Source organism: Chlorocebus sabaeus, chromosome 15 (assembly GCF_047675955.1).
Source record: "Chlorocebus sabaeus isolate Y175 chromosome 15, mChlSab1.0.hap1, whole genome shotgun sequence".
In the NCBI taxonomy this organism is placed as follows: domain Eukaryota; kingdom Metazoa; phylum Chordata; class Mammalia; order Primates; family Cercopithecidae; genus Chlorocebus; species Chlorocebus sabaeus.
The window spans coordinates 44336942-44481120 of NC_132918.1; positions in this window are offsets into that span (position 1 = coordinate 44336942).

A 144179-nucleotide genomic window follows, 5' to 3' on the forward strand; every position below is an offset into this window, starting at 1 on the left:
TATGCTATATTTAAGACTTAAAATATTTTAAACATTAGATTTTGATCTTTAGTACACTATGTGGGGGGACTCACGCAGTTGTTACCTATAAGATCTTATGTAAAGAAAGAAATCAATAACTTGCAGCTGAGAAGGCAGTGGTCCAGTACCAGGATTTTAGCTGAGGCATGTATAAGCCTCTCAGGAATTCTCACAAGTATTTGGGGAAAATGAAACTGGTTTACCAATGCTCCTAAAAAAGTTAAGCAAAAGAACATCCTAGAATATAGTTTCCTGAGCAGAAAAGTGAGAAAGGCACATATGAATTTGAGATAGGAAAAACACACTCTGATTGCAGGAGAATAGAAAATCCCAGGCTGCAGTTTCACAGGACTAGCAAAAAAACCTTTGTCCAAACAGATGCATACACTAGATGCTGATAAGACTCCAAAAAACCAGGGTGAGGGCCAAGCTGGCTAAGACTAACTGTACCGAACATGGTGCTGGACTTGAGCTAGGTTTCACCTAGGACCTCATTATATGCTCATTCACATACTAAATTACACATCCACCAACACCATGAAAGTTCCAGGAACATTCATATCTGGTGTAAAAATGGATGGCACCACAGTTCTGAGAAATCTCTACCATTTCCCAAAAATCTTCATGAATATTCCACACCTTGGTTAAAGAAATCCATAAAGGGAGCAGACCCAAACTCACTTGTGCAACTCTCTTGAGTAGGCACACACTCCCCTTTCTTGAGTGTGTATTTCATTTTGCATCTCTGTACTTTCACTATTTTCTGACTCATCCTTCTCACTATGGTGTCAAGAGCCTGGATACTGGCTGAGGTTGAAGTCCCACCATGTTTGGGGACCTCCCCTAGCCCACCGGTATCAAATTCAGCCTGAGGTTTTTTTGTTTTGTTTTGTTTGTTTGTTTGTTTGTTTGTTTGTTTTTGCATAAATCCTCCAATATTCCAAATCAAAGTTACATTATAAAGCATGTCTGAAATGGGTTAACTAAAATTGAATGGGTTAACCATTCAATTTCCAGTTATTTTCCATCATTAATGAAAAGGAAGAACTCATGATATCTAACCTTAAACTGTAAGGCTATTTTAATTTTTATAAAGCATCATTAGCTTGGGGAAAACAAATGTTAACTGTGTTTTCTTTTGCAGGGGGGTTAAGAGGTTCTTAGAATTTTTACTTTGCCTCGAGTCATGGCCATCATGTTAATGATAAACACTGGACAAAACTAACAAGAGAAGTTTGCACCAGGAATTCTCTGCTTCAAACCAAAAGTTGTTTTGAACTATGATCTTGAAAATGGTATCTTCAAACATAAGGAGCTGAACAATACCATTAAAAAATAACAAGACCTTTGCAAAACTCATATTTTCAAAGTATATTACATTTTCACTGAAATATAAAAAGGGTAGTAGAAACTTCTCATTTCAGTAATATTCCAGGAATCTTAATTATATTTTTTTGTACTTGTCAAGATGTGTGTTGGGCACCAATTGCAGCTTTTAACGTACTTTTTTAAAACCTTCTTATTTGTTTTTTATGACTTACGATTTGGATCAAACAAAGTCCCAGATAACTTCAATTACCTGTCTGACACTGTGCTGTTTCCCTTGTGCAAAAACACAAAAGCTAAATGACTCCGTAGGTTAACAAATTAATAATAATAACAGTACATGGATAGATGACCATATAATATTTTTATTCTCCATTTGTACAATCTTTTTCTTCAATATTTGTGTTTTACCATGAATATTAACATTAAACTCTTGTAAGCTGTATTTTTTAAACTAGGATACCAATGATAATCTTTCCCCTTACGTCTATAAAAAAATTTTTAAGGCTTTCTCTGGTTTTTAAAAGTTCAATATATAATTATCTTAGTAAACAGAAATTATATTCATCCAAGCATACATTTGCTGTCCATATTATCTTAATTTTTAGCTTGTGGCACATTCACTTTATGGGCAAGTACACTTGGCACTCTCAGTTTATTCTCTTGAATAAACAGGCTTTCAGTGACTTTATAATTCTTTTGGAAAGAGATCTCAGAACTAAGTTCTTTCATTCTATTTTTAAGTAATCATGAGCAATCCAATTATATGACTAAAGATGATCCAAAAGTAACGGGAATTGTTCATAATTTATTTTTTCTGGAGATAAGAGTCTTTAAAAATCTTAGCTAAAACCTCTCTATTATGATATCGCTAAGAAAGATTATTATTAATGTTTCTTACAGTTGAGAAGGGTTTCTAATTACATAGAAATAATGAAAATATAAAGATTGCAAAAGATGATAATGGAAGAAACCTTAACTGCTGGATTAGTGAAATACACACAGTAACTTTTCATTCAAATTACATACATTTTTAAAAAGGAACAACTTTTAATGTCCTTTTTTTGGATCTTTCTCTGCAATTATGCTAACAAGTTACATGCTGAGAAAGGATTAGTCCTGATGGACAATCAAAGACAATGCTTCCTTCCTGGTAAAAAGGTGAGAAAGGATGTAGGTAACTGAGCTGCAGTTATTAGGCATAGCGGCAGGAGGTCCATATGACCAGTTAGGGAGTAAGATCCGAGTTTGCTAAAGCAGAGAAACTGCCTACTCACTATTGCTGGTTCCTTAGTGCCATCATATATGTAACACCTCTGACTTGGAGGTGAAAACCATGTTGTACACATCTCCCTGTCTGTTCAATTTAGTGTTCATCCTTCAGCTTGGCAGCCATGACACCTGGCCAGGTAAAAAGCCCTAGTAAGATGAAGCATTTGGCATAGCAGCAGGACATAGGCATCTGCAAAATCTCAAGGAAGAGAACACGTCCCTAAGGAGAAGAATCAGAAATAACCTACTGTTTTGTATTCAAAAGAGCGAGAGAGAGGGAGTGAGGGATAACAAGATTTTAAAGGCAAAATTAAATTGCGTTTTATTGCATCCTCCTTAATGGTTCTTATAGTAGCCAATATAGCAAAATGATGGAAAGGAGAAAATAAAATATCCTGTTAACTTTTAATGATATTACCATTAATGATTGTGATATATTTTCATATATTTTTATATCTCACTTAATGTTTTATTCAATGTTACCATCTGAAAATATTTTTCTTAATATCAAAATCTGAAGCCTAAAATCAGATAAGATATATTTTTCTCTTTACTGCTAATTGCTTACATTATGTGTCAAAATTCAATTCCACCATTTTTGAAATATTAAAGTAGCATAATAGGTGTGTTGTTAGCTTACCCCACATACATTATATAAACTACTGATATTAACATGAGAAAACTACAGGTCTCCAAATGAACTAATCATATAATACTAAGTAAACATCCCTGTGTCTTAAGAATATGGGGTTAGGTTACATTCCAAAAGGAGAACGTGGAATAAAAACATGTTATCTTAGAAATGGGTGTCTAATACAATCATTTTTAATGTACCTCCCAGAGATTGCTTAAAGGCAAAGGTGACCACAAGGCCAGTGGTAGATGGTTACAAGCCGTCTTCCCCACCATCTGTGTAAATAGATTCAAAGAACCAAAGGCTGCAGTTTCAAAAATTAAACTACAAAAGGCTATATCTATAACTGTACACAAAATTGCTTTGCCTACCCCTTCTTCTTACCCCCTACTACTTCTGGTGCTATTAAAGAAAAAGAATGTCTGAAGACCACCAAGAAGAAAAAGGGCAGAAGGAGGACATGGGAATAATTACTTTCAAAAGTGTCTTGAAACTGTAGTTAGTCCTTCTTTCTGTGCTCTGTAGAAGTAGTATTCCTGCATATAAATCAAGTTGATGTGTTCAGATCACATTTGTTCATAAAAATATGCAATTTCCATTGATATGAATTCTACATGTATTTCTATTTTCCTATTGTTTTAATTTGCAATTAGATAGTTAAATATGATGATATTTGGAATGGTATGCTATATTGCTGTTATTTGTGAGCATTTACCCAAACATTGTGGATACTCCCAATCTCAGCAAAAGATACAAATTATAAAATACCTTTTTAATTGTGCATCTTTAACCTATTACTCTAAAATGTGCCTTGTACAATCAAACCTAAATTTAGGAACCTAAGCTTTCCTAAATTCCTTAAGGAAAAGGGATACAGATTTTGATCAAAACAGAAAAACTGCAAGTTGGTATGTCATAGGAGAGAGGGGTAGGAAGATGATGGTGATAGTGTATTTCAGCTTTTGAAAATGTAGTCAGCCTTTGTTGAAATGTGTGTGTCAGATACACAACATACAATTAAACCCCTGTAAGATAAAGATTAAAAATTAAGACAGAGCTCTGAGGGCATGTGGCCCAGTATGAAAATCGTATTTATCTTACTCAAAAATCATTTTTTGGCCGGGCGCGGTGGCTCACGCCTTTAATCCCAGCACTTTGGGAGGTTGAGGCGTTTGGATCATGAGGTCAGGAGTTCAAGACCAGCCTGGCCAAGACAGTGAAACCCCATCTCTGCTAAAAGTACAAAAAGATACCTGGGCGCCATGGCAGGTGCCTGTAATCCCAGTTACTCAGGAGGCTGAGGCAGGAGAATCACTTAAACTCGGAGGGCAGAGGCTACAGTGAGCTGAGATCACAACACTGCACTCCAGTCTGGGTGACAGAGTGAGACTCCGTCTCAAAAAAAAAAAAAAAAAAAAAAAAACATTTTTTTATCCTACAAACCTACTGTATTTCTTCTGAAAATTATTGTTTCACAGTTAGGAAATTTGCTGACATCTGAAACATTTAAGTCAACTAAAAGTTTAAAATATAACTCCTCTAAGTAACTAGCAAGGTATGTTCTTTGTGATTAGGAAAGCTGTGAAATTCACTGTGCCTTCTTTTGTTTACTGACTACTCAGAGTTCAACCTATTCTCTACCAGTATATTATCACAGTGAATAGCACATTTATTTGTTCATTTCATGGTCTTTAATTTCTTTCTCTGAAGTTTATATATCAGCAGTTTTTGAAGCAGCTAAGATAATTTTTATAATCAGATAGCAAATAATAAAAAATATGTTGCATAATCTATTACATCTCTATGATCTGAGACTGTATTTTCATATTCTCATTTTATTTTTCATTACTTTTTTCTTTTGTTCATTTAATGAAATGGTAAATAGATCCTTTTTCAAAATGGTTGGCTTCTGTTTTTCAAATTTAAGATGATGCCTGTAGACCTACATGTAAAACATCAGTCCCTGGAACCGACAGGCAACCCTGCATGATCCTACTTCTCTCTGGCTTCTCTACCTTCGTGCTTTAAATAGGGGCAAACATAAGTCCTTTTTTTTTTTTTTTAAACCGGCCTTCATTTGCCATTGCTTGAGATGGTCCTGTAAAGAACCTAATGCCCCTCCCTGCTTATTAGAGATTGAAGTGAACACAGCTATGGTTTGAGAGTATGGCCTTTTAAAATGGCAGCTTAATAGTGACATAAAAACTAGAAAATTCTACAAAAAAAATTTCATGAAAATTGCCAATATGAGTGACAAACCTACCACATGTTTTTTTCTACATTCTCTTCTGAGACCTACATTCAATTCATAAATGAGAGTAAATAGAAAAAAAAAAAGAGGAAAAAGGTATACACTGCTAATGACAAATAACTTTTAATGTCATGAGACATAGAGAAAGTCACCTACATGGCAGTAGAGCAGCTAAAGTCACAGTCTGCAGAATGTCTGAAGGGAATTCAGCCAAGAAGGACTCTGCAGAATCCCCAAGAGCCTCTAGACTAGAAAACAGAAGCTTTGCCTGAGAACAAAAATAAGGTGTAGGTCTGTATGACACGTGCATTGAACTACTGAGCCCTCTGTCTTCTCCACTACTCTGATATAAGAACTTCTGCAATTGGATAAGTGTCCTCCCCAACTTCTACTAAGGCACATAGAATGGTTCTATTCTATTACCAGGTTTTTACCTGGGTCCAAGAAGAGCGAGACATTTGAAGAAAATTTCCAACATTCCAGTGTGAAACTACAATCAATAAACAGAAAATTTCTGTCCTCATGGAGCATATATTTTAGAAGAATCAGAAGTAATTGCCTAATGTTTTCAAGTCATTGATGTAAAAACTGAACTTGGAGAATGGAAGAGTGAGGCAGGAGACAGCTGCATTCAACTTTAATTATTCTATAGAATTTCATTTTAATGTTATGTACATGTATTACTCAGAAAAATAAATATGTATGTAAATATGTTTGTGTACATTAACACACATGATAATCCATAGATTTGCCTAGTTAGAGGCTCAACTCTGTCTCGTGGCTCTTTTACCACTGCTCTGGGAGATTATATCCCTTCCATTCCAAAAGTTGCTGTACTACAAAGTTAAAACACAAGGGCTCAAAAATCAATAAAATAAACAAACAGAAAACTGTTTTGTTTTGTTTCTGTTTTATTGATTGAAATATATTGCCCCTAGTTTTAGTGACAGTTTGCTACTGTTTCTTTGGTTTTGGCAAACCCAAAACTAGAGAATTTAATCTGCGTTGGATGGTGAACGTAATCTTATCTTATATTACTATTATCATCACTTAATGCCCAAAGATATTTAATAGGCTTATTTTAAATCTGTATGCCACCATTCCACCTGCTCTGTAACTCAGTGGCAGATAAGGTAGATCGTTCAGTTTGATGTAGCTCTTTTGAGGAGGTTTTCTTACTCAGGTGTTTAGTTATTTTCAACAGTGATCTCATTTTATCTTGGGGTGTCACTCTCCTAATAGTATGGGATAAATGTCCAGGGGCAGGTCTCAGTGTTAATTTTATCTGTTTGAAGCTACTCTACCAGGCAATAGCTACGAGCAGGGCTGTACATTTTACTCATTTTTGTGAAACAACATTAGCATCAGGCCTCACACCGAGGTAAAATCTACACCCTAAAGGATTTGGAGAAATGATTACAGAAGTTGATCAGTTAATGCATCTTCGAATAAATTTGTTTACCCATTTAAGGCCCTGAAAGTAACTCAAGGACTCCAGCACTGGCATGCGTATGAGCAGAGTTTAAAAGGATTTCCTCTGGCCTGTCTTCTCATTGATTTCTCCCGCAATTCTGCTCCTCAGGTTACAGTGATACGTCCAGATAAAAACATCCTTTATTCTTTCTAGGGGTTTTACAAAGGGACTATTTTGTGGTGGTGGTTGTTAACTCCTGGAATCCTTACTTACCTTTCCTGTTTGTAGTTTCACTAGAGTTGGTTTTGGAGAACAAACCGCCAGCCTTGGCTAATTCTCTGTCTTGTTATTGACCAGAAATCACTCGTTTGTGTAAACATGAAGTTCCATAATTTGTACTGGTTCCTTTTTGTAAGATTATGATTATGCAGAACATAATGATTAGGCAAAGAGTAAATGGTGAATTTTAGTAATTTAGCGTTACCAATAATTGAGATGCTTTGTGGGAAGGCTTCTCAGGGGAAAATGGGGAATTGGTCACAACACTGGAAACCTCAGAGAATGTGTGACTATTCCAACACATGATGGAAGTCACATATATCACTTATTTTATTTCTGATCAGAATATCTTCTCCTTTAATGTTGTTATCACTTCAGAGAAATTAAATTCAGGAGAACCACCATGGAACCCCTCCCTACTGTGTTATAATGTGAATTCAGAACATTGAAATGGTTATTAAGTTTCCTGAACAGTAACTTAATTTTAAACTAAGAGCAAACCTAAAGTTAATGTAAGAAGTAACATCATTAATCTAACAAAATTGCCAATTCAATCTCAGCCTTCTACCTTCTGAAAAAATCTCATGTTTATCTTCTTGTTTATTGCAAAAGTCAATCAGGTGATTTATGCAATGCGTGTAACTTTTCAAATAAATTAACTCTACAAAAATATGTCTCTTTCCCCTGCACGTATGTGAAAAATGTTCTGAGCACTGTAAGTTGACTGAATAAACATTTATTTTCATAGATGTGGCAATGTATACTTGCTTCATTTAATTCTGAGAGTATGATAAAAATATGACAATATTAAGATACTGGATAAATGTTGAAAGTCTAACATTAAATCCAACAAAGGTGCTCAGTGTTTGGAAAAACTGTGGTTAATATAGCCCTGTCATATTAATATAGCCTATTAAAATGGAAGTTACCTGCAAACATTTTGTCTTAAGACTTTTAGATGGAACTATTGACCAATATATTTTATTTTCAGAAATTATGAGTTAGTAACATGAAGAACTTTCATTAGAATTTAACTTTAATAGTTACATTTTTAAATTACCTTGACAATGCAAGACAAGTTTTAAAATCTTGTTTGAATAAATACTTGGGCATTACAGGAGAACGAAGTCATTAATACAGTGGGAGCTAGTTCACGTTAACAATTTTTTAAATGAAACTATAAGGTAATAAAAACTTATACATATAAAAGAGGATTCATTGATCTTGATCTTTGGAAAGTTCATGGAAAATTCAAGATTTCCAGGGGTCAGTTTCTCATCATTAAAAGAGTCAGTAGGAGAATTACTGCGGACAGTTCTCTGAGTGGTCTTAGGTGAACCCAGTTCTCCTCACTTTCTCACTTGTAGTTCTAAAGAGTAATTATACTACATGCTAGGAATGCGACATCCTGAGACAAGGAGGAAGCTGGCTTGAAAAGCCAGGCTCTATTCTAGGCCCCCCCAGAACAGGATGTCCTTCAATGCTTTGCCCAGGTGAGTTATGGAATATCAAGCTATGTAACCTGAAGCAGGCTGCCTTTTGCCCCATTTGTACCCTCAGCTGTGGAACAAGTCGGGCACATTCAGTCAAGGCTCCATCCACCCCACAGAACTTGCCTGAGCACTGGGGCACCAGGTCACACTGAATCCTAGACTTCTGTTGTCCCTTGCCGCCTATCAAGTAATCAATCCACTTCATGTAATTTGCTGTATATGAATGTGTTCAGTCTCACACAGCTCAGACAGTTTGATAACCACAGCACAGCAAATTGCTTCACACTTAGTTCAAGGAAGTGCTCTGAAGATTAAATAAAATAATGCACACAAAACTCTTACGACATTGTCTGGCACTTTACATTATTAAATAGTAGCTAATATTGTCTGCATAATGTATTATTGTAGTTGCTGATTCTGATTCACATTTTAATATGATTTACTAAATTGAAGCATAATTTGTTAAAGAATAACCATGTTAAACGATCTGGAGACTAATCATGGTAGACACAATTCAAAGAGGTAGCTAATGGTAAACAAAGAATCACATAAATACCAAATATTAGAACTTCATTCGCCTCAGAGAATATATAACCCAATCTTTCCATTTAATATTAAAAATGAGGAGAAATAGAATCAGTGTGTCTTTAAGTCACATGTCATATAGATTAAAATCTATCCATTTACAGAATTAATTCCATCAGGAGGAAGTTCAAAGAGGAGGTTTCTAAATAGGGATGTACAAAATGAAAAACCTGCTGATATGGACGCCAATATACTTCCCACTGCAGGCATTTAAACAGACACGAGCAGGTCAACTTTCCACAATACCTGTAGTAGAAGGTACTAATCAGAGGGGGAAATTAATATAGACCAGTAATTCTTACAGTTTAAACCTTCAGCGCTTTTTAAAATAAAAGTTAATTTACGTTGCCTTTAACCATGGTAAGGATTAATGGCAAGTAAATGCATGAGAAGCGCATGGTGGTGGTCATGATGCGCGGATATAGGAGGCAAAATATCAGATTGAGCTAGGAAAGAATTAAAAGAATTGTAAGAGAACATCTATGTTAGATACCAGACTGTAACTATAAAGCTGAATAAAAATGGAATATTTATGTAACACTCTAATAGGCAAAATGAGAAAAATATTACATTTAGTGTGATGTTTCTTTGCAGAAATCGTTAGAAACCATCAGAATTATCTATGCTGTACTTAGAAGACACAAACAGCACCATTTTAGTACAAAAGTATCCCAAGGGTAATAGTGAGCCAAAATATGAATACAGACTATAGTATTAACTTATTTTGAGATTTTCCTGTATTATTTTAAATACTAGGTACAACTCATATCATTTCTAAAAGATTTGGTCTTAGGGGAAAATTAAACTAATATTATTTTTCTGTTAAAATTTCATAGCAATGAAAACATGTTTTTTTAAATGCAAGGAGCAGCTTTGAAGTATATCCGGAATTGGTCGGACCCTCGCAGTGAGTGTTACAGTTCTTAAAGATGGTGTGTCCGGAGTTTGTTCCTTCAGATGTTCAGATGTGTGTGGAGTTTCTTCCTTCTGGTGGGTTCCTGGTCTCGCTGGCTTCAGGAGTGAAGTTGCAGACCTTGGTGTTGAGTGTCACAGCTCATAAAGGCAGCTCAAATCAAAGGAGTGAGCGGCAGCAAGATTTACCGCCAAGAGCCAAAAAGCAAAGCTCCCACACCCTGAAAGGGGACCACAGCGGGTTGCCACTGCAGACTCCCGCAGCCTGCTTTTATTCCCTTATCTGACCCCACCCACATCCTGTAGATTGGTCCATTTTACAGAGAGCTGATTGGTCTATTTTGACAGAGTGCTGATTGGCACGTTTACAATCCCAGAGCTAGACACAGAGTGCTGATTGGCACATTTAAAATCCTTTAGCTAGACATAAAAGTTCTCCAAGTCCCCATTGGATTTGCTAGACACACAGAGCACTGATTGATGTGTTTACAAACCTTCAGCTAGACACAAAGTGCTGACTGGTACATTTACAATCCAGCTAGACATAAAAGTTCTCCAAGTTCCCACCAGATTAGCTATATACAGAGTGTTGATTGGTGCATGCACGAACCCTGAGCTAGACACAGAGTGCTGATTGGTGCATTTACAATCCTCCAGCTAGACATAAAAGTTCTGCAAGTCCCCACCCGACTCGGGAGCCTGGCTGACTTCACCTAATGGATGCTGTGCCTGGGCAGTGGGCAGAACTGCCCTTAGGCAGTGGATGAGACCGGGTTCTGCGGACCAGGGGGTGGTGCCCATCGGGGAGGCCCGGGCAGCACAGGAACCCACGGGGGAGGTGGGGTGGCAGGGGTGCGCGGGGGGGGGGGGGGGCGCACTGGAGGGGGGGGGATTGGGGAGGGCTCAGGCATGGCCGGCTGCAGGTTTGTGCCCTGCCCTGTGGGGAGGTGGCTGAGGCCTGGAGAGAATTTGAGCGTGGTGCGGGTGAGAGGGCACTGTTAGGGGATATGGCGCACCCTCTATGGCTGTTTCCCGGGTACTAAGCCCCTCACTGCTCCAGGCCGGTGGCGCCAGCCACTCTGAGTGTGGGGCCCGTGGAGCCCACGCCCACCAAGAACTCATGCTGACCCCGTGAGCCCTTGTGCAGCCTCGGTTCCCTCCCAAGCCTCGCCCTCCTCTCCTCCCCACAAGCAGCAGGAGCCAGCTCTGGCCTTGGCCAGCCCAGAGAGGGGCTGCCACAGTGCAGGGGTGGGTTGAAGGGCTCCTCAAGCATGGCCAGAGTGGGTACGGAGGCTGAGGAGGTGCTGAGAGCGAGAAAGGGCTGTCAGCATGCTATCACTTCTCAGAAGTACAAAAGTCGCTATGAGGATTGTGGGGGTGAGGAAATAAATTGTTCAGTGTATGGATAGGTTGTATGCATATGTAAGATTCAAGAATTCTTTGCCAGCAGCTGATAAACCATATCATGACCATAAATTATAGTAGAAAGTTTAAAGGATTTGGAATTAAAGTTCTGAAAGCTGGCATTGCCATGAAACAGGTGCATTAATGTGGAGAATTTACTCACCTTCTCTGAGCCTCAGTTTCCATTATTATGTCTTTGCTGAGTTATGACTTGTCAAACATTTCTTAACTTCATTTGTCCCAAACTTGGACACTAACCAAGTAATTTTATTAGCAAAAGATTTTTCTTTAACACTGTGTCTGGAATTGGTGGGTTCTTGGTCTCACTGACTTCAAGAATGATGCCACAGACCCTGGCCATGAGTGTTACAGTTCTTAAAGATGGTGTGTCCGGAGTTTGTTCCTTCAGATGTTCAGATGTGTCTGGAGCTTTTTCCTTCTGATGGGTTCATGGTCTCGCTGACAGGAGTGAAGCGGCAGACCTTCAGGGTGAGTGTTACATCTCTTAAAGGCAGTGTGGACCCAAAGAGTAAGCAGCAGCAAGCTTTATGGTAAAGAGGAAAACAACAAAGCTTCCACAGTGGCAAAGGAGACCCGAGTGAGTTGCCACTGGCTAGCTTGGGCAGCCTGCTTTTATTCCCTTATCTGACCCCACCCATATCCTGCTGATTGGTCCATTTTACAAAGATCTGATTGGTCTATTTTACAGAGAGCTGATTGGTCCATTTTACAGGGAGCTGAGTGATCCTTTTTGACAGGGTACTGATTGGTGCTTTTGCAATCTCTGAGCTAGACACAGAGTGCTGATTTGTGTGTTTACAACCCTTTAGCTAGACACAGAGTGCTAGACAGAAAAGTTCTCCCAAGTCCCCACTAGGTTAGCTAGATACAGAGTACTGATTGGTGTATTTACATACCTTGAGCCAGGCACAGAGTACTGATTGGTGTATTTACAAACCCTGAGTTAAACACAGAGTGCTGATTGGTGCTTTTATGATCCTCTAGCTAGACACAGAGTGCTAGACAGAAAAGTTCTCCAAGTCTCCACTAGGTTAGCTAAATACAGAGTACTGATTGGTGTATTTACAAACCTTGAGCCAGACACAGAGTACTGATTGGTGTATTTATAAACCCTGAGCTAGACACAGAGTGCTGATTGGTGCCTTTACAATCCTTTAGCTAGACACAGAGTGCCAGACAGAAAAGTTCTCCAAGACCCCACTAGGTTAGCTAGATACAGAGTACTGATTGGTGTATTTACAAACCTTGAGCTAGACACAGGGTGCTGATCGGTGTATTTACAATCCCTTACCTAGACATAAAGGTTCTCCAAGTCTTCACTACACTCAGCAGCCCAGCTGGCTTCACCTAGTAGATCCCATGCCAGGGCCACCGCGGAGCTGCCTGCCAGTCCCGTGCCATGCACCTGCACTCCTCAGCCTCTGGGCAGTTGAAGGAACCGGTGCCCTAGAGCAGCGAGCGGTGCTCCTCAGGGAGGCTGGGACCACACAGGAGCCCACTGTGGGTCAGGGGTGTGGTTCGGTCATGGCCGGTTGCAGGTCCCCAGGCCTGCCCCGGGACCTCACACACCCTCTGCAGCTGCCAGCCGAGGTGCTAAGCCCCTTACTGCCCAGGGAGGCAGCACTGGCCAGCCGCTTGGAGTGTGGGGCCCGCCAAGCCTATGCCCACCTGGAACTCGTGCTGACCCAGGAGAGCCGCATGCACAGCCCCAGTTCCTGCTGGCGCCTCTCCCTCCACACCTCCCTGCAAGCAGAGGGAACTGGCTCGAGCCTCGGCCAGCCCAGAGAGGGGCTCCCACAGTGCTGTGATGGGCTGAAGGGCTCCTCAACTGCTGCCAGAGTGGGCACCAAGGCCAAGGAGGCGTGGAGAGTGAGGGCTGCCAGCATGTTGTCACCTCTCAACACCACTTACTTTCCTTGAAACTGGCATTTATTTATTATCTATCATTAAAATAGCCCCCTTTTTCATGCCTCTGTTGGCTGCCTAACCCATCACTCAATCTCATTCTCAATTGCCAGCCTGTATTAAGGAGGCTAAAAAATGTAAATATTTACTTTTGTTAGCCTCTGCTGTAACTGGTCATGTGATACAGTTCTGGCCAATAAGACTTATGTAAATTTGACTGAAAACTCTGGGAAAGCTTTTGCTTTCAAGATAAACAGTGATACTCTTGACTTATGGGGTCCTTATCCTTTACCTCCTTCATTGATTAGGGACCTAATGCCTGAAATTGCATGTTCCATGGGGAAAATAGTAAAAGAATCACTGCTACTACCAGGTAGCAGAGCAACTGATCAACGGCAGCAACTGCTTAACTATAACTGGTTCACATCTGAAAAATTGAAATCCCTGTCTGTTTAATCCATGCCTAATTTATCTGTTATATGAAGTCAAAAACATTCTTTACTGGTAAAATGCCTTTTTTCTTTCTTATTCTCCACCATTTATTTTCTTCTTACATTAGTTATAGTATGTAATTTCTTTGTCAAATATATTCAATGATGTAACACTGTAGTATTATAGAAAGCGCACTGCATTGGAAATGTGCACTCATATTTTATATTTAAATCTCCAAATATAATCCCCAAATCCTTTAGGGAAGACAATTGGAGGAAATGGTGTTAGAAGAGTCTGGGATTAAGGTCACTACCTAGAAAATGGAAACATGGTGAACGTATCTGGCAGGCCATGGAAGTACTGTGGAGACATATCCCCTGCTAAGGAGAAGTGGAAAACACACTCTGGTATTTCTCATCTTCTTGTTCTCTAATCTCCCCATTGTCACCCCTTGACTGAACTCAAACCGGAAATAATTTTATGGGAGCCTAGGAACCATGCCTCCCAGGAGCCAGGCCTCTGTATTACAGAGCAGTGCCAGAGGTGAGTTATGTATCTGTGGGCATACAAATACAGGACCCCACACAAAGGAGTATCAGAGATAAATATAATATGCAGGATCAAGAGAGGAGTAGTCTCAGGAATCATTTATGGATGATATTTGTGAAAGGACCAAAAAAATAAAACAGAGCTTATGAGTTAGAAAAACATCACAATAACATAGAGAAAAACAGGCAAAATTATAGTCATGGGTGCTTACCTTTCCTTTACAGGATTTTAAAAATCCCTTCTGGAACACTTTTCCCAAAATATTTCATTCATTGATTCATTCATTGATTAAACAAATAATTATTGAGCTCCTAGTATGTTCTAAGAACGGTGCAGATGGGACCATATGCATTCTTAGTAGTACTTCACTTATTGAAACAATGTTTATTTTTCCTACAATGTTTTTCTCCCAAACACTCTTCTTGCAAATTCTTATCTTTCAATATCTACTCAACTGTCCCTGCCCTGGGAAGGCTTCCAAAACCTCTCTAAACCCACTTAAGAACTTCCTTCCTTTACACTTAAGTTACGAATTATATATATTGTAACAGTTGTCACAGTATGTTGCAGTTATTGCTCCTCCTCATTCTCCAATTGAACTCTGAATATTCTGAGGGAAAGGCTATAAAGACAACTTCTTGAATTTTGTCAGTATTTATTTTACAAAAGGTATTAGATATTTGTATATGAAATTCTAACAAATTTATCCTGATTTTTGGAAAACAACATGAACAATTTTCTCTACCAATTCCTAATGAACTGATCAAATTTAAACACTGTCTATGTTTTGGGAGCAATCATGCAAACTTCCAAAAAATACCTTAAAATGCTTTTATTTTATTTTATTATTTCTCTGTGGCCCAGGCTGAAGCGCAGCATGTGATCACAGGTCACTGCAACATTAACTTTTGAGTAACTAGGACTGCAGATGTGTGCCACCGCACACAGTTTATTTAATTCATTAATTTTGTTTGTTTAGGTAGGTCTTGCTATGTTGTCTGGGCTGGTCTTGGCCTCCTGGCCTGGAGCAATCCTCCCTTCTTAGTCTCCCAGAGAGCTGGGATTATAGGCATGAGCCACCCAACCTCAAAGGATAAATTTCAGATGTTAGAATATTGCCATATTTCAGATTTAATTTTTCTTTCAAGTTTGCAGTTGCAGTGGGACTCGAGAATAATTATTTTTATGGTAAAAGTGTGGTTTCTCATGTCTAGTCATCTACTTTTGAAATTTTTATTCTGTTTATTTAAACACTAAAAATTGGTAGTCAACTCAGCTGAAAACCAAGCACATGGGTGTTTTTGTGTTTAGCTTATGAAGACTAATGCAGAGAGACATTAAAAACCAAAAGATATTTATTTTCAGGTATAAAACATTTATCTTTTCATTATTTGAAAAAATTGTGATAGACATTTTTTTATATGAGGATGATTTATTGCTTAGTACATCCCATATGTTATCTAGGCAAATTTATATTTCTTGAGTTATATTATCCCATAGTACAGTATTGTGAACTAAGCACAGTTACCTTCTCAATTTACCGATAAACTGAAAGTTATCTGAGAATTCAGTTAAGATGAAGATTCAGACAAATCAATAAAAACATACATTATACAAGTAAGAGTAAAAACTTACTGTTTTCTTGTAAGTATTGAAATTTTTGTTTGTTTTAGTGAGTTACTGGGATAGATACAAATGGTAATGTTATAGACCATTTAAATTGCCTGCCCACACCCCACAGATGTGCACTTGAGCCCACGGTTGAGATGCTGTGTTGCCAGTATTGTTTAGATTCCTTTGCTTTGAAACATTTATACTGAAGTTTTATCCTTGCAGCTGAAGCATCATACATGGCACAGATAGTTTTATTAAACACCATGAAATACATATCTTAGTGATCAATTCAGCACTTGCAATTTGCCAACTTTGTTTTAATCAGGAGTTAATGATGTATGGTACTTTTAGTAAGTAAATGAACGTTTGAATTGCTGTGAGTTATTTTAATAATTGCTCAGCTAACCATTTAAATTATCAAAGATCTTTACTTGTGCAATGTCATATAAATGCTGGAAATTAAAAATTAATCAACACGATTTACGTAACTAAAAGCTGCCATCTAATGGGATATTTTTCAGTAAGACGACAGCAGTAATTATGCTGAAAAATATTCATTCCTGTAGTTTGAACGATTATAGCAATTTCCACCAGGGGATTTCGCAGTCAGATTCTAGTTCTGGGCAACAGTGATTAATGTAATGGTTATTAATGAGAAGTCATTTTGATACTTCTAGCAGTGTTTAGGTGTCAATGCCTTGAAATAAACATGTTTAGCATATTAATAATAAAGATTTCATTGGACTAGATACTAAGAAACCCATTGGTTTGTTTTTCTTGTCTTGTATAACATGAAAGGTCAATTAGACATATAGAAACAATGGAACGTTTTGCAGCAGAATCTAACATTTCACTATGCTTTTATCCTTTTAGCCATATACAAAGTTCATTAAATGCCCAAAGGTAGGACTGTTATAGGAAGAAAGTGGTGGGGTCAGAGGTCACAATCAAAAGCAAGATGACCATCTCTCCTGGATGGCACCCTGAGAGCTAAGCTAGAGTGAGAATTACCTTTCTGCTTGCCAACAGGGAACAAGGAGAATGAAGCTATCAGCAATTAACACTATTGGATTAATTACAATGAATGTTGACAGAGATTTTGTTGACTTTACATCAAATTGAATATAGGTAAGTTAATCCCATATCAAATTTCATAAATGTAAAAGTATAGATTAAATGATTATACAATCCATATATTTTAGGTAACACAGATAAATATATACATATGTGCACACTTGTAGTGTGCAAATATGTGTGTCCATCTAAATGTACCCAAATCCATTGACCCAGAGTTAGAAAGTTAGAAATTATTCTCCCACTTTACCATTCCCTTTCCTAAAATTTTGTCACAAACATAATTTTTTCATTTTTTTGAAGTCTACTGTTTGGAGCCATGTAATATATGGATACAGTATATGGATACTGTGTGATAGCACAGTGTTTGTGTCAGAGAAAAGAATAACAATGTTGTTATAAAAGATCTACATTGTGAGGAGAAAGTTTAACTTCACATTACTATGGATACAGAAGTATGATTTCATCAAAAGCTCAAAACAGTCCATATAATTTATTCTGAATGTTTTATTTGAAATACTTAATTTCAAAAATATTATTATAATAGATTAACAATATTTTAAAAATAATGTTTAAGGATTTCCTTTAATTTGTTGATGATGTAAAGTGTAAGTAGAATGCAAAAATTACTGTATAATATAATTTCATGAAGAATTTTTATCATTTTCATAAAGTTAATAATCTCAATTGAATTTTTTAGACTGAGAAAATTCTATACATCATTTTATTGTGCTTTTATTTTACTACTTACTTACATGTCATAATTGATAGAAATAAAAATATTTTTATTTATGCTTACACAAAACTTGGATTCCTATATATGTTTTCTAGTGCAATAAAGGCACCAATAATGTTAACTATGTTGGAAAATTTGATTAGTCTAAAGTTCTTAACTTTCTTTTCTTTTTGAAGTTTCATATTTCAGTCTAGGTCTGAGATGGAATTGAGTGTGATCGGTCTTTGATTTCACTATGAGTGCTGAGTTCCTAATGTAGTGTTAGGAATGTGTAGACTTTAAAGCTTGCTTTCTTCTTCATCATCTCCCTTTGGACTCGCATATATGATTTCTACAGTAATATGCATCATTTTCTGACATAAGGTTGCTGAAAAATACAAACATAAATAGAATTCTTTATTTCTGTGATTCTTTAGGAACAGACAAATAAAACTAAAAAATAATTATAGTATGAATGTAAGTCAGCAGTTTATCATACAGGTACACTAAGTGTGGACATAAATTAAAAAAATACATGCCTCATCTAAAACATGAGGTAGTAAAAATGAAAAATTTAATTTAACATAAAGAACAGTTTAAAAGTCATGATTATTTCTGGTACAGCAAGTAGCACTAAAAATCCTATTTTTCCTATTTTATTATATGAAAAACTTTAAATTAAAAAAGTTAACTCTAACCTAAGCAACAATTGTACAGCCATTTCAAATGGTGGTGCAGCATTTTTTAATTTCTCAGAAAATCTGTTGGAAGCAATATAATCTAGTTGTATGAAAAATTAAATTAATCAATGAAATTAGTGTGACTGTAGTCTCCTAATTTCATTGTCGTTCTCCTTTCAGTTTTTACTTATTCCCTTTAAATTCAAATGCCCCTAAAAAGCATATCATACATAATAATGACTGAAAACAGTTGCAAAATAAAAATTGAGTAGTAGAGACATTTCACGGTTTCTTTTATGAGAATGCTACATTAACCATGTGACATACACATGCTAAAAATAATTGTGAAGAAAATGACTAATATTTGTGTAGCACTTGACAGTTTACACAATAATGTCAGATATTCTCATTTGACCTTCAAAAGGACTTTTAAACTTGTATTTCACAAATGAGGAAAATGAGATTCAGTAATACAAATCAGAGCTGTTACATCTCCTTATGATCATGTCAGCCAATAAAGTGGAGGCATTTGCGTTCTTGAGAAGAGATGAAGAAGGCAAAATTTATTAAAATCATGAGTGGTTTTTTTTGTAGTTTCAATTGTTTAGTGTTTTGTTTGTCAAAATTGTTGCCCTTATTTTCAGTATACTTTCTGTATTTGCCTATTACAGCAGTTATCACACTTATTATTTCAATTTATCTCTGTGCCTGCTAGAACTGCACACTCAGAAGAGAAAGGACTGTGCTTCTCTGAGCTTCTTGCAGAGTGACAGGTTTATTTTGACATTTAGAAACTATCCGTTGACATAGGCATGGGCAAGGACTTCATGTCTAAAACACCAAAAGCAACGGCAACAAAAGCCAAAATTGATAAATGGGATCTAATTAAACTAATGAGCTCCTGCACAGCAAAAGAAACTACCATCAGAGTGAACAGGCAACCTATAGAATGGGAGAAAATTTTTGCAATCTACTCATCTGACAAAGGGCTAATATACAGAACCTACAAAGAACTCAAACAAATTTACAAGAAAAAAACAAACAACCCCATCAAAAAGTGGGCAAAGGATATGAACGGACATTTCTCAAAAGAAGACATTCATACAGCCAACAGACACGTGAAAAAATGCTCGTCATCACTGGCCATCAGAGAAATGCAAATCAAAACCACAATGAGATACCATCTCACACCAGTTAGAATGACGATCATTAAAAAGTCAGGAAACAACAGGTGCTGGAGAGGATGTGGAGAAATAGGAACACTTTTACACTGTTGGTGGGATTGTAAACTAGTTCAACCATTATGGAAAACAGTATGGCGATTCCTCAAGGATCTAGAACTAGAAGTACCATATGACCCAGCCATCCCATTACTGGGGATATACCCAAAGGATTATAAATCATGCTGCTATAAAGACACATGCACACATATGTTTATTGTGGCACTATTCACAATAGCAAAGACTTGGAATCAACCCAAATGTCCATCAGTGACAGACTGAATTAAGAAAATGTGGCACATATACACCATGGAATACTATACAGCCAACAAAAAGGATGAGTTTGTGTCCTTTGTAGGGATATGGATGCAGCTGGAAACCATCATTCTCAGCAAACTATTGCAAGAACAGAAAACCAAACACCGCATGTTCTCACTCATAGGTGGGAATTGATCAATGAGATCACTTGGACTCTGGAAGGGGAACATCATACACCAGGGCCTATTATGGGGAGGGGGGAGGGGGATGGATACCATTGGGAGTTATACCTGATGTAAATGACAAGTTGATGGGTGCTGACGAGTTGATGGGTGCTGATGAGTTGATGGGTGCAGCACACCAACATGGCACAAGTATACATATGTAACAAACCTGCACGTTGTGCACATGTACCCTAGAACTTAAAGTATAATAAAAAAATTAAAAAAGAAAAAAGAAAAAAAAAAAGAAACTATCCATTGACTGTTTGTGACATTTTCATTTAAGTTACATTTTAGGTCACTTGATACTAATTTTCTATTTAGTATTTGGAGAGCTATTTTTCTTATTACAGTTTTTTGAAGTGTATTTAAGGATATACTTATCCTGAGGTGAAGAAGAAGGAAACCAGTGAGGCATTTTTCAATGTTATATCATTTTAGTTACAATGGCTCCTTTTGCACGTTACTTGCATTTTCTGTAAGATCACGTTGCAGTTTTTAAAACAGATAAACATCTATTTTAATCTAGGAAACACACTGCTTTAGTTTCAGAAAGTGAGTTATAATGTCATTGATAATAACATCATAATGAATCATATTTAATTTTGGAAACACCCCCCAAATCACTTCAATATCTACATATTTTAAAATAATATGCATTATACTCTGTGTTCACTTTCCTTTCTGCATTTCTTTTTCTTTCCTTCTTTCTTTTTTTTTCTTTCAGTAAATACTGAGTCTCTACAATGTACTCATTCTTCTAGAAATCTAAAATCTGGCCAAGAGTAAGCGTTGTCCTCATGAGCTTGCATTCTAATGCAAATATCCAGTAAGGACACACATTTATGGAAGAGTGACAAATACACGAATCTAAAAACGAAGAAAGAGCCAATAATTCCATACAGTTGTTTGCCTTGATAATACTCTAGAATTAATAATATTTATCATTGTAGCTGAACTCATCTATGATAGAGTGTTCCTTAATTCATCAATGGCCACAGAAGACCAATTGTTCAAGCAAAATAAGTAAAAGTTCATTATATTGTTCCCCAATTGAATATATATATGACATTGATATGTATTTATTTGAGGTTTTCTTTTCAATTTTTGTGCACCTAACACTTAGCACTTGCAAATTTCATAAGAAAAGTCTACCTGTAAAATTCTGGTTAATGGAATAATTTTCAACACAATATCACCAGTCAAAGTTGAGTGTGTATTTTAACAGTAAGTAGATGATGAATCAGAAAGACTCTGATTTGGGATTTCAAACATTCTACATGGTAACATGGCGATTACATATGGATTCATGGATCTATTTCTATCTTCTTTAAATCCATATTTCAATTAATTGTCCCAATGCCCCCAGAGAAGGGAAAGTTATGTACAAATAACCCCAGTCTGAAAAAGGCTGTGACTTGAATGATAGTGGAAAGTGCACAAGATTCCAATGGAGTGAACATGGCAGTTGTTTCTCCTTTATACGTTATTATAAAGGGAACTAGGGGTCAAATTGCATAAATGATAAATGGAAGGTGCTTGAATTGGGTTGGTTCTTTTATGAACATTATACACTGACCCTGGTAGCTTTGACAATTACATCCATCATTTCTAGGAATCTATTCCAACACTCAGTCTGCTCTCTAATGTGACCAAATAACCGGTTTGTGAATATAGGAATCAAAGATTGATCTTCTGTGCCACTGCACTGATTAACAGTTTGTTACTTACTGGAGCTTTTCCATTCCATGGAATTAGGCAAGGATCATAATTCATTATGACACACCTATAGATAGCATGTTAGAATGCTTTAATCTTCACTTACAGGCTTCAAAAGGATTAATATTAGACTTGTAATTTTGATAAGCCAAATGAAACAAAATGTCTAAGAAACCCATTGTATACTTTTAATGTTGTTTTAATGCTTCCATGTTTTTTCAATACAAAGAGCTGGTTGAAGATGGAAATAGACCAAGTCATTTTCATTTTTACACTATTTTGACCTAACAATAACTTAGGCACCAAATTCCAGGTTTAAAAGAATTTTTCTGTCCCAAATATTTTTAGTGTGAATAGAAATATATGTAGATTGAGGAGCAGGTCTTCTAATCACCAAAATCATTACATGCAACATTGTTTGCTGTCATAATATTTTTCCCAGAAAGTGTATCAACCGTATTTTCATAGACTGGAAGACTGGAAAGATAGTCAGGACATATTTACAGTCCTGAAAAACAAATTAAGATTTTTGATTTTAGGTGATGTTGCATATTAAATGGCAGAGGTTCTAGTCTCAGAATTCAGAGACCTGAATTTGAACTCTGGCTTCACCATTTACCTTGGCATTATTAGGTATTCTTTCTACCATTTTTGTTTTTTCTACCAATGGATACACAAACTATGATATTTATCTTTTAAGAAAAAACACAAATGTACTTGAATTCTTAGCACTAAAGTACTTTGAGTACTACCCCAATTAATATTATATTTATCTATGATTTATGTAACACATTGCTTTATGTATATCACACTATATTCACACAGAAATTAAGGTAAAACAAATGAAACAAATAGATGTCAATTATTTTATTTCTATTTACTAATGAACAACATAAAATTTTCTTAGTGAAAGTTGCGTTAGCCCTAATTATATATTTTCTTAGGAGCAGGTTAGTTAGACATGGTTCATGATTTCAAAAATACTTTTAATGTTTGTGGATAAGCAAACTTTAATGCCAAGTTCTAAATTTGGTTTATTTCTATGTTTGGTATTAATGATAGTAATATATGAACATGTTATATTTGCCATTGTATAATATGTATAGCATAAATATATACATACTAGATGAAGTTCAGTGTTTATTATAATGATTATAAATCCGTATTTCAAAAAATTCTGATACTTTAAACTTATTTTTTGCACTACTTATCATTGTCATTTTTTCAGCACACATTGTGGCTGAAAGAACTTGTAGTGAAGAAAACTATTACTCTGCTATTTTTGGTAATGTGCTTGTTTTATTTGTATTATCTTTAAAAGTGTCATTGTAGGCCACCTGTTAATTTTGTGAGGGCTAGTTTAGTTCCAACTAAATAAAATTATCAATAAATGTCCTTACTGTGTTAGACACACTAGGAGTTGCAATGAAACTGTATGAAGCCAAACAATCATATTATCAGCATATTGACAATAAAAAACACACTGAATTCAAATAATTAATATTTAAAATAAAAAAGTTTGATTCACATTGATTATATCTTATTTGATGGAATGCCTACCTTTCCATATATGATTTCTGTTTTGCTTCTATAAATTGAGTGTATCTTCATACTTTAAGATTATAAAGTACTAAAACAAGAATAAGTTTTCTTTCTTCTATTTCTCTTTTAGGGTATGTATTAATAAAATAACAAATATAATTGCCTACTGTGGCTAAAAAAATGAAATAATTTACTCAGGTGATATTAGGCAAACACTACCTGAATTTGAATTAAAGTTAAGTGGAAGGAAAGAGGTTAAGTTCTCCTTGAAGGTGGATCGTATTATACACAAGATTATTATTAAATGTCGTCGGTGCTTTTCTCTGAAGTAGCAAGTTTATTTCTTTTTCAAATAATTGAATTTCATTGATTAACTTAATATGAACTATTATGATTTTTAGATAGCAAAATTATACTTATTAAAAATATTTAAGTACACCGATGGGCACTTGTAGTCTCAGCTACTTGGGAGGCTGAGGCAGAAAGAGTTCTTGAATCCAAGAGTTCAAAGCTACAATGAACCATGCCTGTGAATAGCCTGGGTTGATTTCAGCCTGGGCATCATAGTGAGGCCCTCTCTCCACAAAAAATTAAGGAAATAATTATTTCTTTTTAATTCTAAAATGATATTATTGAGCTGTAGTTCACTAATTGGTTCTTGAATTGCATTGAATGACATACTCCCTTTCCTGCTCTCTCATTATCAGTGAAACAACAGGTTTCTTTAAGAGGGCTTAAAGGGCTTAAAGGGCTCATTTCATTTTACAAGGGCTTTAAGTCATGGCATTCACCATATCAGCAAAGAGATTGCAGTATGTACACAAATTTAAAATTCATTAAATTTTATGTCTAATGAGTGATATAAAATACATATTTTACTTAAAGCAAGAAAGAATATGAATTTAACAGTTCATATTCAACAGCAATTTAGATAGTAAAGGAAATTTAGCCCATTCTATTCAATGAAGATTTGTGCTATTGTGAGTGCAAAATTGAAGCATAAATCAGTTCTTCCCTCGCTTCATACTAATTGTAATGTTGCTCTTACGTTATCAGTATAAACTTTTTTATTGGAAAAATTGATCCCTAATTGCAGATCCAGTTCTTCATCTGATGCTCCAGTTAAGAAACAGCAGCATATGCTAATGTGGGCATATTTGTGCTATGGTTTGAATGTGGCCCCAAAAAGCACGTGTTGGAAACTTCATCCACAATGCAACAGTTGTGGTAGGTGGGGCCTAATGGGAGGTGGCTCAGCACATGGTAGTTCCACCTTAATAAATGGATTAATGCCAATTATAAATTGCTTGTGGCAGCAACTTCAACCTCTTGCACACTCTCTCCCTCTTCCTCTCTCTCTCTCTCTATTTCTCTGGCATGCTCTCTTTTCCTTTCAACTTCTGCCATGGAACGACACAGCAAGAAGGCCCTTGCCAGACGTTGACTCCTTGACTTTGGACTTCCTAGGGTCCTGAACTGTAAGAAGGAAATCTCTGTTCATTATAAGCTATTCAGTCTCAGGTATTGTATTATAGCAGCACAAAATAAGTTAGGATAATTGGCCAGGTTGGAAACACACACAGATTGTATATTGAGCTCCAAGGTATTATGGTACCTTTACAAAAAAATTTTAAGAGGTAGTTTTTGTTATAATGATCCTCAATACCCTGACAACGAAACATCTAAGTCCTCCAGAAATACCCTATCACTATAATTGAAACAATCTAAATATGCATTTCATTGTTCCTGACAATTGGTTCTACCTCAGATGAACTTTAGCGTTGCCATGTATTCAAGGGGTTATCATTAAAGATAGTCCCTAACTGACTGAAGATTTTTCGACTTTACAATTGATTTATTTGGATGTAACCCTAACATTAGTGGAAGACCTTGTTACCACTTATGATGATGTTATTGTTTCTACTGAATACCTATTGCTTTTGCACCACTGTAAATTCAAAAAAATCCTGAGTCAAACTGACATAAATCAGGCACTGTCTGCTGTGTTGCCAGCATTAAATGTACTTTTAACTTATGATATATTTTACTTAGATGGTACCGTAGTTTGGATTTTTGACCCATTAAACCTCAGGTTGAAATTGATTCCCACTGTTGGAGGTGGGCCCACTGAAAGTATTTTTGGATCATGAAGGCCGATCCCTAAAGAATGGCTTGGTGCTGACCTCCCGGTAATGAGGGAGTTCTCACTCTGTTAATTCCCAAGATAATGATTAATAATTGTTTTAAAAAAACCTGTCACCTCCCATTCTCTGTTTCTTACTTCCTCTCTCACCATATGATCGCCAAACACACTGGCTCCCCTTCCTCTTCCATCATGAGTAGAAGACTTCTGAGGCCTTTACCAGAAGTGGATGCCAGTGCTTCTTGTATAACCTGCAGAATTGTGAGATAAATCTCTTTTCTTTATAAATTGTCCAGCCTTTGGAATTTCTTCATAGCAACACACATAAATTAAGACAGATGAGTTTATCAGAAAGTAATCCTATCATAAGTTGAGGAGCATCTGCATTTTATGCCCCGTTTCAGATTAATTAACATAGGAAATCATGGTTGCTTGGTACTTCTAGTATTTTCTTGGTCAGAATCCCTCCATGCCACCTATATCACTTAAATTATTGACAGAAATTGTATGGCATCAGGGTTTCCTCTACCTGCCTAAAAAGCTAGTATCAAAATGCATCTTTGTAGAAAAAAAAAAGTCCTCACATAAAATACATGGGCTGAGCCCCAAATTTCACATGGCTTCTGAATTACTGGAAATTATCTGAACTGTATCCAACCAGTAAATATTGCATCCTTAAATTCCAATAGATTTTTCAAAATGCTTTCTACCAAAATTTCTAGTCAAAATTCATGAATATACATATTCAATAAAGTGAAACTCTGCTCTCCCAAATGGGATTTCTAGTTGTCAGTCTTCCTTTATAGTAACCAGCAATAATTTCTTATTAAAATATGTGTACTATTTTATTTGTTTTTGAAGGCTTTTCATTGATTGGTTCTCAGGATACGGGGATGAATGATATGGTATCCTTACTCTCCAGAAGTCATAATAGAAAGGGTAAAGAATATTCTAAAAAATTAATTTAAATTTTTGTCACATAATTAGAAGCATGGGAAATGTACCCTGGAAGTATAAACAAGGAAATAACCTGCAGCATATGAAGAACTTAGTAATAACAAAAGAGAGAATGACAGTAAGAAGGACAGTGAAGGAAGATGATGTCTTTTGCCAAACAAGGAGTAAATAGTATCTATGCAGAGTACGTATGGAAACATACAGAGGCGTAAAAAGGCAGGAGGTTAGCACAAAGTTGGGTGGGACTAAAACCTTGGTATGAGAGGGAAGAGTGATGAAAATCAATGATGACCACATAGATTACAAAGGTTCTTTTATATTATCCAAAGACTGTAGAGTTTTTGTCCAAAAGGCAAAGATTGTTATCTATGAGCACAATGTTGTACAGCAGATCTCTAGAACTTGTTCGTATTGCAAAACTGAAATTTTATACCTATTTATAAGTAACACTTTCTTTCTCCCTTCTCCCAACTTTTGGTAAACGTCATGGTATTCTGTCCTTCTACGAGTGACTATTTTAGATACCTCACATAAAAGGAATCGTGCAGGAATTATCCTTCTGGATATAGTTGAAATGATCTCATATTGCTAAATTCCACATTCTATAATTAAAAAAAAAAATCACTGATTTGAGCTTTAAAAGTTCACTGTCTTAATCCAATTGTGTTTCCATAAAGGAATACCTGAGGCTGGGGAGTTTATAAAGAAAAGAGGTTTATTTGCCACCATCTGTTTCTGGTGACAGCTCCAGACTACTTCCGCTCATGAAAGAGCCAGTGTGTCACATAGAGAGAGAAAGCAAGAGTGAGCAGGAGGTGTTACGCTCTTTTCAACAATCAGTTCTCAAGGGAACTAATAGAGGGAGAATTCTTAATTACCGAAGGCTTTGTCTCCATGACCTAAACATCTTCCACCAAGCCCCACCTCCAACACTGGGGATCAAATTTCAACATGAAAGTTGAAGGGGACAGACATCCAAACTATATCATTTACTTATAGACATTGTACATATAAAATACCCTGTATAAATCAGTGTGTATAAACTATAGCTATATAATTTCAAACAGAAAATTAACTGTAAGTTTGCATTTAAAGAGTAGTTCTTCCCTTAAACAGTATTGTATTTTCTGAAGTCCTCTTTCTCAATTAGTGGTAACTTTATAAGTATTCAGGGCAATCAGTTAGGAAGAAAATAATTAGTCAGGTGAAGGCCAAGAAACTTTGATCAGTTTTCCCTAAATGTAAGAAAAATAGGATAACATAAAATCATTAATATACTCAATGCTGACATAGGTATTTGCATATTATGTAAATTCACCTCAAATTTTTTAAGGGACTTATGATAGAAAAGCCACAATATAGAGGTTATATTAGTGAGGATGAACTAAGTTACATTGTAATAACAAAGGTACTCTTAACTCTCAGTTGCTTAGCACAGCTTAACTTAACTTCTCACTCATACAAAATATATTGGGGTATATAGAGATTGTCCTCCATCTAAGGACATAGAGATCAAGCAAATTTCATGGTAATCTAAAATTTGCCTTTGTGACATGTGTCCTCCTATGTCTCCTTAGCAAAGAAAAGAAAAAGGTAAAGGAGAAACAAGGATTCTAACAAGTGCAGAACCAAAGTGATTCATCACTTCTACTTATATTTATTTACCAAAACACAGTCATATTGTCATAATACAACTGTAATAAATCCTGGAAAATAGAGAGGAACATATTGATTTAATGAACTTTATTTGTCTCTGCTGTGAATTAGCATAGAATACAATGTTTGCAAATAGTGTTCATAATATATACTTTTATGATCCATAAACATTTGAGATAGTGAGCAAATGAGTGAATGAATTAAGAAATGAATGTATTCTTAATTATTATGGCTATTAACTCTGCTCATCTATAAATTCTACCATCAAATTAATCTCTTTGTTTTCAAAGATCTCAGAAAAAGGTCAAACATGTTCTCGGCATTTATTCCTTGGAATCTACAATATCAGAGGTGACTTCACTTCTTCTAGTCCTTTCACTGAGGACCACAGCAAACGAGTTCAGAGTATCTGAGATGACCTGATTTCAGTATCTTTATCCCGACACTAAACTCAGAAGACTCTAAATGTGGATGCCAGTTTAAAGTGGTTAACTCTTAAAGCCCATATAGGGCAAAGAAGGAACTATTTTAAAAATCCATCGCATTTGTAGGTCATGCCATCAAACAGGTTTTAACAACCCTCTGTAGACATATTATTATACACATTTCTTAGCAAACTCTGTGATACCTTATTTTAATGTATGAAACACAATGTACATGCAAGCAGTGATTTTTTTTTTTTTTAATGAAAAGAAGTACCTGTTTTATATCCTGGACAAAACCCTTTGCTATATGCCTAACTAGAACACTGAATGCCAATAATGTGCTCACATAGCATTCTTTCACATAGTAGTGAAGAATGGAATAAAGAAGTGAGGTTGTGAAAAAAAGTAATATTCCAGGACTTTTGCTGACATTGGTTATTTATAGTAAATCTAATTAGACTAATTCTAATCACAATTGGCTTTCTTTCAGTGCTTATGATGTGTCAGTGGTATAAGTGGCATATGTAAATATTTGACCTTGCAATACTTTTAAAAATGTTTATAAACTTTAATTTGTTCCAAAAAGATATGATGTGTTTCTAAATGTTATTTAGTTAATGCCTTGTATCTTAGTATTTGATTGTTTATATCAATTTTCATTTAAATATCTCATGTTATTAATCTTTTTTTCATATTTCATGCTTCCAGTCATCATCACTTACAGTAGCATTTCATTCTTATAATAATAGATACATAGCAATGATTGAAATGATTAAAATTTTTAATATTTTTAATATTTTCAAGTTACATTTAGATGACTATCTTTGAAGGTAAATAGTTAGCTATTCAAAATAAATCTTAATGGCATGTCAGTTTATATAAATGTTTAAGTGATTAGAGTTAATGGCGAATTAAGGTATCACAAGGTTAAAGTTCATGTGCAAGTTTAGGTAAGCCGGAAATAACCTTAAATAAACTAATTGCTGATTGAATATCCAAAGTTTGAAGCCAAAGCCAGAAGAAAGCTTTGCCAAATACCAAGGCTGGAACCAAACATAATGAATCTCTGATTCCCAGTTTATTTACAATATTTGCTAAGAGATTTATATTCTCAATTACATTTTACTCATACTAACAATTTCTTTTAATTCCTATGTAACTATAATATTTTAGAACTAGATGTTGAATTAAATATTTTCTTTGCACAGAGAGATGAGACAAACTGATAGATTTGCTATTAACCAACTTTGCATTCTTAGAATAAAATCTGCTTGGTTATACTATTTTAATACTATTCTAATCTGGTTTAACATTATTTATTTCATTTAATATAATTAATTATATTGAAGTGTACATGATTCTTTCCCATACATTACCTTCTCTAGCATGGAACATAGTTTCACTTATTTTTCAAAATCATATCAATTTACTAGTTACATATTCACTTTTTAAAATTTGATATCCAAGAAATGAATTCACAATGAAGGTTTTACTCTGCATATATATATCTGATTTAATGATCAAACATCTTAGATCTATTGTATTCAAAGTATTGTTATAGGTGTGTGTAAAATATGTGCACATGAGACAGTTGTGAAACACTAAAGCACTTTTTAAATCATAGTATAAAATATAAACAGGGTAGCAATTTCAATAAAATTTAGCTTCCTAAGACTATGATTTTTAGATGCTGTAGCCAATGAGCAAACTCAAAGGCTTAGACCAACTAACTCACAGAATGATTATTGCAATGTTGCCACCAGTTGCCACTTTCAGCTAAAAATTTAGAATGACTAAGAAACCATTTTAGGACTTAAAGTGTGTGTCAATCAAACCCATAAACCCATGGGCATTTATAGAGATTTTAAATCTTTAAAAAGAAGAGAGAGAGAGAGAAAGGAGAGAGAGAGAGAGAAGGAAGGAAGGAAGGAAGGAAGGAAGGAAGGAAGGAAGGAAGGAAGGAAGGAAGGAAGGAAGGGAGGGAGGGAGGGAGGGAGGGAGGGAGGGAAGGAGGGAAAGGAGGAAGAGAGGGAAGGAAGGAAGAAAGGGAGAGAGGGAGAGAGAGAAAGAAAGAAAGAAAGAAAGAAAGAAAGAAAGAAAGAAAGAAAGAAAGAAAGAAAGAAAGAAAGAAAGAAAGAAGAAAAGTTAGTTACAATCACAACTCAAATATTAATTTAACACCTCATCTGTGTCATGTAATGTGAAAAGCACTGATATAGTTTGGCTGTGTCCCCACCCAAATCTCAACTTGAATTGTATCTCCCAGAATTCCCACTTGCTGTGGGAGGGACTCAGGGGAAGGTAATTGAATCATGGTATTCTCATGATAGTGAATAAGTCTCACGAGATCTGATGGGTTTATCAGGGGTTTCTGCTTTTGCTTCTCCTCATTTTCCTCTTGCTACCATCATGTAAGAAGCGCCTTTCACCTCCCACCATGATTCTCAGGCCTCCCCAGCCATGTGGAACTGTAAATACAATTTAACTTCTTTTTCTTCCCAGTCTCAGATATGTCTTTATCAGCAGCATGAACACGAACTAATACTAATGATCAAGAAAATTTAAAAATATTTTAGTTTCTGGCCAATATCCTTTAGAAGGTTGTGAGTTGAGAAACTAATGCAGAAAAGCAGAAAAATATGAGACAACAAGTGAAAACAATAAATACAATGTATCTAATAATTAGTGTTGTAGGGTTTCAGAGGTTGGAGCTGGATGGTGCATCACAAAAGATTTCCCCAACAGTACAGAGTTTGAAAAGGAGACTGGCATATATAAACACCATACATTTAGCATACAGTATGCAAGAAGAGAAGGAAATGATTTCAGAATGGTAGTAGTGGTTCTGGAGGTTATTATGAATGGGAATAATATAAAAGTGAGGAAGATAAAGGTGTACTTACAGAAGAGTGCTGGTGGAACCTAGACTTCCTATTTAGAATAAGTGGGAATTGTGACTAAGACAGTATGGAATAATAATGCATAAAAAAGTGCTTTTTTTCTGTCATTATTGTTAGAGTTGGTATTTGTGCCTGTTTCCTAAAACAACTGTCTAGGAAAAAGAATAAAAGAATTAAGTAACACAATTACTCTTACATGGAGGTGATTTAATTTGATAGCAGTGTTATTGATGAGCTGGACTTGCATAACCTCTAAATGGTGTTTCTTACGCTTTCATAATTAATTCACCTACCTATTTATGCATGTATTTGTTTATGCAGAAAGAATTTGTGCATATGTTTTCAATGTCTTAATCTCTCAAAGTTAAGAATAAATAAGGCAGATGGTGGCTGCTCAGCAAGAGTTTGATCTCATGATAAGGAGTAAAAGTACCAGTAGCATACTGGGAGAGAAACCAGCATCATGAACTAGCTCATTCTAAGCTCTTGTCGCTGATCTTTTGTCAAATTCCTCATCTCCCTTGAGTTTAAATTCCTGCAGGGAAGAAAAGATACATGAATTTGGAGATCCTGAGGTTGCACCAATAGCCTCAGCATCCTAGTCTCCAGTTCCTATCTTCATTTCTTAGCCATAGGACCCATGATAGTGTTTCACATCTTTAAATACCATTCTCCTTTCCTTTGCAATAAATTAAATGTTTATAAAAAGATTGAAATGAAAAATTATTAACACATATAAATCACTATAACCATAAAATTACATGGAAAACAAATAGTCTGCAACTAAATGACTTTCAGGAAAACAGTAACATTAAGAGAGAAATAAAAAAATTGAAATAAATGAAAACAAGGTTAAAACCCATTGAAAGTTATGAGATATACCTTAGCAGAGTTACGATGAAAGTTTATAGTGCTAAGCACCCATACAAAAAAGTTAGAAATATCTCAGATTAAAGAACTAGCATCACATCTAGAGGAACTAGAAAAAAAAAAAAAAAACAAACAAAAAAAACCAACCCCAGATCTAGCAAGCAATCAGAGCTGAACTAAATAAAGTGGGGATGAGAAAAAAACATACAAAACATCAATAAAACCAAAATTTAGTTTTTGAAAGAATAAATAAGATTAATAGACCCCTAGCTAGGCTAATAAAGAAAAAAATAGAAGAGAGAAGATCTAAATAAACACAATGGGATACAATAAAGAAGACACTACTACTGACCCCACAGAAATACAAAAAAAAAAAAAAAAAAAAAAAAAAACCCTTGGAGACTATTATGAACACTTCTTCGCACATAAACTGGAATACCTAGAAAAAATGGATACATTCCTGGAAACATCCAATATCCCAAGATTAAACCAGGAAGAAAATGAAACCCGGAACAGACCAAACTGAATCAGAAAAAGAAAAAAAAACCTATCAGCCAGAAAAACCCCAGGACAAGATGGATTCAGAGCTGAATTCTATCAGATGTTTGAAGAAGAACTGGTACAATTCCTACTGAAACTATTGAAAAAAAAATTAGGAGAAGGGGTTTCTTTCTAACTCATTCTTTGAGGCCAGCATCACTCTGATATCAAAAATGGCAGAGACACAATGACAAAAAAGAAAACTTCAGGCCAATATCCATAACGCACATGGTCGCAAAAATCCTCACCAAAATACTAGCAAGTTGAATCTTAACTGCACCACATCAAAAAGGCTAATTCACCATGATCAAGTAGGCTTTATTCCTGGGATACAAGGTTGGTTCCACATACACAATTCAATAAATATGATTCACCACATAAACAGAACTAAAAACAAAAATAACATAATCATCTCAATAGAAGCAGAAAAGGCTTTCTGTAAACTTCAGCATCCCTTCATGTTAAAAACCCTCCACAAATTAAGTATCAAAAGCATACATCTCAAAATAATAACAGTTATTTATGACACACAGCCAACATCATACTGAATGAGCAAAGGCTAGAAATATTCTCTTTAAGTACGGAAAAAGACAAGGATGGCCACTCTCACCACTCCTATTCAATAGAATACTGGAAGTCCTAGCCAAAGGAATCAGGCAAGAGAAAAAAATAAAAGGTTTACAAGTAGGAAGAGAGGAAGTCAAACTACCTCTTTAACAGATGATATGATTCTATACCTAGAAAACCCCATAGATACTGCCAAAGTCTCCTAGTTCTGATAAACAACTTCAGCAAAGTTTCAGAACACAAAATCAATGTACAAAAATATGTAGCATTTCTTTACACTAATAACATTCTAGCTGAGAACCAAATCCAGAATGCAATGCCATTTTTAAAAGCCACAGATAAAATAACCTACCTAGGAATACAGCTAACCAAGGAAGTAAAAGATCTCTGTGAGAAGTACTATAAAACCCTGCTGAAAGAAATCAGAGACAATACAAATGGAAAAACATTCTATGCTCATGGATAAGACTCAATAATGTTAAAATGGCCATACTGTTCAAAGCAACTTACAGATTCAATGCTATTCATATCAAATTACCAACAACATTCTTCACAAAATTAAAAAAAAAAAAAGACTACTCTAAAATTAATTTGGCACCAAAAAAGGAGCTCAAATAGCCAAAACAAACCTAAGCCAAAAGAACAAAGTGGAGATATCATATCACCTGACCTCAAACTATACTGCAAGGATATTGTAAATAAAACAGCATGATACTGGCACAAAAACATATATAGAGACCAATGATATAGGCTAGAGAACCCAGAAATAAAGCCACAAACCTACAACCATCAGATCTTTGACAAAGCTGATGAAAATAAGCAATGGGGAATGGACCTCCTGTTCAATAAATGCTGCTGGGATAACTGGTAGCAATATGCAGATGATTGAAACTGGACCACCTACCTTTCAGTATATACAAAAATCAACTCAAGATGGATTAAAGACTTAAACATAAAATCTGGAGCTATAAAATCCCTAGAAGAAAATCTATAGGAAGGAAATACTGTACTGAGCATTAGCCCTGGCAAATACTTCCTGAGGAATGCTCCTAAAGCAATTGCAACAATAACGAAAAAATGAACAAGTAATACCGAATTAAACTTAAAACTTCTCACAGCAAAAGAAACCATCAACAAGGTAAACAGACAACCTACAGAAGAGAAGAAAATTTGCAACTGTCCATCTGACAAAACTCTAATATCCACGAACTGTGAGAAACTCAAAGAAATCACCAAGCAAAAAACAAACGACTCAATTAAAACATGGGCAAAAGACATGACTGGACTCTTCTCAAAAGAAGACACAAGTGCCTCCAACAAGCACATGAAAAAATACTAAATATCACTAAACATTAGAGAAATGCAAATACAAACCACAATGAGATACCATCTCATACTAGTCAGTATGGCTATTACTACAAAGTCAAAAAAATAACAGATGCTGGCGAGGTTGCCAAGAAAAAAAGGAACAATTATACACTGTTGATGGGAATTTAAATTAGCTCAGTCACTGTAGAAACTGGTCTGAAGATTTCTCAAATAACTTAAAATAGAACTACCATTCACCCCAGCAAGTGCATCACAGAGTATATACCTAAAGGAATATAAATCCTTCTACCATCAACACACATGTATACATATTTTCATCATAGCACTATTTACCTTAGCAAAGACAGGAAATCAAACTAGATGCCCATCAGCAGTGGAGATTAAGAAAATGTGATACATATACACCATGGAATACTATACAGCTATACAAATGTGATTATGGCCTTTGTAGCAACATGGATGAAGCTGAAGATCATTGTCCTAAGTGAATTAAAGCAGGGACAGAAAGCCAAATATTACATGTTCTCAGGTACAATAAGTGAGATCTAAACATTGAGTTCACATGGACACAAAGAAGAGAATAGCAGACACTGGGGCCTAACTGACAGTGGAGGTTGGGAGAAGGATGATGATTCAAAAAACTACCTATCAGGTACTAAGCTGGATGACAAAATTATCTGTACACCAAACTTCCATAACATGCAATTTGACCATGTAACAAACCTGCACATATACCTCCTGATCGAAAAATAAAATTTAGAAATAAAAATAATTCCTAAAATTTAATTTGTATAGAAGCCCATGAGAAAACGAAGTGATTTAGAATTGTCATTAATGCCTTTAACATCAGCATGATCAACATTTTAGATGCAGAGATCGTAATTTTAATAAAATAAGACTCAAAGATATGACAGAGAAGATGTAGGGAACTGAAAAATTATAATACATTTAAAATCACTGTTTTAGCATGAATTGAACTGCAAAAACTGGATTCTCAAATGACAATACATTTTCTATGAGCTCTTAGGTACCTTATCTTGTTTTGTGGTGGCCCTCCTTTAATGCACATTATCTTTATGACTTCTTGCTATCCCCTTTATTTTAGCATTCTTTGTACAGGCATTGATAGTGAAGAATTGGTAAGTGAGTAAAGATAGTTCCACATGCAAAAAAAACAGGGAAAAAATGGTCATGATATCCTCTTTCATGTTGACTCTCTATAAATAGCAGTCTTGTTCTGGGCCATTCCACATTTGACACTATTGCTGCTTCTACTCTGCCTTCAGCGTGAATGGGAATATGACTGGAAACTTGGGAGAAATAAAGCTTTGCTCAATCCCTCTCTATCCCAGTCTCCTGAAAAAGAAGCTCACAGCTTGATGCCAGTGCATGTGTTTTTATATACCTTACTTATATCTTAAATGTTACCATGGAAAATCTCTTGTGTTATTTCAGACAGTAGGCTTTTCTATATCAAAATATGTTTTAATGTGAGGTCAAAAGCACAATTTTTTAATTTACTAATTTTCTCAGTTTTCTTTATCAAGTAAATATATATTTTACTTATGAAATAAGTATATTTTTGTTTATGAAGGGTTATTATTTATGAAGAAGTTTTTTTAAAAAAAGAAACAATGTTGATATAATAAGGATATTATAATCTTTATGCATAAATTCTATCACCTCACTCATCTTTTTTCTCACATTAAGTTACATTTTTGTCAGCCCTATAAAATAAAATTTCTGGTTCTTATAAACGTCTTTTATGACATATCAACCTGTGGTTTTATGAAAGATATATTTCAAATAAAACATTCCCAAGTAAAGCTATACCTGTAATTACTGGAATTTGGATTTCAATGAAGAATCATTTGAGATTACTTTGAATTATGTAAAAGAAATTTAAAATAGAATCCTGGAGACGTTCTGAGACATGAGCTTGATTCAAAGAACTAAAGAGCAAACTGCTTATGTTCTTCTTGATGTTACTTTTCCATCTTAATTTAAGTGATAAAAAGATAGCAAATAAATATATATGTTCCCATTATACCCCATTAATTGCATATTAACTTTATGTTACAGTCTTTAGAGACACTCTATCAAAAAGTGTGCCGGACAATCAATACATGGACTGCTAGACAAAAAAAGGAAAGATATGCATTTTTTTTTTGGTGAAACTTGACATACATTTATAGCAAACTGTAAACAAGGATGTTCAACCATTTCTTTCCCAACGATTTCCTGCTTTGGTTTTACAAAATCAGCTGAATGAAATGGAGACATTATGATCATTCAGCATTCATGGGTTTATTGTGGGCAGAGAGCACCCTCTACTTTCTCCTGATTAAACAGCACGCCTAGCCTGGAAGAAATGAGATGACTGGTTCTATGCTGATATTTTGCTCAGAAAATCAGAAGAAGGGTTTTGTCTATAAGGTTCATTAACTCTTGGCCTCTATTGGCAGTAACCCATGTTCAGGAGGCCACCATTGTAACACCCTCAAAAGAACTCCCCGAAGGAGGCAAAGTCTGGAAGGAGAATACCTGCTCTGAAGTTTCCCACCTTCCCTGAACTGAATCTGCAGAGCCACCCCAGGAGGGGAGAATGCAGCTTTGAAAAATAACACCTTTGTTATTCCAAGTGTTAGAGATGAAGCTGAGTTTTCAGATGGCCTCAAGGTTTGTGCATCCTTCACCAAACACAGATGGAAACTGGACTCTTTGAACTGCTTTGAAAATCTGTTACTAAGTATTGCTGTGGGTCTGTGAAGCAGCCATTGCTAACTTCTGACTGCTTGCAATTTTTATGGCTGTGTGATGACAAGGGATAAAATAGCTCTATTTTAAAAGTAAATGGTTCATATGCCAGGGAGGAAAAAACCCACCATCTAAGCAAGATTTAATCTTAAATATTATGGTAATTCTAAATGTTAGTCTTTTTAAAAGATTGATATAAATATTAGAATTATAAAGAAGTCATAGAACATATACATAACATTAATTCATTCACTTCATTCTGATAAATTTTACTTTTTACAATTTTAATACTTTTAAGACATTAAAATCTACAAAGATTAATGCTTCCTATTTTTTAGATCAACTATTGACATTATAGATCAACTATTGACATTATAGTTCTTTAGAGCTTTGCAGTTGTGTTAAAATCTACTGACTCTTGAATCTAGAATCAGAAACATCTGCCATGGCAAATCAAAGTCATGCTCTGTGGTTCCATTTAAAAATATTTTAGATTTAATACCACAGCTTTCACTTGCCTGTGTTAAGAACAAGTATTCAATAAAACCACTGTAAATAGACATTCTTCCTTAAGTCAGATTTATACCAACAGAATTTACAATGCACCCTTTGAGCCTGGTCATACGTACAGCATATAACCAGTTGGGTTGTTTTTGTTGTTTTCCTTTCAAAGACAACTGAATCTCTGTATAGGAATCAAGACATTTCCACAAACTGGCAGAAAGCTGTGAGAACTTCAGTTATATTGTTAATAGGGAAACCAAGCTTTGCCCAACACAAATGACACCATAAAGCTGCATGTTCTCAGCATAGTTCGTTATGATTTTACAAACATTTAAAATTACACATGTATTCATGGTATGTGTTTTTGTCTGTGCCAAAGCAAAGCAAAACAAACAAACAAACAAAAGCCTAGATTAATGTCATATTAAGCAAGTTTTAACACTAAGGTTCTCATGGAAACATTAACTTAGCTGTGTTGATTATATGCAACTTTTTAATGGTAGGAGTGTAACAATATCAACAGAGGTACTTTACAATATATATTTAATAAGAGCACATACTTTAGCCACAGCAGGCTTCCTCCTTGGAGCATGGTGAGGATAACTGTGTGACCCTCTACCCTGTCTCAGCAGGTATGCACCAGCAGGACCTAGCAGACTCAGTAATCTCTTCATGGACCTATTGAACTTCTGTTTCTTCAACAACAAAAAATAGATGTATATATAAAGAGGGCAGGAATATGAGTCTTCTTGCAACTTCCACCCCCCAGGGTACACTGAGTGACTATAAAATTCTGGCATGTACAATATTCTTTATTCCATCCCTCCTGCCAAAAGTATTAATCATGGTGAAAGGAAGTACCTCACATCCTGGGAATTTACAATCTCTATATCACCCTTGAGTTTAAAATGCTTGTATAATATAAAAGTGGCACTAAAATTTAAATGATGTTTCAAGAAGGGATTAGTGGTACTACCAGTGTGTGATAATAACTACTTCATGTAAGAAGAAGAAAATCATCCACTACCAAAAGGCAGTAAGGAGAGGAAAGCAAGTATGCTATGTCACCTATTTATTCCCTACCTATTATTTCACTGACAAAGACGTATTAAAAACCTCATTCACAATTCTTTAGAAAAAAATCTTGAATAAAAAAATTATACAAGGCGTTGCAGATGTAAGCATGTCCTTGTTTATAATATTCCCATAGACACAGTAAAGACAACGATGATGATACCTTATTGATGGAATGTTCAAATGACTAGACTTGTATAATAATTTGAGACATCTATAAATATGTTCTATGTTCATGATTTTAGAACTGCAGATTATATTCAGAGTTCAAAATAAAATGAGTAATGCTAGTCTATCAGGGCCACCATGTGTGATTATGCTGATTGTGCACTACCCAGAGTTACCTAAGCCAAGGATAGTAGTGGAGCCATGGTCATGGTCTGTGCACCAAGCCATGGGCTCGGTGTGGGACCTGCCCAGTGGAAAGGGGCAGGGGGATACACTTCTACAAATTCATATACAGAAAAGGAGTCCCTTCTTTTTTTTTTTTTTCAAGACGGAGTCTCACACTGTCGCCCAGGCTGGTGTTCAGTGGTGCAATCTCAGCTCACTGCAACCTCCGCCTCCCAAGTTCAAGTGATTCTTCTGCCTCAGCCTCCTGAGTAGCTGGGACTACAGGTGTGTGCCACCACACCCGGCTAATTTTTGTATTTTTAGAAGAGACGGGGTTTCACTATGTTGGCCAGGATGGTCTCAAACTCCTGACCTCGTGATCCGCCCACCTCAGCCTCCCAAAGTGCTGGGATTACAGGCATGAGCCACCACACCCGGTCAAGAGACCTCTTCCTTAATTCACACACTACTGGACTGCAACTTTCTGGCCTCCAAGTAGCTCAAAGAATATTGGCATATAAACTATATAGAACCTATACTTTTTCATGTAAGAGGCAAACTATTTGTCAGACACATTATATATCATTTGTATCTTATCAGTTCTCATAAGAATCAAAGTTCCTTATTAGGAACAACACAGCGTGGACCCCAAGCTTGGTCTCCCACCTATTCTCTCCCACTCACCCTCACACCTTCACACTTCCTTTGCTTGTCAGACTCCTGAGAGGGCTTTACCCTTGATAACCTCTCCACTTGAAATGCTTCACATGAGTGCTCTGGGTTATTTCCTCACTTCGTTCAGGGGCTCAGGCATCCACTTATTAGAAAAGCCTTACTGATAAGTCTATCTAAGAAGATGCCACCTCTCTGCCAACCCTCAGACAATTAGAACTGGCAGCCCCCTTATTTTGCCTATTTTTTCTTTATTTAACTTACCTTTCCCTGTATTACCTATTTATTCCGCGGTATATTTATAGTCTGTCTCCCCAAACTGGAACCTAAGTTTCACAGAAGCAAATATTTTTACCTGTTGTGTTTTCTGTGAAATCCCCATCTCTGATAACCCTGGAGTGTTACTTGTCACTGACTCTATCATCAATTTACCTGAGTAAAGATTTTGAGGTTGTCACTTCAGGACCAGTGCAGCCACTCCACGATGCCTTCAATACTCCAGTCTCCTTGCATTTTCTTCACCTTCAGCCTCAGGGTGTGGCTTTCACTCTCATGGTCACCATACCTGATCACTGAGGCCATGTTCCAGGCAGGAGAGGTAAGAAGGAAGAGGGACGGTCAAATACACATTCCGGTTAAGTCTCACCCTACTTAAGGAGTCTTTCCATAATTTCTAAACAACAACTCATACTTGTACTCTATTGGGAACCATTGTGTAACATGATCACCCATACAAAGACAGTCAGGAAGTATAGCCAACATTTAAATCAGGTTCTCTTGGTAAGAAAGAGAGAATGAGTAATGAGGAGACAATAGATAATCTGTCACTGTCTTTACAGGCAGTGGATATGAGGTTTTCAACTAACAAAATCTGCTACTGTGAAAAAGAAGAATGATTTTCTCAAAGATTTTCCCAATCTTCAATGGTCTTTTAACTCAGTTAATGCAATTTTTATAGAAGTTTAATTCATAGAGAAGTATCCAAAATCAATAAGAAAAAGGCAAATATCCTAATTAAAAATTAGCAAGGGATACAGGACATGTCCAAAAGATGTTCAGCCTGATTCGTAATCAGGAAATGCAAACACAACAGTTCAATACCATTTTACATTCACCAGATTGACAAGAATTGAAAAGTCAGGTATTGAACTTTTGCAAAGATAAAGGAAAATGACAACTCCTGAATTGCTGGTGAGAGTGTAAATTGGTACAATTTTTGAAAGCAATTGGGTGATACCTGGCAGAACTGAACATGCTCATACCCTTCATACTAGCAATTCTGCCAGTGCCTATACAGTCTGTAGAACTTGCACAGTGAGCCTAAGGAGATAAGTATATGTATACAGACTTCATCATTGTTTGTGGTATCAGTTGGCTGACTTGGGCAGGCATATTTTTACTATATTAATAATTAACTATTAAACTCTCTCTTGTTAATTTCCTGTACCACCCAATTTATGGTTAGGACTTGGTTGTAGTGAGCAGAGAGAGAAAGGGTGCTGATGTATTACACCGTTTGATTTGGACTGGGACAAATATTTAAATACATTCAGAACTTTTTCACATATGAACCAATGTCGCGATAGGGGACAATTACAGATATTCCTTTTGAAGTCTACATATTCACCTTGCAATGGAGTTGAGAAAAAATACTCTCTCATTTTATTATGACTTTGGAAATTGCAGACCCAATATGACTTAAGTTTACTTAATCCCTATCTTTTCACAGAATGTCAGCCTTGTGGAGATAATGTAAACATTCAGAGTGAAATATATACAGTTAACTTAAAACTGGCTTCTAAGTAGAAAGCAAAACATAGTCCTAAATATCCGGACTATTAAAAAATCATTATTAATTAGCAAATATGCAAGAGTGTGTCATTATGCAATAAAAACCTACTATACATATTCATGTTTTTGTCAGTAACAAGTCACATTTTGAAAACTATTTTAAAAGCATTTTATATGATTTGAAGTAATAATTACGTTGTTGAAGTCATTTTTAAGGAAACTGATTCTCTTATTTTAGAAAAATTAAAAATAAATTCAGGAATACTCTGTGATAATTCCTGGCTGTGACCAGAGAGGGTGCATAGGAATTTCTTACTCCCCTTCTAAGAACTTCATTTTCTGGCTCTATGATTCCCAAAAGATGGGGTAATAAAAACTTGATATTCCCAAATGAACCCATCATCATGCAAATTGTTATGCATTCCTTAAATTTTGAGGGTTACTTTTCTTATATTTTTAATTTCTCATGATTTTAGAAATGGAATATGTCAACCATAACATGAGAAATCTAGTCATGTATCACTTAGTGATGGGAATTTTTTCTGAGAAATGTGTCGTGAGGCAATTTTATCATTGTGTGAACATCATAGAGTGCAATTGAACTCTATGTCCCTGCACTATTACTAAATTTCAATCATTTCCCTTATTTGATCTGCAATGACAATATCATGTGTCATATATTAAGTTTCTGTATATGCTTCATTATAATCTTATGGGACTACTGTCATATGCATTCTGTTTTTGGCTGAAACATTATGCCATGCAAAACTATATATGTGTGTATATACACATCTGTGTGTATTTGTGTGTATATGTGTGTGTGTATGTGTATGTCTGTGTGTATATATGTATATATAGAGAGTTTTATATATATATACTCATGTATGTATATAATTAAGCAATAAAGATTTCTAAGAAACTGAAGTATTTACTATATAAAGTGTTCACATATCATTTCTTCTGGCATTTATATTTGATGCAGCAAGAAATATGAAATTATTGCTAGGAAATTAATGGAAAACAATTTTGTCATATTGTGGTCACATGAATAATTTATTCAATTTTAATAAGAGGTAATATTTTTAAAAATAAATCACTGTTTTTTTTTTTAGTTCATTTCAATATTTAGCTCATTTACTTTCTAAGGGGATGTTTTATTTTCTCTTCCATTCTCCACAAATCTCTATTAAAAAATTAAGGTTTACCAGCATATCTTTAAAGAGTGGTTTATCAAAGTATCACTTTGCTCTTAATATTTATGAATAAGGCTCTTCAGTGTAAAGCGAACAGAATATACACTACCCAAGTTATAAATCATCAATGTACCACATCACACGGGAATAAATTATTTTAAAATTAGACATATTTATATGTGTATGTATATGTATATATCTACAAAAATATATGAAAACTAAACTTGTGATATTTTTATGCCATGTGGCTTTCATCCTGAAGTCAATTTAAAATCGTATATTTCAAGACATTACATAAGGATTCAGAGGCCGGTTTAAAATTACTACTTTCCCTATTCCACTCTTTCCTCTCAAAAAAGGCAATTGAAAAAATTACTTAACACTCATTACTAGTGTCAAGTAGTCATAATAAGATAAATAACAAGAATGAAGAAAATGGTTGAATTAAAATGTGACATATTGATTCAAATCTCTTGAGATTCAGTGAAGTACATATATGGCTACATTTTCATAGTTGGGTAACAAAAATTTTGGTCCCCAAAGAACTTGATATAAGATTTTCATCCAATAATTAAATGTTAAGAGCAACACATACTAAATCTTCTCAAAGAGGTAGAAGTGCTCTTGGGGCAACAATATAATTTTATAGTAATCTAATTGAGAGTTGTAGTGTCGCATGAGGGAGAACGTGTCAAAGTCAGGTTGGTTAATCTAGAAGCAAAGAGAAAATAAAAAGGTTAGGTTAAAAAACACTGTGGTTTCTGTCCTGGCTACTCCTTCTTATTCCAGCCCTTGGATATGGGGGAAGTCATACCTTAATGGGCCCTGTGAGGGGGAAGGTAGGCATTATCATGAGCATACAACTTTATGACTACTTTGCTTTACATGCAAGGTCTATAGGGCAACTTGGGAAAAATTAACTATTGAGTTTTCTGATTTATTACCACTATGCATATCCCTCTATTTAAAAAGAGAAGACGTCTTTAATTTATCTGAAAAATCTTAAATTTATCCCCATGCTTATATCTATTGTAAATGTATCAGTTTTTTACATTATAATTCGGTTTAAACTATTTCATTTCCTTGCTAAACTTACTCCTTAAATTTTACAGTTTGTGTGTTTTAGGATCTTTGTATTGTGCACATTAGGTTTGTGTGACTAACAGTTTTATTGCTTCTATTGTAAGCTTTGTACCTTTCTTCTTGCTTTATTGCATAGGCCGTGCTATCCAGGGCAATGACAAATAGACACAGGAGTTAGTGCCTCTGCCCAATTCCCAGTCTCCGAGGGAAAACTTTCCGTATTTATAACCAATTAGTATGCTATGTACTATATTTGTGTAGAAGACTTTAATTTAGAGTAATTTAAAGGCAGGAAGGCAGGAAGGCAGGAAGGAAGGGAGGGAGGGAGGGAGGGAGGAAGGAAGGAAGGAAGGAAGGAAGGAAAGAAGGAAGGAAGGAAGGAAGGAAGGAAGGAAGGAAGGAAGGAAGGAAGGAAGGAAGGAAGGAAGGAAGGAAGGAAGGGAGGGGAAAGAAGAGGAAAGGAAAGGAAGAAGTATTCAAATAGAAAGAGAGGAAGTCAAATTGTCTCTGCATGCAAGTTACATGATTGTATATTTAGAATCCCATTGTCTCAGTCCAAAATCTCCTTAAAAAGCTAATAAGCAACTTCAGCAATGTCAAGATACAAAATCAATGTGCAAAAATCACAAGCATTCCTATATACCAATAATAGAGAGCCGAATCGTGAGTGAACTCCCATTCACAATTGCTACAAGGACAATAAAATACCTAGGAATACAACTTACAAGAGATGTGAAGGACCTCTTCGAGAAGAACTACAAACCACTGTTCAAGGAAATAAAAGAGGACATTAACAAATGGAAAAACTTCCCATGCTCATGGATAGGAAGAATCAATATTGTGAGAATGACCATAGTGCCCAAAGTCATTTATAGATTCAATGCTATCTCCATCAAGCTACCATTGACTTTCTTCACAGAATTAGAAAAACTGGCTGGGCGTGGTGGCTCATACCTATAATCCTAGCACTTTGGGAGGCTGAGATGGGCAGATCACGAGTTCGGGAGATCGAGACCATCCTGGCTAACATGGTGAAACCCCGTCTCTACTAAAAATACAAAAATTAGCTGGGCACGGTGGTGGACGCCTGTAGTCCCAGCTACACAGGAGGCTGAGGCAGAAGAATGGCGTGAACCTGGGAGGTGGAGCTTGCAGTGAGTGGAGATCGCGCCACTGCACACCAGCCTAGGCGACAGAGCAAGACTCTGTCTCAAAAAAAAAAAAAAAAAAAAAAAAACTAAAAAAAAGGAGAAAAAACTACTTTAAATTTCATAGGGAACCCCCCCAAAAAAAAGCTTGTGAAGCCACCACAATCCTAAGGGAAAAAAAAGAACAAAGCCTGAGGCATCATACTGTCTGACTTCAAACTATACTACAAGGCTACAGTAACAAAAACACCATAGTACTGGTACCAAAACAGTTATATAGACCAATGGAACAGAAAAAAGGCCTCAGAATTTTGCCACACATCTACAACCCTCTGATCTTTGACAAAACTGATAAAAACAAGCAATGGGGAAAGGATTTTCTTTTCAATAAATGGTGTTGGGAAAACTGGCTACCCATATGCAGAAAACTGAAACTGCACCCCTTCCTTACACCTTATATAGAAATTAACTTAAGATGGATTAAAGACTTAAACATAAGACCTAAAATTATAAAAACTCTAGAAGAAATCCTAGCCAATACCATTCAGGACATAAGCATGGGCAAGGCTTCATGCTTAAAACACCAAAAGCAATTGCAACAAAAGCCAAAATTGACAAATGGGATCTGATTAAATTAAAGAGCTTCTGCACAGCAAAAGAAACTATCATCAGAGTGAACAGGCAACCTATGGAATGAGAGAAAATGTTTGCAATTTATCCATCTGACAAAGGGCTAATATCCAGGATCTACAAAGACTCAAACAAATTTACAAGAAAAAAAAAACAAAGAAACAAAAAAAAAAACCCTCATTAAAATGGGTGAAGGATCTGAACAGACACTTCTCAAAAGAAGACATTTATGCAGCTAACAAACATATGAAAAAAAGCTAATCATCAGTGGTCATTAGAGAAATGCAAATTGAAACCACAATGAGATACTATCTCACACCAGTTAGAAGGGTTATCACTAAAAAGTCAGGAAACAACAGATGCTGGAGAGGATGTGGAGAAATAGGAATGCTTTTACACTTGGTGGGAGTGTAAATTAGTTCAATGATTGTGGAAGACAGTGTGTCAATTCCTCAAGGATCTAGAACCAGAAATACCATTTAACCCAGCAATCCCATTACTGGGTATACACTTAAAGGATTATGCATTATTCTACTATAAAGACACATGCACACGTATGTTTATTGCAGCAGTGTTCACAATAGCAAAGACTTGGAGCCAACCCAAATGCCCATCAATGATAGACTGGATAAAGAAAATGTGGCATATATACACCATGGAATACTATACAGCCATAGAAAAGGATGAGTTCATGTTCTTTGCAGGGACACGAATGAAGCTGGAAGCCATCATCCTCAGCAAACTAACACGGGAACAGAAAATCAAACACCACATGTTCTCACTTGTAAGTGGTTGTTGAACAATGAGAACACAGGGACACAGGGAGGGGAACATCACACACTGGGGCCTGTTGGGGGTTGGGGGGCTAGGGGAGGGATAGCATTAGGAGAAATACTTAATGTAGATGACACGTTGATGGGTGCAGCAAACCACCATCCCGCATGTATACCTATGTAACAAACCTGCGCGTTCTGCACGTGTATCCCAGAACTCAAAGTATAATTAAAAAAAGATTTAATAATTTGAAACAGGTACCGTCTATTCTGGATTTCACTGACCAATTAGAAAAGATGCCAGTCGTCTGTAACTGCTAAAAATATATGAATACATCCCATCTGAATCACTTGCTTATTAAATATTATATTTTAGGATAACTAACTCCAAACAAAATATAGAATAAACATATCATTTAGTAAAAATATAATTTAAATATGATATGTGTATTGTATTAACAAATACAGTGTTGTGGTTCCCAAGGAAGGTGAGGAAGAAGACTATGTCTTTCTCCTGCCTACTCTCATTCCCCTCCAGGCGCTCTAAGTCAACATTGACTGCATATTTAGTTTCGAAAAGCATATTCAAATTATCGGGCTATGTTTACTAGCATGCAGTTTGCATTGAGCTAATTTATTAATTGGCAGAACAATAAGCTTGATTATAAAGTCACTTAAGGTAAGGTTGCATTCTATTTTTTTTTTTCTGAGTTTATAGAATTTATATGCTTCTGTCAAGCCAACCAGCCTGTTGCACTCTCCACAATCAAAATTAAAAATAAATGTGTACCTTGTTATTATTGAAAATTATCTTTCCATTGATTTGGGGACTAATTTGTGAAAAGTCCAGACAACATTGATTAAGGGTATGAGATTTTCATTTTTATCTAAAAGAAATCTGAATTTAAAGTTTCAATAAACTCTGACGCTAACTAATATTCTTCCTTCACTAAAGAGAGGAATAATGCCTAACCTGAAAGTTTACAAGGGAAATTCTATATTCCATTCTGTCCACTGTCTTTTATTGGATCTCCAGGTTCTCTCTGAATCAACCTTGTACTCTACCTTCGAGGAAGCATATAGTTTTCACAGAAGACAGGAAAACAAATGAGTCTGTGTTTTTAAGGGTGCAGCAATAGAAACAAATCTGTCCTGAGGTAAATATCCCTTATCCTTTTCTGTGATGTGCTTTTCTGTGGTTTGTCTATACTTGCCTTTTACAGCCATAATGTGATTATATTAGTGTGTGAATGCCTGAGCAAAGAGCCAAGGGTAGCAGCAGCCTGCATTAGGCCCAAGATCTACAACCAAACGAGCAAGGACCAATTTAGAGTTCTAGCTGTAGTAAAAGAAGCTGATTACTTTTTTTCTATCTAATATATTTCCTCCTCTGTTGCTAATAGTATCCAGTTCTGCTCCCCCACCCCACCCCCTGCCCCACTCCACCCCTAAGGAACTGCCCCTTCCCCATATCAATCTTTGTATTTTGGGTGAACTTTATCTCACCTTTGACTGTAGGCATATGTATGCTGCTTAGGCTGGGCTAATCAGAAAACCAAATTTCCCTTGCCTTAAAACTGATCCGGTGATAAGCAAATGATCCTCATTCACCTACAAAAGAAGAACTGAGGTTGTTATGAAATGTTGGAAGAGAGTTTCAGCTTACTATTTTGATGGACACGAATTTACTGGAAGTGGATGGAGCATAAGTTTGAAATTATTGAAAACTATTTTATAGAACTTGTAAAGACAACTCAGAGGAGAAATGAACAAATTAATTAAGACAGAAGGGTGGTAGTGGTTTAGTTGAATACCTAAGTCATGCCAAATAAAGCCATCTAAAGTGGAACTTTTCTAATATACAAACATTTCTTCTTTAAAAATATTAGATCAGTGTGAATGGCAATTTATTTGCTTTTAAACTTAAAAGTTACTAAAGAGCTTAAGAGGTAAAAGATAATTCCCAAATATATGCCCAGTTCAACTTGACTAAAAGTGTTTTTTTGTGTTTGTTTGTTTGTTAACCTAGTACTTTCATAGATTGGGGGATATTTTAACTATTCCTCACTCTGTGCTAATTTATAATGAATCCAATGTGTCTTTGGCTCAGATTATTTACATAAATATTCTGGAATTTTTAGATTATAATAGACAAAAATTCTGACTCTTCTAAAGCGTTTCTAGATTGATAAACATAGTATTCATTGTTTCATACAAAGGCAGTGAATTTCAATCCTTGCTCTATAAAATGTCTCTTTTCCATTTCCTTCAGAATGGCTATTTTCTTCCGATTATATTCTTGATCTCTGCTCTTTCAGTTTTCATTGTGGCGTACATTTTCTGCCTCTCTGCCTCAATGGCAGGAGTATGTTAACTCGTATAGATTGTCTACCTCAACTTAGTTACAGGTAGCAACTGTGAAAAGCTCCCTCCCTTGGAGTCAGAGGTCTAGATGCAAATTAGATTCTGGTCTTTACTTAACTTTATATGAAAGATGGAAGATGGAAGTAAAATGGAGGTTATACTTTTGCTGTTCTTGCAGTTGGCAAGCAGGGTAGTGTAAACATGAATAGATATTTACAAACAGTGGGAGTGGCCTGACTTTGCATTGAGTATCTAATAGTGAGTTCTGAGTGTATGAAAGAAAGTTCTAGTAGTGTCTTCAGTAGAAACAGCAGCAGCTTCCTAATCGCTGAAATACAGGGGAGATATCTGATATTTGATCCCTTAGTCCTTTCAACAAATTTATAAGCACTTGCTTCTCTGTATTAAATATCTCTGCTTGAAATACTTACAGTGGTTTTTATTTTCCACCTTCTTGTGTGAATGATATATGGAATCATAGTTTCTGGTCTTTTGGAGGGTAGGTTGGAAGATGAGAAAATATATTTTTGTTAAATGTGATCTGAAAAAAAAAATAAGTTGCCATATTGTGAAATTATTGACATTTTATTTTTTTCTGAATTAAACATCCTTTCTTTCTGTAAATATATATAAACTCTCTATGTCTATAATCTAAAAATATGTGAAGATTACAGGCATACCTCAGAGATATTGCAGGTTTTGTTTCAGATCATCACAACAAAGTGAGTATCACAATAAAGCAAGTCACATTTTTTTGTTTCCCCAGTGCATATAAAGGTTGTGTTTACACTACTATACTGTAGTCTATTAAGTGTGCAATAGCATGATGTCTAAAAAATTGTATATACCTTAATTTAAAAGTACTTTATTACTAAAAATGATAAAAAATCACCTGAGCTTTCAGCGAGTCATAATCTTTTTGCTGGTAAAAAGTTTTGTTTCAATGTCGATGGCCGCTGACTGATCAAGGTTGTGGTTGCTGAAGGTTGAGGTAGCTGTGGCAATTTCTTGAAATGAGAAAACAATGATTTCTCTGTGTCATATGATGGTGTTTGATTGCATTTTACCCACAAAACTTCTTCTCAAATTGGAGTCAATCCTCTCAAACCCTGTTGCTGCTTCTTCAACTATATTTATGTATTATCATAAATCCTTTGTTGTCATTTCAATAATGTTCACAGCATAATCACTAGTAGTAGTTTCCATCTCAATAAACTATTTTCTTTGCTCATCCACAAGCAGCAGCTCCTCAGGTGTTAAAGTTTAATATAAGATTGCAGCAATTCAGTCATATCCTGAGGCTCCACTTCTAGTTCTCTTGCTATTCCACATCTGCAATTACTTTCTTCACTGAAATCTTGAACCTCTCAAAATCACCCGTGAAAGCTGGAATTAACTTTTTCCAAACTTCTATTAAAGTTATTTTCATCTCCTCCCATGAATCATGAGTTTTCTTAATGGCATCTAGAATGGTACATTTTTCCAGATAGTTTTAAATTTACTTCTCTTAGGTCCATTAGAGGAATCACTGTCTGTAGCAGCTATAGCCTTACAAAACATATTTCTTAAATAATAAGACTTGAAAGTCGAAATGACTCTTTGATCCATGGACTGCAGAATGTATTTGTGTTAGCAGGCATGGGACAAATATTAATCTCCCTGTACATCTCCATCAGAGCTCTTGGGTTGCTAGATACATTGCCAGTGAACAGTAATCTTTTATCCTGAGCAGTAGTTCTCAAAAGTAAATTTAAAACATTTAGTAAACCATGCTCTAAAAAGATGTGCTCTCATTTAGGCTTAGCTGTCCCATTTAGAGAGCACAGGCAGAGTAGATTTAGTGTACTTCCTCAGGGTCCTAGGATTCTTAAACTTTTTTTTTTTTTTTTTTGAGTCTCGCTCTGCCGCCCAGGCTGGAGTGCAGTGGCCGGACCTCAGCTCACTGCAAGCTCCGCCTCCCGGGTTTACGCCATTCTCCTGCCTCAGCCTCCCGAGTAGCTGGGACTACGGGCGCCCACCACCTCGCCCGGCTAGGTTTTTGTATTTTTTAGTAGAGACGGGGTTTCACTGTGTTAGCCAGGATGGTCTTGATCTCCTGACCTCGTGATCCGCCCATCTCGGCCTCCCAAAGTGCTGGGATTACAGGCTTGAGCCACCGCGCCCGGCCCGGATTCTTAAACTTTTAAATGGGCTTTGGCTTTCATTTAAAGTCACCAGCTGCATTAGCCCTTAATGCATTTGCCTGTCCTTTGGAGCTTTGAAGCCAGACATTGATTTCTCTTCTTTAGCTATTAAAGTCCTAGATGCCATCTTCTTCCAATATAAGGCTGTTTCAGATACTTTGAAAATCTATTATTTAGTGTAGCCACCTTCATCAATTAGCTAGATCTTCTGGATGACTCACTATACTGTCTACACCAGCACTTGCAGCTTCACCATGCACTTTTATGTTATGGAGATGGCTTCTTTCCTTAAACTTCGTGAACCAACCCCTGCTGCCTTCAAAATTTCGTCTGTAGCTTCCTCAGCTTTCTCACCCTTCATGAAATTGAAGAGAGTTAGGACTTTGCTCTGGATTAGGCTTGGTTTTAAAGGAATATTGCAGCTGGTTTGACTATTTAGACCACTCAAACTTTCTCCATATCAGAAATAAGGCTATTTCACTTTCTTATCAATTTTGTGTTGATTGAAGTAGCACTTTTAATTTCCTTCAAGAACTTTTCCTTTGCATTCACAACTTGACTAACCATTTGACACAAGAGCCCTAGTTTTGGGTGTATCTCAAATTTTGACGTGCCTTCCTCACTAAGCTTAACCATTTCTAGCTTTGGTTGAAAGTGAGAGATGTGTGACTCTTCCTTTCACTTGAACAGTTACAGGCCATTGTAGTGTTATTAATTGATATATTTTTAGTATTGTTGTGTCTCAAGAAATAGGGAAGTCTAAGGAGAGAAGTCTCAGGTGTGTCTCAGGAAATAGGGAAGCAGCTATTTGGTGAGAAGTCAGAACACACACAACATTTATTAAATTTTCCATCTTATATAGGTGCAATTTCTGGCACCTGCAATTACAATGGTAACATCAAAGGTCAGTGATCACAGATCCTCAGAACAGATGTGATGTAATAATAATGAAAAAGTTGGATATAGTGCAAGGATTACCAAAATGTGACACAGAGATGCAAAAGGAGCACATGCTGTTGGAACAATGGTGCTGACAGAGTTACTCAAGACAATGTTGCTATAAATCTTCAATTTGTAAGAAACACATCTGTGAAGTGCAGTAAAGTGAAGTGCTGTAAAATTAGGTGTGTTTCTGTATCTATCTGTGAATATTATAATAGTGTGGTAATGCTATAATAAAACAATAAATGGATTTATTTTCTTTGCAAAATTCAGAATCACTTATTGAGATATAGTTTCAATTGTAAGCAATGTTATTACTGGAATTCAATCAGATCAGTTATCCTATGTATTATTCTTTATTTCATTTGTTTTTGAAATATATTTAGGGCCAGGCACAGTGGCTCATTCCTGTAATCCCTTGGGAGGCTGAGATGGGCAGATCGCTTGAGCCCAGGAGTTTGAGATCAACCTGGGCAACATGGCAAAACCCCATCTCTACAAAAAAATTTTAAAAATTACCCAGGTGTGGTTGTATATGCCTGTAGTCTCAGTTACTTGGGAGGCTGAGGTGGGAGAATCACTTGAATCTGAGAGGTTGAAGCAGTGAGCTGTGATGATCTGGCCACTGCACTTCAGCCTGGGTGACAGAGCAATACCCTGTTTTTTTTTGTTTTTTTTTTGTTTTTTTTTTTTTTTTTTTAAAAAAAAAAGAAAAACAGGAAGAAATAAAAGAAAAAAGAAATAAAGAGAAATTCATTTAGTCTGAAAAATGGATGAAGTCAAAAGTACCAAAAGTAATAAATTTTCAATTAAATATCAGAGCACAATAGATATGTAGATGTTTCCACAAATAATTCCTGTAACACTTGGACTTCTGACCTATGGATAACACTATATCCTAATGGGAGGGAATATGTTTTATTTGCTTTATATCCTCCAGTGCTTAAAATTATTTGACAACAAGCGTGCTATAGTGGGCCAAATGATGACTCTTCAAAAGACATCCAGTTCCTAATCTCTGGAATTTATTAATGTTACCCATGTGCCAAAAAAACTTTGCAGATGTCGTTAAGGTCAAGATCTTAAAACGGAGAAATGTTCCTTACATTAGTTTGCTAAGACTTCTGTGACGAAGTACCACAAATGGTGTGGTGTCAATAACAGAAATGTATTGTCTCACAGTTCTGGAGGTTAGAGATCTGAGATCAAGATGTCAACTGGGTTGGTCCCTTCTGAGTACTGTGAGGGAGAATCTGCTCCACGCCTCTGCCTTAGATTCCGGGTGATTTGCTGGCAACCTTTGGCATTCCTTGACATATAGAAGCATCACCCAGTTGTTGCCTTCATTTCAAATGACGTTCCTCCCATGTGTGTGTTCTTTGTGTCCAAATTTCCCCTTCTTATAAGGATATCAGTCATATTGGACTAGGGCCCAACCTAACGATCTTATCTCAATGAACTACACATGCAACAAGCAACTCAATTTCCATCTAAGGTCACATTCTGAGATATTTGGAGATAGGACTTCAAAATATGCATTTTGAGGAGATAAAAATTCAGGCCTAACATTCCTGGACAATCCGAGTGAGCAATAAATATAATAAAGGTTCTTCTGAGAGGAAAGCAATAAGGTCAGATACAATGGGTGATGTGATGATGGAAGCAAGAAATTAGAGTGCTGTGATGAAGAAGTTATGGCACCAGGGAATGTAGGAGACTTCCGGAAGCTAGTAAAGGCAAGGAAAATTATAATCTCCTAGAGCCTCCAGAAAGAAATGTAGCTTTGTCAATACCTTGACCTTTGCCCAGTAAAAGTAATTTCAGATTTCTGGCCTCCAGATCTGTAAGAGAAATTATTTGTGTTGTTTTGAGCCACTAAATTTGTTACAGTAGCAATAAAAACTGCTATGATCAATGAATTTTTTGAAATTTTTTTATTGATGATTGATAATCTAAAAATGTATTTTAGTTGGTTGAACGTGGACATTAATGTAGCCACCTTAGTGAACCCCATGGGCTATACATCTAATATATTTTATTTTTCTCTAAGTAAATTCCTATACTTTCAATATAATTTACTCCTATCTGTTTATCCCAAGACTACAAATCTGTCTATTCTAATATGAATTTGCTTGTTTTACAGCTATTCAAAGGTTTTTACTATTTAGAAGTCCCATGTATCTTGAATTTTATTTCTTTCTTTGCTATTGTATATGTATTTCATAAAACAAATTGTCTCTTGATTACAGCTTTATATTATTTATACGGAAACATGTGGTATTACTTATGTCAATTCTGTTATTTAAAATATGTATTTTTTAAAAATTTAGAGTTTAGGAGTGGAAATAGGAATATGGGTTCAAGGATCCTGATAAATAGATTAGTTTTATCTACTTTATTTTTATGGTTAAAAAATATGAGTTGCGGAAAACTTATTTCATTGATCACGTGGTTACTAACTGTGGAAATTAAATACAGGCACCTTTAATTTTAAATATTTTCTTCGTAAATGCCATTCCATTTTATTATAATTGATAACACTGTCTTCTTGTGCCTTTTATAATATTATTTACTCTAATATAATATATATAAAAACTTTTGCTTTTCCATATTTTATTTTTTAAAAGTCATTTTATTTTCTAATTGATAAAGCAATCTTTCTTCAATAATTTTTCAAAATGCTTTATTATAGCAAAAATAAAGTAGTGTAAAGACTGTGGTTGGGTTCTAGTGTTAAATAGATCAGAATTCAATCCCTAGTTCAATCATTTATAAGCTGTATGACCCTTAGAAAGTTAACACTTCTGTGTTTCTGTTATTCTATCTGTAAAAAAGAGAGAATAATAATATTTGCCTAATACATTTGCTGTGAAGTTTCAAACGCTAGCTGTTTTTAAGATTTAGAATGCCTGAAATCTACATTAGAATATAATAGGATCTAAAGAAATTGCAGCCAATGTTACCACTGTTGGAATCATTCCACATGACACAGATCTTTTTAATGTGTATCAGCAAGTTCTCCTTCTTTTATGTAACACTCAAGGTTTCAACTTCTGTTCATTCTATTCTTTAGAGATTTATTGAATGATTTAGAAAATAAACCTAGTATAATTTTATCATCGCTTCACTGTTCACTTGATTGGGGAAAGATTAAGGGTAGAGATAGCTCAGAGATATGAATCAGAAAAAAATAAGATGGTAGATATTATCAAACCTTATGTGAATTTTTATTAAATGTACATTGACTAACCACTTTATATTAGTTCATTCTTTCATTGCTATAAAGAAACACCAGAGTCTAGGTAATTTATTTTTTTAAAAAAGAGGTTTAATTGCCTCCAGGTTCTGTAGGTTGTACAGGAAGGATGGCAGCAGCTGCTTCTAGGACACCTCATGGAGCTTATACTCATAGAGAAAGGCAAAGTGGAAGCAGGCCAATTTACATGGTGGCAGCAGGAGCAAGAAGGTGGGCTGCTATAAACTTTTAAACAACCAAAACTTGCAAGAACTTACTCACTATCCCAAGGACAATATAAAGGGGACGGTGCTAAAGCATTCATGAGAAACTACCCCCATGATTGAATCACCTCCCACCAGGCCCAACCTCCAACACTGAGGTTTACAATTGATAATGAGATGTGAGTGTGGACACCAATCCAACCCATAGCACACTTCAATTTAGAAACAGAGATGCTAGCACAATTACAAATGCACAATTAAATGTTGATTATACAAAGCATCTTAAATTTTAGGATGCTACATTTGTTTAAGTGAAAAGATGGAAAATACGTGTGTGTGTGTCTGTGTGTACATGTGTTTGAGTGTGTGTGTATTTTCCATACTTTCTACATATATATACATATCACTCAAACACTACCCAAAAGGTAACTGGTGTGGTTATATAAATATCAAACAAAGTAGATTTTTAAGGTAAGAAGAATCATGAGAGACAGAGATATTTTATAATGACAAAAAGGTTGATTTCAACTGGAAGAAAAACAACCCTATAGCTGAGTCAACCTAAATACCTTTGAAGTGTATTTAAAAAATCAACTAAATTCTATGAAGATGTGGGGAAAGTCACAATTACAGTTGAAGATTTTTAAAAAGTTTTATAGAGTAATCAAAATACAATTGATGTCACAAAGAGCATATATTTAAATTATACAATTTGATAAATTTTAAAACATGTATACAGTCATTAAACTATAAGCACAAAGAAGACAATAAACTTATCCAGCAGTTAACTCCCCCATGTTTTGTCATGTCCCAATTCAATCCCTCTTCCTCACTTCTCCTTGCCTTCCTTATCTCCAGACAACCACTAATTAATCTACTTTCGTTTATGAAAGATTAGTTTTCATTCTCTAGAAAATAATATTTTATGAATGAAATTATGTGGTTTGTACTCATTCATTGTTAGACTTTTATTTAGCATAATTATTTTGAATTTTTTTATATTGTAATTATCAGTAATCTATTTTTATTGTTGAACAGCATTTTATTGATTTAGCATATCAAACTATTTGTATCCATTGATTGTTGATAGGCATTTGGATTGTTTCTACTTTATGGCTATTAATAAATAAGATTGTTATGAACATACATGTACAAATCTTTGAGTGCACTCAAGCATTCATTTATCTTGAAACGCCTAGGAGTGAAATGATTGGGTCATATGCTTAGTGTACGATTAACTTTTTAAGAAACTGCCAAACTGATTTCTAAAGTGATTGTATCATGTTATGTTCCTACCAGCAGTGCATGGGAAGTTCTGGCATTAAATATCTGCACAAACACTATATTTTAATTCCAATGGCTATGTAAACGTATCAGATTGTAGTTCAAATTTTCATTTCCTTAAGGATTAATGATGTTGAGTACCTTTTCATACGCTTATTCTCACTCAGTATATCATCTCTGATGAGGTGTCTATTCATGTCTTTTGCCCATGGGATCAGTTTCACTGACTTCATACAATAACTTGGAAAGTATTCTATCTTATTCAATTTTCTGGAAGACTATCTCTAATGTTGTTATTATTTTTCCTTAAATGCTTGGTAGAATTTACCAGTAAAGCCATCTAGGAGTAGAGTTTCTTTTATGAGAATGTGTTTTTAACAAGCCCATAATTAATATATATGGACAATTGTCGTTATCTGTTTCTTTTGGAGTAAGTGTTGGAGCATTGTGTCTTTCTGAGAATGTAACCATTTCATTTGTACTGTCAAATTTATTGACAAAATTTTTAAAATAATATTTGCATGTTATCTTTTAAATATCTGTAGAATTCCTGATATTGGAAAATTTTGTCTTCATTCCTTTTCCCAATAAATCTGGCTAGAGTCTAATTTTATTCACATTCTCAAATAACCAGATTTTAATTTTTCTAAAGTTTCTCTATCAGTTTTTATTTTCTTTTTAATTGTTTATGGTCTTATAATTATTATTTCCCTCTGTTTACTTTGCATTTTATTTCCTCTTCTTGTTTTTAGTTTGTTAAGGTAGATTCTGAGGTCATTGATTTGAGATTTTTTAGTGTGATAAATTTTTATTGAATATTGTTGTAAAACTGGGATAGACCATTTTTGATCATATTTATAAATCCTTTTATAATTACTGAACTTATTTCACTAATGTTTTATTGAGAATTTTTGAATCTGTGTTCATGAGGAATATTGGTTTATTGTTTCCTTGCCATGTCTTTCCTTTTACTAACAGGTTAATGATAGTCTGTTAAAATGAGTTGGGAAATATAACCTCCTCTTCCGTTTTCTGAAAATTTTTGTGTAGAATTGATATTATTTATTTCATTAATGTTTGGTAGAATTCAAAATGCAGCCTTCAGGGCATGCAATTTTCACTTTGTTAAGATTATTTAACTAGGCCCTCAATCTCATTAACTGATACAGAGTTACTCAGTTTTATCTATTTCTTCTTTTCTGAGCTTTGCTACTTTATGTCTTTTAACTAATTTGTTTGTATAAAGTTATGAATAATATTCTCATATTATCCTTTAATATCTATAGGATTTAAATGTGTTTCCCTTTTTTACCCCTAACAATGATAATTTTGTCTTCTTTTTCTCTTGGTCAGTCTGGCTAGCTATTAATCAATTTTATTGATCACTTCAGAGAGTCAGCTTCAGATTTTATTGAGTTTTCTCAGTTTTTCTCGTTTTCTGTTTCACTGATTTTTGCTACTATCTTCATGATATCCTCTTTTCCTCTTGCTTTGAGCTTAATTTGCCCTTCTGTAACTGCTTTTGGAGGATGCTGAATTAACTGATTTAAGACCTTTTTTAATGTTCTAACATGATTTCTCTGAATTATCCTCTAAGGCTACTTTGTGAGAGTTTCCTGCCCTTCCCCAGTAATAGCACTACACATCTGCTTTATGTCTGTGCAGTGCAGGATTCTGTGCCCACCTCTGGGGCAGGTGGCTTCTGCCTTTACTGCTCTTTCAGTGGCAGTGTGCCTTTGCCTGGGCTGGTGGCAGGAGGGATTGTTGTTTGTTACTGTGGTCAACACTTTGGCAGATGAGTATTCCTGTTTCTCGGGTAAATGCAGTCAGCTTTTGCTTTTAAGATTCCCTCAGCTGCAGTTTACCCTTACCTGAAACGGGGGTGAGAGTGTTTTCTTTACTTCCCCAAGGGGCAGACAGCTTTTGTTTTTACCCCTCCCTCGGAAGTCATGGATCTTTTACTGAACCCTGGTTGGAAGAGTGTTTCCTTCCTCTCTCTAGACAGTTAAAGGCTTTGGCTTCCTAAGAGAGCAGGTTCTAGGAAATAGATGGTGTTTCATGCCTTTGCCCTAAAAAGGAGGACTTTCTAAAGTCTCCTGCCGTGCCCCCATGAACACATGGTTGAGAGCCACAGAAAAGTGATTTGAATGAGTGCAAACTACACTTTCGGGCTCCCAGAGATTCTAAAGTGTCATACTATCCTAACTTTAGCTATATGTATGTGTTATATCATTACCATTTCTTTTTACTGGCATATGGTGGCCATCACCTTCTCCAATGCTCTACCTATGGCAAAACAGTTTGTGTCCTGTATCTCCTCAGAAGAGTTTATTACCCTCTGGAATTCAGTTTATCTGGATGCCTTTTGACCTGGGCTCTTTTATTGGCTAAAAAGCAGTTATAATTTTGGAGATTACCTGGATTTTTCTGTTCATATGGGAGTAATATTCTCTTTCCTAACTTCATTTATGCATAATATTTATTTTAAAAATCTGGAAATAAATTTAAAGAAATAAAATATGACCAGGCATGGTGGCTTGTGCCTGTAATTTCAACACTTTGGGAGGCTGAGGTGGGTGGTTCAATTGGGGTCAAGAGTTTGAGAACAGTCTGGGCAACATGGTGAAACCCCATCTCTACAAAATAGCCTGGTGTGGTGGTGTGCACCTGTAATCCCAGCTGCTTGGAAGACTGAGATAGGTGGGTCACTTGAACCCAGGAGACACAATTTGCAGTGACCTGAAATGGTGTCACTACACTCCAGCCTGGGTGACAGAGCAAGATTCAGTCTAAACAACAACAACAACAACAACAACAAAAATGGATTAAAATATAAGCCAATGACTTTCCTGAAAAGGAATATAATGATTCAAAGCAAAATATTATCAAAATTATGAAGCAATGTATAAGAAGACTACCAAAATAAGTTGAGTTATTCCAGGAAATTTTTTTAGAAATAGAGCATTGCTATGTTAATCCAGGCTAATATTAAATTCCTGACCTCAAGCAATATGCCTGCTTTAGCCTCCTGAGTCACTGGGATTATATCTTGAACCATCACACCAGGCAAGATTGGTTTAAAATTTAAAAACCATCCAATATACCTCCCCATAATAGCAAAATAAGGTACAAAATTATATAATAGTTTAAGTAGATCCAGAAATAGTGTTTGGTAAAATTCAATACCTGTTTATGATAAAAAAGATTATTTCTGAGTAAGCTTTAAATTATTCTAAATTAAAGTCTTCTACACAAATATAGTACATAGCATACTAATTGGTTATAAATACGGAAAGTTTTCCCTTGGAGACTGGGAATTGGGCAGAGGCACTAACTCCTGTGTCTATTTGTCATTGCCCTGGATAGCACGGCCTATGCAATAAAGCAAGAAGAAAGGTACAAAGCTTACAATAGAAGCAATAAAACTGTTAGTCACACAAACCTAATGTGCACAATACAAAGATCCTAAAACACACAAACTGTAAAATTTAAGGAGTAAGTTTAGCAAGGAAATGAAATAGTTTAAACCGAATTATAATGTAAAAAACTGATACATTTACAATAGATATAAGCATGGGGATAAATTTAAGATTTTTCAGATAAATTAAAGACGTCTTCTCTTTTTAAATAGAGGGATATGCATAGTGGTAATAAATCAGAAAACTCAATAGTTAATTTTTCCCAAGTTGCCCTATAGACCTTGCATGTAAAGCAAAGTAGTCATAAAGTTGTATGCTCATGATAGTGCCCGGTTTCAGTTGATCCTCCCACCTCAGCCTTCCAAGTAGCTGCAACTACATACATGAGCCACCATGCCCAGCTAGTTTTTGTATTTTTATTTCTTTATTTCTTTTTAGTAGAGACAAGGTTTTGCCATGTTACCCAGGCTAGTCTCCAACTCCTGAATGCATGCAATCTGCCTGCCTCAGCCTCCCAAAGTGGAGGATTACAGGTGTGAGCCACTGCACTCGGCATATATATATACACACACACACACACACATACACACACACACACACATACACATAAGTTGTTGACTCAGTTTTCTACTTGTAAATATTTGTGGCGGATACATTCAAATAGTCACACACAGACACATACATGTACATAGGCAAATTATTATTTGTAGGAGGAAAAACATGAAAATAACCCAGTGCCAAAACATGGGCACTAGTTAAATAATTTATGATACATCAGCATAATATTTGATTAGGTTGCCAAGAGATAAAACAGGTAATCTTACATGAAGCTTCAATAAAAGTAATCAAAATAAATTCTTAAGTAGAAATAAAACAAGAGGACCAAGGAAAAGTATTGCATCATTCGTTTCAGTAGAAATATATTTGTAGAAAAAAGCACTAAACTGTTAACAATGATCACCTCTAAGAAATTCAATTTTTTACTTTATTCATGCCCATATCTTCTGACTTTTATATTTATTTTTAAAATTGCATGTAACTTTCAATTTTTAAAAAGTGTTTATTTTTATAAAGAATGGGTGTTTTCGTAACACACTCATCTGACATCTATACAGATTTCATTTTCACACAGATTAACTAACTTGGACAAGTTATTTATTATCTTCAAGCTTCAGATTTGGTATCTCTAAACTGAGGATAATAACTGCTTCTTCAGAGTGTGGGTGAGGATGATACATAATAATGCATGTAAAGTTTTCATTCTGGTGCCTGAAACACATATTCAATAAATTGTATCTGCTATTATAGTATTATTACCAATGCTATAATACTACTATAAAATAACATTGTTATTTCAAGCATTGTTATAAATAAATATATGAAGAAAGTTACCCAAATTATAATTGCAATTAGGATTTTGACAAAACAAACAGCTCTATTACTGAATAATTTCTTAGCTAAGCTTATTTATTTCTAATGAGTTTTCTCTGTATTTTCAACAAATTTATGGAAGAGTTTATAAAAGTCTTTTTTAAATGTATAATAACTGACCATTACCTGAGAATTGAGATTATGCAGGTTAGTAAATTGAATAATGCTTAGTGCAAATGTTTTTACTTCCCAACCTCCTGAAATTGCCTAAATTTGCTATAGAGAAATACAATTCACTGGAAAATGGTCAATTCTGTTTTATTTTTGAATCAATCAATCTAGCAGTGTCTACTAGCTATATGAACACACAAAACAACAAATCAAGATTCCCTTTCAATGTCTGCATCTAAAATACTGCTCCATACTAAAATTACTTAAGATAATTCCTAAGAAAAACTTTTTACATTTTTGTTCACTTGATTTTTGTGTTTCTTGCTCTCATTTATTGAGGGAAAAATCTTTTCAGAAAATGATCACTCTTATAATGCAAGTATACCTTAACCAGGTTTTTTTATAGAAACTTTAATTCTCAAAACTCTTTCACTTTAACTTTGAAATTTAAGACAAGGGAGTTTGGAAAAATGTATCGCCTTAGTTTTAAACATTGCCTCCCTGTTAGAAGAGACAGGCCTTTTAATCAGTCTGTATCCCTCTATGCTGCTAAAATACCTGTGAATTTCAAGTGCAATATAATTGGCATTATAAAAAAAATGATCTAGCAAAGTGTTGTTGAACAGTAAAGGACACAGAGATATTATGTCCCCTTGTTACTATGAATAGAACTACCCAGACACCAATTAACATCTCATTGCTATGATTACTTGTTATTGTTCTTGTTCTTCTAATCAAACTTACACCTTGCTCGTTCATATTTTGATTTCAAAAAGTTATTCTAAGAAAAGATTAAATTTATCATAAATACAAGTAAATGTGAAGCATACAAAGATAATTAAGTTTACAACCACTATGTTTACAATACTATGAAAAGAAAAAATTAAATTGCTTTGATGCAAGGAAAATATTTTAAGAAACGTTTGTTGAATAAGCATGAAAGAATTTTTTAAAATGTTTTTTACACAGTTGACATTTTTACATATATTTTTATTATATCATAGTATTTTTATATACAATGTATGTAGTGTCTAGTATTTTACATAGTATTTTTACATATGATAATAATGTGCATTTTCTTTAATTTTTATAAATCTGACTACTATCTCCATAATGCATTAGTGATATTTGTTGTAGTAGGTGAGAGGGTAAATGTGTATTTACTAAGCATGTAAATAGAGACCGCACATTTATTAAAGCTTATAATGTAAAGATAAGATATATATATATATATATGTATATAACTGTGACAAAGAAATTTGAAATTAAGCAAAGTAAGACTATTTGGGAAATAAAGATACACTTAAAGTTTTGGTGACAAACTCAGGGTAATTAAATAAGTTTTTGACATTTGTGACACTATCACAGTTTAATCCAAGGAATTATGTCTTTCTCAGTATGACTCTCTTAAACCTTGGGTTCTTAGACACTCAGTACACAATATTTTCTACACAAGTGATTCAATTATTATGAAAATAGGATTTGAATTTGGAAAGTATCTATGACAATTTATTAATTAGTTTTAAGTCCTTTACAAGGAAGAAGAGTGTTGAGCTGGGTTTGGAACCAGGAATAATTTTTTTTTTGTTCACCAGCTGACAGGTTTACAAAATTCATCTTAGCGTCTTTGCTGGCATCCCCATGATGACTTTCTGTAGTGGAGCAGGGTTTACATCGACTCTGGGGTATTAGCACATGATGAAGGTAATCTGTTTCCTTAGCTGAAGCTCACAAACAAAGCAGTTAAATCCCCATTACAAATGGCTATATTGGGACTCATTACACTTTTCATAGGCCTGGATATTTTTGTTTCCTAGTCACTAAAACATTTATATAGGGCAATGAAATGTTCACAGAACCTGAGCAAATTCTTTTAACGAAGAATGAGATACATTGCTTTGAAAGATAATTTTATTTTTTCCAAAAGTAAGAATATAATTTAAGGACCAATGAATTAATGGAGCAATAAAAAATAAACACTGCCTTCACCCAGTCTGTTATTGAAAACGGGGTAGAAACATTGTCTTGAAATGATGCTTATTTTGCCAAAGATTTCATTTACTTATTTAACAAACCTTGATTGAATTTCTACCATGTGCCTGGCTCTGTGTGAGAAGCCACAATAAGAAAGTGAATACATGATACCATCCTCTGAATTTAGTCCAGCTAAAGAGAAAGCTCTGTAAATACTTTCAAAAGATAATGTGATACATTATATAAAAAATAAGTAACCGGAGTAAGTTGATTTTGTGTTGGTTAACAAACACAAAATCTCATTGTGGTTTTGATTTGCATTTCCTGAATGGTTAGTAATTTTGAGCATTAATTTTTCATATTGTTGGCTATTTGTGTATCTTCTTTTGAGAAATGTCTAATCAAGTCCTTGGCAACGTTTTAACAGGATGATGATGATGATGATGATTGCTGTTGAGTTGTTTGAGTTCCTTGTATGTTCTCGACCTTACAAGACATTCAATTCTGAATAGTTTGTGAATATTTTCTCCCATTCTACAGGTTGTCTTCATTTGTTGATTATTTTTTTTGCAGAGACCTTTTAGTTTAATATAATCTCATTTGTCTACTTTTGTTTTTGTTGACTGTGCTTTGGAAGTCTCAGTCATAAAATTCTAGCCTAGACCAATGTCCTAAAGCTTTTCCCTTATGTTTTGTAGTTTTATAGTCTGGGCACTTACATTTAAATGGCTAATACATTTTGAGTTGATTTATGAACACGATGCTATACAGGAGTCTAGTTTCATTTTTCTGCATACAGATATCTAATTTTCCCAGCACTATTTATTGAAGAAAGTGTCCTTTCCCCATGTATGTTGTCAAAAATCAAATCGCTGTAAATACATGGATTTATTTCTGAGTTTTTAAAAATAATGTTCCATTGGTCTAGTTGTCTGCTTTCATACCAATTTTATAATTTTTTTTGTTACTATAGCTTTGTCATATATTTTGAAGACAAAAGGTAGTGTAATGTCTCCAGCTTTGTTCTTTTTACTCAATATTGCTTTGAATATGAAGGGTCTTTTGTAGTTCCTTATGAATTTTAAGAAATATTAAAAATAGCAAAAGCTGGAAAGGATATAGGGAAAAGAGAATTCTTATACATTGTTGATGGGAATATAAATTAGTACAGCCACTATGGAAAAAAATATATAAAAGTTTCTCAGAAAACGGAAAGTAAAACTACATATGAGCCAGCAACCCCACTACTGGCCTTTTATCCAAAGGAAAGACAATTAGTATATCAAAGAAATATCGGCATCGCCAGGTTTATTGCAGCACTATGCACAGTAACTAGGATATGGAATCAATCTAAGTATTCATGAACAGATAATAGATAAAGAAACCATAGTATGTACACAACAGAATACTATTCAACCATGAAAAAAAATCCTGTCATTCGTAATAACATGGATAAGCCTGAGCCTGGAGGACACTATGTTAAGCAAAATGGGCCAGGCCCAGAAGGGTAAATACTGCATGTTCTCACAGATATGTGGAAGATTAAAAAATATATATATTGCGCTCACAGAAGTAGAAAGTATAATTGTGAGTATTGGAAATAAGGGAAAAAGGGAGGATGAGGGGATGGGAAGAGGTTTGTTAACAAACACAAAATTACAACTCGATAGAAGGAATGAGTTCTGGTGATCTGCAGCACTGTTGGGTAAATAGGATTAGCTGTAATTTATTGTGTATTCTCAAAAAGCTGGAAAAAAGAATTCTGAAAGTTTACAACACAAAAAATGATAATTAAATAGACACAATAAAAAATGACAAAGGAGATACCACCACTGACCCCACAAAAATACAAACTACCATCAGAGAATACTATAAACATCTCTATGCAAATAAACAAGAAAATCCTGAAAAAATGAATACATTCCTTGACACATACACCCTCCCAAGACTAAACTGGGAAAATGTCGAATCCCTGAATAGACCAATAACAGGTTCTGAAATTGAGGCAGTAATTAGTAACAGCCAACAAACATATGGAAAAAAGCTCAACATCACGGATCACTAGAGAAGTGCAAATCAAAACCACAATGAGATACCATCCCATACCAGTCATAAAGGTGATTATTAAAAAGTCAAGAAACAAGAGATGCTGGCGAGGCTTTAGAGAAATAGGACCTCTTTTATACTGTTGGTGGGGATGTAAATTACTTCAACCATTGTGGAAGACAGTGTGGTGATTCCTCAAGGATCTAGAACCAGAAATACCATTTGACCCAGCAATCCCATTACTAGGTATACACCCAAAGGAATATAAATTATTCTACTATAAATACACATGAACATGTATGTTTATTGCAGTACTATTCACAATAGCAAAGACATGGAACTAACCCAAATGCTCATCAGTGATAGACTGGATAAAGAAAATGTGGTTCATTCGCATCATGGAATACTATGCAGCCATAAAAAGGAATGAGATCATGTCCTTTGCAGGGATATGGATGAAGCTGGAAGACATAATCCTCTGCAAACTAACATAGGAACAGAAAATCAAACACTGCATGTTCTCACTTATAAGTGGGAGTTGAACAATGAAAACACATGTGTACAGGGAGGGGGACAATCCACACTGGGGTCTGTCGGGGAGTAGGGGATAAGGGGAGGGAGAGACTTCAGACAAATAGCTAATGCATGTGGGGCTTAAAACCTAGGTGGCATGTTGATTCGTGCAGCAAACCACCACGGCACACGTATACCTATGTAAAAAATGTGCACATTCTGTACATGTTTCCCAGGACTTAAAGAATAAATAAATAAATAAAATTAAAGAAAAATTTTTAAAAAATTTCTAGATAGATAAAAAAAGACATTCATGCAGTCGATAATCATATTTAAAAGGGCTTAACATCACTGATCATGTGAAAATTGCAAATCAAAACCACAATGACATGCCATCTCACAACCAATCAGAATGACTATTATTAAAAAGTCAAAAATTGACAGATGCTGGTGAGGTTGCAGAGAAAAGGGAATACTTACACACTGCTGGTGGGAATGTATATTAGTTCTGCCATTGTGGAAAGCAGTTTGGCAATTTCTCAAGGAACTTAAAACAGAACCACCATTTCACCCAACAATCCCATTATTGGGTATATACTCAAAGGAACAGAAATCATTCTACCATAAAGATACATTCATACATATGTTTATCACAACCCTATTCACAATAGCAAAGACCTGCAATAAAGCTAAGCGCACATCAACAATAGACCAGAAAAAGAAAATGTGGCATAAATACACCATAAAATATCACACAGCCATAAAAAAGAACGAGATCATGTCTTTTGCAGCAACATGGATGGAAGTGGAGGCCATTATCCTAAGCAAACTAATGCAAGAACAAAAGCCAAATACCATATATTCTAATGTCTAAGTGGAAACTAAGCACTGAGTACACATGGAGACAAAGAAGGAAACAACAGATACCAGGGCCTACTTGTGGATGAATGGTGGGAAAAGGGTGAGGATTGAAAAACTACCTATGAGGTACTATTCTTATTACCTCAGTGATGAAAGAATCTGTACACTAAACCGTTTTCACATTCAATTTGCTTACATAACAAACCTGCACATGTACCTCCTGAACCTAAAATAAAAGTTTAAAAAAAGATAACTAATTAAGGTGATGAATATGTTAATTACCCTGGTTTGATCAATACACATTGTATACACATAGCACTCTGTATATGTACAATTTTTATGGCTCAACCAAAGTAAAAGTAAAAAAAAAAAAAAAAAAAAAAGAATAGGTAAAAAATACCTAATGTGAAAAAGAGAGAAATGTTCAGAGAGTAGTTAGAATGTGGTAAATGGCAAAGTCTTGGGTAGAAGAAAAAAGCCTTATAAATATATAGATTTATGTTTGCCAAGTATAACAAGAGAAGAGTTTCTGTTTGAAATTTCACTTAAAACTTCAGAATATAGACTTTCTGATAGCAAAAAACATAGCTTCTAAATGGTATCTAATGTGATGGCCTTTCTTATCTCATTTTCTCCTTACTAGGCCAAAAGTTTACCTTTAAAGTGCAAAAGAAAACACTTATAGAAATATCAAAATAATATTGATATTATACTTTTAATAATGAAATTGCATACATATTCATTATATATAATCATTACAGATAGATATACATATAGATACAGATATTCATTTATAAATCGTTATTGGGCACTCTATTATGATAGCTGAAAATGTGTTTAGACAATGATCCATCTCTGCAGTAGAGTATCCATATTTAGTTAACAGTGCTCTAGGATCAGACACAGTATTGACTTTTATAAATTTAAGTCAGATGATTAAAGTATAGCTTACAACTGTCACTGAGCATTTATATGCTATATTTCTTCTAAAAATATTATACATATGCTGTCTTTTTTCAGGCCTCAATAATCTTTATAAAGGAAATTGTATTATTTTGTAAATAAAGACAAGGAGAGACTGTGTCACTTGACCAAGGTTAAAATAATAAAATTTGGTAGACATAAGCCTCAAAGTGTAGTAGGCTAATTCCAAGGCCCTCTTAATTAAACCTAGTTAACTTTTTTCTAAATGATAATTATTATGGATTTTATTGAATAATTGGGCTTATCAGCAACTTGATTGTCCAAAATTTTTTATTTATGGCAATGAATATTTCCTACCACTTGCCCATGATGTTAGAGTAGTCTTCCATTTGTCTGAATTGTGGATTACATTGCATTATCTTTTGGGGGGATTTGAAATTTATTCACTTTGCTGTTATCTTTATTGGACATTTGCTTTCTTTGACATACAACATAAGAATTTCTTGTGAATCCAGTGTGTGGCAAATATCTGTAGTAAGAGAATAAGTAATTATTAGATGTTAGTTGACTGCCCAAAATAATATGGGTGAGTGAATGGGTGAACTCAACAGTAAAGCCATCCTTTTCCTTAAGAAACCAAATTAATGGGGTCCATTATCAGGACACAGAGGTTCTCTGTTTCATTGAAAGTTTATTAGAAAACATCATTGTTCCCTGAAGAGCAAAAAGAACAAAGTTAGAGGGATCACACTACCTGACTTCAAAATATATTACAAGTTATAGTAATCAAAATAGCATGGTACTATCATAAAAACAGACAGATAGTCCAGTGAAATAGAATAGAGAACCCAGAAGTAAATCCACACAGCTACAGTCAATTGATTTTTGATAAAGTTGTCAAAAACACACAGTGGGGAAAGAACAGTCTCTCTTCAATAAAGTGTGTTGACGCAATGGGATATCTACATACAGAGGAATTAAATTAGATCTTTATCTCCACCATATAAAAATGATCTCGAAATAATTTAAACACTTAAATGTAAAACCTGAAACTGAAAAAACCAGAAGAAAAAATAGGGGAAAATCTCCACAACATTGGCCTAGGCAATTTTTTGCGGGGTATGATCCCTAGAATGCAGGCAAAAAAAGCAAAAATAGACAAATGGGATTGCATCATATGAAATAGCTTCTGCATAGCCAAGGAAACAATCAACAGAGTGAAGAGACAACCTACAAAATGAGAGAAAATATTTGCAAACTGTATATCTGATAAAGGACATTCAAAATATATAAAGAACTCAAACAACTCAACAGTAAGAAAAAAAATTTTTTAAAAATGCGCCCAAAACATGAATGTGTTTGTAATTAAATATTATTATCACAAAGTATTCTATAAAGATCATTTTTAAATAATGTTTTCAAGTTAAATTCCAAAAGCACAGAAAGGAACAGAATACTCATATGAGTATTCAAAATTTGCACCTATTCATCTTCGCAAAGCTGAAATTTCAGGCTTGCACGTTATAAAATGTATGTGTGTGTGTGCATATCTCTGTGTCTGTGTGTGTATTTACAATTGGAAAAGCACGTACAAATATCAAATTCAGTTCTCTGTTCGTGTCAGAAAAATGTAAGAAACTTCTCTAATGTCATATTATTGCTAACTTATATCCTCATTTATTCATTTGACAAATATTTATTGAGCATGTATCAGGTATTATAAACTCTTCTGAACATTGGGCATAGAGCAGTTAGCAAAATAGTTTTATTCACTGTTCTCTCAGCTTGCACTCTATGAAGTGATAGTAAAAGTTAAACAATCAAATAATAACAATGTCAAAATGACTAAATGATAAAATGTCAAAGAATAATTTTAAGACACTTTGCTAGTTACAGCCAAAGTTTACTCGTATCGAAGGAGATAACTGATGGAAAGATAATTTCTTCAAACAAAAACAGAGTTTATAAAAGCTAAATCCACGGATAATTTTAGTTTACTTTCCCTTGGTTAAGCTGATAAACCAAAAGTGATTGAGAAGAACAGTTTTCTCATGAAGAAGCTAAGCTTTCAGAAAAGTCACTTGTAGTTATTTGTGGGTTAAAATATATATATATACTTGAAATGTGACCTGTGGAATGTAAGTGATAAGTGATGTGCTCTTCTCAGTGTGATCACTGCTACTGCCTTCCTTTTGTACTTTGACTTTATTTAGCCCAGATCTGGATATTTACCCACATTAGGACTGTTTAGACATTCCTTTAGTCAACTCAAATCTAGTATTTTACCAAATGTTAAAAAAAGGATCCACGGCTAATAAATAGGATAATACATCACAGTTTAATAGGGATTCTAGCAAAAATATATAATTCAAAACTCAGTAAATTTCACAAGATTAGCAGAAAAAAAATATGATCATCTCTGTAAATGCAGAAAAAGACAACATTCAAAATTCATTTGGATAAAAAAAAATTCTTGGTAAACTACAAAAATAAAGAGTATCTGCAAAAAAACTGTACAAAAACCACTATACTTTTCTCATTATTCTGGGAATGCCTCTATCACTAATGTACTTGATGTTCAAGCCACAGGAAGAAGTGATGGAAGGAGAGAAGAGAGGAGAAGAAAGGGGACACAGAAAAGGAAGGGGAAGGAGAGAGGGTAGGAAGGGAAGAAAGAAAGAAAGGAGATTAACTGCTGAGGAAAAAAATAAAGCTTTAATTACTTCTAAATTATAGGATTATATCTTAGAAAATTAAAAGAATCTACAAAGTATTAGACTCTAAATAAATTGTTACTACACACAAGGTCAAAATACAAAATACGTTATACACATTTTGTATGTATTTGTGTATGTTTACATGTATGTCTGTAAATACACACATACTAGCATTAAGGAAAAATAAATTCCAAACATGATGTCATTTAAAATTGCACAAAAATGTTGACTATCTAGGAATATAGCAAATAAAAAATGTGTATGATTTCCATTCTGAAATTATAAAACATTACTGGGAGAAATCAAAAAGACATAAATTAATGGAACAAGACACATGTTTCTGTGTTAGAAGACAACATTATAAATATAATTTCCCGCTGTCAATTCATCTATTCATTCAACATCAAGGCAATAAAATTCTAACAAATTTGGGAAATTTTTTGTAGAAATTGACAAACTGATTCTAAATGTTATGTGAAAATACAACTGGCTTTGAAAATCCCTAGAAAAGCTATTGTGAGATCAAAGAAGATTTTAAAAAGCTGAATGGCATACATATTAGATATCTAGACCCATAATAAATCTATTATAAATTGATAAACAAGGGGCATTGGCCGAAAAAGTTACAAACTGATCAATAGAAAAATAAAAAATATAGAGTTCATAAACAAATCCACACACGTCACATAATATATGACAAAAATTCCATTGCAAAATGGTGTGAAGAAGTGGATAGTCTTTTAAATAAAATTGGTAATAAGTCAAGCTAACATCCATAGAGAAAAATACATATCTTGGGACCTACCTCCCACTATAACACAAAAAATAATTCCATAGGAATTTCTGACCTAAGTATTAAAGCAAACTAATACAGTTTTAGAGAGTAAGACAGAGGAAAGCATAGTTGTGACATTGGAGAAGGACAGACTTCTTAAACAGGACCCCAAAATTACAAACCACACATTTAACAATGATAAATTGAACAATATTAATATGAAGAAATGATATTCATCAAAAGAAATAATAAAAACTATTAAAAGGCAACCTACAAAGATGAAAGTTATTCCCAATTCATATACCCAACAAAGAATCCTAACAAAGATATAAAAAGAACTCATACAGATACAGATCAGTAAGAAAAAAAAACACACTAAAAATTTCCAAAATAGTTGCATATTGAATTCTCAAAAAAAGGTATTCAAATGGCCAAAAATATATGAAACATATTTAACTTCATTATTCATCAGGGAAATGAAGAATTATTAAAAGGTTAATGACCATTATGCATTATATTCATGTATCAAAATATCACATATAACCCATAAATATGTACAATTATTATTTACCAATAAAAAATTTTTAAGAGAAAAAAAGAAAGAAATATCACCACACACCCTCCATAATATTTTTTGTGTTGTTAAGGATGTGGATTAAATGGAATTTTCATACATTGCTGGTAAGAGTGTAAATCGGTTCCACTACTTCATAAAACAATTTAACATTACAAGTGAGAATGAAATATGAATCTTTTCTATGAATCAGAAAGTCCATTCCTAACCACATGAACAAATAGTACCATGTCAGTGTTGTCTAAGGAAGTATCAGTCAAGTCAGGATGGGAAATATTAATACTTAGATTTTGAACATCTGTTAAGCAGTCAAGATGTTACTTTTCATCAGGAAAAAAATAGCATAGCTCTTTATTTTTATTACTTATTTTGGAAGTCAACAATAACAGAACTCCACAGGCAGTAACCTAGTGGATTGAGAATTTTGGGGAGCTGTTTCGAAGTTTTAAGACTTCTGTTGCATTAGGGATCCACAGAAAAGGTAAAGTTAGGACATTATGTGCCAAGGCGTAAATTAGTGTGGCTACTGTTGTAATGGGGGCATGGTGGTCATGAAAGAGCACCACCCTAATCACCTAGTGCAGAGAACAGAGTTGAATTACAAAACCATGTGAGTGCCACTTTGGATCTACTGCAGCATTTATAGAAGGCATATGTCCCACAGGCTACTTCTAGCTTGTCTGAGCACAGCAAGGCTATCAGTGCTGGTCCATTACTACCAGATGCACTATTCTAGAAACTGGGACTTCAGTCATCAGCATGACTAAAGCTTTCTGAGAATTTCACTGCAGTCTGACATTCTTCCCATCAAACCCCACTTCCTTGCTTCTATCATGATAGGTGTCAATCAAAAGAAAATACAGACAACAGCGAGTTGTCTCAATACAGACCAGATTCCCTGTCACTGTATACTTTAATGACAGTGACCTGATGGTCAAAAGACACACATTAAGTTTCTCAAGGTTACTTCTACTAACAGAAAGAATGGAATGTCTGTATGGGGAGGGAGGGAGGGAGGGAGGGAGGGAGGAAGGAAGGAAGGAAGGAAGGAAGGAAGGAAGGAAGGAAGGAAGGAAGGAAGGAAGGAAGGAAGGAAGGAGAGGAAAGGAGGGAGGGAGGGATGGAGAGGAAGTGGAGGAAGGAAAGAAGGAGGGAGGGAAAGAGGAATGGGAAAGAAAGAAAGATTGTTTCTGGTAACAGATGCAAAGATGGTGTTTATAGAAAGAATAAAACCACAGACAGTGTATAGAACAGAGTCTTGTTGAGTTTTGTTTGTTTTCCTACAACTAGAACAAGCTGATTGGTTAAAAGGTATCAAGATGTCTGTCTGTTTTTAAACATTTTAGGAAGGTAGGAATAGAATGTTAGGCTCTGTCTTAGTCTGTTTGACTGCCATAACACAGTATCATAGACTGGATGGCTTATAAGGAGCAGAAATTTATTTTTCACAGTTTAGAGGATAAAAAGTACAAGATCGAGAAACAGACAGTTTTGGTGTCTGGTGAGGGCCTGCTTCCTCACTGACAACAATTTTCTCGCTCTAACATCACGTGGCAAAAGGGTGAAGGGGTCTTTCTTAGGCATCCTTTTTAAGGGCACGAATCCCATTCATGAGGGCTGTCCTCCTAATACCATTACTTTGAGAGTGAAGATTTCCACATATGAATTTTTAGGCAACATACACATTCAGACCATAGCAAATTCAAAAAAGAAAATGTTTTAGAATAATTGAGAGAAATGATGTATTTGAAGTGACACATAAAAGGAATATTTGAATTTTCAAATATTTATAAAATTTAAACACTGAGATCTATTATAGGCTCCTTTTAAATGTTCAATAATCACTTCATCAGGTTTTTAAAAAATACTAATATATGGTCAGATTTTTGCATGATTTTTAAAATGTAGTATCTACTTTGCTCCAGTTGGGTAAAAAGCAAAAGATTGATAGCTACTAAATACAAATATACATTTACAGTCATGCTTCTATGCACATAGACATGCAGAATAAATGAAATTCAAAATGGTAAAAGATAGGCACGGATCTGTAGGTTCCTAATAATCCATGAAAACGAGGTTGTAGAAACATATGGGAAAACTGCTGCAATCATTGTTGCACTCCTTCACGATTCCCACAAATAAAGTGGCCTTTGTTTTCAAACAATAGATATAACAATTAATAAGTCATTTCTTACTATATGCCTGATTTTTTAAATACAGGAATGACTCACCTTTTGTGCTTTGCTTTCTTGCAATTCATAGGGTTTTTTCTTTCTTTCTTTTTTTTTTAACAAATTGAAGGTTTGTGGCAAGACTACAGGTGTCATATTTCCAACAGCATGAGCTCACTTTGTGTCTCTGTATCACATTTTTGTAATTCTCACAATATTTCAAACTTTTTCATTGTTATTATATTTGCAGTGGTGATCTGAGATTAGTGATCTTTGATGTTACTCTTGTAGTTATTTAGGGTAGCCATGAACTGTGCCTATATAAGATGGCAAACATAATTGATTAATGTGTGTGTTCTAACTACGCTACCAACTGGCCATTCCCCCATCTTGTTCCCTCTCCTCAGGCCTCGTTATTCCCTGCCACCACATTATTGAAAATATGTCAATTAATAACCCTAAAATGCCCTCTAAGTGTCTAAGTGAAAGGAAGAGTTGCATGTCTCTCATTTTAAAGCAAAAGCCAGAAATAATTAAGCTTATTAAGGAAGTCTTATTGAAAGTTGAGATAGGCTGAAAGAAAGGCCTCTTGCACCAGTCAGCCATATTGTGAAGGCAGAGGAAACGTTCTGAAAGGAAATTAAAAATGCTACTTCAGTGAACACACTAATGATGAGAAAGTAAAACAGCCTTATTCTGGATGTCATTAAGACCACTCTTGACTCATTGGAGGAGATCAAAATATCACCATTAATGAAAGTTTGGAGGAGACTGACTCTAACACTCATGAGTGAATTTAAGGGATTCAAAACTTCAGTGGAGGAAGTAACTGCAGATGTGGTGGATAACAAGATAGTTTGAAGTGGAGCCTGAAAATGTGACTGAATTGCTGCAATCTCATGATAAAACTTGAACAGATGAGGAGTTGCTTCTTACAAATGAACAAATAAAATGTATTCCATGAGATAGAATCTAATCCTGGTGAAGATGGTGTGAATGTTATTGAAATGACAACAAAGGATTCAAAATATTACATAAACATAGCTGAAAAAGCAGCAATAGGGTTTGAAAGAATTGACTCCAATTTTGAAAGAATTCCTCTAGGCAAAATGTTATCAAACAACATTGTATGCTACAGAGATAAGTTCCTTGATAGGAAAAGACAATCAATGCAGCAACATTCATTGCTGTCTTGTCTTAAGAAATTGCCATAGCCACTTACACCTTCAGCAACTACCACCCTGATCAGGTAGGAATTATCGACATTGAGGCAAAATCCTCCACAAGCAAAGTGATTATGACTCATTAAAGGCTAAGATAATTGATAGTATTTTTTTTTTTTTTTAGCACTAAACTACTTTAAGGTATATACACTGTTTTCAGACATAATGTTATTGTACACTTACATACTATAGTATAGTGTGAACAAAACTTTTATATGCACTGGGAAAACAAACTATTTATGTAACTATCTTTATTGTGACATTCTCTTCTTGTGGTAGTCTGCAACTGAGCCCAAAGTATCTTCGACATGTGCCTGTATATATAACCACTAAGATATATACAGTTTAAGAGAAGTACCATTAATTACCATTGTATAGGGAGGCAAATTTGACCTGGGGAGATAAATGACAAATGTAAATTCACACAGCTATGAAGTCATGTGTCTTGAGTTCAAGTCTAGATTGCACTTGGTTCACTATGCCACATTATCACCAAAAACAAAAACCACAGAAATAATTTGAGTGTTATATTGGCCCCTGTGTGTACAAAACCGTTTTCCAAGAGGGCACGCATGTATATATTAAGAGAAAATTAGATGCAGGGCATGTTGTAGGATTCTCTGATAACTTCCAGGACAGGAACAAGGCAACATGAATGACTTAGGTGATACTTAAATCATGAAGATGTTTTACACTTTCTGACATTTTACTGAACATGATATGATGCTATATTACGTGGATTCCACAATGCACATATTCCCAAACTCCCAACCCCTGATAGTTACCACGGGTTGGGGGTAGTCAAACTTATCGCAATCATGGACATGCATCTAAGAAGCAGGGAAAGAGATGACTGGCCACTGACAACCTACATTTCCACTGAAATTCAGTATTTTCCAATGAATCCAGTTATGTATCTGCCTTCAAGTTTGATAATGTTTAGTCATATGCCAGAAAAAAAGGTAATTTATAAATGGTGATTTTAAGGAAAGGTAAAGTTTTACTATTGAAATGAATATATGAAATACTGAAGCAGTCTGTCATTCTGTATCATGTCATATGCAGTTCATTTCCTAGACTTTCTACACCAGTTTGCTTCACCATATTTCATGGCTTTTATCTAAAGAGTGAATGATGAAAAATAATTATCAGCTTCTCTCTAAAACCAGAAAACCTTGGATAAAAGTAGATATTGAAAAATTATTGCTACAAGTTTTGTTTGTCATTTTGAGGTGGAGTTGCACTTACAAGCCCAAAATTATACAGCCTAACTGACCAGAACTTTATAACATCTGGTGCCATTTTTTAAATTATGTTGTCTTCTGACTGATTTTTATTTGAAATGCATTGATTCAGGCATCACAAAGAAAAAATATTTATATTTAGAAGGCAATAAATTCTAGTTATTTTAGATATAGGCAATGTCTAATCAAAGAAAGAAAGAGAAAGTGAGTGAAAATGAGGCAATGTCAGGATAAAATCAAAACAACTGCTTCTTACGAAGATAAGAATGTCACACCCATCTCAGCATTTCACAATCTAGTCAATAGTTTCTGATAAAGGAATGACAACTGAAGGAGCTATGATTAAAAATAGAAATAATGTGATTGAGTACTTTTATCTACCTGTGTTCTTTAGTTATGACAGACCGTAAGGTCTTTGTAATTTCATTACGTGTGTCTCTTTATTTTTAAACATAAATATAATTTCCACTTGCATGCTATTTTAATTTCTTACACTCTCAGAGTTACTTTAAAATCCATCAAAATACTACTAGAGCTGGTGTTGTGGCTCACATTTGTCATCCCAGCACTACGGGAGGCCAAGATGAGAGGACCACTTAAAGTCAGGAGTTTGAGACCAGACTGGGCACCAAAGCAAGACCCAGCCTCTACAAAATAACAAAAAATTAGTCACGCATGCTGGCACATGCCTTTTGTCCCAGCTACTTGGGCAGCTGAGGCTGGAGGATTGCTTGAGCCCAGGAGTTTGGGGCTGCAGTGAACTATGGTGGTGCCATTATACTCCATTCTGTGTGACAGTAAGACTCTGGCTCTAAAACATAATCATAATTTTAAAATACTACATTAAAATAATAACTTCCTCTGTATTTATTGCATCTGTCACAAAATTCAGGAAACTGAAGAAAAACTCACAAAGAATTCTGTGTGTTCTTAATACAAAAACCAATATTATAAAAATATTTGTAATTTTGTGGTCAGTAAAGCAATCTAGTAGCTATAAAACCAATCAAGAAACAGCTGGTGAATCTAGAATGTTAACAGAGCAACAAAATCGTGGTCTCAGATTTTCGTAAAGTTGAAGCTATAGAGGATTCATGCTCATTACTATATTACTAAAATTTTAAATTATAAACACATGGTGAATCTAGAAAGAAAAAAACTAATACTAGTTTCTTTTCCTGATCTCTAATGTCAATTTACATGATAAATAAGCACATATTTGACAGGCTGCTAAATATTACTCTTAGAATCTATTACTAGAAAATACATATTTTGGAAATTTAATTCCCTAAGCTTAATGAACCTAGTAAATTTGATCTGATGTTCTCCCAAGTTAATTTGTTAAGTCTAAATTGACTTTTTTTATAGGGGCAAATGTGTTCACATTTAAATAATCTTGAAAAAATATGTATTGCTATAGAAATGTTATTTATACTCTTTATATATGAGAGTCCTTACTTGATTTCATTCGATTATTTGAAGAAGTAACAAAATAACTGGCTCGAAATGTAGTGCTTGTATACCAAATGCTAATTTCTTGCAAAAGTTATTTGAGATAAGACATTCAATTCATTGCATAGGATTGACTCTCCACTAAGTGGAAGTCCTTATCCTAGGTGTTGTGGAATATATACAGACATTTGCATTTTTATATAAATGCAAAATTTCCCCCAGGAACTTCTATGAAACTTCAATGTAATTTTCTATTTATTTTTTGATTACTGTATATTTAGATTGGTGCAAACATAATTGTGGTTTTTGCCATTGCTTTCAATGCTTTCAATGGCAAAAACCACAATTATGTTTGCACCAACCTAATATTATATCACATTTGCTTAACTTTTGTATCTATTTCAAGATTTAGACCATTTATAACCTGCAATTATAGAAAACGTAAATATAACTGACATCTATAGGAAAAAAAGAGGCTTGCATTTAGAATCTTCTAATGTAATATCACAAAATCATAAAATTAAAAGAAGGGGATAAGATGGCCCACTAGACATAGCCAGTAAGTGCTGCTTCACTGACAGAGACCAAAATATCCAATAAACCAACATAATTTATGCATATCTTCAGAGAGACATTACCTGGAGTGGATAGAGAAGCAATGCAGACTCTGAGGCTGAAGAGGGAGGAAGCTGGGAACATTGGGGTACCTGAATGGTAGGGCTAGTTCCTGGCCTTCAACAGTTCCCAGGCAAGGAGTGAATGAAGGGGCTGATATACAGCCCACTATCAACACAGACCTCTGGGATCCTAGCTACAGGGCCCCCACTTCTTCCATGGGTGTTTGAGCTGGCAAGAGGATGTGCCTGGAGAGTAGGCAGAGGTAGGGCTTCAGCCCACTGGGAGTCCAGGGGCTTTTAAGCACGGAGCAACTCTGGCAGAGGGTGGCCATAGGCACCCATCCACCAGGGCTCCCCATCTCCCTCTGAGAAGTTCTGGCTCCAGTTGACTGAAGGGCAAGAGCGAGCAGGACTGACTTTCCCATCAGACAAGGGCATGCTTATTCTGAAGGCCCTCCTGCTAATCAGTCCCTCCCAGGTCCCCTGACTGGCCATCCTGCAGGGATATGTGCACAGTGCAGCCTCCATTGTCCAGTCTGGGTGCTTTGCTGGAACTGACTACTTTCCTGGTGACCTGAGAGCATTTTAAATTCCACAGGGTATCTGGAGTTCAACCCCAAGCTGTAGGCCAGTCCTGGGGCCTCCAGGCTGGGGACATAGGTTGGGACTGCTGAGCTAGGATCTGTGGTCTGCACTTAAGTAGGAGAGGAGCCCCCACTCTCAGAGCACTGAGAGGAGTGAGAAGGGCAGGTTTGTGGACTGGTGTGGGAGTGGAGCCTACTTGCCTTCTTAGGGCCTGTCTGGGTAAGATGGGGCCTATCTCCCTGCTGAGGCCACTTCCCAGGGGAAACCACCGCACTTGAACACCTAACAAACGAATTGCAGGTGCCACACCATTGACCTTGGTGAATCTGATGGCTGTGTCTTTTGGGGAAGGTCGTCTTGTATAGCATCGGTCCCCAACCTTTGTGGCACTAGGGACTGGTTTCATGGAAGATATTTTTTCCACAGACTAAAGAATGGGGATGGTCTTGGAAAAATTCAAGCACATTACCTTCATCATTAGTTTCTCATAAGGAGCATGCAACCTAGATCCCTCACATGCGCACACAATAGGGTCGGCACTCCTGTGAGAATCTAGTGCCTCTGCTGATCTGACAGGAGGTGGAGCTAAGGCAGTAATGCTAGCTTGCCAATACTCACCTCCTGCTCTGCGGCCTCCTTCCCAACAGGCGGCAGACCAGTGCTGGGGGTTGGAGACCCCCATAGTATAGTAACACAGGGGTTCCCTGTGTTTATTGAATTTGCACATCTGCCTCTCTAGCTTGATGAGGGAAATTTTGATGACTTGTATCCTCACATGTATTCCCCACCTTGCTTACTCTCTCCTCTATCAGGAATGCCAATGAGCTATAGGTTTGGTCTCCTTACATAATCCCATATTTCTTGAAGGTTTTGTTTATTTTTTATTTTTCTTTACTTTTATCTAACTGAATTGATTCATACAGTCTTCAAGCCTTCAAGCTCTGTGATTCTTTCATCAGCTTTCTCTATTCTGCTGTTAGTACTTCCAATTGTATTATAAACTTTTTGTAGTGAATTTTTCAGTTCCAGAAGTTCAGTTTTGTTCGTATATATAATATATAAGTACACATCATATATATTAATTAATATATTATATAGCTATATATTATACATATTTCATAACATGCGACTTCAAGGCGATGTTCTTTCTTAAAATGGCTATTTTGTTTTTCAGTTCTTGGATCATTTTACTAGATCCCTTGTATTCCTTGGATTGGGTTTCAACTTTCTCCTGAATCCAATGAGCTTCTTTGCCATCCACATTCTAAATTTTATGTCTGCTAAGTCATTTTAGTCATTTCAGTCTGGCTAAGAACCATTGCTGGGGAACAAGTGGGCTTGTTTGGAGGTGGGAGGGCACTCTGATATTTTGAATTGCCAGAATTCTTGCACTAACTATTTTTTATCTTGGAGGGCTGGTGTTCCTTTAAATGGGAAAGCGTACATTGAATAAGTTGAGTATGGTCAATTGGCTTCATTTCTGGATACTTTCAGAAGGCCAAGAGTCTGTACAGCATCTTTATTTGTGGCTAGATTCTTACCCTTGGTTTCACAGGAGTGTATAGTCGCAAAGCTAGGTGGCAACATCTTTCAGGGCTGAGACAAGGTTCTCCAGAAGGCTGTATGTGCTCTGAATTGCTGTTTAATACAAATAATTTTCTCTGATAGCCAGGATTCACAGGTCCAGGAATCAAAGGGTGAAAATGTGAGAGGCACAACTCATTATTATGCCTTGAGACTCCCTAGCAAAATTCTTGCTTTCTGTTCCCATGAGTTTATCTTCTTCTGGCCTAAACATCTTAGTTCCCAAGTGGGAATGCTTCCCTCAGGAGACACAACAATGACTACAATGACCTGGAAGTTAATACAAAACCACCTTAGAAATAAGGTAGTTACAAATACCAACTATGCCTATGGAGGACTAATTGTCATGAGTATTTCCTCCTTATTTTGTTAGAACCATACATATATATATATACACACACACACACACATATATATATATACACACACACACATTAAGCAAATAATTTTGTTTTCTTTCTTCTCTTATTCCCTTATATAACATAAAATACATTGATTTCATTTTGGTATTCAAGTATCATTAATTTTATGTCTTAGTGCTTAATTTATGGGATATCAGAAGAAGAGGAAACCACTCAAGGGCTTTACCTTCTCTACTAAGGAAGAGATTGGTATGTTTTTAGTTATGCACAGGATACTTGTGTCATGTTAGGTGAGATTATGACCTTGTTATTATATTTATTTGTAAACTGACTATGGTTTAAAGAAGTTTGTATAGGTGTCTAGTTGACAATGAGTGGGTGTGATAGTTTGATTTTACGTGTCAATTTGATTGAGTTAAGGGACAGCGATATAGCTAGTGAAATATTATTTATGATTGTATCCGAGTACATTTCTGGAAAAGATTAGCAGTGGAACCATCAGACTGAGTAAAGAAGATCCACTCTCACCTACGTGAGTGGGCACCATTCAAAATATCAATCAAGGGCTTAAATAGAACCAAATGTTAGACAAAGGACAAATTATCTCTTCTTGAGTAGAAATAAACATCATCTCCTGCCTTCAGACATTAGAGATCCTAGTTCTCAGGCCTATGGACTTGGACTAAATTGCACTATGAGCTTTCTTCATTCTCCAGCATATGTTAGGCTATGTTGACAGCATATGTGAGGATGTGTCAGCTTTCATAATCATGTGATCAATTCTCATAATAAGTCTCCTCACCTATCTACAGATGCATAGATACTTTTGGTTCTTTTCCTCTAGAGAATGCTGACTTCTATACTTTATCTTCCAAGACTATTAGAGTCTTGGTAATCAGTTTCATTAATTTGTTGTGTACTTTTCACACCTTCTGTCACGCTTATATAATGAAAGATATAGATAGATAGATAGATAGACTTATACTTTTTTTATTTGTTTCATAAACATGTGATCATATTTTTCTAGTAGTCAGCTTTATGCTTTTATTAATAATGTGAAACTTATCGCCTTCTTTTTAATGCTGTGTAATAGTATAGATGGTTAATATGGTATGGTAAAAATACCATGTCATGTATGGAGAAACATGTATTCACCTATTATCCTGTTGGTGAGGAGCCACTTGTTTTCATATTTTTCCAGAAAAATGTTACAATATACATGTTTATGAAAAAATAATTTTATATGTGTGCTTTAATATATTTTTTACACAGTTCCAGGTGTCATATTGTCTAATACAAAGATCTGTTTATTTTTCAAGACATCTGTAACAATTCATGTTTTCATCCACAAGATATGAGAATACTGCATCACTGTGAGCAGCAGGTGTTATCACTTGATTTAATTTTCCCAATATGAAGTGTATAAATTGATATAAATTTACTATTCTCATTTAGATTTTCTTCTACCAAAGAGAGAGAGCATCCCTTCATGCCCTTCCAAGATGTTTCCTAAATTGTTTTGAATATGCGTTTTATTTAAATTTTAGTCTAATTAAACTAAAGAGCTTCTGCACAGCAAAAGAAACTACCATCGGAGTGAACAGGCAACCTACAGAATGGGAGAAAATTTTTGCAATCTACTCATCTGACAAAGGGCTAATATCCAGAACCTACAAAGAACTCAAACAAATTTACAAGAAAAAAACAACCCCATCAAAAAGTGGGCAAAGGATATGAACAGATATTTCTCAAAAGAGGACATTCATACAGCCAACAGACACATGAAAAAATGCTCATCATCACTGGTCATCAGAGAAATGCAAATCAAAACCACAATGAGATACCATCTCACACCAGTTAGAATGGCAATCATTAAAAAGTCAGGAAACAATAGGTGCTGGAGAGGATGTGGAGAAATAGGAACACTTTTACACTGTTGGTGGGATTGTAAACTAGTTCAACCATTACGGAAAACAGTATGGCGATTCTTCAAGGATCTAGAACTAGAAGTACCATACGACCCAGCCATCCCATTACTGGGTATACACCCAAAGGATTATAAATCATGCTGCTGTAAAGACACATGCACATGTATGTTTATTGCGGCACTATTCACAATAGCAAAGACTTGGAATCAACCCAAATGTCCATCAGTGACAGACTGGATTAAGAAAATGTGGCACATATACACCATGGAATACTATGCAGCCATAAAAAAGGATGAGTTTGTGTCCTTTGTAGGGACATGAATGCAGCTGGAAACCATCATTCTCAGCAAACTATTGCAAGAACAGAAAACCAAACACTGCATGTTCTCACTCATAGGTGGGAACTGAACAATGAGATCACTTGGACTTGGGAAGAGGAACATCACACACTGGGGCCTATCACGGGGAGGGGGGAGTGGGGAGGGATTGCACTGGGAGTTACACCTGATGTAAATGACGAGTTGATGGGTGCTGACGAGTTGATGGGTGCAGCACACCAACATGGCACAAGTATACATATGTAACAAACCTGCACGTTATGCACATGTACCCTAGAACTTAAAGTATAATTTAAAAAAAAAAATGCAAAATCAAAGTAAAAAAAAAATTTTAGTCTAAGTAGATTAGTTTTTCATCTGAGATGGTTAGTTGTATAATTGCCACATAGCAAATTAGTCATATGTATATCACCAGTTACAATATCTATTTTATCACATGTTGTTTCCTTTTAAACTGGTATCTATTTCTAAGCTCATTATTAACAACAGTTATTTTATTTTCCCATTCTTTCAGTATTTACTAAAGCCCTAAACAATATTGAATAGTAAGGGAATAAGTGGCCATTTTTGCCTTGTTTCTGTTTTTTAAAAAAATAGTTCTAATGTTTCACCACTTAGAATCATGCTTGTTAGTGATTTGGGCAGTGTATACAACATTTAATTAGTTGACTCCTATTTCTATACTACAAGCATTTTTTATTTGGAGTGGCCGCTAGATATAGTATATATAGTGATTACATGTTTTTTCTTCATTGATTGGATGATGCCATAGATTATGTTGATAGATTTTATTGATATTTAAAGATTCCTGCATTCCCTGAAATAATGATCATACTGTATATTTATTTTATACCATACTAAGTCCTGGCTTCCCAATGGTTTATTTATAATTTTGAGGCCTGCATTAATGAGATTTGTCTATAGTTTATTTTTTGTTACTCAAGTATCAGTACAAAGATAATAATGGTTTTATTGAGTGAATTGGAGAATTTTCTATAATATTTGACACCATCTAGTATTGGTAATTTTTATTAGTTTTTAGTTGAGAATCTTCAGTTGCTATTCTAAACTTTTCAGACATATTTTTCTAACCATTTTTTTTTTTTAGATAAATGCTGATTATTTGTATTTTACTTGAAAAACTCCATATTTTTGAGTTTTAAAATTTGATGCCCTAGGCTCACATATGGTATTACCTTATTTCTTTTCAAATTCTCATATAACTTTTTAGTATTTTTGGTTACTTTTCCAATCTCATTTTAAATATCGTAAATTTATGTGACCTCTCCTTTTCTTAATCAGGCTTTTGAGGGTTTGCAAAGAAGACCGTTATAGGACAATTCATCAAAGGATACAACAATTTTATCCAGGTTTGTAGCAATAGGCAACTACTACAATTGTTGTATCCTTTGATCAGAGCACATAAATTTATGAAACAAATATTAATAGATCTAAAGGGAGAGATAAACAGTATTACGATAATTGTAGGAGTCTTCCAAACACGACTTACAGCAATAAACAGATTATTCAAAAAGGAAATCAATAAGGACTATCAGGACTTGAATTACACTTTTGACCAAATGAAATCATATGGAAAACATTCCACTCAATATCAGCAGAATACATACTATTATTAAACACACATAGGACATTCTGTGGAACAAATCATGTTAGGTCCCTAAACAAGTCTTAACAAATTTAAAAGAATAGAAATCATATCATGTATCTTTATGAACAACAATGGTATAAAACCATAAATCAATAAAATGAGAAAACTTAAAAAACTTCAAAGATGTGGAGTTTATAAACAATACACTCTTGAATAACCAATGGATCAGATAAAGAATTCAGAAGGGATGTTAAAAATGCCTTGAGATAAACAAAAATGGAAACACAACATACCAAAACTTATGGGATGCAGCAAAAGCTGTTCTAAGAGGAAAATTTGTAGCAGTAGGCAACTACATATTTTCAAAAAGAAATATCCTAAGTAAATAATCCATTGTCACACCTATAAACACTAGAAAAACAAGAGCAAACTAAGTCTAAAATTGTGGGAAAAAGGAAATAGAAAAATCCGAACAGAAATGAAATAGAGACAAGAAAAAAACAATAGAAACAATCAACAAAACTGTTTGCTTTTTGAAACAATAAAATTGAAAAACCTTTCACTAGGCTAACTAAGAAAAAAGAGAATATAGAAATAAAATTAGAATAAAAAAGGGTCATACAACTGAAACGATGATAATACAAAAAAATGAGACTACTATAGACAAATTATATGCTAACAAATTAGACATCCTAGAAGAAATAGATACGTTCCTTGAAATATAAATCCTATCAAGGTTGAATCATGAAGAAACAGATAATTTGAATAGACCAACAATGATAATGATATTGAAGCTCTAAAAAAAATTACAAAAAAGAAACATCCAAAACTGTATGGTTTCATAGCTGAATTTTACCAAACATTTAAAGAAGAACTATTAACAATTCTTCTCAAACACCTCCAGAAATTTGAAGAAATAAAATACTTCCAAACTAATTTTACAAGGTCAGCATTAACCAAACAAGAGCACTACCAGAAATACCAGAAAACTACAGAGCGATGTCATTGATGGTATCACTGAGGAACATAGACAAGAAATTCTTCAGCAAGATACTAGCAAAGCATATTCAACAGTACATTAACAGAGTCACTCGCCAAGATTAAGTTTAATTTATCCTTGTGATGCAAGGTGGTTCAACATACACAAATCAAAAACTGTGATTCACAATATTTACAGAATGAAGCACAAAATTGTACAATCATTTCAACAGATAGAGAAAAAGCACCTGGCAAAATTCAACATCCTTTCATGATAAAAACTCTCGACAAATTAGGGATAGGAGATACATTTCTCAACACCATAAAGGCCAAGTATGACAAGTCTATAGCAAGCACCATACTAAACAGCGAAAAGTTAAAAGCTTTTCCTCTAAGATCAGGAACAAGACAAAGATGCTCACTCTCACCACTTCCATTCAATGTTGAATTGGAAGTCCTAGCAAGAGGAATAAGGCAAGAAAAACAAACAAAAGACATTCAAATAAAAAAAGGAAGAAGCGAAATCGTCTCTGCTGGTGACATAATCTTACCATAGAAAACCCTAAAGACTCCACCAAAAATAAAAATAAAAATAAACTGTTAGAACTGATAAGCAATTTTAGTAAAGTTGTGGAATATAAAATCAGTTTAGAAACAAAAATAAGTATAATACATATTCACTAGCAAAGACAATATAAAAAATCAAGAAAACAATTCCATTTACAATAACATCAAAAAAACAAAACGCAAGAATAAATTTAACCAAGGAGGTGGACAGATCTGTATACTGAAACCTATCAAACATTCATGAAAGAAATTGAAGATGGCACAAATAAAGGGAAAGACTTTTTTGTTCATGAATTGGAAGATTAATATTGTTAAAATGTCCACACTGTACACATTGATCTACATAGTCAATGTAATCTTGAATAAAACTCGAATGCCATTCTTCACAGAAATAGGCAAAATAACCCTCAAATTCATGTGGAACTTAACAAGGACCCCAAATAACCAAAACAATCTCCAGCACAAAGAAAAAAGCTATAGGCATTACATTATTACTTTCAAAATACATTAGAAATCCATGCTAATTAATAGAGCATGCTACTGGCATGAACACAGACAGACAAGCTGACTGATGAAATAGGATAGATGTTGCGGGCCAAAAGAGTGAGGGTCGTGATCTGAGAACTCAGTATACCACTGGAGGCTACATGAGTAAACAGCAAACTGTTCTTATAAATGCAGGGTGTTGGCTAACTGACAAACTGCATCTGCCACCCAGAAGGAATGCTGAGGGCAGTCACGCCCCAAGCACAGTGTTTCTTGTGATTAGGCACATCTGAAGCCTGTTACCAATGTTGTGAGCCTGTGATCAATTAAGCAGCTGACTAATCATTACTTTCTGCTCCCTGCTCTTTCTACCCAATAAATATGAAGGGCTGTAGAAGCTCTGGGCGGCTGTCTTTGCTCACTAGAAGCAGGGAGCCCTCTTCTTCCCATGAACCCTTCTTTAAAACAGTTTATTTTGTTTTAAGTTTTTGTTTCTGCATTTGTCCCCCTTTGTTCAGTCCTGTAGTAACCATGGCAAACCACAGCAGATAGAGAGCCCAGAAATAAATCTACACACCTATGGACAATTGCCTGTTTTTTTTGTTTTGTTTTTTGAGACAGAGTCTAACTCTGTCGCCCAGGCTGAACTGCAGTAGTGCGATTTCGGCTCACTGCAACATTTACCTCCTGGGTTCAAGCAATTATCTTGCCTCAGCCTCCCAAGTAGCTGGGATTACAGGCACCCACCACCACACCCAGCTAATTTTTGTATTTTCGGTAGAGACGGGGTTTCACCATTTTGGCCAGGCTGGGCTCGAACTCCTGACCTCAAGTGATCTGCCCGCCTCAGCCTCCCAAAGTGTGGGGATTACAGGTGTGAGTCACCATACCTGCCTGGACAATTGACTTTTGACAAAGGTGCCAAGAACCCACAATGAGGGAAAAGGCAGTCTCATCAATAAATGGTATTGGGAAAACTTGATAGTCACATGCATAAGAATAAAAATGGACTGGTATTTCACCTCTTATACAATAATTAACTCAAAATGCATGTAAGGCCCAAAAATGTAGAATTACTAGAAGTAAACACAGAGAAAAATTTCCATGACATTGGTATGAACAGAGATTTTTTTGACAGAATCCCAGAAGCGCAGTCAATAAAAGCAAAAATAGATGAATAAAATATATCAAACAAAAAAAGCGTTTTGTACTACAAAGGAAACAGTTAAAAGAGTGGGGAGACAACCCACAGATTGGGAGAAAATATTTGAAAATCATACATCATATAAGAGGCTAATATCCAAAATATATGAGAAACTCCAACTACTCAATAACAACAAAAACCCTACTAAAAAGTGAGTAAAGACTTGAATAGACACTTCTCAGAAGAAGACATGTGAATGGCCAACAGATATATGCATATGTATGTGTAAGTTCAACATCTCCAATCATCAGAGATATGAAAATTAAAACAAAAATAAAATATTACCTCAAACCTCATAGATTGCTTATTATGAAAAAATCAGGGCCCACCTTATAGCAGCCTGGCCTGCTGCATCTGCAGCCACATATGCTTGCACCTGGCCCAAGAGCCAGTTTAGCAGAAGCTCACTGTCTTGAGAGCCCATTGCACAATCGACTGGCTCACTGTATGTGTTTGCACTCATGCCTGGCTGAACAGCATACCTATGGGTGACTAAAATTCCCAGAGAGCAAACTGCACAGTCAGTTGGCCTGTCCCACATGTATACATCCAGACTGACAGCCAGACTGGTGCCTACACCTCCAGCAAAACTATGCCACTGCCACCACAAATTCCCACAGCCTAGATCACTGATGCAATGACAGACACTGCTAACAAAAATCACATCTGAAGATACTTCACAGAGATCACACTGTTGAGTATATTCAAAATCCAAACCAACATGCCATACCCAAGTGATACCCTAGGTATAAATTCAGGAGAAAGTCTTTCTCTACAAAACCTGCTTCATAACATTGGAAAAGGTGATTATTCCACTAGGTGCACAGACATCATGTAGGCACACAAGAAACATGAGAACCAAGAAAACATCACACCCCATAAAGAACACATTAATTCCCCAATAGTAGACCCAAAAGTAAAAGAAATTACAAATTGCCTGAAGAGGAATTCAAAATAATGATCTTAAGAAAATTTAGCAAGATACAAGATACCAAAAATAATTTAATGAATTCAGAAAAACAATTTATGATCTAAAGGAGAAATTTAACAAAGAGATAAAGATCATTAAAAAATTAGCATAAATCTTAGAGCTGAATAGTTGAATGAATTAAATACAAAATACAACTGATAGCTTCAACAGACTAGATCAAGCAGAAGAAATAATTTCTGAACTTCAAGAAATTATTTTGAAATATCCCAGTCAGAGGGAAAAAAGAAGAAACTTCTTTTTTTAAAGAAAGACCATGAAACTTATGGAACACTACTAAGAAAACAAATTATGGCATTATGAGAATGTCAGAGGAAGAAAGGATTGTGTAAAGCACAGAAAACATATTTAATAAAATAATGCTGAAAATGTCAAATCAAGAAAATATGGACATCCAGATCTAGGAAGTTCAACATCCCCAATTAGATTCAGTACAAAAAGGTCCTCTCTAAGGCACATAATAATCAAACTTAAAAGTCAAAGTAACAAAGAGAGAATGTTAAAAGCCACAAGACATAAGTGTCAAGTGGCATAAAAGGAAATCTCCATTAAACTGTTAGCAGATTTCTCAGCAGAAACTTTCTAGGCCAAGAGAGAAAGAAATTATATATTTAAAGTGCTAAAAGAAAAAAAAAAAAAAAAAAAAAAACCTGTTAGCCAAGAATATTACACCCAGCAAAGCTATTATGCAGAAACAAAAGAGAAATAAAGGCCTTTCCAGTCAATAAAAAGCTGAGAAAATTCATCATTCTTAGGCCAGCCTGACAAGAAGTACTTAAGGAAATGCAAACACTTGAAACAAAAGGACAATAATTACTCTTATGAATACACATATGAAACTCACCAGTAGATGTAAATTTATAATGAAAATCAGAACACCCTAGTGTTATAATTGTGCTTTATAAACTTTTCAATCATCTCATGGTTAAAAGTCACAACAATTAAGAGGAACAACAGCTATAATTAGAAGTTAAAGAACACACAACAGATAAAGATGCAAATTCAGACAACAAACATTTAATTGTGTGGGGTAGGAAAAATCTAGAAAATTTTTATGCAATCAAGGTTAAGTTGCTATCAACTTAAAATAGTCTATTATAGCTACAAGCTTCTTAATGCTAGCTCCATGACAACCACTAAGAAAGAAATTAAAGCAAATAATACAAACAAGAAAGAGTAAAGAATCAAAGCTTAGCAGCATAGCAAACCACCAAACCACAAAAGTAAACAACAGGAGAGGAAAAAAGGAACAGAGGATCTACAAAACAACCAGAAAACGATTAGCAAGATGGCAGAAGCAAGTTCTTACTCAAAAATAATAACCTTAAATGTAAATGGATTAAATTATACAATTAAAAATATAGAGTGGCTGGATGGATTTTAAAAAAGAAGATCCAACTATATACTGACTATAGGAAACTCACCTCACCATTAAAGACAGAGACTAAAAATAAAAGGATAGAAAAAGATATGCCATGCAAGCAGAAACAAAAAACAAGCAGGAATAGCATATACTTGTATCAGATAACATACCCTTTAACTCAAAAACTATAAAAAAGAGACAAAGAATGTTATTACATAATGATAAATTGATCAATTCAACAAGAGGATATAATAATAAGTATATATGTACCAAACATCAGAACACCCAAACATAATAAGAAACTATTTTAATAGTTTTATATTTAAAGGAAGAGGTCAAATACAATATAATAATGGGAGAACTTCATCACGCCATTTTCAACAATAGAAAAGTCATGCAAACAGAAAGACAATACAAAAAACATCACTTACACTGCACCTTAGACTACATCGACCTAATAGCTACTTATAGAACATTGTGTCCAACAACTGCAGAATACATTCTTTTCAATTGCACATGAAACATTTTCCAAGATAAATCACGCTAGACCAAGAAATAAGTTTAACAAATTTCAAAAGATATTATAAAAAGAAATTATGCCAAGTTTCTTTTCTGAATATAATGATATCAGCAAGAAAAATTGGAAACTTTGCAAATACATGGAAAATACAAATACATAGAAAATCAGCAAAAAAAAAAAAAAAAAAATTGGAAACTTTGCAAATACCTGGAAACTAAACAAAATGTGCCTAAACGACTAATGGGTCAATAAAGAAATTTTAAAAATTTTGGAAACAAATGAGAATGAAAATACATCATATTAAAACCAATGGGGCATAGCAAAACAAGTATATAGTGATAAACACCTACATCAGAAAGAAATAATATATCTAATATACAGCCTGACTAGGCATTGGACAAAAAACAAAACAAAACAAACAAACAAAAAAAAACAAGAACAAACTGAGTCCAAAATTCACAGAAGGGAAAAATAATAAAGCTCAGAGCAAAAATAAAATAGAGACTAGAAAAATAATTTAAAAGATCAGCAAAATGATGAGTTGGGTTTTTTAAAAAAATAAACAAGAATAACAAACTTTTATTAAACCTAGACTGAGAAAAAAGAGGGAAGATTCAAATTAAAATAGCTTAATAGACATTTCTCAATCTCGGTTCTGGGATATATATCCAAAGGAACGGAAACCAGTACATTGGGTGATATTTGTATTCCCATGTTCATCGCCATGTTATGCACATTAATAAAGAGATAGAAACAACCAAAATGCTCATCAACAGATGAATGAATTTTAAAATGTGGTATATATGCAATACTGTTAAGGCATTTAAAAGCAAGACATTCTGTCATCTGAAACAGCATAGACGAATCTGGAGAACACTATGCTAAATGAAATAAGCCAGGTATAGATTCTCCTGCTGAGGAGGCTGAGGCAGGAGAATCGTTTGAACCTGGGAGGTAGAGGTTGCAGTGAGCCGAGATCGCGCCATTGCACTCCAGCCTGGGCGACAGTGTGAGACTCCATCTCAAAAATAAATAATCAAATAAAAAATCAGACATTATAAAAGTGATAAAGTTATTAACTGCTTTTTCATCATCTAGCTTGACAGAAAATATTTACAATCAAATGTGTTATATAAACTATCTATATCATTATCCTTCAGATGTCTGTTAACTGTCATATTTTCTGGTATGTTAATCCAATAAAAATTGCAGATATGTTGATATCCCTCCTCATATGGTTTGGCTATGTCTCCATTCAAATTTCAACTTAAATTGTATCTCCCAGAATTCTCACATGTTGTGGGAAGGATCCAGGGGGAGGCAATTGAATCATGGGACCTGGTCTTTCCTGTGCTAGTCTCATGATAGTGACTTGAGTCTCATGATATCTGATGGGTTTATCAGGGGTTTCCACTTTTGCTTCTTGCTCATTCTCTCTTGCCGCCACCATATAAGAAGTGCCTTTCACCCTCTGTCATGATTGTGAGTCCTTCCCCAGCCAATGTGGAACTGTAAGTCCAATTAAACCTCTTTTTCTTCCCAGCCTCTGGTATGTCTTTATCAGTAGCATGAATATGGACTAATATGGTAAACTGGTACTAGTAGAGTGGGTGTTGCTGAAAAGAGACTTGTTGAATGGCTTTGACAAAAATGCTGATAGTGATATGAACAATAAGATCCAAGCTGAAGTGGTCTCAGATGAAGATTAGGAACTTGTTGGGAAGTGGAGCAAAGGTGACTCATTGTTTTAGCAAAGAGACTGGTAGCATTTTGCCCCTGCCCTAGAGATTTGTGGAACTTTGAAATTGAGAGAGATGATTTAGGATATCTGGGGGAAGAAATTTCTAAGCAACAAAAGATTCAAAAGGTGACTTGGGTGCCGTTAAAAGCACTCCATTTTAAAATGGAAACAGTAAAAAATTCAGAAAATTTGCAGCCTGATGATGTAATAGAAAAGAAAAACCCATTTTCTGGGGAGAAATTCAAGGTGGCTGCAGAAATTTGCATAAGTAGCAAGGAACCTAATAATAATTCCAAAGACCATGGGGAAAATGTCTCCAGGCCATGTCAGAGACCTTCACAACAGCCCCCCTCATCACAGGCCCTGAGGCCCAAGAGGAAAAAGTGGTTTTGTAGGCTGGGCACAGGGTCCTGTGGTGCCCTATGTCCCAGCTACTCCATCTGTGGCTGAAAAGGGCCAACATAGAGCTTGGGCTGTGGTTTCAGAGGGTGGAAGCCCCAAGGCTTGGCAGCTTCCACGTGTGAGTCTGCAGGTGCACAGAAGTCAAGAATTGAGGTTTGGGAACGTCTGTCTAGATTTCAGATGTGTGGAAACACCTGGATGCCCAAGCAAGTCTGCTGCAGAGGTGGGGTCCTCATGGAGAATCTCTGCTAGGGCAGTGCAGAAGGGAAAGATGAGTTCAGAGCCCCCACCCAGAGTCCCTACTGGGGCACTGCCTAGTGGAGCTGTGAGAAGAGGGCCACTCTCCTCCAGACTCCAGAATGACAGAGCCACGAACAGCTTGCACCATGCACCTGGAAAAGCTGAAGACGCTCAATGCCAGCCTGTGAAAATGCCTGGAGGGAGCCTTTACCCTCCAAAGCCACAGAAGGGGAGTAGCCCAAGACCATGGGAACACACCTCTAGCATAAGTGTGACCTGAATATGAGACCTGGAGTCAAAGAAGATCGTTTTGGGGCTTTAAAATGTGACTGTCCTACTGGATTTCAGACTTTCATGGGCCCTGTAACCCCTTTATTTTTGTCAATTTCTCCCATTTGGAATGGACATATTTACCCAACGCCTGTACCCCCATTGTATCTAGGAAGTAACTAGCTTGCTTTTGATTTGACAGGCTCATAGGTGGAAAGGATTTGCCTTGTCTGAGATGAGACTTTGGACTATGGAATTTTAGGTTAATGCTGAAATGAGTTAAGACTTGGGGGACCGTTGGGAAGGGATGATTGGTTTTGAAAGGTGAGGACATGAGATTTGGAGGGGCCAGGGTTTGGGTGTATTATACGGTTTGGGTGTATCCCCATTCAAATCTTAACTTGAATTGTATCTCCCAGAATTCCCACATGTTATGGGAGGGACCCAGGGGGAGGTAATTGAATCATGGGGGCTGGTCTTTCCCATGTTATTCTAATGATAGTGAATAAGCCTCATGAGATCTGATGGGTTCATCATGGGTTTCTGCTTTTGCTTCTTGCTCATTCTCTCTTGCTGCCACGATGTAAGAAGTGCCTTTCGCCCTCCACCATGACTGTAAGACCTTCCCCAGTCACGTAGAACTATAAGTCCAATTAAACCTCTTTGTTTTGTAAATTTCACAGTCTCTGGTATGTCTTTATCAGCAGCGTGAAAATGGACAAATACACCTTCTTTATATTATTCTGGACTTTCCTTAGATGATAGCGCATCAACTGTTTCTTTCCTTGAGTCCTGCGTTCTCACCAAACACAGCAGTTTAGTTTTTCCCAATCCCAGACTATGTGCTTTAGTGTAATTGCTCCTCTCTGAATGGAATAATTTTCTCACTTCTGCTTAAATTCAAATCCAACCAGTCCTTTATTACTTTTCTCACTAATCATTTATTGCACAAAATTATCTTCTCAAGCAAGAGTTGAATTAATGAAATAACATTTGTAAATTATCTATCATAGTGGCTAACATTATGATACAAAAAGCTATATCTATTCTGCTTATTTTTATTGCTCTGAACACCCACAGTATTGTTTATGTAGCTACCACTTTTAATTATGTTTTTTGGATTGATATCTATATTAATTCTTCTGACAGATGATTAATTCCTCAGTAACATAAACCCTACTGTATACGCATTGCAGAATTCTTTCCCCATAGATCTTAGGTTAGTGCCAGAATGAATGGATAAATAAGATGGTAGAAAGTTGTGTAGGTATAGTGACGGAATGGGTGACCAAATAAATAGATTATAGTATTAATAATAGCAATTCCATACGTAGTACCTAGTATGTAGGAAGTAGTTTGTAAGTGCTCGATATACATTGTTACTTTAATCTTTAAAACCAGCAAATAATGTAAGTTGTACTATTGTATTAAATTATAGATGAAGATATTAATACCCAAAGAGGCTAACTTCCCTAGTCACTCAGCTGATTAATGGCAGAATGGACTGCACATCCAACAAGAATTGATCCCCGTTAGTATTATATTATCTTGAATATATGATTATGGTGAGCAAAATACGTATTAACTAACTGGTAGCTCTTTTTCCATGGTAATGTGTAAGACTGTCTCTTTGTAAATGTAGAAAGAATGGGTATAATCTTCTGTTATTTGAAAAAGAAATGGAAAGATATTTAATGTGAAATATGTAATATCTTCTATTCAGCTAGATCTATGGAGAAATAAAAAGTATTAATGCCTATCTTTGGACAACATATCCAGTGGCCGTATCTATTGTAAAAGGACAAATCAGAATCAGCCACCAGAAGTTCTTATTTGTAGACTATCACCTGACTTGTTTCTTCCCCTGTGCCTGGTTTGCTTAAGCTGCCAGTTTGATTTCTGGGTTGCAACACAAACCTGGGAAGGAGGGTATTCCTGGACCTGACTTATTACACCAGTGTATGAAATTCCAAAGGAGTGTAACCTGAAAGAAAATCCAAAGATTATATGCCAGGGAGAATGATTCCAGGAAAACAAAATCAGCAGACATAAAGAGCAAATTCCAGAGAAATAAAATTGAGAAGCCAAGGCTTTCCACATTACATACACAGAAAAATAAAATTAAAAAAAATTTTAAAAATTAAAACAACGTACTTCTTAAGCTTTGTCCCAATAGTGCTATGGGTTTTAATATGGCTCAGCTCAATATGTCTCTTTTTAAAGGTAATTTGAATAAAAGAGAAAACTTTAAAACAGCTTGTAGACCCAAATGTAAATTAGATTTCAGCAAATATCTGGATAAATATGACATCCGTTTCTCCAACACCTAAAGTTAGAGCCAATGAAAATTTGCCTTCATTCATACTCCAGTGAGTCCAAACGAGATTGGATTCTTGGACATAAGGCAACTCTATTTCCAGGCTAATGCAAATGATACCTTAGCAGTCTGTTCTAATTGTAGTTCACAGTAGACCACTCCTATTTTAAATGACCTTAGTATTATTATTTTATTTTTATATTTTTATGCATTTTCTTTTACTATATTAAGCCAATAGGCTTTTTAAATCTTAAGGAGGAAAGCTATAATTGTAAATTATACTTAATTATCTATTACCAATGCTTACCTTAATTTTCAATTTTTGGAAGATAGCAGCAACATGAAAAATAGCCAATAAACTTCATTATCAAAGTCAACAATTTTTAGTATTAAAGTCAATTTACAGTATATTTGCTTGAGATATACATAAATTTGAAGCGGCAGTAAGTGTAAACAGAATAGCTGATTTCTTGGATGCACTCCAATACAATTATAGCTACTCACCCTTGTGACTATATGTGTGTGTGCAGCTTCAGGCTGTTTCCCTGCCCCAAGCCACACTAGCAGTATTTTTAGATATGTGTGCAATTAATTGAAAAGCAAAATCTCTGTAAGCTAGAAAAAATACTATTTAATATACATAGTAGATAAACATGTAGTTTGGCATTCATGTCAAGTCTTAACTTGTAATCTCCTGACTTGGAATGAGTTACCCCTAAGTATTTAATCACAAAATGGTATTTCTAATAGGCAATTGTAAAAAAGTATCATCAATCACATTTATTACAAACATCTCATAAAATAGTAAAAATGTTTATGAGATTGTAGAAGGCAACTAGGTTGTTCTGTGATGTATAAAGATTTGCATATATAAAAAAACAGCAGGCAGCAAACAAGGTTTGTTTCTCTATTTTCCAAAAAGTAAAATTGCATTTGATATAGTATCTATTTAATTTTTATTAAAATATATTGAATATTTTTCTGACAGTGGCATTATCACCACAACCTAAGAAGTTTACATTTTGAAAAAAGCTCAAATCTTAATATATAGAAAAGAACTATTTCTCCAGATCCAATGGTTAATGAGAGCTCCTCAAACATATTTGTAATGGTAAATTATATTACCTTGTATTTCATGCAGTTATATACATATGTGAAGTTTTTGTTGTTTTTATTATTGTGCTATCTATGATTAACATATTTAAGTGACAATAGTATTCTCAAAATAATTCCGTTTATAGTTTACATAGCTGACATTGTTTGCATGTGGGTAAAAATAAAATGTTATTTTATGGAGAGAAAGTGGAGTTCTTTTTATCCGTCGCCTTAAGGCCGCCAACTGTCGATACCTTAATCCACTAATCCCCTCTGTAATCATGTGTTCACGTGCTGTGCAAACACTCACAAATAATTTTAAGAAACTCTTTTTGTTCCTAGTCAAGAGTACACTCACTATAGGCTGTATATTATAAAATTGCTAATAAAATTTTTGAATATTTATAGGCTACCATGGAAAGTTACTGTTTTTAAGCATATCCTTTGCTTAAAAAAAAAAAAAATGACATAAAATGGAAGAAACAGAATAGTAAAGAAGAAAATGAATGACATCACATTGTATAAATCTGCAGGATTTTTTACATTTGACTTTCAAGTGTAATTTTTAAAGATCCTACGTTCTATTTACTTGTCAGAGACTAGATTTAATTTTTATATGCTGCATAGAATTCTCTCTGTTAAGATATTGATATAACAAATTGCTGAATGTTTTAGTCATCGATCTTGCTGACCAAAATGAGCTTTCAGATTAGAAGTCTTTCTTTCTTCCCTGGAAGACACCTGCTGAGATAGAAGTCCGACTGCCACACAAAAGAAATATGTGGTTTCTTCAACTGGTTCCATCTAGCAATTTGCAATACTATCAAAAATTGCATTTTTTAATGAAAATTACCTAAGGATTTGGCAGAAAAACCTTGGTTAAAATGGACTAACTACCTATTCTCAAACAGTATTAGCATACTGATTGGCCGTTACTTCTGTCACTCTTCTGACTACAAAATTATGACAGGCCCCACAGCAGGAAGCAAATGATCATTAATACCCTATCCTCTGGGACACAATAAACTGCCATTCACTTGCATACAAATAAAATACACAAGGGCTGTCAGCAAGGGAACAAAAAAGGAAAAGATGCGTTGCAAAATGGTCTGATACTACAGTGGGATGAGACCGCTCAAAGGGTTTTTGTTTTTTAGTCTATATCATCATGGTAGGAAAATTCTTTTATATAGATTTCTTTTTCAAATATGCTATTTTTCTCTACTTGAGCTGTTTGAGCTCTTCAATTAAATGGTAAGGTCTTGTTTTTGAGGAGAAAAGAAAATACTTTATAATCCTATAATCCCACAACACAGAAAGCATAAAAATTATAAAATTCCATTAAAAGGTAAGATAATGTGCCTTTTTGGTTTAAATATAATATATTTAAAAATCTGGTCAATGTATTAGAACCTCATTGAAATTATTAGGGCTGAAATATACTTCACATCACATACTTGATGGGATCAACAAACAAAACGCAACTGGAAAAATGATACATATATGATATTACAGTTAAAACTTTACTGCCTCTTTGTTATACTAAAAGTTATGATCGTATTTAAGTTTAATTAGATATTATGATGTGACTGGCATTGTACACTCTTATAGTGATGATGATATGGGATTAAGGAATGAAATTAGGGTACCACATTGTAAACAATCAATTTCTTTGAAATTTAATAGAGCAATAATTACTCTGGTATATGTTTAATTTTCAATCACTTAAACTGAACTTTTCCTGAAAGTATGCAGGAAATAAAGCAATTCCCATCAGACTTGGATGGTTTTTATAGATTGTATATTCACCAGTCTACACTTTTAAAGACATTATTTAACCTGAAAAGATAAAATGAATATATTTTTAGTTTTTAAATTTAGTTTACATAACTAATTTAATTGCATTGCTTTTTCTAAAGCTTTTTTGATCTGTGAGCTCCCAGTGAAACAGATCTTATGCTCAAAGATTTAAGAGTAGGTATCTATATATTTTCTACTTATATACCAGCTTTATCTGAGTTTGAACAAGAAACACTTGCTGATTCTGCCCTTTAAACTGGAAGCTAAATAGAACAAACTGCTAATACCACAACAACACAGATGTACATCAAATGTATTATGTTAAATGAAAGAAGTCAGACTCAAAAGACTACATACTGTATGATTTCATTTATATTATATTACCTAAAAGGCAAGCTATAGGGAAAAGAAAGCCAGATCAAAGTTTCACAGTAGCTGAGGATCGAAGAAAAGGGTGACCACAAAGACGTGCAAGAATTTTTTTGGTACAATGGAGCTATTCTTTATTCTTAATTTTAGTAATAGTTATATAACTATGTGCATTTATCAAAACTCATAAAATGTATACTAAAATGGGTGAATTACATTATATGTAAATCATACGTCAATAAACCTTACTTTTAAAAAATCCTCTAGGCTTAGTGATGTCAAAAGAATACCACAGTGTTCTGAATTGGGGCCATTATTCTGGCAAAGTAGCAGAAATGACATTCATATCTTTAGAATTGGGCAGTTAGAAGTTTTTTTATTTTTTGTAATTGCCTGTAGTGATACAGTTCCCAATGTTATATGTTAGAAAGACTGTGAGTAGATTAAAAATACTCACTGCTATTTTAATGTCTTCCTCATGTAGCATTAAGCAAAAGTAAAATTCAAATACATCAGTTAACACACTTCACTAGAGAAATAGATTATTATCTTCAATGGGAAAAAATGGCAGCAAAGAACGCCATTTCTTTTACACATACCAACTTCTTTACTCTTTTCTGACCTGTGCCCCACTTTTAGGCCTTAGGCTCAATGACAGTAACATTATTAACTGCACTGCTAATGGCAATAAAATAATCTCCATCCTTCTGTTATGTGGTAGCGAGAGGCAGTTCTCATTTTTACAACAGTGAACGGATTACATTGAATAAATGCAAATGAAATGTCACCTTTCAAATATGATAGAATCATCACTTTCACCCAGCAACCCCAAGAAAAGAACTTTAAGAGACAAAATAGAGAACAACCCTTCTCATTCAAATTGCAGGAGGAATTTTTGGTAGTCTGATTATTACCCAATTGGGACTCTAGCCAAGATTCAGACATAAAAGTAGAATAAATTTTAAAAATCATAATTATTAATTATTTTAATGAAACAGTATAAATAGAAAATTATCAACAATAGGAAAGATAGAAAACTAATTTGAGACATGTGAGGGAATATTAATTACTACAATTGTGTATACACACTTAAATCCATAAATGTAGAGCAACTCCACAGAGGGAAAGTTTATTATTTCCAAATAAATTTTCGATCAAGTAAGATAAATATAAGCTATGCATTGAATAAAAGTTGACTAGCTTCTGCTTCTTGTCAGGCATTACTCCAAGTGCTGGGGATATAGTTGTGAACATGAGAGGTGCTATTCTTGGCTTCATGAACTTAGTAATCTAAAAAGAATGAGGTGTGTAATTTTGTGCCAAAAATGATTGCCATTGATCTTGTGCATAGAATGAAAAAACTAGAATTCTATTCTAGATTTGTAAAGAAAGATACCATAATTCACAATTTAGGTGTCTTTTTAAAAGAATACAAAATAATTTTTTCCTTTATGTCTTTGCATCTAACTCAAACCAGTACATTGTAAGATGTAATAACCAATTATTAGATTGTTTTCTGAATTCTGGACCAAACTTGAAAGAGAATTAATTAATTAATTCTATTTCAAGGCAAGTTAGTTTCTCAAACTGTTTTCTTCTGTGTCTTTAGGAGTAATAGATAAACTCACTATAATTTAAACTCATGATTAAATAACAGAAATTTATTATTCATTATTAGTCATTTGTTAATTTTCACAGCTAGTATTCTCAACACATTTTTTCCTGATGTGTAAGTCACTTGGAATTCAAATAGGTCAGTTTACTATTTATAGATGTAAAGATCCAATTCAATCTATTAATAAAAAGTAAGTTTACAATATGTTAAGACCTTTAGTTACATGCTTAATTACAAATCATTTAGTAGGTGCATTACATGACCCCAAAACCAATATGAGCTGAATATTATAATCTGTTTTTAAAAATGTACCTTTTCCTAAGTAATTTTTAAATGCAGGCATAAGAAAAGAAATATTTGCTGACTATCTGTGGTCAGTTACATAGCACCAGCTCCAACTGCTAAGGACTTCTCAACAGAAAAGCCAACAACTACATTTTCAGAATCCCCTTCCCTGTATGTTTCTGAGTTAGAAGATTTCAACAAACACATGAGATTTAGAAAGAGGAGGAAAATAAGAATCTATTATTGTTGGATGCCGTTGTCGGTAGATATTTCAGCAGATATGAGTTTCAAAGCAACTTCCAGATAAACTTTTTGAGAATCACCAACATCACTCCTGCTGTCTGAGGTGGTCTATGGGAATTATCCAGAGGGCTTTGAGATGCCAACCAGCTCCTGTATGATCTCTTAAAAGCCATTCATTTCAGTGACGCATGCTGAGAGACTTTTGAAAAATTTATATAAGCCTGTAGTCCTAACAAAACTGTAATTGATATAAATATTATGCAATAAAAACTACAAAAGTTTCAGTGTTAAATGCTACAGAGGCTCAGAAGAGGAGGAAATTCCAAATTCCAGCCTTGACCAGTCTGTAAGTCACTGTATGGTGTTATTATGCAATTACATCAGGACTCCAAGTATTGTACATCTCCCTGACCCAACAACTCCAAGATCTTGCCTGGTGATAACAATGGGGAGGAGATATTTTCACTGTGAACACGTTAGTTGCAGGAAGATACAAGGGGAAATTTATTCATTTATTCAGCAAGGACTTAACAAGCAGTTACTTTGAGATAGCATTGTTCTAGGCACTTGGGCTACATGAGTGACTAAAACATACTAAGTGCCCCTTACTCAAGGAGTTTAGGCAGCAAGAAAGAATCATCATGAAGGAAGCACTACAAATAAAAAAGCAAATATTATGACATTACAGAAAATAATAAAATTTATGAGAAAAATTAAAGGTAGAACAAAGAAGAATGAGAATACAGGGACTGAGGGCAGATTGCTCTTTTTTTAGGCTAGTCAGAAATGACTAAGTTTAAGGGTTGTCAGTAGAGTCTTCTTTGAGAAGACGACATTTGAGCAAAGATTTGAGGTGAGAAGGTTAAGCTATGTGACATGGTTTGACTCTGTGTCCCCACCCAAATATCATCTCTAATTGTTATCCCCATAAACCCCACATGTCAAGGGAGATACCTGGTGGGAGGTGATCGAATTACGGGGGTGGATTCCCTCATGTGGGTCTCATGATAGTGAGTGAGTTCTCACAAGAGCTGATGGTTTTATAGGTGTTTGACAGTTCCTCCTTCAAACTTTTCTCTCTCCTGCCACCAGGTAAGATGTGCCTGCTTCCCCTACTGCCATGATTGTAAGTTTCCCAAGGCCTCCCCAGCCATGTGGAACAGTGACTTCATTAAAGCTCTTTTTTGTAAAGTACCCAGTCTTGAATATTTCTTTATAGCAATGTGAAAATGGACTAACACTCTATGTTAATATTTTGGAGGGAAAAATCTTTACAAAGCTCTAAATGGGAAAATATCTGACATCTATGAAGTGTGGCCAAAAGGCAAGTGTGGCTAGGGAAAGCACAAATGAGTGTGCAGAGAGGTCAGCAGAATTACCCAGTCTGAATTATATGGGGAAAAAAAGAATAGTGAGGGAAATAAATAATACATGTAAACCAGATATTGAAGGAAACACATACAATGGAGAAAGATTAAAAAATCAGAAGCTCTTTATTTGAAAAAAAAAAAAAGAAATGAATAAATCTCCCAGAATACAGAGCCAAAAAATATAGATAGTACAAATTACTAATATCTGGAATTTTTGGTGAGAATCAATATTTTATAGATTTTATTTGTAAAGACAATTCTTAAGATACAATAATGTAAAGTTGTGTTTGCTTTACAGTCTGTCAACCTGGGTTTGAATCCCAGCTCTATTGCATATTGTCTGTGCAAATTGCTTAGTTTCTTTAGGCATCATGTTCTCATGTTAAAAACCTTTTTGATTTTCTTTACTTTTACTTTAGGTTCAGGGGTACATGTGAAGGTTTGTTATGCTTAGCAAATTAGCACAGGGACAGAAAACCAAATATTACATGTTCTCACTTATAAGTGGGAGCTAAATGATAAGAACTCATGAACACAAGGAAAGGAACAACAGACACTGGGGTCTACTTGAGGGTGGAGTCTGGGAGGAGAGAGACGAGCAGAAAAGATAACTAACTACTGGGTACTGGACTTAATACCTGGGTGATAAAATCATCATACAACAAACCCACATGATATGAGTTTACCTATATCTGGAATTTTGAAAGAAAGAGAAATCACTACAGATATTAATGGAATTTAAATAATAATAGGAGGGTACAGAGGCAGATTAAATTTTCTTTTTTTTTTATTATTATACTTTAAGTTCTAGGGTACATGTGCATAAGGTGCAGGTTTGTTATATATGTATACTTGTGCCATGTTGGTGTGCTGCACCCATCAACTCGTCAGCACCCATCTGTTCATATCCTTTGCCCACTTTTTGATGGGGTTGTTTGTTTTTTTCTCATAAATTTGTTTGAGTTCTTTGTAGATTCTGGATATTAGCCCTTTGTCAGATGAGTAGATTGCAAAAATTTTCTCCAATTCTGTAGGTTGCCTGTTCACTCTGATGGTAGTTTCTTTTGCTGCTCAGAAGCTCTTTAGTTTAATGAGATCACATTTGTCAATTTTGACTTTTGTTGCCGTTGCTTTTGGCGTTTTAGACATGAAATCCTTGCCCATGCCTATATCCTGAATGATATTCCCTAAGTTTTCTTCTAGGGTTTTTATGGTATTAAGTCTAACATTTAAGTCTCTAATCCATGTTGAATTAATTTTCGTATAAGGAGTAAGGAAAGGATCCAGTTTCAGCTTTCTACTTATGGCTAGCCAATTTTCCCAGCACCATTTATTAAATAGGGAATCCTTTCCCCATTTCTTGTTTTTCTCAGGTTTATCAAAGATCAGATGGCTGTAGATGTGTGGTATTATTTCTGAGGACTCTGTTCTGTTTCATTGGTCTATATCTCTGTTTTGGTACCAGTACCATGCTGTTTTGGTTACTGTAGCCTTGTAGTATAGTTGGAAGTCAGGTAGTGTGATGCCTCCAGCTTTGTTCTTTTGACTTAGGATTGTCTTAGAGATGTGGGCTCTTTTTTGGTTCCATATGAACTTTAAAGCAGTTTTTTCCAATTCTGTGAAGAAACTCATTGGTAGCTTGATGGGGGTGGCATTGAATCTATAAATTACCTTGGGCAGTATGGCCATTTTCATGATATTGATTCTTCCTATCCATGAGCATGGTATGTTCTTCCATTTGTTTATGTCCTCTTTTATTTCACTGAGCAGTGGTTTGTAGTTCTCCTTGAAGAGGTCCTTCACATCCCTTGTAAGTTGGATTATTGGGTATTTTATTCTCTTTGAAGCAATTGTGAATGGAAGTTCATTCGTGATTCGGCTCTCTGTTTGTCTGTTACTGGTGTATAAGAATGCTTGTGATTTTTGCACATTAATTTTGTAACCTGACACTTTGCTGAAGTTGCTTATCAGCTTAAGGAGATTTTGGGCTGAGACAATGGGGTTTTCTAAATATACAATCATGTCATCTGCAAACAGGGACAATGTGACTTCTTCTTTTCCTAACAGAATACCCTTGATTTCTTTCTCTTGCCTGATTGCCCTAACCAGAACTTCCAACACTATGTTGAATAGGAGTGGTGAGAGAGGGCATCCCTGTCTTGTGCCAGTTTTCAAAGGGAATTTTTCCAGTTTTTGCCCATTCAGTATGATATTGGCTGTGGGTTTGTCATAAATAGCTCTTATTATTTTGAGATGTGTTCCATCAATACCGAATTTATTGAGCGTTTTTAGCATGAAGGGCTGTTGAATTTTGTCAAAGGCCTTTTCTGCATCTATTGAGATAATCATGTGGTTTTTGTCTTTGGTTCTGTTTATATGCTGGATTACGTTTATTGATTTGCATATGTTGAACCAGCCTTGCGTCCCAGGGATGAAGCCTACTTGATCGTGGTACATAAGCTTTTTGATGTGCTGCTGGATCCGGTTTGCCAGTATTTTATTCAGGATTTTTGCATCAATGTTCATCAGGGATATTGGTCTAAAATTCTCTTTTTTTGTTGTGTCTCTGCCAGGCTTTGGCATCAGGATGATGTTGGCCTCATAAAATGAGTTAGGGAGGATTCCCTCTTTTTCTATTGATTGGAATAGTTTCAGAAGGAATGGTACCAGCTCCTCCTTGTGCCTCTGGTAGAATTCAGCTGTGAATCCATCTGGTCCTGGACTTTTTTTGGTTGGTAGGCTATTAATTATTGCCTCAATTTCAGAGCCTGCTATTGGTGTATTTAGGGATTCAGCTTCTTCCTGGTTTAGTCTTGGGAGAGTGTAAGTGTCCAGGAAATTATCCATTTCTTCTAGATTTTCTAGTTTATTTGCGTAGAAGTGTTTATAGTATTCTCTGATGGTAGTTTGTATTTCTGTGGGGTCAGTGGTGATATCCCCTTTATCATTTTTTATTGAGTCTATTTGATTCTTCTCTCTTTTCTTCTTTATTAGTCTTGCTAGCGGTCTATCAATTTTGTTGATCTTTTCAAAAAACCAACTCCTGGATTCATTGATTTTTTGGAGGGTTTTTGTGTCTCTATCTCCTTCAGTTCTGCTCTGATCTTAGTTATTTCTTGCCTTCTGCTAGCTTTTGAATGTGTTTGCTCTTGCTTCTCTGGTTCTTTTAATTATGATGTTAGAGTGTCAATTTTAGATCTTTCCTGCTTTCTCTTGTGGGCATTTAAACCTATAAATTTCCCTCTAAACACTGCTTTAAATGTGTCCCAGAGATTCTAGTATGTTGTATCTTTGTTCTCATTGGTTTCAAAGAACATCTTTATTTCTGCCTTCATTTCGTTGTGTACCCAGTAGTCATTCAGGAGCAGGTTATTCAGTTTCCATGTAGTTGAGCAGTTTTAATTGAGTTTCTTAGTCCTGAGTTCTAGTTTGATTGCACTGTGGTCTGAGAGACTGTTTGTTATAATTTCTGTTCTTGTACATTTGCTGAGGAGTGCTTTGCTTGCAATATGTGGTCAATTTTGGAATAAGTGTGATGTGGTGCTGAGAAGAATGTATATTCTGTTGATTTGGGGTGGAGAGTTCTGTAGATATCTATTAGGTCTGCTTGCTGCACAGATGAGTTCAATTCCTGGATATCCTTGTTAACTTTTTGTCTCGTTGATCTGTCTAATGTTGACAGTGGGGTGTTGAAGTCTCCCATTATTATTGTATGGGAGTCTAAGTCTCTTTGTAAGTCTCTAAGGACTTGCTTTATGAATCTGGGTGCTCCTGTATTGGGTGCATATATATTTAGGATAGTTAGCTCTTCCTGTTGAATTGATCCCTTTACCATTATGTAATGGCCTTCTTTGTCTCTTTTGATCTTTGATGGTTTAAAGTCTGTTTTATCAGAGACTAGTATTGCAACTCCTGCTTTTTTTTGTTCTCCATTTGCTTGGTAGATCTTCCTCGATCCCTTTATTTTGAGCCTATGTATGTCTCTGCATGTGAGATGGGTCTCCTGAATACAGCAGACTGATGGGTCTTGACTCTTTATCCAGTTTGCCAGTCTGTGTCTTTTAATTGGAGCATTTAGTCCATTTACATTTAAGGATAATATTGTTATGCGTGAACTTGATCCTTTCATTACGATATTAACTTGTTATTTTGCTCTTTAGTTGATGCAGTTTATTCCTAGCCTCGATGGTCTTTACATTTTGGCATGTTTTTGCAATGGCTGGTGCCAGTTGCTCCTTTCCATGTTTAGTGCTTCCTTCAGGGTCTCTTGTAAGGCAGGCCTGGTGGTGACAAAATCTCTAAGCATTTGCTTATCTGTAAAGGATTTTATTTCTCCTTCACTTATGAAACTTAGTTTGGCTGGATATGAAATTCTGGGTTGAAAATTCTTTTCTTTAAGAATGTTGAATATTGGCCCCCACTCTCTTCTGGCTTGTAGAGTTTCTGCCCAGAGATCTGCTGTTAGTCTGATGGGCTTCCCTTTGTGGGTAACCCGACCTTCTCTCTGGCTGCCCTTAAGATTTTTTCCTTCATTTCAACTTTGGTGAATCTGGCAATTATTTGTCTTGGAGTTGCTCTTCTCAAGGAGTATCTTTGTGGAGTTCTCTGTAGTTCCTGAATTTGAATGTTGGCCTGCCCTACTAGGTTGGGGAAGTCCTCCTGGATGATATCCTGAAGAGTGTTTTCCAACTTGGTTCCATTTTCCTCCTCACTTTCAGGCACCCCAATCAGACGTAGATTTGGTCTTTTTACATAATCCCATACTTCTTGCAGGCTTTGTTCATTTCTTTTTCGTCTTTTTTCTTTAGATTTCTCTTCTCACTTCATTTCATTCATTTGATCCTCAGTTGATGATACTCTTTCTTCCAGTTGATCGAGTCGGTTACTGAAGTTTACGCATCTGTCACGTATTTCTCGTGTCATGGTTTTCATCTCTGTCAGTTCTTTTATGGCCTTATCTGCATTAATTATTCTGGTTATCAATTCTTCCACTCTTTTTTCAAGATTTTTAGTTTCTTTGCACTGGGTACATAATTCCTCCTTTAGCTCTGAGAAGTCTGATGGACTGAAGCTATCTTCTCTCATCTAGTCAAAGTCATTCTCCGTCCAGCTTTGATCCATTGCTGGCGATGAGCTGCATTCCTTTGGAGCGGGAGATGCGCTCTTATTTTTTGAATTTCCAGCTTTTCTATCCTGCTTTTCCCCATCTTTGTGGTTTTATCTGCCTCTGGTCTTTGATGATGGTGACGTACTGATGGGGTTTTGGTGTAGGTGTCCTTCCTGTTTGTTAGTTTTCCTTCTAACAGTCAGGACCCTCAGCTGTAGGTCTGTTGGAGATTGCTTGAGGTTCACTCCAGACCCTGTTTGCCTGGGTGTCAGCAGCAGAGGCTGCAGAAGATAGAATACTGCTGAACAGCGAGTGTACCTGTCTGATTCTTGCTTTGGAAGCTTCCTCTCAGGGGTGTACTCCACCGTGTGAGGTATGGGGTGTCAGTCTGTCCCTAGTGGAGGATGTCTCCCAGTTAGGCTACTCAGGGATCAGGGACCCACTTGAGCAGGCAGTCTGTCCGTTCTCAGATCTCAACCTCCGTGTTGGGAGATCCACCGCTCTCTTCAAAGCTGTCAGACACAGTTGCTTGCGTCTGCAGAGGTTTCTGCTGCTTTGTTGTTGTTGTTGTTATTGTTGTTGTTGTTTAGCTGTGCCCTGTCCCCAGAGGTGGAGTCTACAGAGACAGGCAGGACTCCTTGAACTGCTGTGAGCTCCACCCAGTTTGATCTTCCCAGGGCTTTGTTTACCTACTTAAGCCTCAGCAATGGCGGGCGCCCTTTCCCCAGCCTCGCTGCTGCCTTGCACTTAGATCGCAGACTGCTGTGCTAGCAATGAGGGAGGCTCCCTGGGCGTAGGACCCTCCCGGACAGGTGTGGGATATAATCTCCTGGTGTGCCCCTTTGCTTAAAGCCCAGTATTGGGGTGGGAGTTACCTGATTTCCCAGGTATTGTGTGTCTCAGTTCCCCTGGCTAGGAAAAGGGATTCCCTTCCCCCTTGCACTTTCCAGGTGAGGCGATGACTCGCCCTGCTTCAGCTCTCACTGGTCGGGCTGCAACAGCTGATCACCACTGATTGTCCGGCAGTCCCCAGTGAGATGAACCCAGTTCCTCAGTTGATAATGCAAAAATCACCTGTCTTCTGTGTCGCTCGCGCTGGGAGCTGGAGACTGGAGCTGTTCCTATTTGGCCATCTTGCTCCACCCCACCATGGCAGATTATATTTTCTAAAATGGCTCCAACCTATTCTATTTCACATGCCCTTCTTCCAATATAATTTTGACATTCTTTTCATTCAGAAGTACAGTCCATAGTCCCTCTCTTGAATCTGGGTGGATTTATGAGGGCAGAAGATAAGAATTTATGTGACAATGTCACAATATTATTAAAGTGCAGTAAGAAAATAATAGCCAACCTAGAATTTTTACCTCACCAACACTCAAAAATAAACTTAAAGATATTTTCAAGCAAAAATAAACTGAAAAAGGTCATCATGAACAGTCCTTCAAAAAAAGAAATGTGAAAGGGAATACTACAGGTAGATAAAAAATTATCACAAAAAGAAACACAATTATGCATGGAGAAATGAAGACTACCAAAAAGGATAAATATTTAAGGAACTCTGAATTAGCATTGGTTGTTTAAATATAAAAACAATGCCACATGGGGACAAAATATTTAAACGATTAAATTTCATGAGCCTTTCAAAAAGCAAGAAGGAATTAAACAAAGTTGTGTTGATCTTGCATTGTCCAAGAAATAGAAAGAATACTCATTTAAAGTAAACTGTAATGGATCAAAAACACATGTTGTAATCCCTAGGGCAGCACTACTAAATAGAATTTTTGCAGTAATGGACATGCTCCATAATCCACGCTCTTCTAAACAATAACCCTTAGCCACATGTGGCGATGGAACACTTGAAATGTGGCTAATGTGACTAAGAAACTGAATTTTTAACTTTATTTAAGTTTAATTTAAATCGCTCCATGTGGCTAGCAGTTACTATATTGAACAGTGAAATTCTAAAATAATTAAAAACAGAAAATACTATAATAGAGTTATTAACAAGCTAATAAGAGATAAAATATTTTTTTAAACATGCTTTTCCAAAAATGAGACAAGAAAAGAGAAAAAACAACAAAGAACAAACATAACAATGGGCAAAAAACACAAACAGTTACATGGTAGATTTAAATCCAAATATTTTAAAAATTACCTTAAATGTGAGTGGAAGAGGTACCTCAACAAAAGTCTGTGGTTATCATAGTAGTAAAAATATATGTGTGTGTGTGTGTGTGTGTGTATTTCTGTGTATTATGAATATTTATATATAATATATATACATCCAAACATATGTACAGAAACACACACATACAAAGCTTATAAGAGATATATCTTTTGCATAAAATCAAATAACTAATGACAATAAAGAATATAAAAATATATACTATGTACACACTAACCAAATATAACAACATTAAAATATATAAAATATCAGAAAAATACTTTAAGACAAAGTGTATGATTGGAGAATAAAGGGGACATTTTATAATCATAAGAATCAATTCAACAGAAAGATATAAAATTATAAATTTGCATACATATAATAGCATGGCCTTAAAACATGTGAAGCAAAAACTAACAAAATTAAAAAGAGAAGTAGAGAAAACTACAGTTATATTTTATAATACCTGATAGCCCCTGATAGAAAAAGCAGTTACAGAATATTTGAATGATATTAACCAAATTGACCTATACAGACAGTAACAACAGAAATATACATTTTTTTCAAGTGTTTATGAAATATTTACAGAAATGTCAAACAAAATCCCATGAGGATGTGTGTGTGTATACATAAAATGCTTTGGAGAACTGAAAAAGCCAAAAGATCCAGGATAACCTTGAAGATAAAAAGGAAACAGAAACTAACACTTCAAAAAATAAAGACTTATTTTGAATCTACATTAATTAAGGTAGCTTGGTATTTGCAAAAAGTTTTTAAAAATTAATCATTAATATATGCCAGGCGTGATGGCTCCTGCCTGTAATCACAGCAATTTGGGAGGCCAAGGCAGGAGGATTGATTGAGTCCAGGAGTTCAAGATCAGCCTGGGCAACATGGTGAGACCTCATCTCTACAAAACAAATTTAAAAATTAGCTGGGTGTGGTGACATACACCTGTAGTCCCAGCTACTTGGCAGGCAGAGGTGGGAGCATTGCCTGAGCCCAGGAGGTCAAGGCTTCAGTGAGCCGAAATTGTGCCACTGTACTTTAGACTGAAAGACAGGATGAGACCCTATCTCAGACAAAACAAAACAAAACAACAACAACAAACATTCAAACAAAATAGAATGCAGAAACAGTACATTATTTGAATTATGAGAAAGATGTACACAAATGTACATTATTTAAATTATGAGAAAGATATTACTGAAGTACATTGAGAAAAAGAGTCGTTTGTTATTTGCATGAGAAAAAAAGAATCTTGACCTGTAATTCATACCATACATGAAAATTGAATCCAGGTGGTTTCTAAACATTAAAAGCTTCTTGGAGAAAATCTAGAAAACCTTCATGACTACCGGATGGAAAAAGATTTTTTAAACAGCACAAATAAGATTAATAAACTCAAGTTTATTGGGAAAAAAGGGATAAACTAGACTGCATTAAAATTGTAACTTGTTTATCATAACTACAATTGAGTGTAAAAAAGGTATTTCTCTGAATAGAATAAAATTTTTTAAACTTACATATGATAAAAGCACTTATCCAGAATACACAAAAATCCTATATTTTTTTAAGAGAAAGACAACATAACAAAAAAAGAGGCAAAATATTTGAACAGATACTTTACAGCAGTGAATAATTACATGAGTAGTAAACATATTAGTAGAGGAACAAAAGGTAAAACCTTGGGATAGCTGAAATTAAAAAAAAAAAATCAAACAATCATTAGTATTGGCCAGAGAGTATGAAACAATATTTGAACTTTTTCATATTCTGATAGCAATGTAAATTGGTAGAACAATTTTAAAATATTTGATATGTATTAAAGTTGAACATACACCCTCTGATCTAGTAATTTAGCAGTTTTATTTCTAGTTACATACCCATGAGAAAAACATATCTGTTTGTACAAAAAAAGTACAAGAATGTTCATAGCAGGAACTCCTCGTCATAGTTAAAATACAAAAAGAACAATAACGTTTATTGATAGCAGAATTGATAAATAAACTAGATGTGTTTGTATAATGGAATAGTATTCTGCATAAGGTTAAACAAACTACTACTAGCTGTAGTAAAATGGAGGAGTCTCGTATGAATCTGTATCTTTTCTAGGAATGTAACAGAGATGTTTACATTTTGTAAAGTACACAAATCTAGGTTTTAAGCCAAAAAAAAAAAAGCTCACTTAAAAGTACACTTTTTTTTTTTTTTTTTAAGGTTTTTCCTCCCAGGATGGCAGATTATAGACTTTTAGTGTGCCTCAGCCACCTGGAAATAGCCAAATATATTTTGCATAAGATCAACTCTGTGAGCTTTAATTCAAGAAGAAAAATATACATAAAGATCAACTCTGTGAACTTTCATTCAAGGTGGAAAATGGGAATCCACAAAAATTGTAATGGACGACCCAGAATCCAGGGAAGAGAAAGAATGTAGGCAAATGGCACATCTGGCTGATAAAAGCGAGGGAAGTCCCAGTACATGAGTGGGACAGAAAGCTTCCCTCTCTGACCCTCCTTCACACTGGAGATCTGAGCAACGCAGGCCAAGAGAGAAGAGAGACTACTTTGTTTCTCCCAAGCCCTGGACGTAACTTGTCGGGAGGTTTTGAGACGCAGAAAGGGAAAGACACTGGCAAAAACTGCAGGCCTTTTCCCAGACTTGGGGCCGAGAGCAGGATACCATTTTTAATCCATGGAAGTACAAAAACAGTCAATCTTTGGTGAGACAGCAGCATGGCCACACAGGCGTTTTTGTGTCAGGACAGAGACTGGAGTTCCCGTTCTACAGTGGGATAGTGGCCTCTACAGATAGAATTGTGGAAAACAGCTCAGCAATAGGTGCTAAAATTGCGTTCTCCCCCATTGTAGTGCTGGGGCAGGAGGAGAGCTGCTGCTGTCATGGTTTATCCTGGGTGACGAGACTTGCAGACGGTGCCAGTTTTGTGACTTGGAACTGGTCTGCATGCATCATTGCTTGGTTCCCTAGCCTGCTCCCCTGGGATTTTGGTGTGCTGTAGCCCTCTTTGCTCCACTCCCAGACAGAACTCCAGGCATTCAGAGCACTCACTCGCCGGATTCAGCAGCCTGAGCCATCCCACCCTTTTGCACATAGATAATGAAGAGTGAGGCCCTCTTTCCTCCACACCCGGTAGATCTCCAGGCATTCAAAGCACCTGATTACCTGGATTGCAGCCTGAGCAACCTCAGCCTTCCCATGCAGAGACTGTGATGCATGAGGCCTTCTCCACTCCATGCCCGGGCAGATCTCCAGATGTCTGGAGCACGCAGTCTCCTGGATTAAAGGTTTAGAAAAACCCCTACCCTTATGCAAAAAAAAAAAAAAAAAAAAAAAAAAAAAAAAAAAAAATTGGGGCCAAAGAGGTTTTCCAGCTCCATGTCTACACATGCAAGCCCCTGGCCGCTTGGTGGCCACCCAGCATTGGTGCTTGTGCCTTTTACTAGGGGACCTGAAGGAGGGCCTCTCTGGCCTGGCCCCATCCATCTTGCCCCCATATCCTGCCAAAGTTGAACAGGGAGCTCAGACCACTCTGCACTCTATGGATCAGCCCACTGCTTAAGGGAAAAGAAAGTTTCTCCCTATGAACAAGAATCACAAATACACCCAACTGTGTTGGTCGCAGCTGGCTCTTACCCATGAGTATCATCAGCTCTTACCCAGGCTTGTACCTTTAACTGCACACCCTGATATAAAACCTGCCGACAGAAGAACATAGGTTTATAGAAGCAAAGCCAAAAAGACCCTAGTCAACATTCTCTATTGTCACACCCTCTAAGGGGTGGGAGAAGGACAAAGAAATAATAATAATATGGGGGACAAAGAAAGAAAAAACAATCCTATCTGCATGAAAATAATTCCAAAAATTAGATATGTCAGCATTTTCAGATGAGAAAGAACCAGTGCAAGAATTCTGACATCATGAAAAATCTGAATGTAATGACACCAAAGGATCACATTAGCTTTCCAGCAATGGTTTCTAACTAAAACGGAAACTCAGGAATGACAGATAAAGGAATCAAAACATGAATTTCAAGGAAGTTCAACAAGATTCAATACAAGGTGCAAATCAACACAAAGAAATATCTAAAGGAATCCAGTAAATGAAGGAAGAAATAAACATCTTGAAATCAATCACTGCTTCTGGAATTGAAAAATTAATTTAAGGAATTTAAAAATACACTTGAAAGACTAGACAGAGAAGAAAGAATTTCAGAGTTTGAAGAGTGGTCTTTTTACTAATTCAATACAAAAGAAAAATAGAAAAGAATCTTTAAAATGAACAAAGGCTTCAAAAATATGGATTATAAGTCATGTGACCTAATCTACAAATTACTGACATTACTGAGAGAGAAGGAGAAAAAATAATCACCCCTGGAAACATATTTGAGGAAATAATATTTGACTTATCTTTCTGGTGTGGTAGACATTCAGATATAAGAAATCCAGAGAAGACCTGAAATATATTAAAAGGGAACCCCATAAGACTAACAGTGGACTTCTTAGCAGAAACCTTACAAGCCAAGAGAGATTGGGGTCCTATTTTCAGCATTTTTAAGAAAAGAAATTCCAACCAAGAATTTCGTATCTTTCTAAATCAAGTTTCATAAGCCAAGAAGATATAAGGTTTTTTCAAGAAAAGCAAGTGCTAAGAGAATTCATTACCACTAGACTAGCCTTATAAGAGATCCTTAAGAGAATCTAATATGGAAACAAAAGAATGATACCTGCTATTGTAAAACCCACTTAAATACATAGCTCACCAATCCTATAAAACAACCAAACAATAGAAACTACAAAGCAGTCAGCTAACAACTTCAAGATAGAATAAAGATCTCACATATCAATATTAACCATGAATCCAAATGGTCCAAAGGGTCCATTTCAAAGAAACAGAGTGGCAAGTTTCAATGAATAAACAAGACCCATCTATCTACTGTCTTCAAGAGACCCATTTCACACATAATGACATCCACAGGCTCAAAAGAATACATTTGAGAAAGATCTATCACACAAATGAAAGGCAAAAAAGAGCAGAGGTCAGCATTTTATATCAGATAAAACAAACTGTAAACCAACCACAGTAAAAAAGAACAAAGAAAGACATTACATGATGATAAAGTGTTCAATTTAACAAGATGACTTAACTATTCTAGAGAAATCAGGCTAAAGAAAGAAATTAAATGCATCCAAGTAGAAAAATAATAAGTGAAATTATTTATCTTTGCTGATGATATAATTCTATACCTAAAAAACCTTAATGATGCTAGAAAAAGGCTCCTGAAACTGTGAAACTTTAGTAAAGTTTTGGGATACAAAATCAATGTCCCCAAATCAGTAACATTTCTATACACCAACAATGTCCAGGCTGAGGGCCAAATCAAGTGCAAAACCCCATTTGCAATAGCCACACATACCAAAAAAAAAAAAAAAAGTACTTAGGAATACTAGGGAGGTGAAGAATCTCTATATGAGGAATTACAAAACAATGCTGAAAGAAATCACAGATGTCACAAACAAATGGAAAAACATCTGATGCTCATGGATTGGTTGAATTCATATCATAAACATGGCCATACATTCCAAAACAATTTTCAGATTCATTGCTATTCCTATCAAACTACCAATGTCATTTTTTCACAGAATTAGAAAAAGCTATTTTAAAATACATACAGAAGCAAAAGAGAGCACAAATTGCCAAAGCAGTCCTAAACAAAAAGAACAAAGCCATATGTGTCACATTACCCAACTTCAAACAATGCTATCAGGCTACAGTAACCAAAACAGCATGGTAGTGTTGAAAAAAAAAAAAAAATACACGTAGATCAATAGAACAGAATAGAGAACCCAGAAATAAGGCAGCACACCTGCAGCCACCTGATCTTTGACAGTCAACAAAAATAAGCAATGGGGAAAGGATTCCACACTCAATAAATCGTGCTGAGAAAGTTGGCTAGCCATATGCAGAATAGTGAAATTGGATCCCTACCTTTCACTATACACAAAAACTAACTCAAAATGGATTAAGGATTTAAATGTAAGACCTGAATCCTGGAAGAAAACCTCAGAATGCACTTCCGGACATTGACCTTAGGAAGGAGTTTGTGACTAAGTCTGCAACAAAAGCAAAATTTGACAAGTGGGGCCTAAAGAGCTTCTGCACAGCAAAAGAAACTATCAATATAGTAAATAGGCAACCAATAGAATAGGAGAAAATATTCACAAACTATGTGTCTAACAAAGGTATAATATCCAGAATCTATAAGAAACTTAATTCAACAAACAAAAAACAAATAACTCCATTAAAAAGTGGGCAAAAGATACTTCCTAATAAAGTCAAAAGAAGACACACAAGTGCACAAAGATGAAAAAATTACCAACATCACTAGTTACCAGAGAAATACAAATCAAAACCACAATGAGATACCATCCAGCACCAGTCAGAATGGCCATTATTAAGAAGTAAAAAATTAACAGATGCTGGAGAGACTGTGGAGAAAAATGAACACTTATACACTTTTGATGGGAATGTAAATTATTTCAGCAACTGTGGAAAGCAGTCTGAATATTTATCAAAGAACTGAGAGTTAAACTACCATTTGATTCAGAAATCCCATTACTGGGGATATGCCCAAAGAAAATAAATTGTAATAACAAAAAGATACATGCACCAGTGTGTTCATTACAGTACTATTCACAAAATCAAAGATACAGAATCAATCTAGGTGCCCATCAATGGTGGATTAAAGAAAAGGTAGTACATATACACCATGGAGTACTACACAGCCATAAAAGAGAACAAAATTATGTCCTTTTGCAGAAACATGCATGTGTGTGACGGCCATCATCCTAAGCAAATCATCATAGGAACAGAAAACCAAATACTGCCTGATCTCATTTGTAAGTGAGAGCTAAGAATTGAGTACATATGATTATAAAGAGGGGGACAATAAACTCTGGTGACTCCAAAACGAGAGAGGGAGGTGGCCAAATCCTGAAAACTACCTATTGGGTACTATCCTCACTATCTTGGGGTATGAATATACCCCAAACCTCAGCCTCACACAGTACGCCCATGCCATGGGACAAACCTGTATATGTGCCCCCCTGAATCTAAAGTGAAATTATTCTTTAAAAACACACACTTTACAATGATGGCTCTTTTGAAAACAGTTGGGAGGATGAGATGAAGGATGGAATGATGGTGATGAGAAAGGAGGCTGTGGCAGTAATGCAAGCACTGCATGATGCTGGCTCCTACATCAGAGATCTGATTCTGCTTATGTTTCAAGAGCAAATGAATTTGCTGATAAATTGGATGCGGTGTGTGGGAAAATGAGAATTCAAAGATAATTTCAAGTATTTGACTTTGAGCACCTAGAAGGATGAAGTTGATGTCAAATGAGATGGAATATCCTTTAAGTGAAGCAGGTTTTGAGGAGCACAATCAGGAACTTCATTTTGTAGCTGTTGAATTTATGTCTGTTGAGAAGACATAGACTCAAGAAGAGCTGTTGAATACATAATTGCACATACAAATCTGGATTTCAAAAAAAGAAATCTGGGCCTGAGATATGAATGTTGGAGTGATAATCATTGCAATGTTACTTAGAACCATAAAACCCACTAAAAAGTTTCTCAAAATTTTTTTGTTAGAAAAAAAAAATGGCAAAAAGCTGGAACACCTTAACATGAAGAGAGAGTTGGAAAGAAGAAAAGGAACTAACAAAAGAGACAGAGAAGAATAAATGAAAAAGATAGAAAACCACAAGATTGAAGTGTTCTGATAGCAAAATTAAAGATCGTGTATAGAAAAAGTAAATAAACAAGAGATCAAGTAGGTCAAGTAAGATCATATCGGGTCAGTGAATTGAGCAATGTGGGATTATTTTGCCTTAATAATAGTAGTACTGGTGGAGGGATGGGAAAAACAGCCTGACAGAGTATGTTTAAAAGGAAATGGATATAATATTTTATAAAATGAAATGTGTATCTCAGTAACATAATGTTGATTCAAGAAATGCATACACAAGGAGTACGTACTATATGACTCCTTTTATGTTTTAAAAAAACAACAGCAACAACAAATAAACACACACCAGCAATCTATGGTGTTAGGACTCAGAAAAATTGGCAATGTGAGGGAGTTGTTCTTGGAAGCAGATAAAAGGGAGGTCTTTGGGATGCTGGTAATGTTATGTTCTGAGTACTATTTTCATGAGGGTGTTCAATTCGTAAAAAATCCTCAAGCTATACACTTATGACATGTCCATTTTTCTGTTTTAAAATCGAGAAAATATAAACAAGAACCAGAAACATAAATACAGAAAGCTCTTTAAAGAAACTGGTTGTGAATGGAAGCCAATAAATTAAGTGGTAGCCCATAGGGAAATGGAACCAAGATTTGGTTTTGTTGTTTGCTCTGATTTTGTTTTTGTTTTTGTTTTTGTTTTTGTGGAAGAAATAGCGTGTTTCTTTGCCACTGGGACAATACAGTTAAAAAGGAAGAAATTAACTGTATAGGAGAAAGAGAAAAAAAACTGGTTGAAGAAATAGATGTTTTGGTGGAGGTGAGAAAGGATGATACACAGAAGAGAAGAGGGTGGTTTTAGGTAGGAACGCGGATAGTTATGGATGATAATAAGGGAAAGGCAGTTTAAGAATAACAGAGGCATGTAAAAAATTTCTTTAAAATACATTGGCTTTCCCAGTGAAACAGAATGCATGTCAACAACAGAGAAAGAGGTTATGCAGGAGATGATAAAGGTATGATGAGAGAGAAAAGTAAGCAATGGTCAGCTAAGACAGTGGTAGAAGGAATGGACTGTAGAAATATTATTGCCAGGCAATATTGAAATATCACTTAAGGGCCGGGCGCGGTGGCTCAAGCCTGTAATCCTAGCACTTTGGGAGGCCGAGACGGGCGGATCACGAGGTCAGGAGATCGAAACCATCCTTGCTAACCCGGTGAAACCCCGTCTCTACTAAAAAATACAAAAAAACTAGCCGGGCGAGGTGGCGGGCGCCTGTAGTCCCAGCTGCTCAGGAGGCTGAGGCAGGAGAATGGCGTGAACCCGGGAGGCGGAGCTTGCAGTGAGCTGAGATCGTGCCACTGCACTCCAGCCTGGGCGACAGAGCGAGACTCCGTCTCAAAAAAAAAAAAAAAAAAAAAAAAAAAAAAAAAAAAAAAAAAAAAAAATATATATATATATATATATATATCACTTAAGTTTTAGGGTCATTAACTTGAAAGCAGATTAATCAGCATGGTAGGTTGTCTTACTCCTGCAATTCAGCTACAGAGATGCAGATATGTATTGGGTGGTAAGTAAGATTTAAACTATATGCTGGCTCTGCCATGAGAAGCAAAGTCAGTAAAGGCAAAATTGAGAAAAGTATATACATGGGGGTATACAGTCTTGTGTATATAGTGGGGGTATACATAATGCTTAATCTTTGGAAGTAAGGAGAAGAGAGAAATAGGAAAGTGTCAGGGTGAATGGACTGAAAGTCCCAGTGGGAGTGAACAATTTGTTAGAATCAGAGTTTTAACTATGTATTATAAATACACACTATATTTTAAAGGTCATTATTATAATTTTATCAGTCAGTATTAGTTATCTTTGCTCACTACTTTTTTTTCATTTAAACTCAGTCTCTTCTGGAAATATCTTCTAACGTTTTTAAAGACAGAGTCTATTGGTAGTAAATTCAGTTCTTATTTTTCTAAAAATATCTTGATTTTGTTCACATTCTTGAAAGATACTTTTGCTGGAAATCTAGGCTGGAAGTTCTTTTCTCTCATCTTCTTAAAGATACTATTCCTCTGTCTTCCAGCTTCCAGTGTTGTTATTGGTAAACCATTCTTCATTGAAACTGATTTGGGAGAGGTGATTTTTCTTTTTTTCTCTGGTGTTTTTGACAATCTTACTTCCTTGGTATTCTATAAATTTACTAGCACTTGTCTAAGTGTGGGTTCATTTTTTATTTATTATATATTGAATTTGTTAGTCATCCTGAATCCAAAGATTGTTATTTTTCAAATATATCCTTTGGGAATAAATGTTCCTCTAAACATGGTTGACTGCTTTGAAAAGAGTAGGGGGTAGGCAGAATGGAAGAATTCCGTAAGCAAACTTGAAGCAGCCTAACTATATTCATGAATAAGACTCAAAAGCATTTCAACCTAACAGTGCACATCTATTTTCATGCTTGTCAATAATATCTTTCTATACAGATTGTTTGTATACACTGATGTGTAAGTTAACATGAAAACTCCAACTACAGTTGTAAGTTATGGAATGCAAGATTTGTTTACATTACACTCATCTTTTCTGAGTCCCTGTGTTGTCTCAAGCTTCAGGATCAGCCAACTTTGGTCCTTTTTCTTGTAGGAGCTTTCTGGATCAATTTAATCTAAGAAGTATTGATTAATTTTGATTGAGGTAAATGAGTTTCACCTAAAATATTTTTATGAGCTAGCATTCTAGCATTTATATTTTAAGCCATGTCTCTCAGTTCATTGAATAAAACATTTGCCACCAGTTAAAGAAATTTCAGTCATGGGCAGACAGGTAAGGAAAATTAGGGACTATATGGAAGAAGGGAAAAGCACACTGTATTTTCATGTATATGGGAATTTCTTGAAGTTCCTTTTTGCAAATGCAGTATATCCCTAAATATATACATAAATGTATGGGAGTAATTACGATTTAGACTTTTCAGGGCATGTTAATAATGGGGAATATAATAACACAGGCCCATGACCTGTCTTCCTGTTCATCACCAGTTTCTTAAAAAAAGACGGATAGCAAAATTTCCTAGTTATTTTTCTTTGATCCACATTACCAGTATTGTTAAAAATGCAAGAAGGTGTTTACTGGTTTCTGTGAATTTGAAGAATTCCTGCTGCCCTAGGTCACGTTCATCTGGCAGAATTCCTTTCCCTAGACCCTCCTTGAATCCACAACCCCTTGCCTCATGCATTCCTTCATTCTAAGCTCCATTTTTTCTGCTTCTCATTATCTCTTCTGTGACCTTTATTACATCTTATAATATGTATTTTTAGAAAGCCATTGAGTTTAACACACATATTTCAATTGTTTGAATTGTGTTGAGGTGGACATAGGAATAAATAAAGTGACTAACCAGTGCCAAGCCTAAGCTTGTTATTTGATTTCTGATTTTGCTAATGAACTACCTTAACAAGGTATAACAGAGTTGTTAGAAACATTGATTTTGCAATCAGAAAGGCCTATATTTGAATATTGATTTCATCATTTGTGTTGTCTTAAGTTTCCTCACCCATAAAATAAACAGGATCACCTGAAGCAAACTTACCAAAAAGGTTATGAAGCTTAAGTTTTGCAATATGTTCATGAGACTTTCAGGTTTTGAAAACTGTAAAAGTAAAACTTCTTTTTTTTAACTTTTTTTCTTTTTTAAAAATGTGTGTAGATGTAAGGGGTACAAGTGCAGTTTTGTTACATGGATATATTGCATAAGTATCAAGTGTGAGATTTTAGGGTAGTCATCATCTGAATAATGTGGATGGTATATACTAACTATTTCTCACCCCCTCCTAACCTCCTCTTATCCTTCCATATCTCTAATGTCTATTGTTCCACACTCCATTTCCATTTGTGTACCTTATTTACCTCTTACTTATAAGCGGCAACATGTGCTATTTGGCTTTCTGTTTCTGAGTCATTTCACTTAAGATAATGGCCTCCAGTCCCATCTATGTTGCTGCAAAACACATGATTTCATAATTTTTATGGCTGAGTAGTGTTCCATTGTACATATATGTGCCAAATACACTTTTTCCAGGTAACTATTGATGAAGATTTAAGTCAATTTCATATCATTGCTGTTGTGAAGAGAGATGTGATAAATATGCAAGTACAATTATATTTTTGATATAATAATTTCTTTTCTTTTGAGTTTTTTTTTTTTTTCTTTCCAGTTGAGTTATTTGAGCTCCTTAGAGATTCTGGCTGTTAGTGCTTAGTCAGATGCATAGTATTTAAATATTTTCTTCCATTCTGCATGTTGTCTATTCACTCTGTTAATTATTTCTTTTGCTGTGCAGAAGTTTTTCAGTTTAATCAAATACCCTTTGCCTATTTTTGTTTTTGCTGCATTTGCTTTTAGAGTCTTTATCATAAATTCTTTGCCTAGGGAAATGTTCAGGAAAGTTTTCTGATGTTTTCTTCCTGTATTTTTATAGTTTCATGTCTTACATTTAAGTCTGTAATCCATCTGGAGTTAATTTTTGTATATGGGGTGAGATAGGGATCCAGTTTCACTCTTCAGCATATGGCAATTCAATTTTCCCAGCCATCATTTATTGAAAAGGCTGTCTTTTTCCCAGTGTTTTCATCAACGTTGTCAAATTTTAGTTGGTGGTAGGTGTATGCCTGTATTTCTGGGTTCTGTTCCATTGATCTATGTGTCTATTTTTATACAATACTGTGCTATTTGGATTACTATTACCTGGTATTATACTTTGAGATCAGATAATGTGATGCCTCCACCATTGTTCTTTCTGCTTAGGAATGCTTTGGCTAATTGGGCTCTTTTTTTGTTCCATGTGAATTTTAGGATTATTTTGTCAAATTCTGTGAAAAGTAATGTTGGTATTTTGATGGGAATTACGTTGAAACTGTAGATTGTTTGGGCTAGTATGGTGATGTTAATAATAGCAAGTCTGGTCTGTGAGCCTGGAAGGTTCTTCCATTTCTTTGTGTTATCTGCAATGTTTTTTGTCAGTGTTTTGTAATTTTCCTTGTAAAGATATCTCACCTCCTTGGTTAAATATATTCCCAGGTATTTTATTTATTTTTGTCACTATTGTAAATGGGATTGACTTCTTAATTTGTTTCTCAGCTTGATGGTTATTGGTGTATAGAAATGCTGTTGATTTTTATATATTGATTTTGCATCCTGAAACATTTACCAAATTCAGTTACTAAATCTAGGAGTCTTTTGGAGACGTCTTTAGGGTTCTCTAGGTGTAGTATCATGTCATCAGCAAACAAATAATTTCTTCCTCTTTTCCAATCTGATTTCCTTTTATTTCTTTCTCTTGCCTGATTTTTCTGACTCTGAATTCCAGTAACATTTTGAATAGGGGTGGCAAGAGTGGATATCCTTGTCTTGATCCAGTTTTTAAGGGGAATGCATCCAGCTTTTGCCAATTCAGTATGATGTTTTGCTGTGGGTTTGTCACAGATGGCTCTTATTATTTTGAGATATTTTCCTTATATACTTAGTTAGTTGAATGTTTTCATCATGACAGGATACTGAATTTTATCAAATATTTTTTCTTCATTGATTAAGATGATTATATGTTTTTTGTTTTTAATTGTATTTATGTGGAATTACATGTATTGATTTGTATATGTTGAACCATCTTTGCATCCCTAGAATGAAGCCCCTTTGATTGAGGTGAATTATCTTTTAATGTGGTATTGGATTTGGTTTTGTAGTATTTTGCTGAGGATTTTTGCATCTTAGTTTACAAGAGGTATTGGTTTATAGTTTTTTTTTTTTTCTTTTCTCTCTCTTTTTTTTTTTTTTTTTTTTTTGTTGTTGTTGTTGTTGGTGGTGGTGGTGGTGGTGTGTCAATGCCTGGCTTTAGTATCAGGGTGAATGGCTTTGTAGAAATAATTAGGGAGGAGTCCCTTCACCTAGATGTTTTTGGAAGAGTTGTGGGAGGAATGGTGCCAGTTCTTCTTTGTAGATTTGGTAGAATCCATCTGGTCCTGGGATATTTTTGTTGTTGTTTGGGAAATATATTTTATTACTGATCTAATCTCTCTAGTTGCTATATCTCTTCAGGATTTCAATTGTTTCTAGTTCAAATGTGGGAGGTTGTATGTTTCTAGGAATTAATCCATTTCTTGCAGATTTTTAGATTGGGGGCATGTGGTTGTTCATAGTAGTCTCTCTTTTATTGTTTCTTCTTTCTTTTTTTGTATCTTCTTTCTTGTTGTTTTTTCTTGTTGACCGTAACCAGCAGTCTACCAATTTTGCTCATTTTTTCAATGACAACTTTTCATTTTGTTGATTCTTTGTATTCTTATGTTCTCAATTTCATTTAGTTCTGCTCTGATTGATCTTTGTTATTTCTTTTCTTCTGCTAGCTTTGAGTTTTTGTTGTTGTTGTTTGTTTGCTTGTTTTTTGTTGTTGTTGTTGTTTTTAGTTTCTGGAGATAAACGATGAGGTTAATTTGCGATCTTTCTATTCTTTTGATACAATCATTCTAATGCTACAAGCATACCTTTGAGCACTACTTTTGTTGTAGATCAAGGGATTTGGTATGCTGCATTTACATATTCGTTTTAAAAGTTTTTAAAATTACTGTCTTAATTTCATCATTGACTCAGTGATCATTCAGGAGTTTCTTCTTCAAGACTGGGTGTGGTGGTTCATGCCTGTAATCCCAGCACTTTGGGAGGCTGAGGGGGGGGTGGATCACTTGAAATCAGGAGTTCAAGACCAACCCGGCCAACATGGTGAAACCCCGTCTCTACTAAAAATACAAAAATTTAGCAGGCTTGGTGGTGGGCACCTATAATCCCAGCAACTCCAGAGATTGAGTCAGAAGAGTCACTTGAACCTGGGAAGCAGAGGTTGCAGTAAGCCTGGGTCATGCCACTGCCTTCCGGCCTAGTGACAGAGAGAGATTCTCTCTCTCAAAAAAAGAGTTTCTTCTTCAATTTCCACGTATCTGTATAGTTTTAAGAATTCCTCCTGGAATTGATTTCTAGTATTATTCCTTGTGGTCTTAGAAGATAATTGGTACAATTTTAATTTATTTTAATTACCATACTTATTTTGGGGCCTAAAATGTGGTCTATTTTGAAAATGTTCCATGCAGTGATGAAGAAAATGTAAATTCTTCAGTTGTTGAGTAGAATTTTCGGTAAGTCTGTGTTAAGTCCATCTGTGCTAGAGTCCAATTTAATTCCAGTGTTTCTTTGTTGATTTTCTGTCTCAATTATCTGTCTAGTGCTGTCAGTGGGGTATTGACATCCTCCATTATTATTGTATTACTGTCTGTCTCTGTTTTTAGGTATAGTAATACTTATTTTGTGAATCTGGTTTATTTGCTGTTTGGTGCATATACATTTAGGATTGTTAATCTTGCTGAATTGATCCTGTTATCATTATATAATAACCTTCATTGCCTTTTAATACTATTGTTAAGGCCTGTTTTACCTGACATAATTATAACTATTCATGATAGCTATTGATTTCTGTTTGTTTGTTTGTTTGTTTATGGGATATCATTTCTCAGCCCTTTACCTTCAATCTATTTGTGTCTTTACCAGTAAAGTGAGTTTCTCATAAGTAGGAGATAGCTGGTTCATTTTTTTAAAATTTAATTTGCCAATCTATACATTTTAATTGAAGCTTTTAATCAATTTATGTTCAAGGTTAATATTGATATATAAGGTTTTCTTCCCATCAAAATGTTAATTGTTATCTAGTTGCTCAGTGAATTTATTTTCTTTTTTCTTTTTTTGTTTTTTGTTTGTTTGTTTGTTTGTTTTCCTCTCAGTCTGTTTGTCTTTGTGGTTTGGTGAAGTTCTGTCACGTTGCCATTTGATTCCTTTTCTTTCCCCTACTTGTGTAATTGTTTTTTAAGATCTGCAAGTTTTATGTTTTCATGTGTTTTTATGATGTCTAGTACTAACTTTTGTTTCCATGTTTAGAACTCCTTTGAGAATTTTTTTGTAGGCCCTCAGTGTTTGCTTGTCTGGAAAAAACTTTATTTCTCCTCTATTTATGAAGCTTATTCCAGCAGGACGTAACAATTGTGATTGATTTTGTGTCTTCAAGTACTTCAGATATAGAATCCTAATCTCTTCTGCCCTGGAAGTTTTCTGCTGAGAAGTCCACTGTTAGTCTGATGAAGTTTTCTTTACAGGTTTCTACACACTTTTTCTGATTTTAGGATTTTTTCTTTCATGTTCAACTTAGACAGTGTGATGACTCAATGTTGTGGTAAAGGCCTTCTTGCAATGATTATCCTGGTGCTTGTTGAACCTCTTGTATATGGATGTCTAAATACCTTGCTAGATTAGGGAAATTTCCCTCAATTATTTTCTTAAGCAGTTTTTTCAAACTTTTTGCTTGTTCTCCCTCAGGATTATCTATGATTTGTAGGTTCAGTTGTTTCATGTAATTCCATACTTCTTGAAGGCTTTGTTTATTCTTTTAATTATTTTTTATTTTTTTATTTTTTTGCTGACTGAATTAATTCAAAAGACCTGTCTTCAAGTTCTGAGATTTTTTTCTTCTGCTTTGTCCAGTCTATTGTTGAAGCTTTCAACTGGATTTTATAATTCCTTCGATAATTTTTTATTTCCAGAAGTTCTATTTGTTTTTAAATTGATCTCTTTGGTAAATTTATAATTTATATTCTAAGTTGATTTTCTTATTTCTATGTTATTTCTTTTCTTATTTCTTTGGTTTGCAAATTTGGCTTGTATCTTATTGAGCTTTATTTAAATCAATATTTTGATTTCTGGCATTTCAAAACTTTCATTTTGGATAGGATTCGTTGCTGGAGAGTTAATGTGATCCTTTGGGGCTGTCATAGCACTCTGTTTTTCTAGACTTCCAGAATTGTTATGCTGATTCCTTCTCAACTAGAGGAATTGTCACTTCTTATTTTTTAATTTGCTTTCATTTAGATGGTACTTTTTAAATTGCTTAGGATGTCACTATAATATATGTTGAGTAGAATTGTTTGGCTTTGCTTCTGGTTGCTTTCATTAGTGAAGACTGTATTAATTCCTTGGTTATAGATAGCTTTAGTGTGGTAATTTCCTCAAATGCCAGTAGTAGTGGTATACTGGGTGTGTTGAACAGGCTCACGGCCCCGTGTGTAGCTGGGGTGGCAGAGGTCTCTTTCCCAAGTGCTGTGTCCTTGTGACAGTAGATTTTGCCTAAGGAAGTGCAGTTCCACCTCCAGGCCAGGAGGTGGCACTTGCAGGTAAGAGCCAGCTGTGGTGGTATCAGTAGGTTTATGCTTGATCTTTGTTTACCAGGAGCTAAGCTCTCCAGTGCCTCAAGAAATGATCTGGGCTATGGAATACATAGCAGTCTGGGCTCCATGATCAAATAGAAGTGGGAGACAAAGCTGGGCTGAGCTGGACAGGGCAAGCCCATACTCCAGGCCCTCCTCATAGTGGGCAGCCTTAATGGGGTGGTAGAGGAGTCATCAGGGCCCTGGTGAAATGCACAGAGGTCTTTATATTGCGGGGAAGGGCTGTTTCATAACCCCTGCCTTAGCAGGTGGGATGTGATCTCTTTCCCTGTCATGCCCTGTGCGGCACTCAAGTTATTCAGTTTATTCACAGCTGCTATTTATTTTCAGGCTGCAATGTAGCCAAGAACTGTAGCAGCTAGCCAGCCTGCAGCTCAACAACAAGTTTCCACGCTGTCTCTTAGTGTCTGCAGTGGGGTATCCTTCTCCGCAACCCCCCCACTCAAAACACATAGCTCTGTGGCTTTGTCCTGCCGAAAAACTGCAGCTCTATGCAGAGAGGGGCGGGGGGCAGGGGCGGGGAGGGTTGGGGGCTTGCTTTTCACACAAACTTCACGGGAGGCTATACTGCCAGTGGGAAGATAGTTGTCCCTCACAGCCTCAGATAGGCTGTACTGTGGCTCACCCGTGCCGGCTTCTCATGGGAGCAATAACTGGCTGCGTCTGCAGCAGTGGGTGGAGTGGGAAGAAAAGTCCCCTGCTCTATGCTTGGACTCCAGCACAGAGGTGATTTGGTCAATAAAATGTAATTTCGGCCGGGTGCGGTGGCTCACGCCTGTAATCGCAGCACTTTGGGAGGCCGAGGCGGGCAGATCACGAGGTCAGGAGGTCGAGACCATCCTGGTTAACATGGTGAAACCCCCTCTCTACTGAAAATGCAAAAAAAATTAACCGGGCGTGGTAGCGGGCACCTGTAGTCCCAGCTACTCGGGAGGCTGAGACAGGAGAATGGCGTGAACCCGGGAGGCAGAGTTTGCAGTGAGCCGAGATTGCGCCACTGCACTCCAGCCTGGGAGACAGAGCCAGGCTCCAGCTGAGAAAAAAAAAAAAAAAAATTGTAATTTCACTCCTCTCTTGCAGAGCTGAGAACAGATATTGTGCCCCTGCTGGAAGCTAATCCGTCTCCTCACAACCCCAAGCGGGGAGCTCTAATGCCCTTTGGCGTCTTCTGTTCCATGGGCTACCTTCTTGGTGCTCTGCACTTTCCCTTCCCATAGGAGTAGCACTCCCAGAAGGCTTCCATTACTGGGAACCCTGCAGCTCCCTTGGCTCCAACCAACACTGTGCCAATGCTTCCCTCAGAGCAGATAGTAAGAAATGTTCCTGAGAGCTCTTTGGCTATGGAGACACAACAGCTGAGGTTCCCTGGGTAGGACATAGCCTCTCAATGCTCATGCCCCCAAAATGATACCCTGCCACAGCTGCTCGAGTCTGAAAGGAGGGTGAGCATCCTGGCAAGGGTCCACAGTCAGGCATAACGCCCTCAAGAAATCCCCAAATCAATAGTCACACTAGAGTCCAGGAATGCAAGGGCAGAGAGGCTACCCCACAGTTTGGGTACCAGCAGTCTGCAGTAGAGATGAGGGCAGCCAAAATACTCCCACTTACACTTTCCACGCAATACAACTCCCTTGAGGCTCCTAGGTGATCTTTGCCAGTAGAGTTGCTCTCTTCCTCTTTTACTCTGTGCTTCAGTTTTTCGCATGATTTCTCTGTGGAGTTCTAGTATTTTCTCTTTAATATTCTATTTGAGTTATAATTATCTATTTGTCATTTTGTCTATTTTTAAGGAGAATTAGCATCCATGTCCCTAGTCAGCCATCTTGAACCAAGTACAAACCGCACTCTCTTTATTAAAGAGACTCCTTTCCAAAATTTTATAAGCTTCGTGTCTCTCCCTAAATTTTATAAGCTTCGTGTCTCTCCCTAAAAATCAGGTCCTTCAATGATGCTAACAATAAATGTATATGCTTATGAACAGAATTAGAATAAAATAATTTTTTTCTGACCTCCTTTATTCTTCAACCTTTACCAACTAACTTCTCCTTATCATTCATATATTAGCTTCCTATCATTCCCTTAGGAAAGTTTTCCAAATCTCACCTCCACCCAAAAGCATGTGTGAGGCTCAGTGTTCTCTAAGCACCCTGCACTTCCACTTGCTGACATTTATCAAAATTATAGTTAAATAATTATTTCTATAATTTGTTTCTTTCATGTGTATATCCTTTGCTACAGTATAAACTCTGCAAGAAAGTTCTACATCCATCATGTTTATCATGTTTCCTAAACCTGTAAATTGATTAATGTCAATGAGTTAATGAATTGATTACTCATGTATTAATAATCAATGAATTAATATCTGGCATCCAGGACATACACATAAATAACCTATTTTTATTAATATACAATGACTTAACTAACATACAAGAAAAATTATAATTAATAATATTAAAATTACAACTAAAATGTATTGTTAAACTGATAGGCTTACTTTATTTTATATTCGACAAAATCTTGGAGGCCTCATATGAAAGTCTAGGCATAAGGATGAAAAGTTTTTGTTGTTCTTCTTCTTTTTATTTTTAATGGTGGTGAGATATACATAACATAGTATTTATCATCTTAACTTTTTTTCAGTCAATTTTAAATGTACAACTTAACATGGACTATAGTCATTTGGTTGTGTGATCAAATATTATGTGTTATTCATTCTTTCTATTATTTTTTGTACCCATTAACCATCCCCATATTCCCTCTGCCATCCCCTCAACTAGCTTTCCCAGGAAAAAATTAAATGTATGCAATTATCACCATAGAATTCTCTTGTGGATTTTATTTTCATTAATGACTGTGGACTTCTTATTTCTACAAATTATCACATAGTTCTTATACAAAAAAAGGGCCAAAACACAGTAAATAGGTAATCAACTCAATTTTCAGTGTGTTACTATTGAGAATAGCAATGAGGTAAAAAAAAATTCCTCTTTGTACTTAAGCTTTGGAGTTAGAACTGGGTTCAAGTTTATGCTTAAACACCTACTGGTTCTTTAGGAAAAGATGCTTAGTTTTTCTAACTTCTAGTTTTCTCGTGAAATATTGAGAGTATTTACCAGACATTGTTGTGATAAATATCACATAAGTAAATGAACAAAATTTGACTGTAATATTTAACAAAACTGACATTTATGGTTACCTATTTTTATTTTAAAAGCTATTATAAATCAATGCTAGCTAAACTTTCCAGACTAAGCTATTTTGCACTAATGAATAAATAATGCCTTTGTTTTATTGTAAAAGAAAAATAATATTTACAAATTTGACTAAATATTTTAAGTACATTTTAGTTTAGGTTTATACAAAGACCTATTTTACATAACTCTGGTGGTACAAAAGAAGATAAATTTTTAAAGAAAACACAACTCTGTTAGTTGCAGCTCTAACATGGAAAGAAAAACAAATACAAAAATATGAATCAGGAATACATGCAATAGTACTTATCAGAAGGTTGTAACCACTTAAATATTCTTTTTGATATTTGCTGATAACAGCAAAATATTAGCTTTATGAGCTCAACATCAAGTACAAACATATCTTGTACGATTTGAAAACATTGTACTGCGCGTACTGGAATGAGAAAATGCTGCTGAACATACTCCAATAATCTTATGGACAATGTGGAATGTTGTGTCCTGAGAAAGTAGAAAACTTCTCATGAGAATGTTTGAAATGTCACTCCGGTTCATTTTAGATCAGAGTGCAGGTGGCTCTACAAAGCATTTGCTGGAGGCTTTGTGTTTATACAGTTGTTGCTTCCAGGATGGTATTGATTGGTTAGGCAACTAATAAAACAAGCAGCGCTGCTTTCATCTGTGTGCATTTTGGGGCTTCTAAAAGATAGAAAACTGTTTTTAATTAGGACATGTTCCCTTCACTGATTTTACTTTTTGCTTCTTTCCTTTTTTTTTTTTTTTCGTGCTTGACCATTCCAACACACATCCTTCTCGCATTTTGGAATCTTTCTCCCTGGTCATGATTCCAAACCCCTAGATGTTTTAGCAGGCAAATGGTCCTGAGGGAGACATTCCTTCTCAAACCTTAAGACAGACAAAAACCCTTAACATCAGCAAAACCAACATGGTCTTTATTGTTTCCATTTCATACATTTCGATTGGAAGTTACGTATTTTATTTATATTTTGAGCCTATCTGGATCAAAATTTCTCACTTAAACATAAACTAAAATTTACAGTGGAATCTATGAAAAATACTGTTATGTTCTACTATTTATATGACAGCTCCTAAATACATGAAAACACAGCGTCTACTAAATCACTGCATATCTAGGCAGTCATTATATATATATACACACAAATATATATTTTATATAAATAAAACATACATAATTCAGAATTAAATATATGCATTTGTATTTTTGCTTTTCTGTTTATTTTATATAGGTTATTTTATTAATTTATATTTTCATAATTTTCTTATACTTTTCTAATGTTGTTTTTTGTCTCCATTTTCTATCTTCTTTCAAACTGTCCAAAATATATATCTTTGATTTTATAAAGGATATACAAGGAAGATTAAACATAGTGTTTAAAAATTTAGAGACTATAAATAGAACTTATTAGGTAGTGGTGGAAAATGTGCTATGGAGGAAAAAGTGATTTAAAGGAAATTTAAAAAATAGAACAAGATAGCAAGGATTAAAATTTGACAACATAAATTAGCATGTAAACTGGGAATTAAAGTGTTTCTAGGGAGGAACATAAAATGTGAAAGTGTTAGTATAAATTAAATAATGGTAATCAAATAGCTAAGAAAAATGATTTTCATTGTTATTGTACCTTTTAGCTCCAAAAAGACAATTCTTCTTTCATTTATTATTCATTTAAAGTGTTCAAATAATCTAAAGAAAAAGGCAAGAAGAACTCATTTTGATAGACCTTATGCTGTATTCTTGAAATGTAAAAGCTGAGTACTTAAAACAGTTTCTTAAAATGTAATTTAATTAATTGGAATGAACACACATGTAAAAGAAATTATACATGATCACAATCCTGGAGAAGAAAGGCCGTATAGTATACCATAGTGCTTCTCCCCAGGTGGTCTCTGAACCAGTGGCATCAGCAACACTGGGAAACTGGTTAGAAATGCAAATTCTCAGGCACCACCCCCGACCTAGTGCATCAGAAACTCAGGGTTTGAGACATACCAATTTGTATTTTAACAAGCTCTGCAGGTGATTCTGGTGCACTCTCTAGTTTGAGAATCACTAGGAAACTGGTTAATAGGATTTACTCTGGAGACAGACTGGCAGTTCTATCTTAACTTTGCTACCAGTTAGCTGAATGACTTCAGTCAAGATAATTTAACTTACTGTTTTTCTATAAAATGGGGCAAAATAATACTGTCCCATAATATTGTGGGGATTAAATGAATTAATACGTGGAAAAAACCTAGGCCATTTTTTGACACAGAGAAAACACTCTGTAAATATTAGAAATTGTTGTTATGAATGTGAGGTGAGGCCACGTTCCACTGAAATAAGTGACTTGGTCAAGGTTATACAATGAGTCTCACTTAAGGAGTTAACCCACAGTTTTCCACCACTCATAAGCAGTGTCCTTTTCACATCTGTGATCTTCTTGAAAATAGCCACATTTTCTCTAAATGACCAAGTAGTAGACTAATAACATATGTATACAGTATTTTTATAATATATATTTCTTGGTCTGAATCTTTATTTTGCACCTTTAATGGTAAGCACTGAAAAGACCATCAACACCCATTTCATGAAGCTTTTCATCTCTCTTGTTTTGACATAGTGATAACTACCAATTGCTTTGATTTCATAATCAGTATAACAGGCATGTGTCAGAAATTGCATAAAGTTTATTGGATGGAAAATAATAAGATCAATATTTACCGTAATAGCAAATAGAAAACTATAGCTTCTAATTTACATCAGCAAGAAGAGAATCAAGTGTCTCTTATGGAATACATTACACAGTTTGGGGAAAGAAAACAAGGAAAACATAAAAACAAGCTTGCATTAATGTAGTATTAGGTGCTTTCACAAATAAATCTAAAATGAGGCAATGGCTCAGTCGCAATAGAAGTGTACTCCTAACTCATGCGGTCATCCCCTGCAGGAGTTCCTGAACCACTGGCAGATTTTCTCCATGGGTGAATTAGACAAAAAAAAGTCTCCTTCTTTCTTGTGGCTCCAGTATCTTGAAAGGTCTTGTTGAATACATGAAAGCACACTGTATACTAAATACTGCATATCTAGGCAGTCATTTTATGTATATATACAAACATATATCCTGAGGGACATATTCCTTCTCGAACCTCAAGAAAGACAAAAACCCTTAACATCAGCAAAACCAGCATGCTCTTTATTGTTTCCATTTCATACATTTCGATTGAAAGTTATGTATGCTGCAATCTTCACTCTGTTGGCAAAAGTGGAAAAGAACACGAAGTAAGCATATCCATTGTTAAAAGCCACAGTTCAGAACAGACACATCATGAATCCTCTCACATTCCCTCATCCAGGACAGTCATCTGGTCACACCTAACCGCAGGGAAGCTGGGAATATTGGTGAGCTCTGTGCTCACTACAACTAACCACACACAAGACATTCACTTATCTGATGCTGAATGTAGTGTCAGATAGGTAATAAGTAAATAATAAATTTAGATACGAAAGTTGGAATTTTTTTGTTCCTTATTTGTGGAGGTAAATCAGAATATCATGCTTGAAATTCATGATCTGGTAACATGAGAAGAAAAGCTATTACCACACAGGACTATTGTGAGAATTAAATGAGAATGTGTATTATTTTAGTTTAGACTAGTATCTGCATAGTAAAGAGTCAACAATCTTATACACATATATCTAAAAAAGAAAAGATACTTGGAGATAAGAAAAGCAAAGAACAGTAAAGGAAATATGACCTAAGTTTAAGAATTTACAGCAAAACATTTTTGGATATTTTAATATTTATCAAAATTTTTAAAAACATCACTTTATTTTAATTATGAGCTCTTTTAGGTTTTTCTTAGGGGACTCTTAAGTCATTAAATCTTATTAACATTTTAATTAGAGAAAATTCAATTTCCACTTAGTGCATATGGTTTTCATTTCTCTAGTTTAGAAGTCGTTTATGGCTTCAGTCCTTACGTCTATGACCAAAAGTTTGTATCACAAAGAGTGCTTCTCTCTATTTCTACATTGGAATGAGCGCAAAATGCACGAGCACAAATGTAAGTACTGAATCCAAATTACTTTTGTGAGAATGCTGTTTTTTTCTTTTTGTTTTTGTTTTTGTTTTTTGAGACAGAGTCTCGCTCTGTTGCCCAGGCTAGAGTGGAGTGCAGTGGGCCAATCTCGGCTCACTGCAACTTCCATCTCCAGAGTTCAAGCAATTCTCCTGCCTCAGTCTCCCCAGGAGCTGGAACGACAGGCCCATGCCACCAAGTCCAGCTATTTTTTTTGTATTTTAGTAGATACAGGGTTTCACCATGTTGCCCAGGCTGGTCTCGACCTCCTGAGCTCAAGCAAGCTGCCGTCCTCGGACTCCCAAAGTGGGAAAGCTGTTTTTAAAGAGCTGTTACGCCTTATTCAATTTTGTGATTTACCATCGTTATAAGCTATATTTCTTCCAAAGCAAACCTTCAGTGTACTAATAAATGTGTGAATTAAGTTTAATTATTTGTCAATTAAAAGAGAAGAAGCAGAATATTCAGTTATTGTACAGAGAATATGCCAGTCAGTCTAAGCTAGCTACTGAACACCTCAGTAACACAGTGTACAGAAGACCCTCACAGAGCATAGATGTCAATACTTACAACTAGGTAACTTTAATTCTCATCTTTAAGGTCAGACGCCTTGATGTTTGTACCAGAGATTTATTAACATTCAATATTAAATTACTAAAATATTCCTGGCAAAGCCAACACAATAGTGAATATTATAATTGTAAGTCAATGGCAATAAAATGTAAAAGAATATTTTGACCTAGCTAGAAAGTCTAAGTGTATAAAATAGATGAGAAGAAATTGTAAAATATTTTAAAATCCTATTAGGAGAAATCCTTGTTTAGAGAATCTTGAAGCTTTGTTTGTTTTCTCTATTCATTTTGAAATTCTGCCTGAAACAGCAAAACAATTCTCAAGAGAAAATAGGAAATATGTAATATTTGAACCAAAATAGCCACTTCAGAATACATGACTCCTTTTGCTATTCTGATAGCTCAAGACATTTCCACATAGAGCTCACACCCTAAAACATGAAGGAAATGAGAATGTCACAGAATAAAGGAGGATACAAAGCTTCACAGAATGAATGACTGGTGAAGATCAGTGGGGAAGAAGGTTCAACTCCCCTGCATATTCATTGGATTAGATACACACTTCACCTCTTTTCTTGCTTTTTCTATTGGGTTTGTGGACTGCACAATATCAGCAAGAATATACCCAAAGATGTGATATACCATGTGAACTCAAAGTTGCCAAATAGAATACAAGGCAAATCAGAAAGCTACTTTAATTTTGATTTGGAATTCTCTAATACCTCACACCCACCTAACACACACACACATTCAAGATATTTCTATTCTTTGCTAACATTGCTCAACACACTTCCAAATTGACTTCCATGGTAACTAAACTCTTTTAGGGCATTAGGCCAGCATTATGCAAAATAATAGTAATAAATGTACAAATAACTCAGATAATAGTCATTCAGTAAATGATGGCTCCTACCTCTTTTTACAGAAATATTTGCACTATCATAAAAGGATCTTAAACACCATTTTCAAGCCTACAACACTAAGAAATAAAATTCTAATTATCAAATCAGATTTCATAACAGGTGTTTTTTGAGGACAGATCTGGTGGCAACACGTCTTAAGAGGTCAGACTACATAAATTGTTACCTGCTTATGCACAGAGATTCCCTTAAATCAGTGCTTTGGGAGTTACTGTAGTCAACAACCAAGAATTCTCACTGCCAGTCCCTACAAGGGCAATACTTTTGTAAAATATTGCACCATGAACTTTCATTTCACGGCACTCTCAATCTTTGTACTTATTCTGGAAGAGCAACAATTTAAGGATGGGGCACCAGTCCCCAGACCATGTGGAATTAAATCCTCTTAGCTGTATTAGTTTCCAAGACAATTTTTTTGAGGAAATTAGTAGTGCCTGAACTTTTAATTATTCTTAATTGTATTAATTGTCAGCAGAAAGTAAATGTAGTGTCTTTGCTATTTCAAGTAACAAGGTTTGCAATTCTATAAACAATAAAGTGGAGTACATGAGCAGGCTGGGAAAGAACTCATTTTAAAAAGTCTTAGATGTCAGTTTTAATCAGAAGTGACCCTCTCATGGCTGTTTTCTTGCAGCTAACTCAATAGCCCTCCAATCCAAGAGATTTTCTTGACCAGATACAGCTATAGCTTCCAGAGTTCAAAAAATCAATGGTCATTTTCTAAACAGCAAGTAGGTCGGTAGGCTGGGAATGAGAGATATGTATACATTTTGATTCAAATACTATTAAAAACATCTTTAATAATAATAGCTAAAATTCTAAGTGCCAGATTTCTTTTACACTTATTATCTCTTTCTTAACAAAACATTCAAACTCTTGTTTTAATTTTACAGATATAGAAACAGAAGATGTCCAGCAATATAATTCTATTTCTATTCTAATTATATTTCTTCACAAACACATAGACACAGAGACACGTAGGAATCCTAATTCCCACACTCCCATGACTTGGACATAAATGGGCTGCTCAGCCCCTGGCCTCTTACAAAAAAACATGCAATGCATAGTGCAATGATTAACATACACACCGTAAAGTACTTATTTTCAACTTCTGACTCAAATCACAAAGTACAGAAAGGAAGAGAAAGAGAAAAGAATGTTAAAAAAATAAAGGGTACTCTAAATCAACTATGAGAATTCTTTAATAGTTAATAACAACAAATTCTAGACCCAGGTTATTTCTTTTACCTTTCTGTCCATTGTGCCGCTCTCTACAAATAAAAGTCTTAATATAATGCTGGAAATAATGCTTGGTCTTATTCATACCCTATTTAACGTGGGAAAATATAATGGCTAAAATATATGTTTCTTTTCTTTCTTTTTTCTTTTCTTTCTTTCTTATTTATTTATTTATTTATTTATTTATTTATTTAGAGATGGAGTCTCACTTTGTCACCCAGTTTGGAGAGCAGTGGCGCAATCTCAGCTCATTGTAACCTCCACCTCCCAGTGAGTAAATTCATTCCCCTGCTTCAGCCTCCCAAGTAGTTTTTATTACAGTCATGTGCCACCACACACAGCTATTTTTTTCTGTATTTTCAGTAGAGATGAGGTTTCACCACACTGGCCAGGCTGGTCTCGAACACCTCACCTCATGTGAGACACCTGTCTTGGCCTCCCAAAGCGTTGGGATTACAGGTGTGAGCCACCATGCCCAGTCCAGAATATATGTTTCTGAGTAGCTAAAGACATTCAATATAAAACACTACTTTTCATAGTTATAGAATAGCTACTACCGTTATGAAATAGCGTATTAACTTTATTTTATTTTGACTTTTTTGTGTTTAGCTTACATACATTTGATTGAATTGTATTTATGCTATTCTGTTTACTGCATAAAGTCAACCCACATGCACACCAAATTAGATTACATATGAAAATAATAAAATGTACACGGTGGAGAAATAAGTTGGACTGATAGTGGAAGTAAGCTTTATTTGCTCTTTCTTTAAGGAAAATAGAAATCTACATTAATGGGCTCTACATTTTATAAGAAATTGGAGTGAATCTGATGATTTGTTCAAATACTGCTCACCAGCTTCATTAGCTTAATGTAGTGTACACAAAAGGAAACTTACCTACCATGATTACAATTAAATATAAACGTTCTGTATATTTATCTCACCCTCAATTCTAAGTATCTAAAACATGCCTCATGGTATAATACAGCTTCTTGAAAATGTATCCGAAATAATCCCTATTGCATATTACATGTGGCCAGTTATATATAGCCAACCATATATGAGACAGTGAGCCAATAAGATTATAATACTATATTTTTACTTTACCTTTTCTATTTTTAGATATGTGTAGACACAAATACTTATCATTGTATTACAGTCATCTACAGTATTCTGCACAGTAACATGCCATGCAGGTTTTTAGCCTAGACACAATAAGCTGTACTATAGTCTAAGTGTGTAGTAGGCTGTACAATCTTGGTTTATGTAGTTACACTGTATGATTTTTGCACAAGGATGATGTCATCTAATGACACATTTCACAGAATGTATCCTTGTCATTAAGTGACACATGGTTGTTTTTGGAGATTATTATCTGTATTGATTACATAGATTAAAATAAGAAAACAGTCTTTGGTATTCTATGGGCTTTGTCATAACTGGAAATGTTTTCTCACTCAAATCTTAGCTTCTTCCACAAACTTTCGTGGATCTCTTTCACTAAATAGCACACCAACTGGCAAACAGAGAAGAGGTAAATGAAAGGTTGACTAAAAGAAAACATAAGCTTTATCCAAAGATAAAAAAAATAAAATCCAAAACCTTCCAAAATGCCCCTTTTAAATTGCATTCATAACAGGACTCCACATCTCTTGATATAATGAATTTTACTTTCATTGGCTTACTTCCATCTCTTTAGCATCTCTGCTTTACTGCAAGAACAGATTCTTGGTAAATGCTATTTGTAATTTTATGTTCCAAAGACTACTTATTCAGTTTCCAACAACTTGTCTGTTCTTCTCTCAGCTGGGGATGTTAAAATGATTAAGAAATAGATCTTCATCCATACTTACTTATTGGTTGTTGAAATACCATGTACTTCCATATTGCTTGGCAAATAACTACTGCCTTTGTTCTCTGAGTGCTTACCTGTTACCCCAGCAGCCAAGGTGCTGGGATGCTCTGGAATTCCCTAGAATCCAGCAACTTAAAGAGGTAGTAACCAGCACAGGTGAGTAGTTCCAAGCCTTTGCTTCTACACTTGACAAACATTCATACCAATTATTAAATATCCCCAATACCAAAACTGAACAAAATGTGAATTTGTTTTTTAAAAGTGTTCTGGATACCACATGATGAGGTGATTGATCCCGATGCTAGAGACTTGGGTAACTTGTAGAAACTAGTTGAAATGTGAGTTCAGTTGGTAGGGGACAAAAATAAACCTTTTTTCCTATCCAGTCTTCACTATTTTGATGTTTCTAATTGCCTGTATATTAAGAAATAAATATCTTACTTTGTTTATTTGTTAATAATAATTGTGTACTAAGTAAGAGAAAGGGGAAGGATCTCTCCTGAAGACAATGTATGGTTTTTTGCTGTGAAGATTTAAGCCAGAAGCTTCAGTTGTGCAGAAGTCATTTTGTTTATTTCCTAGTCATCAAATCTCTTCTGAGTTTGAGATTAGAGAGCCAGAAATTTCTATATAAGTAGATATATACTAAAAACGGTTTGAAAATATTTTCAAGTAAAATGACTACTGAAGTCAATTTTACAATATGCAAATGCCCTAAAAGTGTATTTGATATCTAGTTTTTTTAATGCTACTGTACTTACTACATTTAGAAACGTTAATGGGAAGACAAAGTTTAATCAAATATTTTCATTAGACCTACATCTCAACCAAGAAGATTTTCTTGCCGTTACCCTTCACATGTGCCTTAGAATATGAAAATAATAAAGTAATAATTTCAGAGGAAAAACAAAGTGACAAATACTTTAAGCATAGCACTTAAAAGCTCTGTTGGGTAGGAAAGTCCAATATTTTTAAAAAGTCATATTTTTATGCAATATTAAAACAAGAAATCTTCAATGATAGTTGCTTAAAATGTCTGCTATACATATAGGATTCAAAAGGGGCACCCCCGACTGTGCTCCATTCATATGAATGGGAAGTACATGGGTAAATTACCGCCTGCAGTGCATGGTAGTGGATGCTGTACACAGCTGTTACTGTGGCCATGTAATTATGCAAGTATCCTTCCACTGTTACACAATTAGAAGGACCTGTCTTTCTTTCTTGTATTAGGCAATGTTTCTGTTGGTGTCAAGAGCACTGAGCTATCCGTACATGTTCAGTTGTTTGTGTCTGAGTTGAATATAAGTGGTACATTACAAGCAGTTCATTTTTAAATGCTTTTAAACACTTAAATGTTTAAAAATCATGTTTTAAAAATTTGAAAAATTTCTATCATAACAAGAAAGCTTGTTTTATTCCAGCTAACTTATTAAATTATTTTTAAAGATTTCTTCCCAGTAGCTGATTCTGTTGCACCCTTGCACCTTGTCAATATGGAATGTAGATAATATCAAACATTGTGCATAATCTTTCAGTATTATAAGTAGATCAAAGGACAGAAGTAAAAGTGTAAACACAGTCATTAAATATTTTATCTAAGTTACCTTTATAATTTAAAACATGGATTTTAAAAAATCTAGAGGTAACCTTTAAAAACGGAAATGTGTTAAGATCATTGAGGGATGGAGATTTCACCGAAACTTAGATTATACAAAACAAATTATGACTTACTAAAAAAAAAAAAAAAAAAAAAAACCATGAAACCTCGTAAAAAGTTTACATATAACAGAAGGCATCTGATTAAAAAGATAAATATTTTTTACTTGACTCAAAGATACTCAGCAATAGTTGATGTGGTGCCTGAGCCATGAATTTATGGGTCACTTTTGCAAAAGGAGCAAATTTGGGAGGGTGGGTGGTTATATAAAACTGTTTCCAATAACACTGTCATGTATATTAAGCATTATCAATATATTTCTAGTTGAGAGCCTAAATATGTATCTTAATTTCTCATTTTACTAATTATACATCAGCATTCATTTGCCAAGGTTAAATAAATACTAAATTGAAGGTTACATGGAAAACTAAGAAGAGTCACCTTTTTAATTTTTTAAAAAAATTTTATTTATTTTTTTGTTTTGTTTTTTTGAGACAGAGTCTTACTGTGTTGCCCAGGCTAGAATGCAGCAATGCCATCTTGGCTTACTGCAGCCTCTGCCTTCCACGTTCAAGCAATTCTCCTGCCTCGGCCTCCTGAGTAGCTGGAATTATAGGCGCCCACCACCACACCTGGCTAATTCGTGTATTTTTAGTAGATATGGGGTTTCGCCATGTCAGCCAGGCTACTTTCAAACTCCTGACCTCGAGTAGTCTTCCCACCTAGGCCTCCCAAAGTGCTAAGATGACAGGTATGAGCCACTACACCTGGCCTAAGAGTGCCAACAACCAGGTTATTAAGGATGTGAACTTAGCATATCATTAGAAGAGACTAAATTTCAAAACAAATTCAATATCACATGCTAATAAAACTCCTATTTATCATTCATTACAATCAGTTAATGATCAGATGGCATCAATAAGTCAATATTATTTATACTTCCCAGATTTCTTAATAAGTATGCAGGAAAGAACACACCGCATTCTGACAAGTACACAAAAATCTAACAATGCATTATTACATTTTAAGAGGCTTATCCCTGTAGGCGTATGTTTTCACTAAAATTCCTACATTAACTTTTACATAGGAGAAAAATAATTTCAAAAACACTAGAAAATTCAAGTTGTTTTAGCTTATTAATTTGGAAAACAATAATAAACTCTACAAAATTGTTGTTTAAAATGATGTTCCTTTGATTAATATTAAGATGCTTTTGTATAATATTTCAAAGAAGACTACCTGAGATTTAGGATGTAGGACATTTTCTATCTTGTCAGAATTTCACATTCAATGTCTGCCTTAAAAAAATGGTTGCTAATGTCATAAAGATGTTTAAATTCTGCTATATATTGAACACAGTGTCTGGAGTACTCCTAAATGCTTTGCATACAGTATCTGACTTAATCCCCATAACAACCAAATAAAACAAATATTTTGTATCCCAATTTGTCAGATGAAGACATGGTTCAAAGACCTTAAGTAATTTGTGCTAATTAGAGGCTGAGATGGAACTGCAAACAATGTCTCTCTGATTTCAATTATAATCCTTTATGCTGATACACTATAATATCTACCTAAAGCCTGCTCCAAACTGGCCTTAGTTGAAATTGAGTCACATAACATTCTCTAAAAAGACACAGTCTTTCCATTGGCAAATCAACACCACCAGAACTTCATCGGCTCAGAAAGAAAAATACATGATTCCTTCTAGAGCAGCTCTGTCTAGGGGAAATATAATGTGAGTTGCATATGTTATTTTATATATTTGAGTAGCCACATTAAAAAAGCAAGAAGAATTGGGTGAAATTAATAAATTAATTATAATATATTTTATGTAATTCAATATATCCAGAATAGTATCATTTCAATATCTTCTTAATATAATTATTAATAAATGAGATATTTTGCATTTTCTTTATATTTAAAGTAAGTTTTCAAAATTCAGTGTATATACACTCTCATCACATCATAATTCAATTAGAAATTCTGTTCCTCAATAGCACTGGCCTTATTTCAACTGCTCAATGCCATATGTGACTAGCTGCCACAATATTGGGCAGCACAACTCTGGAGTCTAGAAGGCACTTGAAATGTAATGTTATCAGAAGAAAAATAAATGCCATTAGTTCACAAAACAACACACTATGGCTTCCTAATTGGTTTCCTGTTTTCTGTGTTTGGACATTCTCATCATATCAGTAAGACCAACCACATGACTAACAAGTTAAGCAATATAGACTGTAGTTTAAATCTCTTTATCAATTTGTCTCAATTTAGTTTTCAACCAGTATTTCTGTATCTAAGTTCTGACCCAGCCTGAGAGTTTTCATTACTGCACTGCCACACGTTGCTTAGTCAACCCTGGAGGACTGGGTGTCATTTGGAAGGGGTGATATTCTCCTTAGGGAACATTTAGAAACCTGTGGGGGCATTTTTGCTGAGTCAGTGACTTGGGTTTGCTATTGCCATTTAATGGGCAGGGAACAGAGATGCTAACTATCCTGTCATGGATAGGAAAAGCTCTTTTTTCTTTCTTTTTTTTTTTGATGGAGTCTTGCTCTTTCACCGGACTGGAGTGCCGTTGCATGATCTCAGCTCACTGCAACCTCTGCCTCCCGGGTTCAAGCGATTCTCCTGCCTCAGTCTCCCAAGAAGCTGGGACTACAGACGCATGCCACAATGCCTGGCTAATTTTTGTAATTTTAGTAGAGACGGGGTTTCACCATGTTGGCCAGGATGGTCTCGATTTCTTGACCTCGTGATATGCCTGCCTCAGCCTCCCAAAGTGCTGGGATTACAGGTGTGAGCCACTGTGCCCGGCCCAAGAAGACATGTTCTAACCAAAATTC